This window comes from Acinonyx jubatus, chromosome B4 (genome assembly GCF_027475565.1).
Source record: "Acinonyx jubatus isolate Ajub_Pintada_27869175 chromosome B4, VMU_Ajub_asm_v1.0, whole genome shotgun sequence".
Classification (NCBI taxonomy): Eukaryota; Metazoa; Chordata; class Mammalia; order Carnivora; family Felidae; genus Acinonyx; species Acinonyx jubatus.
The window spans coordinates 120,712,005-120,856,183 of record NC_069387.1 but is presented as its reverse complement, the minus strand read 5'-3'; the positions used below and the strand labels follow the sequence as shown (position 1 = coordinate 120,856,183).

At 43.8% G+C, this 144,179-nt stretch overlaps 2 protein-coding genes across 3 annotated transcripts; one reads left to right on the top strand and one right to left on the bottom strand.

Moving 5' to 3' along the window:
- Positions 1–5,520: 5,520 nt before the first annotated feature.
- Positions 5,521–8,067, bottom strand: ASCL1 (achaete-scute family bHLH transcription factor 1). Of its 2 annotated transcripts, none has more exons than XM_027070981.2 (2): positions 6,574–8,067; positions 5,521–6,207 (listed from the first exon to the last, which is right to left on the bottom strand). In XM_027070981.2, the coding sequence occupies exon 1, from the start codon at positions 7,369–7,371 to the stop codon at positions 6,622–6,624; it is 750 nt and encodes a 249-aa protein (XP_026926782.1). In that variant the 5' UTR covers positions 7,372–8,067; the 3' UTR covers positions 5,521–6,207; positions 6,574–6,621. The 2 variants fall into 2 exon arrangements, with proteins under 2 accessions (XP_026926782.1, XP_026926781.1); XM_027070980.2 differs by having other exon boundaries at positions 5,521–6,213; positions 6,574–8,065.
- Positions 8,068–37,627: 29,560 nt separating this feature from the next.
- Positions 37,628–113,449, top strand: PAH (phenylalanine hydroxylase). The gene is made up of 13 exons (XM_015068802.3): positions 37,628–37,853; positions 44,357–44,464; positions 60,717–60,900; positions 74,730–74,818; positions 86,395–86,462; positions 93,301–93,497; positions 95,648–95,783; positions 97,084–97,153; positions 99,355–99,411; positions 100,742–100,837; positions 101,619–101,752; positions 106,168–106,283; positions 108,296–113,449. Exons 1-13 carry the CDS (start codon positions 37,797–37,799, stop codon positions 108,337–108,339), a joined length of 1,356 nt encoding a protein of 451 aa, XP_014924288.1. The 5' UTR covers positions 37,628–37,796; the 3' UTR covers positions 108,340–113,449.
- Positions 113,450–144,179: the final 30,730 nt, after the last annotated feature.

Sequence of the window (144,179 nt, the reverse complement as noted above, 5' to 3'; positions counted from 1 at the left end):
CTGCCCGGACCAGGGCCCAGTCCTCTCCAACGTACTTTGCAGAAAGTGACTCCCGTCAAGGAGTGTGGGTTGGCGCCTTTTCCCCCCATCTCATTCCCAAAATAGCCCTGGTAGCCAGCGCATCAAAGGCGGCTTTGTGAGCGGCCGCCTGCAGGCTGCCTGGAGGGGGGCGCACGTGGGACGTTCTGGGAGCGCTTCCCACTCCCCTCTCCAGCCTCTCTCGATTCTCTCATTCATTTCTCCCCCCTCCTTCTTTGTCTCTTTTCCCCCTCTGGTTTTCTCCTCTTCTGTCCCCTCTCACCTCTCGCTCTCGCCTCCCCTCTCTACCCCGGACTTCATTCTCAAGTTTTTCTTCCTCCTCTCTCCTGCCTCCCCGCTTCTCCCCCCTCCCCCCATCCCTATCTCTCTTCCCCTTGTTATCTCCCTCTCCTCTCCCCTCACATCCCCCCGTGTCTCTCTTCTCCTCTCGCTCACCTTCTGCCTCTTCCGCCCTTTCACACCTCCGGGCTCCGGCGCCCCCCCCGCCCCGCTCCCCTCCGGCCCCCACCGCACCCCTGCAGTCAGGTAGCTGGGCGAGGCCGGCGCGCGCAGCTGACAGCGGACGCATGCCTGGAGCCAATCAGCGTCCGGATGCTCTGCAGCTTGAATAAATCATTAAACCTGACACGCGCTCGGGGCCCGCGCTCCGCGCTGCAACTTGCTTCCTGCCATTAACCTACACACCCTCTTTTGTAACAACCTAATCTTGCATACAAAGGAAGAAGGAATATAACTTCGACCTGCCTTAGAGCCCAGCCCTTTGCACGCGCAGCGGGAAAAGAACGTTAGCGTCAGTGAAACCACGTCCCTCCCTCCCGTTGACTCGGATAACCTGGAGTTTCTGGGGGAATCCGAAAACGGATCATTTCTTGGCCCGGGAGTGAAAAGAGGGAGAAAAAAAAAAGTTCAGAGCCTTCTCGACAGTGGGAAAAGGAACATAGGATTGAGGGCATTCAATACTATCAGAGACGCATCCACAGTGTTCTGAAAGGAGGTTGCAATAAAACAAGCTTCTCAGAGAGTTCACTCTAGCAGATACAGGTTAGGACAATGAAGTCCTAGAAATGTGGGCTAAATTTAGTAACTTGTTCCTCCGTTTCCGTGAGGACATAAATGGCTGAGTGAATGAACCAGTGGCTCCCCCAACCTTAAGCATGGCCTTTGTCTTCGTGGCAAGCCTCCAGCACCACCTTTCTATCTGGTTCAGAAAGATAGGAGACACGGTTATTTCTTGCAGTGACATTTCTTGTGCTGTCAGCTCTAAAGCCCTTACGTTTTCTACTTACCAAGAGAGGGTGTTATCCTCATTTTCCAGAAGAGCAAACTATAATTGACTTCTTTTGCCAACGCTCTGCTAAGTCATTCCTAGTTCAAAAAGATGAAGTGATTCTCCAAAGTTAGGTCCTGAACAGACCTAGGTCCACCTCTGACCTAAGAAGTTTCTTACTGACAGACCTACGAGTCCCTGGAAATCTTAAACAAAATGAACACATCCTGGAGAGCCTGTAGAATAACCAGTGTACCAGCCAAGGTCAACAGGACCGAATGGCACACTTGAAAAGGTAAATGAAAGGAGTTTAACGGGGAGACAGAGTTGTGGGTGGGACTAAGGGAAGCAAAACCGTGCAGCACCCTGAAGACTCCCAACAAGGGGGAGCCATTACCACCTCTGTGCCTGAAGGAGCAAGAGGAAGAAGCTGTTACTACATCCCAGCAAGATCTGCAGTCGTGGGAGAGAGGCCTCCGGACAAGAGCCGTGGCCTTACACCAAGGAGCAGAGCCACTGCCAGAGCAACTGAGCCCAAGCAGTGAGGAGCAGGTCTATGAACCTCCCAGCCTACCTCCCCTACTACCTCTCAATCTCCTCTTGGTGCCTCCCACTGGCCACACCCAGCAGAAAGCCTGAGGGCAAGGGAGCCCTCCTGAGGAAGTCCACAGCAACCAGCCTTCTCAAACACAAAGCAGATCAGAGAAGGGGGGAGGGGGGAGACAGGAGGAGGAAAGGAAGGTTAAGTAGCTCGGCTATGAATCCAACAGGGCAGACCATTCAGTCAGCAAATACCTATCTCCACAGCAGGGGCTGTGGAGATTCCAGTGCGCAAGACGGATAAGGTCCCTGTCCTCATGGAGCTTACTGTCTAGCAGGGGGCGCCTGACAGCAATCATATAAACAAAGATATAGCTCTCTCACATAGTAGTAAATGCCAGGAAGGAGAAATAGCGTAATGGGTAGAGAGTGACTAGGGCCAGCGGAGAGCTGCTTTAGATAGAGTGTTCAGGGAAACTTCTTGGAGGAGGTGGCATTTGAAGTAAGGTGACCCGAACTTCCCGGTAAAGCGGACCTTAACTGCACGTCGACTCCCAGACTTCTTTCTGTTTTATGGGTAAGCCTCAAATCTAGGCTGTGATTTACACGCATCAGCTGACCGTTCCTGTGGAAACTAGGGGCAGGACTGGAAGTCAAGAATTCACAACCACAGGCTCTGCCATTTCCATATAGCTTGTAAACTCCCCCAGAAGGCAAATGCTAACTGCTTTCCATTGTCTCCTCTTGCTGCTGTGGGGACCATCAACACCAGGTTACAAACAAGAATACTGAAACTCAGAAGGAATCGAATTGCCCTGGCTTCTGTGTTCCACCAGCCCCAGCCCTGCAAAAACAGCCAAGTGGGAATGCACAGCCACTCCTTTCTTATTACATTTCAGCCCTATTCCTTTGATGCTCTGTGCAGAGAACAGACCCATTTCTTCACTCTCCCTGGGGCCAGCCTGATGTGAACTAGAGATAAGTTCTCCACACACACACAGTCCTACTGCCAATTAAAAAAAAAAAAAATTTTTTTTTAAGGCTTTGTTTGCCAGGGAGGTGCAAAGTGTGTCCCAGCAGCTCCAGCTCAGCCTATAATACTCGCGTTCAACAGTTTGGCCGCCAGCGAAAGTCTGCTTTTTTCTTTAGCTCCCGCACTTTGCACTCCTCCTCGTCAATTTCAGGCGTGCCTCCAGTCTTAACTCGGTGGTCTCCAGGCTATTCTTTGAATAGGTAAGATTTCTCAGTCAATAAAGTCAAGGCAGTTTTCTTCTCCAGTTACCCCTCTCCAAAAAAAAAAAAAAAAAAAAAAAAAGTGAGGTGGGGGCTAGGACGGGGGAGAGGCCGCGATTGCTAGTCGCTGGGGTCTACATTTTGTATTTCGCTGACAGCCCAGGGCCGCTGCAAAGCCCGCGGCGCAGCCAATGGGCAGCGGTGATTTATGGAGCTGACTAATGCTGGCTGAATGCGGCCTGTCAGAGCAGTGTGAATGGCTTCCCTTCCCCGCACAAGCCCCGGCTTTGTGTTGCTAAGCGATTAGAGCAGATGTAATGAGATTTTGCCCAATCCCCGCTTTGCCCTTTCCTAGCTTCGGCAAAATTGTGTGTGTTTTTGTGAATTTTTAGAGTTTGCCTTCGCATTGTGGCAAACAACGGCTAACTTTGCCTCGAGTTTAACGAGACTGGATATTTCCCATTCAGAAGTGAGTAAAAGAACACCTGTCTTCACGAGGAGAAGGGGGGAAAAATCCCCTTTGTGGGTGCTGAAACATTATCCTAATGTTATATTCATAGCCATAAATGACTTGCTACACTTTCTTTGCATACCTTATCTGGAAACTTGCAAAGGAGCTAAATTAAAAGAAATTGGGGGGGGGAACCCCAGCTCTGGTCCTCCAAATGAGAAGATAAAAATAAAAGCAGGCATCACAAAGGCATTACTTCCCTCAAGTAAGCTCTAAATTGGCCCACTGCTGGCAGAAAGTCCGATTATTTATGGCGATGAGGAATTTACTGATTTTTTTTCCCCTTAATTACGCTCATCTCTTTGAAAAGGACTGAAGCTTCAATGTGCATTCTATAGAGGGTCATTTACCAAAATGACATCAGACGCTGTGGCGTGCTCCATGCATCGCGGCTTTAAAAAATGATTATTCTGTGCACTAAATGGTATAGATGTACCAACACAGACTAGATTTTTAACTCTGGAAGACATGCTGGCTCTCCGTTCTTTGTTGGGTTTTGTAAGATGCATTTTGCGCTAGGCTTTCCGCTTGGCTGGAGACACGCAAACTGAATCTGCAAGTAATGCAGGCAGCGAGCGAAGAGCCAACGAGAGAGGGGGTAGGATTCTGATCACGTCCTTGCTAACTGACAAGAAGCAAGCCAGCCAAAAACCCACCAATTTCTTTTTGAATCTTGGTAATTGGGTACTTTTACACGCAGCTCACGCTATTCGGATAGAGTCACAAACGTAGATAGGCCAGTGTCTCAAAGCGACCACACATTTCTAAGGCTTTTATTCATTTAAATCTAACTCCTTCTGCAGAGAATTCATATCATAGGTGCTCCTTACTTAAAATCAATATGGGAAGTGTGTGAAGTGGGGAAAAGGAACAGAAAATGTGTGCCTTGCCTAGAAGTGAAGGAAGAACACACCCACCACTGGGAGCACAGAGCAAAGACTGCCTCCCCCCCCCCCCCCCCCCCCCCCCCGCCTTGCACAAGCTCCAGTACCAGCAGCTTTACCCCCACCCCTAATATCCATTATCTCATCCAGCTTTTCCATGGTTTCACAATGAGAAACTCTCCAAATGGGGCTAAGGGTTAGAAAGTGAAGGTGAGGATCCTCTCCTTCCAGTTCATTTTTCTGGGAGATTTTTTAAATATACAATCATGTCATCAAAAGACATTGCAGTCATTACTCACCACCTGTTCCCTAGGTGTGTGTGCGTATGTGTGTGTGTGTGTGCACGCTTGCGCGTTTGCAGCATAAAAGTGGAAGGAAGTTGTCTTTACTTACCTATCTTTTCCCTCTACATTTGTCATAGAGTCACCTTGGGTAGGACTGGTTATAGCACTTATCTTTGTCAATTCTGCCACTTAGCATGCTGTATACCACCCTCTTCTCCCCCACCCACTCCTCCCCTTTGGCATTTCGAAAATAACTTGTACAGGGACCGTGGAGTCAAGGAAGACGTGGAGGAGGCTGATTATTTTCATTTGTAAAAAAAGAAAAAAGTTTTATTACGAAACTAGTTTGTATAAAACAGGGTTATACACGTTTCTTGTAAGTCTGTAATAAAACAGTAAGGAAAAAAAAAGGCAGTGATAGAAATTTCCCAAAAGGCAACCTATCAAAACCAACTGGCTGCCACTTTACGTTTGGACAGTAGCTGCATAAACTTTGTTCTTCTTGAACAGTATTTAATAACATCATTAATACATTAACAAAGTTTCTATAAAGTAAGACACATTGGTGCTGCTGAAGTACATCTGGTGGCCTCTTGATCTCACCTGTGAGGAGAGTTCTTTACAAAAACCACGTGGGAAAAATGGCAGTTGTAAGGTGAACTACACATCTAAGATAGGCAGAGGTAATAGCATTACATGTTAAAGTATCAAGATATACACATTTTAAACCATTTGTACAAAACTCTATAAATTTTTTCTCTCTTTCTCTCTTATGTACAAAAATATCTTAATATATCCCCAAACTGGTTAGGATAGATACAAATAGATTTTTCTTATAATAAAAAAATTCACAAAAGATTGGAAGCATTCTATGATGAAAATGGTAGAAAAGATGGTGTGAGGAAATGGGGTTTGGGGAGCCCCCCCCCCCGGGGAGGATCTGGGTTTCAAAGGACTGAGTATAGCATAATTTCACTGCAGACAAATGTCCACAGCATATTGGGATGGGGATAATGAGAAGAAAGACACCAACCCATTTCTACAGGGCTTAGAACTGCACTTTCAGAGAGGGCGGGGAGGTGAGGGCACCCTAGCAAGTGCTTTCAGTTCTGCCTGTTACTGGTGGGTGGGAGTTTTCTCTAGGGCTGTGCTGCTCCCTTCCGCCAGGAGCCCACTGCTTTTGCACGCAAGCTGCATTCTGCACTTTGACTCAGGTCCTAGTCACCCTTCATATCTCCGTAAAGAATTGGGAGTGCAAAGATAGAGTTTGGAGCGCATCCCTGTTTCGAGAGAGCCTTGCTTCTCAGGCATGCGCTGCTTAGTTGGTCTTGCGGTTGGTTGCCTGAATTTATTTTTTTCTTTCCTTCTTCTCTTCTTTTTTCTTTTTTTTTTCCTCCCTTCCAACATCGCTGACAAGAAAGCACTAAAGATGTAGGTTGTGCGGTGACCCTATAACTTGAGAAGAAGGGGAGAGGTTAGTATGAACTTGGAGGCTGGCAGTGGGGGAAAGTGGAGGTTTGAGGGAGGATCTGTCAGGTGCAGCACCTCTTTTGACAGGTCCCAGTACTCGGTTCTCCATCTTTCGCAAACCGCCCCCCCCCCGTTATCCCCCCCTCCAGCCACTCTTAGAGGCCAATACTGAAACTAACAAACCAGGGTTTGAAATCGACAAACTTTAAATTAATTTACAAATTCTTTAAATCAACCCCCTCCCCCCCATCTCCGTGGAGACAGTCCCCCTCCTACAGACACTAAGACGGAGGAAAAAGAATGAAGGTAAGAATATCACACTGTTCACTCCCAAATGCAACCTACCTGCTTCCAAAGTCCACTCGCACCGGGGCCGGGACAAGGCCGAGCCCCTCAGAACCAGTTGGTGAAGTCGAGCAGCTCTTGCTCCTCGGGGCTGAGTGGGTCGTAAGAGCCCTCGTCGGACGAGTAGGAGGAGACCGGCGAGCCGGCCATGGAGTTCATGTCGTTGGAGTAGTTGGGGGAGATGGTGGGCGACAGGACGCCAGCCTGGAAGGCGGCGCTCACCGCGTCGTGTTCGTCCAGCAGCTGCTGTAGCGCGCGGATGTACTCGACCGCGGAGCGCAGCGTCTCCACCTTGCTCATCTTCTTGTTGGCCGCGCCGTTGGGGACGTGCTCCCGGAGCGTGGCAAAGCCCAGGTTGACCAGTTTGACGCGGTTGCGCTCGCGCTCGTTGCGGCGCGCCACGGCGGCCGGCTGCTGCTGCGGCAGGCTATAGCCGAAGCCGCTGAAGTTGAGCCGGCGTTTGCAGCGCATCAGTTCGGGCGAGGACGAGCGCTGTCGCTTGACTTGCTTGGACGCTGACTTGTGACCGCCCCCTGAGGGCTGGCCGTCGGCCGCCGGGCTCAGCTGCGGCGCCTGCTGCTGCTGCTGCTGCTGCTGCTGCTGCTGCTGCTGCTGCTGTTGCTGCTGCTGCTGCTGCTGCTGTGCGCTCTGCGCCGCCGCCGCCGCTGCCGCCGCCGCCGCCGCCGCGGCCGTGGCAAAGAAGCAGGCTGCGGGCGGCAGGAAGGGCTGCTGCGGCTGCGGTTGCGGCTGCGGCTGCTGGCCGGCGCCGCCGCTCTCCATCTTGGCAGAGCTCTCCATGCGCAGCGGCCGCCAAAGAGTCGCCGAAGGGGAGCAAGCGGGGACGCGAGGTGCGGGCGCGCGAGGGGACACAGACAGGACTTGGGTGCACGAACAGAGAGGGAAAGAAGGGGAGAGATGAAGAGGCAGCCCGGAGGGAAGTTAAAAAAACAAAACAACAACAAAAAAACCCAAACAAAATCCCGGGGAGACTTCTTTGGGTGGGAGCAGCGAAGGTGCAAACGCTTTTCCTCCTCCCTCCACTCCTCCTCCTCCTCCCTCCCCTCCTCCCTTCGCGGGTTGGCTTCAGGAGCCTCGCGTGGCGCTCGCGTGTGAGCCTGCCGCTCGCGCCTTCTGGTTTTTTTTTTTTGTTGTTGTTGTTTTTGTTTTGTTTTGTTTTGTTTTAAAGGCAGAAGGAGCAAAAGTCAGTGGTGAGCACGCTCTGCTGAGTCTCCCGTTCCTCGCCCCCTAGGGCTGCGCTCGCTTGCGCCGGGGTCTCGGTCTCTCCAGCCGTGGCTCAGGCTGTTTTTGTTTTGTTTTGTTTTTTTAAATTTTGTTAACTCCCTTTCTTTCTTATTTCCTTCTTGCCCTCGCCCTCCCTGGCCGGTGCCCTGTCGGTGCGCCTTCCACGTTCCCTGGCCAGAAGTGAGAGAGTGCTGGGCGGCCGGAGTGCGGCTGCCTTTTCAATGGGACACCCAGCCCCACGCGCAGCGCTGGCCCCGCCTCGCCCCCCACTCCCCGCTGCTGTAGCGAGCGGCTGCAGCCCCCACTACCCCCTCCTCCTCCCTCCTCCTCCCACCCACTCCCTAAACTCTCCCTCCTCCTCTCCCCTCCCCCCGCCCGGTCCCTGCGCCGGCTCCTTGCAAACTCTCCATTCAGCCGGGTTTGTTGTTGCAGTGCGTGCGCCTGGCGCGTGCCGGACTCCCGGCTGAATAAACAGGCGGCGCGCTTAGGGCGGGCTGCAGCCGGGGGTGGCTCTAGAAAGGGGGGGCCGGCGTGTCTGGACGGGCGAATGGCCCTGGGAATTGGGGGTGTAGGGGTGGAAAGGTTTGGGGTGAAGTGCCTCGGGATTCTCCTGAGAACTTGGAGCAAAGCTCAGGGAAGGCTTTGAGCAGAAAAAGTGCCACGAGGCGGTGTGCGGGTTGACGAGACTGGGGCTCCATTTTTCCTGCTTTCTTCCACCTACTGTCATTCTCTTGGGGGGGGGGTCTTCGCCGTTCTTGGGAGCTGGAGCAAATTTGGGATCGAAGGTTAGAAAGATGGGGAGAACTCCGTGGGAATTACTGGACTGCGAAAGTAAATAAAAGTACCGTTAAGGCTGGGTTCTAGTCCCAAAGCATCCTCTCGCTAGCTCTGTGGCCCTTGGTGAGTGGCGTCTGCTCCGAGCCTCAGTTTCCTCGTCTGTAGCAACAGAAGTTTGGATTGGATGGTCTCTAATGTCCCATCCAGGTATAAAAACTAGGATATGCTCCTCACAACTGAACAACTGTGGAGGGGGCCGATAAAGACGGAGGTGATCTCCTTGAGGGCTGGTTGGGATCAGAACTATACGTAGGTGTTTGGCCGCGATGCCCCCCAGGATGACCTCAGTGGCTTTATCCCAGAGGATGATTTCCGGACCGGCTGGGGGATGCATAAAGCGCGGGGCGCTCTGGGGTTTCCCAAAGTGGGTCTGAGAAAAGAGTTGGGGATGGAGGTTGAGGGGCCAGAGGAGTTTCTCTGGTCGTTGGGCACCGCCGCAGTTACCTCGGCTGCCTTGGCGCAGCCTCCATCCCGCCCCAGGCGTGTGCCCGGCGGGCCGGTGGCAGGCGACTGGGAGCGGAGCCCGGCGGGGCCGCGTGCTGGCGCCGCGAGGGAGGGGGAGTCGCTTGCAGCCGTCGCTCGGCCGCTGGGACTGCGCCCACCCAGGCGCCCTTCCTGGGCCTCGGCCCTGGCGCTCTCCGGCCGGAGCCGGGTCCAGCTTCGGGGCGCCTTGGGAAGCGGCCCTTTGGAGAATGCGGACCCAGCCGCCGCTCCCATCTCCGCACCGCTCTGCTGGAGGCGGGGGAAGGAGGCTGGGGGCACGTCTCAGGTCGCGTCATAGACAGAAGAAGAGGGAATCGTCCGGTTGATTTGTGCAGTAGAAATAGACAGTTTTGATCGGAGACCTGAAAGCAGGGACGATTGTGGAGAATTACCCAAATAATTGCTTCTCATTGGACTTCCCTTTGGGGAGATGGGTCTTTCTAAAGGATCTATGGGGGTGACCCAAGGAGCCACCTTTGGTTTGTGTGCCTAGCTTCGAGGGTTGCCAGAACAGTAGCGGTGGCGGTGATGGGCAGTGAGGACGAATGGCTCCGAGATGAAGCACCTGTCTTCTCTGCCTCAGTTTCCTCTTTGAAAACGTGTGGGTTTGGGAAGCGCGGGACCTAACCGTGCCAACAGAGACCAGTTCTGTAACCCTCTTTCCCCACCCAGCCTCCTTCCTCACAGTAACCTGTGGCTTGTCGACCCCACAGGACTGATGGACTCGGTGGCATTTACACTTCTGTCCTCTCCCCTCACCCCCAACCCCCCACCCCCTACCCCGGGAAGGGAGTTGAGAGGACTCCAAGATACCTTTTGTCTTCATTTCTGGGAAGTATAGCAGGCTGTGAGGCCTAAAACAGCCACATTACCGCTTTGCTACCCCAAGAAGCCCCTGGTAGACCACCTGCCAAATAGCGGTTATTCAGGCGTGTCTCCCCACCCTCACGCCCCGGCGGTGAGCCCCGGGTGCAGGCCGCTAGGAGGCGTCCACGAAAAGCCGCCTGTGCCCCATCCACTCCTCTTGAGCAAAATGAGCGGAGTCGCCAACACGGACCCATCGAAGTGCGTTTTCTTTCGCAGGCTGATTCAAGCGCCCTTCCAATTCAGACTCTATCATTCCGTCATTTAACAAAGTCTGTGGTCCTGGCTCTAGCACTGTTTCTGCGTTTTAACCTTGAACAAGCTCCTCTTTCTCTACGGCCCTCAGTTTCTCGATCAGTGCAAGAGCGGCGAACACCAGCTCATTTCCAGTGGTGTGTCTAGGGGTGCGGAAAAGTTGCCAATAGCCCGCCCGCGTCCTCGGTTTCTTTTTCGGGTGCGGACTTCACTCGTGCGCGGAGATCCTAATTGTCAGAGACTTCAAGGCCACAGCCTAAGCCCAACCCCCAGCCCCCCCCCCCCCCACTCCATCACATGGGCTCCCGAATACTCCTACTAGTGAAGCCATGCATTGTAGTGGTCCTGCGTGTTGGCCTCAGCCCAGGAGAAAAGACAGCGAGCGCTGGGATCCTTCCGGCCAAAGCCACCGGAACGTTTGTCCCTTTTCTCCCCGCTCCAGCCCAGAGCCAGCTCCCATTCTCAACCCGCCCCACTCCCGCATCCTCAGCCTGAGACCTTACCGGCTTTGCAAAATCTCCAAAACCCCAGGCGTTCCCTTCTGCCTACTTGAGTGAGCCAAAGCAAGCTCCTCCTGCCACCCACCCTTCCCAGCCCGGCAGTGTCCTCTCCATCTTCTCCGACCGCAAGGTTGAGTGGGCTAGCTTCCCTTTCATGGGGCTTGGCCTCTGTCTTTGGGGATTGTGCACCACCAGCAAGAGTTTGCCACGGAAATTGCCCTTCTGGTTGTTTCATCAGTTTGAAACAAACACTGAGGCTTAAAAGGCCATTGGAATCCTGCTTCTGACCCTGTGACCTAGATTAGGACCCACCCCTGCACACACACACACACACACACACACACACACACACACCCCTGAGAGAACTGCCCTATACTCTCTGAGGCCCAGGGAACCTAGACTTTGCACTGGCAGATAGAACAAATGGATTTGATTTGGTATCCAGGCTCTGTTGCTTAACAGCTATGACTTTGAGCAAATAGCCTCTGTTCTAGTCCTCATAGCTAGGACTTGATACAGTCCTCACCTGCCCCATGCTCGGAGTTATGGTACCTACTTCCAAGAGTTGTGAGGTTTCAACCAGATGTATGTGGAGCGCTCTGGGCCAGGGGTAAATAGGAAGGGATTCGTGAGAATAGCCTTTCTAAAACTATGAGGAAGTCACTGCTCACACAGCCCATCCAGGAAAGGGATTGTGGGAGGAGGCTTCCTGGTACCACGCTGTGATAATCGCTGTAGCCACTGTCCAGCCATTGGATCTTCATCACCACCTTGTCCCACTGTCCCAGCACCTGGAAGTGGGCAATTCCTGTCATTTTAGAGGAATGGGGTGATGCTCAAAAATCAAGGTGGCACTGAACCCAACATTTTAACATAAAACAGAAGCAGGTGAGGTCAGATACGGACAAGCTTCACGGCTTGCGCATGTAGGGGCTTTAGCAGAACCACTGGCCCTGACCTCTAGCTTTCTGTGGCTCTCTTGGCAACCAGGGGGCCTGCCTCTGAGCAAGTCCCCTGGGCTTTACTTGACTAGGACACTCAAAATGCCATTTATCTAGATGCGGAGGGAGAAGAAAACTCACAAAAGGAGTGTTTAATACCTTCATCCATAAATGGAGTAGTGACACTTTCTTTGCTCATCTGTCAAGGCTGTCGGGGGAATTAAATCTGATGTTTGTGAATTCACTTTGTAAATCCCTCCACACATATCAGGGATTGCCATTCTTGTAATGGGGTGGCAGGACATTGACCGCCTTTGGTGTGTATTCCCCAGAATATAGACATCCCAGAAAAATGGGAAGGTTTCTCTCTCTCCTGCAAAACAATGAAAGCCGTTCTGTTCTAGCATTGCAGGCCCCTCTTCTATGTTAGGGAATCCTGGAACTGGACGATACTTTAGTTTAATCCTGGTCTGCTTTCAGCACTGGTATCTACATGGGGAGCTGGCTTTCCTGGTGATACAGGAGGATCTGCTGCCCCGGAGACCTGAGGCCCCGGTACCCCAAGTCTGTTACCGTAATTTCCACTCACAGTTAAAGGCCAGACCGGTGCTACCTTTGCTCATACACTCTCCTCAAGCTCCAGAATTGTGCACCTTCTCTCCACGGAAAGGAGATATGCCTTATGTCTTTTAAAAGGTTCCATCCATCCTTTTTGTTTGGGGGGAAGGGAGTTAACGTTAAAAGTGAAACTAGATTTTCCATTGAACAGATCACTTAACAAAATTACATTTAAGTACAAAGATGAACACAGGCCTTGATTCTTGATTTGGAGACAATACTTTTAGCATAAACCTCAATTTCAGTGAGCGCTAAGTCCCAGAAGTCACAGATGCTTCAGGCAAAGTGGGTATACAGAGTATTCATGGCCTGTAGTCGACACCGTCCTATCCAAGAAAAATGAAAAGTGTATTAGTGCTTAATCTGTTGTCTCCAAGCTCACCCTTCCCAAGGTAACTTCAGAAACTGTTGCTGCCCAGCCCCAAGTTAGGTCTGACCGGCCTGGGATGGCCTGGGGAAGGGGGGTGGTGGGGGGCGGGGTGTGAGGCAGAATAGCATGAACCACAGATTTGGCTTGGTTTCTTGGTCACAGCAGCCAGGCCTGCACCTGCATTAAGGAATCCAGGCTTCAAACAAATCTATTTGCTTTTTCAATACGCCTTAAAAAGGAGAAAAAGAAAAGCTGGAAAAAAAACAAAACAATAAAAGCACAAACTATTATTTTATTGTGGCTTTTTGGTTAGGGAGGGGGGGTTTCGGGCGGGGTGAGGGAGTAATTTGCAGCCACTCTCACAAGTCCTTTTGAAGTTCTCCAACTAGGAGAACTAAGGCAGCTAAGTCTTTATTTTTTCTAAAGCCCCATTTACATTATGATTAAATACCTTCCTGGGATAAGCATAAAGAAAGTCGTTAATCTATATAGCTCTCCAAAGAATCAATACATTCTAAACTTTTGTAGGATTTGTTACACTCTATTTTGTTACAGTAGGCCAGCTCCTCTCCGTCTAGGCACATGGCTCTCTGTCCCTCCCCCCCACCCCACCTCCTCCAAGAATGAAAATAAAGTAAAGGTCTTTCACGGTAAACAAAACCAGCTGATTCTTCACAGAGACACCATGAATAGCTGCAGAAGAAAAAAAAAACTTACAATAAATGGTGCATTTTTTTCTCTGCTGGGTATAGTATTCAAGGATCAGGGCAGTATTCAAACAGAGGTCCATTTTTTGCTCAGCAAGAGAGTTTAGAAAAGAAGCGTGGGGTCCATTCAGAGCTTTCCCCCCTTTACAATCGCAGGGTTCTATGAAACCTATATTCCATGCCTTGTCGGAGTGTTTCTGGGGACCAATTATTGCTTTGTTGCACGGCTTCTTTGCTGAATCTTTGAGCAGCAAGAAAAAGAGCTCTCGAGTCTACCCTTATTTTGACCATTTCAGTCATTACTCAGTGTAATAATTAATATGACAACTGGACGCTTGAGTTTGTATAGAAACACCTCAGCTACAGGAGCGAGCGTGCAGTGGGTGGTAACGAGCCACACATCAGCCAGGGAAGCCACACACACAAAAAAAGGAATGAATGGCCAAAGAGAAAGAGAAGGAATAAAGATAAAATAGTTGGCACAACGCAGAGGAACATAAAACAGACTCGAATGGAGGGCGGGAGGGGGAAGGGGGGACAATTAGAAGGAGGGGGGGACACCCTACTGAGGTTAACTTATTTTGAAACTGTTTTCTGAATAGAGCCCTGGACATGAGTGGCCGGCTTGCAGCCGGGCGCCTTTCCCCCCAATTTACCAACTCTCTCGGAACGCGGCGGAGGTAGCGGTGGGGGAGAGGGGGAAGAGGGCTCCCCCCACCTTCGGGCTCTCCCCAGGGTCCTTCTGGGAGGTGCACCCAACATACCACCCAACCCAAGCTCCAGCTCCTTGTTCTTTTGCAAAAATGCTGTTTCCTTCCCACCAACTTCGGTCTTTAGATTTGCTAATTCAGAGGACCGGGCGCAAGTATAGACTGGAGAGACGAGGGCTGCACCACCACGTCACTGGGATGGATGCGGGGGGGGGGGGGGGTTCTGGTACGCCCCAATAATTCTGCCGCGTTGCCCTGAGGAACAGCTCCCCGCGGGGCTCCTAGCAAGGAGGATCTCACCCTGGTAGCTTAGAGTCGCACTGGGCGCTGCGCCCCAGCGGCGCGCAGTGTCCGCCTCTGCGGGTCCCCGCAAGGGCGCCCCGGGGTTGCGACCTGCTCCGTGACGGCATAATAAATAATTAGAGGGTTTAAGCGCGTTCGCCACAGCTCATGCTAATGAGCCAGATAAGGGCTCACGCTAACCCGAAGTGACAGTTTGCATATAAGGAGGGAAGAAAAAAAAAAAAGCCTTGCTATTTTTTCCCCAACTTGATCGCTCCTTCTCAAATTCATACGGCCTCCACTCCCATCCCCCCTTCCTCTCGGTTGCCTCTCCTCCTATCCCTCCCCTCCCCCCCCACCTCCCACAACACCCTCTCCACCCTCTTTTGGCCTTTCCTCTGTCTTTCGCCCTGCCCCGCCGCGAGGAGGCGTCACCCAGTCCCTGGGTGCCGGCATCTGACACGCGGGGAAAGTTCCTTCCCAGCACGTCCTGGCCAGAATCAGCCCCAAGGAAATGGTCCTTGTGCCTGTCTTCACACAGTGTGCACCGCATCAAGGCTCCCGTGCTCCAGGAAAGGCTTTAAAGCTCAGGGTGAGGGGCCTTTCAGAGCTCTGGAGGGGGTGGGGGATGAGCGCCCTTGGGTGCTCTCTGCCCTCAACAGGGTGACACGAGCTACGGGCTGGGGCGAAGGACGCAGGCGCCCAGGGTTCCAGAGCTCCTGAAGCTTTCCTGCCGCTCTCCGAAAGCAGGGGCAGTTTGCCGAAGTGACTGAGGTCAGTCGTGTGTCCCCATTGTGTGGCCACGTGTCCTGTGTCCATCATCACCTCCCAAAGTCCGAGCTCAGCCCGACTCCTTGCGGCGCGGCCCGGGAATGCGCTGGCCTATAAATCAGCCAGGCGGCTGTGAGCCGTCTCCACCTCGGTGCAGACCTGGCCGTCTGCCCCAAGGGCCAAGGGCGTTTGCTCACTTGAGGTGAGGAAGGAGGCCACCGCCAGGGTCCCGGAGTCTATTTGGGAAACTGAGCCCCCAGGTGGGCCAGTTAACTCTTTCCTTTCCCCCCAACACTCTTCCCTATGCCCAGTATTGCAGGGTCTTTTGGGGGGAGGAGGAGGGAGAGGAAGAGGGTGATTTCTGACACATGGATATTTATTGACAGGGAACCTTAGAGAAACAGCAACAGAAACGAAATGAAATGAGTTAATATTTGTAACATTCTGAGAACAGTGCTTGGCAGAGTGAACACTATATGCATTTGCTAAATAAGTGTGAGCATACTGAGTACATAACAGGAGGAATATGCTATTCATCTAAGGTGTTAGAAAATGCCACTTTGATCCCAAAGTGATCAGGGTCGGTATGCTCATTGATGCATCAACTAACTATAGAACATAGTTAGAAGTAACTAAGACAAGCATTGCCTTCACTAAGCTTGTAGTTTAGCAGGCAGAAAAGGAGGTGTGTAAGAAAAGGAGGTCCATTAAAAAGTCACGGTGGGGCAACAATGGAGAGCCCTCTGACTCAAGTTCCATTAGTCTAGACTCTCACCCTCCCTCATCCGCCAGCCTACCCCTATTGGGTAAATACACAATCTAGTTAGGAAGGGGAGATTCTTCTTGGAATCCTAAAGTCAAACAGCTTCTCTTCCCCAACCAAATGGTCATCCCTAGCTTCTCCCATATGGCAAGTCATGAGCAGACACTGGTGAAATGCAGACACATGCGGACCCGTAGTGTTAAGGACAGTGCAAAAGCAAGCCACTTGAATTCAAAGAGATAGACTCCAGGTTCTGGAACTTTCTAGCGCTGTGTCCTCAGGCAAATTGCTCACCTTCTTCCTAGACTGGTTTTCATCCACAAAATGAGGGACTGAGTAGGATACCTCCCCTCCGGCTCTGACTATATAGACAATACAGACATCACCACTTGACCCTTTCATGGTCATGGCTCGCTTCTTTGAGCAGACAAACATCTTTTCCAGTTTTTTTATGGAAAGAACCTTCAGGGGGCAAATGATCTCATCCACAACTTCATGATGTAGACCAGTACCTACTGGTACCAGTACCTGCCAGACCAGTTCCTGCTGGCCTCCTGAGGAAAGGGAAAGACGTAGGTGGGCCATTGCTCATCAGGAATCTGGTGTAAAGGGAAGTAACTCACCTTATCACTAACAGCTTTGCTTAGGAAACAGGATTCTTCTTTATTGGCCTGAGCAGTTTTTGGTCAGGGATTTGGGGACCAGGAAAATTCACAGTCCTCCACTGCGGGTTGCGTGAGTCGCTCGCCACCTGCCGGTTGTTTCTAAATCTGCAGGGAGTACTGCGTGAAAAACCTTGGCATTTCGATTCATTCTACTGATTCTACTCTGTACAATTGACTTCAAGCATAGAGTGCTGTGCGGCTTGTATCGCGTCCCCACAATACCCACATTAGAAACACACGAGGGGCGCCTGGGTGGCTCAGTAGGTTAAGAGTCCCACTCTTGATTTCCGCTCAGGTCATGATCTCACCTCGACGTTTGTGAGTTCGAGCCCTGAAATGGGCTCTGTGCTGACATTGCAGAATCTGCTTGGGATCCTCTCTCTATATATATGTGTTCCTCCCCCACTTGTGCTCTCTCTCTCTCTCTCTCTTTCTGTCTCTCAAAGTAAATAAATGAACTTTAAAAAAAAAGAAACATATGTGGTGATTGTTAATGTTCAGATTCTGAAACTTCATTCCTGACCCATCAAGTTATAATCTGGGGCCAATTGGCCTTTTTAAAAAATGTTTATTTTTATTTTTTTTAGAGAGAGAGAGACAGAGAGAACAAGGGAGGGGCAGAGAGAGGGAGACAGAGAATCCAACACTGTCAGCACAGAGTCCAATGTGGGGCTCAAACTCAGGAACTGTGAGATCATGACCTCAGCTGAAATCAGGACTCCGGTGCTCAATTGACTGAGCCACCCAGGTGCCCTCCAATTGGCCTTTTTGACAAGTTATAGAGTGAAATTTTTGTACTCTGAAAATGGAGTACTCTAGAGGTATTCGAGATGATGAGACACAGTCCATTATTCAGAGCTGTGAAGAAGGAATCTCTTCTGGTAAAGAAATTACACTAGTCCCATAGATACACTCTCTTTGGGTAAAGGGGATGCCCTGGTGACTTCTGAAGGGGGTGGAGAGGTTTGGTAAGTTATTACAGAGATAGTCTTTGATGACGGCATGAACAATGGTCAGAACTGTTCAGTCTGAATAAAAGGGCCATGGGAACACCCAGTACCCAGTTTCCTTGACTTTTGAAACTCAAGCAAACTTCACTTCCCCTTTGGCCACTCCTTATGAGGCTACATCTTGAACTTTGCACCCAGAACAGCTCCACCTTGGAAACCTTAGCTTTCCATTCTCCACTTTGATTCCTTCTCATCCTTATTCCTACCGGATGTCTCTCCAACCTCCTTTCCCAAGTTCTATTTCTTCCCAATCTGGTCTCTCCCCAGCTGAGTCTGGAAGGTGTGATTGATTATTTCATAAACCTGTAGCATAAAATGCTTACCTTCCCATCCTAAAAATCAGCCAACCCACTCCTTGATCTTATGACCACCCTAAGCTGTCAATCATATTTCTTAGAACAGTAGTCTACACCACAGTTCCATTTATTTAATTCCAACGGATGCTCCGAGGTTTGTCCCCAATGTAGGTGGGGAGCACCCAATTCACTGAAGGCCAGAATAGAACAAAAAGGGTAAGTAAGGGAGAGTTCCCCCCCACCCCCCTCTCTCGTACTCTCCCTGATTGTCTTCAAGCTAGAACATTGGTTTTCTCCTATCTCTAGACTTGGACTTGTACTGGAACTTACACCATTTGTTTTGCTAATTCTCAGGCCTTTGGATGCAGGCTGGAACTACCCCATCTGTTCTCCTGGGTTTCTAGCTTGGAGAAAGGCTGCTGACTGCAGGTTTGAGGACTTTTCAGCCTTCATAACCACTGACCAATTTCTTATAGTCTCTCTCTCTCTCTCTCTCTCTCTCTCTCAGTATTTATCTATCATCTATCTATCTAATCTAATCTATCATCTATTTATTAGTATAGATATAGATAGATACATATATAGATACAGATCTCTCCTACTGGTTCTGTTTCTCTGAAGAATACAGACTAACACACTCACCAGTACTCCACTTTGTTAAATGTAATAGCTACTTCCGGTACTACATTACTTGGCTGTCCCAATGTCTTTGGCCTTGTTGATTGCTCACCTCTTCTTAATGTTCTCTCTTCCTTTGGCTACCGTGATTCTTATCCCTTGGGTAATTTTTTCTCAGTACTAGTTTTTAGTTTCCCGTCTCCAGTTTCCCAAGGACACATATTATCTGTAGATTTGAGCTTCCACATCTTTTGCTGACGACTCTCAAATTCCTTTTAAACTTTTAAAAGTACTTTTAATGTATGTTTATTTTTAAAATTTGTCTTTTTAAGAGAGAGAGAGAGAGAGAGAGCATGAGTGGGGAAGAATGGCAGAGGGAAAGAGGGAGAGAGAGAGAGAGAGAGAGAGATAATCTTTTTTATTTTTTTAGGTGAATTCTACCAAACATTCATTTATGTTTTTCAGGTCTTTAGATTTTAACTTTTTTAATTTAACTAATCAATTAATCTTTAATTTTATTTTAAAATAAATAAAATTTATTTTTAATAAATAAATATAGTGTAATAATGGTTTCAGGAGTAGAATTTAGTGATTCATCACTTACATATAACACCCCGTGCTCATCCCAACAAGTGCCCTCCTTAATGCCCATCACCCATTTAGCCCATCCTCCACACCTAACACCCCTCCAGCAACCCTCAGTCTGTTCTCTGTATTTAAAAGACTCTTATGGTTTGCGGCACCTGAGTGGCTCAGTTGGTTAAGCTCCCGACTTGGCTCAGGGTTCAATCTCCACATCAGGCTCTGTGCTGATGGCCCAGAACCTGCAGCCTGCTTTGGATTCTGTCTCTCCCTCTCTCTCTGCTCCTCCCCTGCTTGCACTCTGTCTCTCTCTCAAAAATAAATAAACATTTAAAAAATGTTTAAAGGGACTCTTATGGTTTGCCCTCCTCTCTGTTTTTATCTTATTTTTCCTTCCCTTCCCCTATACTCATCTGTTTTGTTTCCTAAATTCCACATATGAGTGAGATCATATGATATTTATCTTTCTCTGACTGACTTATTTCACTTAGCATAATATACTCTAGTTCCATCTATGTTATTGCAAATGGGAGGATTTCATTCTTTTTGACCCCTGAGTAATATTCTGTTGTGTGTGTGTATATATATCTATATATCTATATACCTATAGATATATATCTATATATCTATAGATATATATCTATATATCTATATACCTATAGATATATATCTATATATCTATATCTATACATATATATATATATATATATATATATATATATATATATACCACATCTTTATCCATTCATCAGTCAATGGACATTTGAGCTCTTTCCATAATTTGCCTATTGTCAATAGCACTACTATAAACATGGGGGTGCATGTGCCCCTTCAAAACAGCACACCTGTATCCTTTGGATAAATACCTAGTAGTGCAATTGCTGGGTCGTAGGGTAGCTCTATTTTTAATTTTTTGAGGAGACTCCATACTGTTTTCCAGGGCAGCTGCACCAGCTTGCATTCCCATCAGCGGTGCAAGAGGGTTCCTCTTTCTCCGCATCCTCACCCACATCTGTTGTTTCCTGAGTTGTTAATTTTAGCCATTCTGACAGGTGTGAGGCAGTAGAGAGAGAATCTTAAGCAGGCTTCACACGTGAAGCCTGATGCAGGGCTCAATCCCATGACCCTGGGATCATGACCTGCGCCGAAATCAAGAGTGTGACGCTCAACCAAGTGAGCCACCCAGGTGCCCTGACTCTCAAATTCTTATTTCTACCCTGGACCTCTCCCTGGGATTTCAAACTGCACCACCAACATGGCTACTGGGGTGTTCCCCTGGTGTATCCACTACAACACGTGTAACACTGGGCTCATCATTCTGACTCCCTCAAATCCTTACCTCCTTTTTGTTCCATAATCCAGGGCTTGGCATCATCCATCCACGCACTCAAAACAAAATCATGGGAGCCGTCCTACATTCTCACTGCTCTCTCACGCCCTCTCCACAATGGCCAAGTCTTAACTATATATAACCTCTTTCATCGTCTGTTTGTATAATTTATATATCGTTATATCGATCAATGTATATATTTAATTATGTATTTATATGGATTTAAAAATATATATTTATATAAATAAATATTTCCCTCCCGTCTAGTGCTAATATCATTGCCCTATGACAATAGTCTTCAGTTGGTCAACCTGCTTCGGGTTTTTTCCTGCTTCCAGTACAATCTCCCTCAAACATCGTCACTGCTGCCAGAACAATATAAGTAAATGACACAGTCAAATGCATAAAAGGCATCAGAGTGCAAAGAAATGGTAGTTTATGTCGCAGCTCAGGCAAAGTAAGTTTTTCAAAGTGTAACGTAACCTATTGCTCCTCTATTCAAACCTTTCAATAGCCTCCCAATTTTCTTAGGACAAGAATCCACTGCCCTGACTGCTCCATAATAGTAGGGGTTCTGCTTGGCCTCCTTTTGCATGCTCAGCATGGTGTCTGGAACAAGGCAGGTGCTCAATAAATGCTTGTTGATTGAATGAATGGACTTGGTGGAACTAAAGCTGCTTGAATGTGTGCATCTGTGATACAGAGAGTGGCATGCAAAATGCTCTTAATGAAGAACTTAAAGGATTCAGAGAAACCATCCCCCTCCTTTGGGGTGTCTGTCCCCTCACTTCCACTTGCCCTAGGCTCCCTAGAGTCAGCAGTGATCTTTTATGTGAATAGCTTCCTCGCCTCTAGGAAAACAATCAGATCTTCTCTCTAAGGAACACACAGAACCTGGTATTTAGCAGGTACTTAGGATTCGGTGTACTTGACATTGATGGGGTCACATAATGAGGGTTGTTAACGTGTCAGAAGTCTTCGTGTCTGTTTTCACACACGTGTGAGCAGGGGAAGATAGGGAGGAGTGGGGGCCATGTTATGGTGAATGGTAAGGGCTGGGTTGGGTTGGTTTGGGCAGGGTAGGCTGGGCTATGGGAAACCTTGAATGACTGACTGATGGCCTAAGTGTGGTGGTCTGGGACATTTTAAAATAGGAGAGTGACACCATCATATCCATGGGGTCAGTCTGGAGCTAAGGAAGAGAGATTGGTGGGGACAGACTTTGATTAGCTCAGTTCCCTTTCCTAACATCTCTTTTAGTGAGCTGTTTTAACATACACACTACCATTCATTCATTCTTTCAACAGACACTAGAATGTAGGCCCCAGGAGGGCAGGGATTTTGCCTGTTCCGTTTGTTAGTGGGTTTTGGTGTCCAGAACAGGGCCTGACACATGACAGGAGCTGAATAAATATTATTTGCAAAAACATTTATCGAATACCTCCTCTATGCCAAGCATGTAGAATACTCCAGGATGCAAAACTTGAAAAAAGGCTCAGTTCCTGTGTTCTGAGAGCTCACGTAATACTCCGTTTTGCAAGAGGGCAAGCAAAAAGGCAGTTTTCAATGCAAGACCAGACCGAAGGAAGGGGCAGTTGACTCTCCTTGGTGAAGTTGGGCCAGGTAATTCAGGGAAGCAGTAAAGGAGGAGGAGCTCCCAAGCTATTTCGAGTCATCAAAGCTTTCATTAAAAGCCATTCATGAACCTTAGATCAGCTAGTGAAGATTTCATGCCACACTTATGTGAGCTCAGGCTCTTCTTTCTACATAGGAAATTCTCACCTCACCTTGCTGCTTGGGTACCAGGGTATCCCCTTCCTTTCCTAACCATTCCCATGGACCATAAACACAGTAGGGTGCTTCCGATGCTCTCCCACACCACTTGGCCTTCACCTAGCCTAACCTGTACTCACCTGCTGCTACTGCTTGTTTCATGGTCTATTTTCTCACTAGACTTTACGTTGGATCCAGGCAGGGCACTTTTTTTCCCTGTCTTAACCACATAATTCCTATGCGGGCACAGATCCAGATTAGGGGACTCTGATGCATATAAAACTTTGGGGGCTCTATTTAGGAAAAAGATAAAAAAAATTATAAATATTATGTAGAAAAATGAATATACCTTTAGAGCAGAAATATAAACAAATCACACATTACATAAAGCTAGCAAAATGCCACACAGTTCAGACAAATTAACATATTTTTATAAATTAAGTGCCTGATAAACTTCTACAACTTGTTCTGTATTTTTGGTGAACACCCTTATCATCTCATCAAAATGTTTACTCTTACCTACAGAGCAAATGAAAAGATAAATCATTTTTTTCTATAACATATGGTTGATATTTGTTCTTTAGTTTTGATAGTTTGGAAGCTTAAAGCATATTACTTTACAAACTAAAGTTTACAGAACCGCTGTAGATTTGTGCCATATAAACACAAGAATTCTGATAAATTTATTTCACAAAATTCTTATTGAAAAAGGAAAAAATGATGTGTTAATAATTTTCATGCTTTACTGTCAAGTATATTCTTAATAAGGAAGGAAATTCTGATTTTTTTAAATTAGGGGAGGGGTTATCCAGGAGTATGATATTTTTCTTCAGGTTTATTGAGGTATAATTGACAAATAAATATGGTGTATATTAAAAGTACACAACTTGATGCTTGGATATTTGTAACACCACAATCAAGTTAATTAACATACTCATCATGTCACATAGTTACCACTTTCTTTCTCTTTTGTTCTCCTTTTTTCTGTGAGTGTGTGTGTGTGTGTGTGTGTGAGAGAGAGAGAGAGAGAGAGAACACTTAAGATCCACCCTCTTAGTAAATTTCGTGTATACAACACAGTATTTCTAACTGTCGTCACGTTGTATGTTAGATCTCCAGAAAGGAAATTGTTTTGACCAGGGTTGGAAGAAAACTGGACACTTAGAACATAGCCTCAAGACTTCTGTTCCCAAACCTTAAGACTCCCTGACTTAGGAGGGTGGACAGTGGGAGTGTTCCTGGAAACCCTTCTTATATCCAGACAACCAGCAATAAATCTCCATGAAAGAGACCACAAAGATAATAAATGCATCCACCAAATGCAGATAAAATGCACCTTCATCTTAACTTCTCCTTAGGTCAATCTCAAAGATGTCTGGACCACTGGACACAACAAGTGTGATACAGAGGATGTCAGAGTAGAAAGACAGGGCAGTCTTGTCTGACTGTGGTATACGTATCTTTGGAAAGCTTTACAAAATAGAAGCCCACTTATGGCCAGATGAAACTATTGCTAGGGTCCCTTCCAGGGCCATGGAGTGGTGTTTGTAGGTGCAGGGCCCCGATGAAGCTTTAGCGACATTAGCTCTGTGACAAATCTGCCTTTGGTGCCTGTGAGTAGGTGGTAAACATAGAGAATGAATGGCTGAAACAAAGTTTTAAAAGCATGGAATTTGGATTCAGATGGCCTGTGTGACTTTGAACAAATCACTTAGATATTCAGGGTTTATTCCCTAAATTTTTAAAACAGGAAGAGTACTTCATATCTTACTGATAATGTGTGTGAAAGTACTCTATAAATAAAAAAAGCAAAATACACATAGAAAACTTGTTTTTAGAAATACAGCACGTAAAGGGAGATCTAGCTTCTCCACCTTTAATTTAATATCCCAATGAGTTCCAGTTCCACAGGGATCTTCTCAATGGCTAGCTAGAGAGTCCAACTCTGATAGATCTCCTTGGTCTGTCAAGAGCAGGGACACAACATCTCCAAGAATGGTACTATCTTGGTCGATTCCGCAGCTCAGGATTCATCTTTGACCTGTTACTCCCCTTCACTCCTCATATCTAAGCTGACTCCTTTTTTCAATCTTCTGACTCTCAAATCCATCCCATTTTCTTCATCTCCACCATCCGTCATCGATGCCACTTTAATCTGAGGAACCATGGCCATTTCTCACCTGGACAACTCTATTCATCTCTTAACTGCTCTTGTTGCCCTCCCCCCACTCTCCACACTGAAGCCAGAGTGGTCTTATGACCACTTATGGTCAAATCTCAGAGAAGCACCTTCTAATTATATACCTTGCTGGCTTCCCAACTTTTTCAAGATAAAGGTTTTAAAAAAACCAAAAAAACATGGCATTCCTCGGTGGTTCAATTGGTTAAGCATCCGACTTTGGCTCAGGTAACGATCTCATGGTTTGTGAGTTCGAGCCCCACATCAGGCTCTCTGCTCTCAGCACAGAGCCTGCTTCAGATCCTCTGTCCCTCTCTCTTTCTGCCCCTCCCTTGCTCATTCTCTCTCTCTCTCTCTCTCTCTCAAAATAAATAAATAAACTTAAAACAAAAAACCCTCAACATGGTCTACAACACTGTCCCTAGTTCTCCAGTGGCATCTTCAACCATGAATCCTATTGTTTATACCACATGAATTTTGCATACACTGCTTATTTTGTCTGGAGGTGCCAGGAAGTTCCAGATTCTTCTCTTTCCCTTTTGTCTGGGGATTTTCTACTTCCTAAGTTTAGACTGAGAACACTTCCTGTGGTGAAGTTCTTACAATAGCACTACATCTCCTTCATGCCATTCATTGCAGTTGTAAATTTAAATGTATTCCTATGGTTTGATTAATATCCATTCTAAAAGAGTATTCTAAAAAAGAATATAAATTCAGGGAGGCAGTTACATCCTTGAACCTAGAACAGTGTTTGTCTTACAGCACAAGCTTCATAGATATTTTTAAGTTGTATGGATGAATCTCACTTACTTCTAGTTCCCCAAGTGTCTTCTCAATCTTAGAGTTCATCCACCTGCCCCCCTGATGAGACAGAGGCAGAAGAATCCAAGCTTCAGAGCACATATTTGTCTTATCAAGGAACCGAGCACTCCATGGTCTGGTGGGTTGAGTGCCTCAGTAGATGTTTCCCAAAGTTATTACTCAATGAGTAGTGACAGCGGCCTCCAAGACTTAGATTTCAAATGGTCAAACCTACTGAGGAGGCTCCACAGGGGCCAGGAGTGTTTGAATGGACAGGGATGTTTATACCACCGTCTTCTTCTGCAGAGGAAGGATTCATGCAGGAGTCAGAGAGAAAGGATAGGAGGTAATTTTCCCAACCCTAACATCACCACCCCAGGTCTTTTGTCCCCTATTCCACAAGACCACACTATCCTCATTCATCCAGTGAGAATACTAAAAATCTATCTCATTGGATTGTAGAAAGCATTAAATAAGATGACCTCTGCAGTATGCCTGGTACTAAATAAATATTTAAGTGCTGAATAAATATTTATCCCTTTCTCTTCCCAGAGAGGATGAGATGGAAAGAATAATGCTGAGGGATGGCTAACTAGAAATCCAGTATGGCTCTGGGCAAATTCTTTAGGTAAGCTACTTTTTCTCTTTGCAACTTTTCTTCCATACAAATATAAATATGAAAGCATAAAGATAACAAAAAAACTCTTTCCTAATCCTACAATCTAAAGAAAACACCTCTTTCCCCTCCTTTTTTGTGGTTGTATGCCTCTTTACATATTTGCACAATGGGAAATACAAGACTTTATATTTTATCAATCACCAATTGAATTGTGAGCGTTTTGGGATACACAAATTTTTAATGATTTAAAAAATAATTTTTATGGCTGAATCTAATATGAGAATGAACTGTAATTTAATAATTCCCTTACTGCTGAAGTGTTAATTTCTCCCTAAGCTTTTTTGTCCCAGACATTTTTGTGTATGTTTTTCTACATTTCTGATTAAACTAATATGAATTGGGTGCTTAGTATGCACTGAGCATCATGCTTAGTCCTGGAATTTGAAAAGACTAAGATTTGGTCTCTGGTCTGAGAGCTCTTTATCTAGAAGGAGGAGACAGAAAAGTGAAAATAAGACATGAAAGTTGATGAGTTTAGTTATAGCGGAAATTTCAAGATGCTGTCTGAGTTGACTGGGGGCAGTGAGAGAGAAGGCTTTTTGGAAGAGGTCGTACTTGGGTTACGACTTGGAGTACTAATTACCTACTTGGTGTACTAAGCCTTCCTCCTGAGTCCCACCATTGAGGCGCCTTCCCTAGCTTTGACTTTGGATTTTTCTTCAGACTGAATCTTACCCTGATCTGCTTAGATTTGATGGTGTTACTCCACTGACCGGTGACTGAGTTCATTCTGCCCTAAAATGTGTTCAATCACTGAGTGACATTGCTGTCCTGCCCTCTGAGGTATCTGGCTTCAATCCGGTTCTACTTGTGGTTTTGCTGCCATAGTTATGGTCAGTGGTATGTGGTAAATGTTTATTTAGCAAATCACTGACTCTACCCCTGATTTGTAGTGTTGGCTGATTTCCCTGGTGTAAATATTCCCGCTATGGCAGATTTCACGCTACCAATATGAACACGAAACTGAGAAGGGGTATGCAGTAGCATTTAATATAGTATTTCTACCACACAGATATCACAGGCATAAATAACCTTGAGAGCATGGACAATGAAATTGGTAAAATAATTGTGAAATAATGAATTTTGAGTATTTATTACCTTTGTTTTTAATACACTTCATTCAATTATAAGTTTACGTAATTTAGTTTTTAATCATGGGTATGTTTAGCAACAGGCTCACCAAACCTCTGAAAAATCAGTTCTCACAAGTCTGTATGAGCTGACCTTTGGATACCACTGGTCATAAATACAGGAACTGGTTCTGCCCCCTCTCCAAACTCAGTGCACACTTCTTTGCCCTCCATTCTTTCTACTTCAACCACAACTGGCCTCTGTCTGCCCTTCAAAGAAGTCCCACATGTTCAATATCTCAGAGATTTTGTACAGAAGTTCCCTCCACTGGGAGCCTCTTCCCCCAGATCTTTTTATTTAGAATGAAGCCTTCTCATAATTCAGTTCTCAGCTCCAACAATGCCTTCTTGAATAGGTCTTCCTTGTGCATCCCACTGCTTTATTTCTACTCAGTGCATCTTGCTTTTTTTTTTTTAATACTGCTTGCTCACTGGTCATGTTCCCTAATGGAATCAATGAGAGCTTTGACTGTCATGCTCGTTACTATGTGGAACGGTTTCTGACACCTAGTACATTCTCAACAAATATTTGTTGAATCAAGTGAACGTATGAATGACAACACTCAGTGACCTTACGCTGATGTTGCCAACAAGGAAGGCTAATGTAATGACTTCAGAGTCTTCAGACTACACATTCATTCACACACACACACACACACACACACACTAAACCTCTGATCAAATACACTTGATTTACCAGCTGATTTTATTATAATCTGAAGAAATGTCTAAGTTTTCCTGAGAATTCCAGGAAGAGCCCGCTTTAAATTTTATTTTGGTTAAAACCACAACTTCACATGTTAATTGCATTTAGTTTGTGTGGGCACCGGTCGGCGGTGATCTTCAGATTTCTGGATCGTCTACGTGGGAAAAGCTAGACGAAGAAGAAGTGTGCCACAGAAACGAGGATCTGAAGAAGTCACAGTTAACTGATTTTGCTGGGTGGGAATTTCCCAAGTTTTTCCAATGAGACATTGCATTGTTCTCTAAATTCTGATGACAAAAGAGTGGTTCTTGGACAGAGAAATCCATCTGAAGTATCATTTCCATGCTTCTCATATTCTTAGAATTAGATTTGGCTGTGAGTGACAAAAATTTCAAAATAAAGGCTTGAACAAAACAGAAGTTAATTTTTTTCCTATATCAAATAAGTCAAAAGTCCAAGGCTGCCGGAGTGATGCTCCATGATGTCAAGAACCAGGCTTCTTTTACCTTTATCCTTCTCTCTTCTTACTCTGAAAAGCACAGCCCCCACTCCTACATTTACCTCATAATCCAACACGGCTGTTCCGATTCCAGTCAGCATTTCTGCCTTCCAACCTGCAAGAAGGAAACCATAGAAGGAGAAAGGCACGCCTCCTGCAGATACACCTCTCCGATGTTGCACAGACCTCTATTCCTTGCATTTCTTTGGTCGGGTATGAGACCTGCAGTACGTCTAGCTTCAGGGAAGGCTAGGAAGTGTGGGTTTTTATTCTGGGAAGTTTTGGGGCTGGCTAGCTAAAATTTAGAGCTTTTGTTTCCATGAGAGAGAAGGAAGGAAAATGCTAGCCATCATATGCCACATCTCTGTGCTTTCTCTGTCAAGTAGGTCAAGTGGTTCCTAAACATCAGTGTGACTGTTGGGATATTTGCCATACTTCCATGAAATTGGCCAGCAGGGGATAATGAGCCCAGTGGTTTAAACAGTTTATTGTTCAGAGCACAACAGACAACATGTGCATCATGTTTACATGACTTGTCGCCCACGTCCTACGGATGTCAAAGCACAGTGGATCTGGTGAATGCTGAGCACCCACTGGATCTGTGTCACAGATGAGGAACACTGAGCTTAGGAAAGTTACATCTTCTCTGGGGCTGCTGGCAACTTCTACAACCTTCTCTCCAAAGAGAGGCGTTTTCTTTACTCTGGGATGTAAGCACATTTTCTTCAGGGAGAGGGGAAAGACTTTATTACCATGGGATATTTTGGGGGATGGATATCTTCTCTATCTTTCATACTGGTCAGGAACCAAATCTGCCCTTTGACCCAGAAGGAGATACCATCTCCTTCTTCCAAGGCTGTTTCTGTGCAAAGATCCTTGAAAAGATGGTCCAAGATGGGTGCAAATGCCAGGGAAAGTATGTCTCAACTTTCACCTTCTCTAAATGCTGCATACATGCATAGACTTCATTAAATATTTAAGGGAAAACCTCAAATTTAAAAACATCCATCAGTCCAGTTAATACTCCAATTATATGTTAAATGTGATTGTTTTGGAATATGAGACTTTCTATACGGGACATGGGGAAGCCCATTTTACAATCCTTGGCTCAACACTTATTGTAAAGATTTATAAACGGAGACTAAGACACTAACACAGATGACTGGAAAGAGAGAATTTTATTAAAGAGAGTTCTGTTAGTGTGCTGTGATATTTCTCTTTTCTTTCCAGAAATCCCTCTCCTTCCCCTTGTACCAGATTAAGGAGGGTAAAAAGAACCTATCAGAGAACAGCCTATGTCCTCTGAAATTTGAGGGCCGTAGGGATTCTACCTAAGTCATGTATAAAGGCAAGAAACTGTCTAGCTTCTCTGAATATTAAATATAGACAGATGGCCACAGTGAGGACAAGCTGTACTTCACCATTGGCAAGAGAAATGTATATAGTTTACTGTGAGATGGACCTCTCTTAGCGTGGATCACAGAACCATGTTTCAAGGTCCCTAGTGAGTAATCTCCAAGGCACATACAAAATTCCCCACTAGAGAAATAACCAGAAAGTAGACATATTTTTTTGGTACCAAATGACAACAATGCTACATTGTAACTGTAGATGCTTCCATGATGAGCACATACCTTCCGTGGTTTAGTGTATCTGATTTTGGGGGTGGAGGTTAGGGATGAAGCCTAGGCCAACGTGCCGCCTGATGATTTTAAAAATAAGTGGCAGGGATATAATCCAAGGTATAGATGGTTCACGGAAAAGTAAACGCAAAGACAAACCTTGCTCAAAATAAATGATATTGTAATGAAAAGTATAATGAGTTTTTTGTTCTCCAGATGGTCAGGGATTTAAAAATTTGGTAAGTGCAGGAGCCTCATGGTTGGTCTAAAGGCCACATGTCGGGGCATCTAACATTTGTTCTGGTCCCACAACAATGAATTCTTAAGTGTTCTTAGCTCAAGCAGTTTATGTTGTTAGTGTAAGGAGTTTGAATGTGATACATGGGAAATTGGTTCTGAGTTTTGTGCTATATATAGCCTCTCCATCAGCCTGTGGAATGTATGGCTGAGATTAATGAGTTATGTCTATTTTAGAAAAGACTCTGTCCAGAACTGCTTTAATCTCATGGCCATTAGTTGGGTATAAAGGTGGTGGTGGCGTTGAGCTTCCAGAAGGAGTGATACATCTCTCATTCCCTCCGGTGTTACCATCCACAAGTGTGTGCTCCTTGGTGAGGGTTATGGGCTGGAAACGTAGACTCCTGCTTGTCCCTAGATAATGTTGACGATCTTTTTGCTGTGACTGTTGACTCAGCAGGCTTGTTTGATTTACCCAAGTGATATCTGGTCTTTTTGTGTATCTGAACTGATCTGTTGACCTTTCTTTTTTCTTTAAACAGAAAAGCACTACATATGCTTGTTGACATTTCTTAATACTGAGGTAAGCAACCTCCCATGGGGTGGAAACGTTATAAAGAAATAGAAGCTGTCACATTTTTGTTGTCATGGGTAAATTGGCAGAACACGTGTGTATTGGGAGACCATACATAACAGTTTGCCTGTGATAGTCCCAATTTATACCCGTTGTCTCACTATATATACCACGAGCGCTTCTTTTCGCTCTCAAAAAACTCCAGTTTGGATAATAAATTATATGGGCACCCTCTGGAGGATTATTTGTCAATATCTACTAAAGTGGTAAATGCCCATATCCTTCGACGCGGAAATTCTGCTTACAGTATGTTTTCATACAGGCATATCCTTCCGTGTATATAAAATGTGCACACATGTGCACACATGAAATTATTCATCACAGCATTAGTCGTAACAGCAAAAGATCGGAAACAATAACATTAACAAGTGATGATTAAATTATGACAACCCATACAAAGAAATACAATGGACCTATTAAAACAGATCGAGGAAGATTTGCATGTAGCAAGCAGGTGATCTCAAGATATATAAATTAAAAGTTTGAAGTGGCAAGGTACATAACCGTGGCCGCTATGCTGCCATTTGAAAGGGAGAGGAACACAGGCGCACAGACACGAACACAGATGTGCTTAAAAATCTCTGAAAGAAACTGATAGCACTTGTTGTCTTTGGGGAAGAGAATCAGGTGTCTGAAGGATAGGGAAGTGTGAGAGAATTTTCACTATGTATGTTATAACTTTTTTCTTTTTGATTCATATGAGTATTTAACTCTTCAAAAATAAATAAATGACATAAAAATTATGTCTAACTTAAAAAATGAATAAAGACTTAGAGATAACCAGTTTCTTAAGCAGTGTGGGATGGCACGTTTAAACAACAAACATTTATTTCTCACAGTTGTGGAGGCCACCAAATCGGAGACTGAGTCGCTTGCAGATTCACCCTTTGGTGAGGGGCCCCCGTCTGGTTGGCAGATGGCCATCTTCTTGTATCCTCAGGCAGAGAGAGAGGAAGAGCAGAGGGAGAGGAAGCAAGTTGTCTCTACTGGGAAGGGCACTAATCCCATTTATAAGGGCTCTGCCCTCATGACCTAATTACTTCCCAAAGTCCTCAAATACCATCACACTGGAGATTATACTTTCAACAGAGAAATTTGGTGGGGTCAGGGGACAAACATTTCAGTCCATCATGACCAGCAAAGGAATTAAAATAGAAAGGAGAACTTTCAAATCAGCAAAAGAAAACTTGACCTATTCCTCCAGTGGAAGGCTTAAAAAGAGAAAATGAAACAAATGGAAGTGTGGGAAGTGGAAAATATGAGATAAAATGGCAGAAATATGTACTAACATAAAAGTTTTTATAACAAAGTAATGGGCTAAACTTACCAGTAAAAAGGAACTATCAGATTAGATTAAAATACAAGTTATACACACACACACATTTGTATCTATGTATAAATGCATGTTCTACAACTTTTTTCTCTGATTTATATATTAATTTATGAAATAGGGATTTTAAAATATAATAGATATATGTACACACACACACACACACACACACACACCACATATATACCTTCAAGAAATAAAGAATATCCATTCTTTGCTAGTATACCTGAACATTTATACAAATGGACCATATGTGCCTGGTCACAAAGCTTTGATAAATTTCAAAGAGTAAAATCATGAAGACTGGCTTTTTAACTATAATGTAATATAGTTAGAAGTTAAAAAAAAAAGAAAGAAAACCAACAATATCCCAAATACCTTGACTTTAAATAATACACTTTTAATAACTCTTGGGTTATTGAGAAAATTACATTCCAAACTTAGAACTAAACAATGATAAAAACACTAACTGTATCAAATTAATGAGACACAGCCAAAATGGTACTAATAGTACTTAAAAAAATATTTCATTTTAAATGTTTTCTTCAGGAAACAAAGAACTTTGAAAACAAATAAGCCAAGGGTTCAACTCAAGAAGTTGGGAGCAGTGCAATAAATAAAGCAAGCTCAAGAAAGGAAATAATAAAGAAAACTGGGGAGAAACAATTCAATAGAAAACAACATAAACACTAAAGAAGATCAGTCTTACGAATGCTGAGTCTTCACGGACAAACATCTGGCAAGATGGGGAAAGACACAAATAAAATATGGAACTAGAAAGAGAGAATAAAGACAGACAATATAACTTTTAAAAACAAGGAAAGAATGTTATGAACAGGAATATGTCCGTTTTGTTGAGACCTTGATGGACTGAATTAATTTTGGAAAAATATAGAATGAGAAGAAATAGAAAGCATAACTAGGCCAATAATAGTTAAGTAAATTGAAATATAATCTACTGCTTTTCCTGGCCCTTCAAATTTTAGATCCATTGTATTTATAAGAAATATTACTTGGGGCGCCTGGGTGGTGCAGTCGGTTAAGCGTCCGACTTCAGCCAGGTCACGATCTCGCGGTCCGTGAGTTCGAGCCCCGCGTCGGGCTCTGGGCTGATGACTCGGAGCCTGGAGCCTGCTTCCGATTCTGTGTCTCCCTCTCTCTGCCCCTCGCCCGTTCATGCTCTGTCTCTCTCTGTCCCCAAAAAAATAAATAAAAAACGTTGAAAAAAAAAATTAAAAAAAAAAGAAATATTACCAAATTTTCAAGAAACAAATAATTTGCATCTTCTGTAGTTTTTCCCAAAATTATAAAAACAGGGAAAAATTTTTTTTTACAACTCCTTGTGTAAGGCTACTGTAATCTTGATTTCAAAATAAAATAATGATGGTACAAGTAGTAAAATGGTTTATCTTAGTATGCAAGGAGAGCTTAACATCCAAAAGTTTTTGCCAGTATAATTTTCCATGTTAATAGACTAGAAGGAAGCCATCGCATAATTTTCTCAGTAGATGCAGAAAAGGCGCTTGCTAAGTTCAACACTTCGTGATGAAAACAAACAAACAGCACACGAGGGATAGAGAGGATTTCATAAATTTAATGATGGTTCCGACACCAAAACCCTATAACACACATAATAGGAATGGAGAAACTTTGGCTGCATGTATGTCTGCTATTAATGCTATTGTTTAACACAAGCATCCCCTGATGAAGCCAAATCAGAGCCAAATTCAGAGCCAAATCAATAAAAATCTCAGCTGGCATATGGAAGAATAAATGTGCATAGCAGATAAGTACACTTCGGGAAAAATAAGAGAAGAAGGGGGACTTGCCAACTTTATATTAAGATACATTACCAAACCATACTGTGATATTAATAAATGCAGCAGGATAAAGACACAAAAGGAGGCATAATAGAATAAACCAATGGAATAAAAATTAAATCTCAGAGACAGACTCAAATATAAATGACAATTTGGAAAACTGTACATGTGGTACCAAAAGTCAAAGGGGTGCCTCTTATTATGCATCTCTGAGAAGGGGTCATTTCATCTCAGCTGAGAAAGTTCTGACATAAAAAGTCAATGACGAAAAGTCTTTGTCCATGTTGTTGAAAAACTGACTCATGACATGAAGAGAGGAGAGACAGAAAAACAAAAACAAAAACAACTCTGGGTCAGTACTCTATCCCACCCACAAAGAGATACAGATAGATTAAAGATCCAAATGTGAAAGATAAAACCAGTGATGATGAAAGGAGAGAATATTTTTGTAACTTAGAGATGAGGAACGACTTCTTAAACAAGACGCTAAGAGTACAAACCACAAAAATTTTAAAAGATCGATCTTTATTACATCAGAATTATTATTTTTTTTCTCAAGGAAGAACACCAGTTGACGACTGATGGTGATAGATTAGTGACTGAGAAAGGCATATGGCTGACATCTAGACTATACAAGTTATGCCTGCAAGTCAACATGGAAAGACAGGAGTCCTAGTAGAAAAATAGGCAAAGGATATAACGAACTATTGACAGCATGGGAAATCTAAGTGGCATAAATGTCTAAAGAGATATTCAAACTCAGTTGCCACAAGAGAAATGCAAAATAAAAACAGCAAAGGCATACTTTTTTCAAACTGATCAGATTGACAAAGAATCAGACATTTAGAAGATTCCAGGTACTGGGGATGCTCAGCAACAGTAACTATTTGGCCCTTTTGGTGGGGGTGTGGGCTAGTACAAGCCTTTCTAATGGGCAATCTGGCAGTAGTTTGTGCAGTTAAGAATGCATGTTCCCTAGGATTTAGGATCCCACCCCTCCATCCAAGACAAATTTTCACACAGTTCTCTAAGGGGACAAGGAGTAAGGTGTTTCTTGCAGAATTGTTTGGGGTGGGACAGCCGAAGTGTCCATCACTGGGGAATGGAGAAATCAAATATGGTGGAGTAGTCCACACCAGCTAGGAAAGCAAAGAACTAGATGTACATTCACAGCATGGTTAGATCCTAAGGATATGGTCAAAGAAAAAGTTAGAAACTGTGAAATCTATAGTCCATCTATGTTCTATAGTAATACTATACCACAACATCACTCATATCCACGAAAAGCACATACAAGCACCAATATTTCCACACATTCTAAAAATCCAAGGCTAGGGGTGCCTGGCTGGGTGGTTCAGTTGGTTAAGCGTCAGACTTCGGCTCAGGTCATGATCTTGAAGTTTGTGGGTTCGCCCCCCAAACGTCAGGCTCTGTGCTGACAGCTCGGAGCCTGGATGCTGCTTCAGATTCTGTGTCTCCCTCTCTCTCTGCTCCTCCCTCACCCACGCTCTGTCTCTTTCAAAAATAAATAAACATTAAAAAATTTAAAAAAATAAAAATCCAAGGCTAAGTATTAAACACAAGGATGATACCTCCGGGGGAAGGGAGTAGAGGTAGGGAATGAAGATGAAAAAGAATGAATAAATTAAACAAGACAGGACCTTGTAGGTTTTGATTATGTGCCATGAATTCATAGATTATGATTAACTCAACTCTCCGCATATGAGGTTAAATAAAAGAGATTGATAACCTGCAGTGGTTGGGAAATCTTCAACTTCCAAATCGGTGAAGGTCAGCTCTAAGTGTACCATATGCACAACTTGCGACATGGTGGACCTCTCTGTGGCCATTCACAATATCTCAATGGTCTGCACACTGCATTCTTGGATGCTCCTTCTAGACTTGCACCGGGGTCCAAAGCAACTTTTTTTAGGACTCAGCACCACCCTTGTTATAAGAGCAACACATTATATTCCACACACATTTAACAAGAAGACAGCTTAAAAATCACCTACAAAATTTATATAACAACCATTGGGAGTTTTTATCTTAGTGCATAGAGAAATGTTCTCTTTTTTGCCAGAATAATATTTTTAAAAGAAGGCATTAGTGTTTTTCTCTGAAGTAACTGAAAATTAAGTGTGCTCTAAAACCCAGGTCTGGGGCATTTTTATGTGGGATTAGCTGTCATTGTTTGCTTTTATTTATGGCATGCCTGTTATATGGCAGTTGCCATCACATCCGTTGCTGTCCTTAGGATGCCAACAACATCAATGGATGAAATGATGTTTGTGAGGCAGTCCTGGGGCTGAAGAAAACTCTTCATCTCATGTCTACCATGCTAAAAAAAATATTGACATTAGATAAAGGATAGATTCTCCTGAGGGTGGAAGTCAGGGTTTGAAACCCTTTCAGGTTCAACAACATTGATCTTCCAGTTTACCGTAGGAAATACCAATCAGACACTCAAAGACTCCTTTTGGACCAAAGTCACATTTAATTATGTCTATATTCTTAGCAGCCAGTAGAAAGCCTGGCACATCATAGAAGCTCAAGGAACCTTAAACAACAACCCTTAAAACCCCCATTTTGAAGACGAAGAAACTGAGGCATGGATTTGTCCAAAGCTACATAGCATGGCTAATCAGTGATGGAACCAGGAGTTAGTCCATTTGTTTTGGATCTCAAATAGGAGATTTTTTTTTTTTTTTTTTTTTGGCAGATGTTTGGTCATTCTGTCACAGCATCGTGGGATAGGAGGGGGTGGATCTCTAGCAACCTCTATTATTGGCTTGTTTTCTCTCCTGGGTAAATATTAGGCAGGCCCTCGAGGCCTTGATGCCCCTGATTTTTTCACATCTCTTCTGAACCTCTGACGTGGCTGTGTCCTCGTTATTTTGTTTTCCCACTGGCAACGAATGCTTCATCTCAGATTCCTGCTCTGAAAATATGGGAGTGAATGACATCTTCCTGCTCATTTGGAGGAGTCCAGTCTCCAGTACCCATCAGCTCTGTCCTAGCCCGTCTCCTTGTTTTATATTCTTCAGAAGGCTTAGCTCTGCCTAAATTTATTTATTAACGTATTCTCTGTCTCGCTCACAGAAAGGCAGCTTGGCCCGGAAGGCGGGGGGGCCTCTGTTTCATTCACTGCTTCACCCTCAGTGCGGAGAATACCTCCCCACACACAGTACCCGTGTTCGGTGATTATTTGTGGTCACATACTTTTAAACAGGATCTTCTATTTATTGAGGGCTCAACTCTATGGCGAGAACTGTACTCAGTGCGTAATACGGTACCTCGTTCTCATTCTTACTCATATTCTCACAGCATCCCGGCCAGGTGGCTCTCCCACTCTCCTCTGGGCGCTCCAGGCACTTGCGTGAACAGCTCGAGGGCGTGCGAATGCATTTCTGAAGTCCCAGCACAGAAAGTCCTGCTTTCTGAAGTCCCAGCACAGAAAGATGGTTGGCTTAATGGTTAATAGAAAGGACCCCGCCCCCCCACCAATGTAAATCGAAATTAAGATCCTGGCTGTGCTCCTATGGGGAGGGGGGTTGGGGAAGAAAGGATTATTTCTTACAGGTTTTGTCATCAGGGGATCGCGGGGTTGTTCGCACTGCACAGAACCCGCTTCCCGTGCTCTTGCGTCCTGGAGGTGCCAACCCTGTCTCATCGCCAGCGCGGAGGCGGCCCCGCGCCCCACCGAGGGCGGGCAGCCAAGTCCTGCCTCCCCGCATCCGCCACACCCTCCCCTCTGGGCGGTCGGGCCCGGTGACCCGGAGCCCACTACGTCAGGACAACGCCCACCTGGGGCTTCACTGTGGCCGGTAAGTGGCAGGGGACATCCTTGCAATCTCTCCTCTCCTCCTAACGCCAGGTTAAAAACCTCAGCAGCAGCACTTGCTGTTTGCGAAACCGCCTGCCACCGACGCCCCGGAGTTAGACGCCTCACTCGCGCGGGGAGCCAGCATGTCGGCTGTGGTCCTGGAAAACCGAGGTTTTGGCAGGAAACTCTCTGACGGACAGGTGAGCCGGGGCTGGCCTCAGGGAGGGAGGGACGTCTGGTCCCCAGTAGGAAAGGGTCTGAGGAATGTTGTTCTTTCCTACTCCCTTAAGCTCACCGAGAAGTCTGAATTTATTTGAAGAATGATGGAAATGTCCAGGAAGGCAACAGATAACACGTGTCTTCAACGACCGCTCCCTAGGGAAGGACATCTGTCCTGTGTGGCTTTCAGGGAAAGAGCACTGCTTTAGGAGATGGGGATCTGGCTTCCAGAGCTGCCCCCAAGTAGCTGTGTGTCTTTTGACAAGTCACCGGCCCTCTCTGTTGCCTGCTTTCTCTTTCCTACAGTGAAGGGGCTGGTTCTCAATGATCCGGTATGGGAGGTGGGATTCTTCTAGATCTGCTCTCCTGTGACGTTTACGTAGCGCTCTCAGCCAGCTTTCAAAATGGCAACGTTGTAAGAAATTGTATTCTTCTTTTCACCTTTGGGAGAAAAGGAGGCATGAAGAAGTCTTGGACTTACTCAGACCTGGGGAAGGAGAAAAATTAAACAGAGAGGGAAAAGAACAGGACTTAGCCTTGGACTTGGAATGTGAGAGAACCCTAAACGTGACTTGGGGATAATACTCAGGGTGCATTCTGTTCTTCGGGACCCGTTGCCTTTCTCTTGAGGTGAAAAATGGCTGCATACATTCTTGAATTGACTTATCACCCTTGCAGACTCTGGGGTTCAGACGTAAAGCCCAGCCCTGGGAGATAACGTGAGCTTACAGACAGCTGTCATTTACAAGATCAGTGAGACCCGTCTAGAGAACAGAAGCTGGAGGGGAGAGGATAGTTGGTGTTTTAGCATAACTAGAGAGACCACAGAACTTTGGACTGACTTTTTTTTTTTTTTTTTTTTTTTTTTTTTTGAGTCCTGTGAGAAAGACTTCCTTTGGAAAGGTAGCACTTGGGAGACAGTTTGTGTTGAGGAGGGACAGTGTGGTTGTCAGATGGATCGCAGAATAGATTCTGGCCCGGTCATCATTCAGTCCTGGTGTTTCTGCAGTGGGGCCCCTACAACCATGGGAGGAAGTTAGGGGCTATGATCTGGTTAGGGAGCCATGGGGGCTTAAAGCGTTCTTCATAGAACACTTAGAAGATTGAGAACCACAGATGATCGCTCTTGATGACTGGGGGGTAAAAAATGAGAGTTTACAGCATGTCTTACCTTTGCATGGAAAGCAGGGTATTTAACTTTGCAAAGCTGCAGGTTTATTCATTTGAAAAATTAGGATAAAAGTACCCATGTCCTAGGGTTAGGATGAGCATGAAATGAAATAGTGTCTGTAAAGCTTTTAGCACAGTTCCTGGAGCACCGCGTCTAGCCAGAACTGACTTACTTGTTCACCAAACTGGGTATGGGACATTGGCAAGAGACACAGGCACTGAGTCAAGCACAGTGGTTGGTACAGCTACACCATGGAAGGATGCTAGACAGGCAGTGAGCGGACATGGGCTCTTGTCTTTGGTTTACCGAAGCTGTGTATCGGGGAAGTCATCTAACTGGGGCAAAGAGGCTCAGTTTGGTATTTGTAAAACTGAGGGCGGGGGAGTTGGACTGGAATAGTCTTAAGCATTCCTTCCAGCTCTGAAAGTCTGCAAGAAAGACCTACTTTATGCCCTCTCGAAGCTCCCGACCCAGATGAACAGCACATGCTGGACGTAATGCTGACATAAGGCTGGAGGCCTGTGATGTGTCAAGTGCTCTACCCACGCCACAGGCACAACAACCCTGCAAGAGATGTTCGGCTCATTCATTCACCCAGTAGACCTATTGTGCACCTACTCTGTGCCAGGCGTAGTGGAATTTCTGCGCTAGTGAAACTTACATTCTAGTGGAGGACAAAAGTGATACAAAACTAATCAAATGAACAAATAATTTCGTGTAGGGGAAGAGCTGTGAAGAAAAATAGAACAGGGCAGTGGAATACAGGATAAGAGGAACTCAGAAATCATAGCTCTGAATGGTGAAGCCAGTGTTCAAATGTAGATCACACTTCAACACCCTGGGCGCTCGCTGCCACACTTCTTCCTCCTGTAGAAACACGCTGGAATAGGGGGTGTAGTGTGTCCATGGCAGGATGTCTGCATCTTTTTTTCTGGTTGCCTTACACTGTGCTTGTGTATACATATAATCACACTTGCAAATACAGGCCTCCTACTATGACACTAAGATTGAAGGTGCCCTTAGAATACCTTGCTAAAGAGTATTATTGTTTGCAATTTTGAAAAATGCTCTTTTCCAAGGATAACAGAATGCATTTGTTAGATAAAACCATAGGGAATATATTTCTGCTGTCAAACATATTGCCCAATGATCAAAACTCTTTCCATCCTGGGTGCTAGTAAAGTTCATTTTCCCTGCACTATTTCTTCCTATCTGGTGTCTGAGCTACTTTTCTCTACCTTTGCCCATCCTGGGTCTACATGTGTTTCTAAGCCAACTCATACGCTTTTGGGAAACAAATAAGGCATGGATGATGAGCCAATACAAATATATTCTGGAAGAGACTTGCCCAAGGTCCCATGCTGGATCCACATAGTGATGTTGGAATCAGAATCTACCCAAGGCCACCTTATTTCACAAACCCCCTTGAGCTTCTTTTCATTTAAAGTCCCTCAAGTTTTGCAAAGGGGAGCTATATGTTGTCTCCCTCGGGTCTGTCACTGGGAGGCAGAATACGGATTTTGGAACTGTTGGACTCATGTTCAGATCCAGGCTCTGCCACCATTGGTGGGCTGTCCTTGGACAATCCACTTAAGCTGGCAGAGTCTGTGTCCTCCTTTGCAAAATAACATCACCCACCTCATGGGGCTATTGTGAAGACCAGATGAGCTACAACTTGTAGACTCTTATAACGGTACTAGCCGCTGCCAATGATGATGCTTATTAACTATAAAAATCACCAAGTATGGCTCCTGGCACATAGTGGGGATTCATTCAATGCCACGTCCTATTATTAATATTAATAACAATAAAGAGTAGTACTTTTCCATATGGCAAATGTGAATTTGCAGAAATATTTGGGAAAAGTCACAATTTAAAAACTTGGGCTGTGTATTTATCAGTGGTTTAAAAATCTTCCACGGTGAAGAATCATCTGGGACCTTTTGAAAATGCAGATTCTAAGATCCTACCCCACATACTCAGATGTGATGGGCTAGGGCAGGGCCCAGGAATCTGCACTTGAACAAAGATTCCCCAGGTAATTTTGGAATGGAGAAAAAAGGAACACTCATTGACAATCTGATCTAGAAAGTGAACCGGGGGAAAGAAGAAAGTGAAGGGGGCAGGTGTGGATTAGTATGGGCTGTCAGGAATGATATTGGATAACTGGTCTGCAAGACACAGAGGCCTTAATGTGGACATAATGCACATAGCAGAAGGAATTGTACAGAACGATACTTAGGAGCCTGGGTTTTTGACCTGCTACCCACCACCTGTGTGACTTCGGAGGAGTCACACCTTTCTCTCTCTGGCCCATAGTTTCCCTATCTGCAAAATAAGGGGGTGGAACTAGATCAACTCTAAAGACAGGGCCAGCTCTGCCAGTCAAGTCCCACATGGACATCAGAAGCCAAATGGAATGCATAGGTCAAGGAGGGATTATTCACTTCAGCTGGGGAGGACAGAGGTCTTCTGACAGAAGTGAGACCCAAGAGGGCTTTAGAGGCAGACTTAGATATTTGTTTTTTTTTTTAATTTTTTTTTAACGTTTATTTATTTTTGAGATAGAGGGAGACAGAGCATGAACGGGGGAGGGTCAGAGAGAGAGGGAGACACAGAATCGGAAGCAGGCTCCAGGCTCTGAGCCATCAGCCCAGAGCCCGACGCGGGGCTCGAACTCACGGACTGCGAGATCGTGACCTGAGCCGAAGTCGGACGCTTAACCGACTGAGCCACCCAGGCGCCCCCAGACTTAGATATTTGAAAGGGGAGCGTGGAGGCTGGGGCAGGGCATCTGTTCTAATGAGCTGAAAAGGCAAGAAGAAAGATGATTTGCTAGAGAGGCAGTTCCTGTGGGCGGCCTCGGGAGATAAGGTACCAAGGAACCCTTGAATATCAGAAAGAGGTATTTTCTCCTGCTGGCCTTGGGAGCCTTTGGGGAATTCTGAGTAGTAGAAGGACACAAGCAAAATTCTGTTAGAACCAGACTGATACAGATCACTAAGGCTGGATCACAGCGGTGGCAGTAGGAACAAAAGAAGGACCTGACCCCAAGGGTCACTTCTAGAGGTCAGGTGGGACTTGGACATGTACAGGAGCGGGAAGCTGGTGGTGACAGAGTTTTGAGCCCAGGTGCCTTCAGGTCTGAGTTGTCCCAGTTATGGGTGGCACCTGTTGAGGTATATCTGGAATGTGTTATTTTCTTGGAGGCCAACAGAAGAGAACGTTGCCAAGTGAACCAGAAATGGAAATCTTTGGTCATTTCAAAGAAATCAGAAAAGACTAAGGACTCAGTGTTCTCTGGGAGGAAGAAGATGTATATCAGACACTCCTCTGCATGTCTGTGGCAGGGTTTACAAGAGGGAGAGGAAGGATAGAGTCTTACAAGAAGCTGTGATTCATGGATGAATGCTGGGCTCAAATGGCGTGGGGTCTCACCCTGGCTCCATTGCTGACTATATATCTCTGAGACTTCATTTTGTCATCAGTAAAAGCAGACACCTGCCGGATAATAAAACCTGCCTCCTAATTATATCAAAATTAAATGAGGTAATCCAAATCAAGTGCCTATTATAATGCCTGGGACATTACAGGCTCTTAATAAATGGCAGATTAATTCTACTGGAATTTTTTAAAAAGACAAAACAAATGTTTTTTAATATCACGGTCCATATAGGGATATATAACGGTTCAGTCTTCCAGTTCATTTGAAGCCCTCTCTAATTACACCTGCTGATAATTTAGAGCCTGGGTTATTGACCTGCTACCCAACACCTGTGTGGCTTTAGAGGCATTACACCTTTCTCTCTCTGGCCCACGGTTTCCCCATCTGCAAAATAAGGGGGTGGTTGCCCCACCTCTGTGAGGTTCTGGGAAAATCTGAAATTTCTGAATGAAAAGAATTTCGTCCTAAAGGTCATCAATATTCATGCAAGGGTTATTATGCCATCACTGGTAGAGTCTGCCCAACACAGCCTTCTCATTAAGATGATGTAACATCCATCCCACTAATGTCATTAACTTGCTTATAAGAGAGTAATTGTTCTGCGTGGTTTTTTCTTCCTAGTTTGGGGTACGTGCTATTTATTTGTCAGCGCACATGGAGCTTTGTATATTATTATTGCAAAACTTTATAATTTTTAAAGGTTTCAGCTAACCCTGAGACGCCAACCCTAATCCCACATTAGTTTGCTGACATGTGCATGTAGAAAGTGCTAGATCCTTGACAAGCTTTGCTATATAGTTTAGGACATCCCTCTTCTGGTAGGTTATTTGTGTTTCTTTTATGCATTTTGTGACTTTTTCAGTAATTGGATATCATAGATCCCAGCATACAGGACAATGCTTTCCTGAGCATAATGCTTCCCTGGGATCTTTGCTAAGGCTAAAGAGTCATTCTTGTGTATTTACAATATTTCCATCATTAAAAAAATTTTATTGTTATTTATTTTATTTTAGAGAGAGTGTGTGTGTGAGAACAGAGGAGGGGGGCAGAGGGAGAGAGAGAGAGAGAGAGAGAGTGAGAGAGAGAGAGAGAGAGAGAGAGAATCCCAAGCAGGCTCTGTGTTCAGCACGGAGCCTGACATGGGGCTTAATCCCACGACCCTGGGATCATGACCTGAGTTGAAATCAAGAGTTGGACGCTCAACCAACTGATCCACCCAGGTGCCCCGTATTTCCATCATTTTTATATGTAAACTGTTTTATCTTTTTTTTTCATCATGTGAATATTGCTTTGACAGGGTTTATTATTAGCATGATTTTCCAGATAAGGAAACTAAAAAGGCCAAGCTATTGCCCAAAGTGTTTCAGCTGATAACTGGAAGACAGAGGGCTCCAACCGAGGTCTTTGGTCTCAACCACCCATTTTTAGTACTTTCCACACCGTAGTTTTCAGTGTTTTTCTGGACACTTTTTGAATTGTATTATACTACCTCTAAGGCTCTTTGTGTTATGTGTCTATTAAGCCAAATATTGAGCTCCTGAAGGATGGGAATTGTTTTATTCATTTTTGTATCTCAGGGCCCTAGTAGTGCCTGGCACTTGGTAGATGCTCACTAAGAGGTACTGGGGCTATAGGTGATATCAGTGAATAATGAGAGTTTTCTAAAAGTGAATCCTGACCTAGGAGCATCATTGTAAATATCACTCCCCTTGACTTACATATTTTCTACCAGAAATCATATACTTACTGTGTAGAATATATGTAACTCATTGCATTCCAAGCCTTAACTAGAAGAGAGCGTTTATGCCGGCCTCTTGCTTGCAGATTTCATAGGAAAACATTTTAACCAGGAGCACTTCATCTTGTAGGAAACAAGCTATATTGAAGACAATTCCAATCAAGATGGTGCCATATCACTGATCTTCTCGCTCAAGGAAGAAGTTGGTGCCCTGGCCAAGGTCTTGCGCTTGTTTGAGGTAAGTATTCATTTCCGCCTTGGATAATGCATAGCAGGCTTCTGTGTTATTTCCTAGTTGGATGCAGCGAAAAGAACATGGGATCTGGAATTGGAAGACTTGCTTTTCAGCTCAGGCACTCACATTAACCAACTATGAGACCTTAGTGAAGTCTTTCATTCTCCCTGGGCTTCAGTTTCTCTGTTCATAGTCAGAATCGTTCAGAATCACTGGTTGCACACACGGGAAGCTGGCCCTGATTTCAGACTTCTTTTATCGAGCTTTCCTTGAATTAATTACTATCTTCTCAGTGTTCCCAAAGCACTTTACTTTTAACTGCAACACTTATTTGCCTGGTTATGCATGCACATTTTCTGTCTGGGCCTGTTTCTTCAGGCAGGGAACCTTGGCTCAGCCATCTTATATCCTCTACAGACCAGTGTTATATATATTAAATGTTCAGTTAAGAGTGAAATTAAATTTAAATACAAGCAAAGTCAATTAGGCTTTATTGTTTCCTTAAAAAATTTTTTTTGCCCTGGATTTTAAGAAGGAATATTTTTGAACCAATTAACTTTTACCCCAGGTAAATTTTATTCTTTAATAAAATTATATCTGGTGACTGGATACATAAGTAAATGGGGTACAGACACATGTCCATGCAGAAGATTTCAAATAATCTAAATAGATATTCTGTACTTACAGAAGAAGAGTATATGCACTCCTTAAATGTGAGTGGCACAGTGTGACTTTCTTCCAAACCAGATGGGATGGAAAGGGCGTGGGAAGCCCAACAAACAGTAGCTCAGCCAGGTAATCAAGGTCAATACCAGCAATGATGAGTCATGTAGATCGTATGAACCTTTGATACGACATGATGAAAATGACACTTTACCTCTGTGGTCTTCTTCCCCTAAAACCATAACCCAGCCTAGCTATGAGAAAAACATCACACAACTCAGTTAAAGGACATCATACAAAATACCTGACCCATACTTCTCAAAACTGTCAAGGTCATCAAAAATAAGAAGTGTCTGAGGAATTGTCACAATCAAGGGGAGCCTAGAGGAATGTAACATCTAAATGTAATGTGGTGTCTGGAATGAGATCCTACTACAGAAAAAAGGACATTAGATACAAACTAAAAAAATTCAAATACATTATGGTCTTTAGTTTATGAAAAGGCATAAGTGTTGGGCGCCCGGGTGGCTTAGTCGGTTGAACAACCAACTTCGGCTCAGGTCATGATCTCATGGTCCGTAAGTTCGAGCCCCGCTTCGGGCTCTGTGCTGACAGCTCAGAGCCTGGAGCCTGTTTCAGATTCTGTGTCTCCCTCTCTCTCTCTGCCCCTCCCCCATTCATGCTCTGTCTCTCTCTCTCAGAAATAAATAAATGTAAAAAAAATTTTTTTTAAAAGAAAATGCATAAGTGTTAATGCATTAACTCTGACATATTCCACCCTAACACGAGATGCTAATAATAGGGGGGTCTGGGTACAGAGTGTGTGGAAATTTTTCATACTATCCTTTCAATTTTTCTATAAATCTAAAATCTACCTAAAAAGTAGGGTCTATTTTTAAAAATACTGAACTTGGCTATCCAAAGGAGGCAGGGGTGGGTTGGGGAGGGGAAGGTCTGCCTGAGTGAGAGCAAGAAATGAGAACAGAGAAGAGAGACTGAGTACTTTCTGAATGACAAACTGTTCACGAGAAAGAATATATCTGTAAAATGCTCCTATGCAACATTTTAGCCTTTGTATTATATCGTTAATCAGCATTTTCCCCTTGAGAGGTCAGGCCTTAATCGGTTAATAAATTAAATAATAGCAAATTAACAGGATGTTTTCAACCTAATTAATAAACCACAAGTAACTAAATTACCAGGACTAGATAAAATACACCCAAAGGGTCTGTGTGTGTGTGTGTGTGTGTGTGTGTGTGTGTGTACTCTGGGTGAACTTTTTAAAGCATTATCCCAAATCTCAACTTCCATGGTCAGTAAGTGGTATTATTCTACACATTCACAGAGGAGGAAACAGAGGTCTCTCTATCAGTGATTGGTGAAGGGTTTTTTGTTGCTGTTATTGTTAGTGTGTGTTGATTTTTTTTCCCAAATATATTTCAGAAGCTGCTCTAGGCATTGTATAGGCCAGCATGCCTTCTACCCTTCTTAACAGCCTGGCAAAACGCACAGTTAAGTTACAATCATTCAAAGCGTTGAGGGAAGATAGAAAGTCAAATTCTAGTGTCCGTGGAACCACAGTATGTGACAAACCAGACACGGAGCAGGCAGGATTTGGGTCCCATTCAATCTGGTGGAGGAGGTATTACTCCATTTTATGCATGGAGGAGCTGAGGTTCTGAGAGGCTAATTTGTTCAAGATCACGCAGCTAATGTGTAGTGATGATGGGAGACGGGATCCCGGTTTTCAAAGCCGTGAGCTTTCCCTAGAGCCCCACAGCTCTGCCAAATACAGCTGTCCCTGCCATCTGAATACCTCTGGAGGGTTTTTTTTAATGCGGATATCCTGACGCCATCTATGGGGACAGGGATGCTTTCTTATTCTTTGGGGAAAGGGATCTGTCACCAAGTATTCTTTTTTTTTTTTTTAATGTTTCTTATTTATTTTTGAAAGACAGTGAGAAAGCTCAAGCGGGGGAGGGGCAGAGAGAGGGGCCGGGGACAGAAGATCTGAAGCAGGCTCTGTGCTCATAGCAGAGAGCCCGATGTGGGGCTGGAACTCATGAACCTCGAGATCATGACCTGACAGGAAGTCGGACGTTAACTGACTGAGTCACCCAGGCGCCCCACCAAGTATTCTTTCTTTCTTTCAAATTGAACCATGTATCAAAGTGCAAAATAAATAAATAAATAAATAACTATCCATATTGCCCTCATCTGTGTCAACCACTGTTAAAATTTTGCCAAGTTCATTTTCATTTTTTCATGTTTGATTATGGTTTCAAAAATTACAAATTAACATACTGTTTCTTAAAAAAAGAAATACAATGCTAAAGATACTGCTGTAGTCCTTTCTGATTTCTCCTCAATCCCGTCACGCTGCAAACTTCCTGGCCAAGACAGCATGAAAATGAGTTTAGTATACTTCTTCCCATATTACAGTCCTTTAAAAAATGATATTGATACTAACAGCTACTCCCCTGTGCACACGGTTTTGCAGCCTCTTTGGGCCAGGTGAGTAGAGCCGTCAAAAGCATGGACTCTGGAGAGACAGAGCTGTGACTTTGGGAAAGTCGCTTGACATGTCTGTGCTTTGGTTCCTCATAATAATGATAGTATCTGCTTGAAATAGTAGATCTGAGTATCAAACAACTTAATGCATGTAAAACCCTCAGAGTAGATACACATTAAGTGTCCAAGAAGAATTGCTACATATATTTTTTCTGAATGCATATATTTTTCTGAATTGCTACATATATTTTTTCTGTTTTCGAGATTTATATAAATTAAGTTAAAAACTTCTGAAGAGTTGTTCTTAAAATGCATGGACCATATTTTATTTATCCAGACCCCGATTTTTTACATCTATGGTGTTTCCTATTTTCTGAAGTCACAGACAATTCTGCAGTACTTTGTTCTCTTTTTTTGTATGCAATGTGCAAATATTTCTCGAGGGTAGATAGCAAGAATTTTGATTGCTGGTCCTAGGTCATGGACATTTTTAGTTTTAAAAGAAACTACTAAGTCGTTCTGCAAATGTTCTTTAACAATTTATGCTCCCATTAGTTCACTGTGGGAATACTTATACTTCTAAAGTTATTCACGTATTATTCCTTTTTAATCATGGACAATATAATGGGTGGGATGTGGTGATTTATTTTTTAATTGTTTTTTTTAATGTATATTTATTTTTGAGAGAGAGAGAGACACACCGAGTGCGAGTGGGGGAGGGGAGGAAAGAGAGGGAGACACAGAATCTGAAGCAGGCTGTAGGCTCTGAGCTGTCAGCACAGAGCCTGATGTGGGGCTCCAACTCACGAACAAACCGTGAGATCATGACCTGAGCCAAAGTCGGGACACTTAACTGACTGAGCCACCCAGGCACCCCGGGATGCAGTAATTTATTGTTTTAATTTTCATTTCTCTGATTATGAATGAAATGATGGGGTGTCTTCATATTACATGACATTGGGTTTTATTCTTTTGTAAATTGTGACATGTCCATTCAGGTTTTAATCTTTTTCTGCTACAAATTTATCTTTTTCTTACCAATTTCTTGACATTTTATATAATCTGAATACCATTCTGTTTGTGACAAATATTTTCTCCCTGTCTCTTTATGTTACTTGGGTTTATCATATTATTTGTCATATTGAACTTTCAAGTTCTACTGTGATTAATATTTTCAGTCATTTCCTTTATGAGTTTTGGATTTGTTTGTTTGTTTGTTTGTTTGTTCTTGAGTTTTCCTTAAATTCCACTGGTGACTCTGATGCCCAATCAGGAATGAGAACCACTGTTCTAAGCTGTTGCCGGGGAAGGAGTTCCTGCTGTCACCAGGGACTGTACCCTCTACTTTCCATGAAATAAATCATATTTAGCACTCAGAATATTTTAATATTTTCCATAAATTAAATAACTTAGTGGAGGTGAGTGATACCATACTCATTATAGAGACAAGGAAACTAAAGTTCAGGGGGCTCAATAGCTCGTCTCAGGTGAACACATAATGTGGTAGAACCTCAGAAATTGACTAGGATTCTAAAATGACAAGCTTATCATTTTTATCAGAGTACAATCAGTTGTTTATGAGAAAGCAGAACAACTTAGCCTTTATCTTGCATGTGTTCTTTTCAAGACAACGGTCTTTGAACTGGGAACGCTGGAATAAAATATTGAAAACCAAGAGAAACATGGCTGGGCTTTAGTATTTCAGGATCTGGGTCCATAGTGAAGTCACTTTATCCTATCATCCATCTGACACTTACAAATAGGTGGATTAGGGAACTTTCCGGGGCCAAGACTTTATGAGGATTCAAGGGATCACTTATTTGCCTTTAGATGAGATCCTATCTTTGGTTCTAAATAGCATACTAGCTACATGTTGTGATATAAGCGTATAAGGAGCAGCAGTTTTGTACTGTGCAATTTAGATCCCAGATATCATTGACTTTGGCAGATAATTTAACATATGTGCCTGTGTTTATTCATCTATAAAGTGGGGCTAATGATCTACCTCCAGGGAGCTATGAGATTTTACATGGTACATAAAATGTGTGATACAAGTTGAGCCTGCAGAAGATGCTCATACAATGTCTTTTCCTTTATCCCTTCCACATGTGATCTATGAACCCTATTAGAAATCTTGGAAAAGATATAATGATGGGGAGGCTGTTAGAAGACTAGAGGGAGTCAGAAGCCTTGATGTTTAATTTTTCTTTCCCAAACAAAGTGAAAAACCTAGAATGAATGACTTAATATAGCCTGTGAGCATTCACAGGCAAATGGCAATGAGTTGGGGCAGGGCCATTAAAGAAAGGCAGAGTTGCTTGGTAGAGCAGAGAGATTGTGGTGGCCAGAGAGTGTTTGTGTATTTATATCTCTCATCATATCTTTGTGAATGAGGCATACGAGCAAGCATTAGGTGAAAATACAGACAAACCCCCTAAAGTGTGTCATTGACACTGAACTTCTGGACCATGTATAATGAAACCAAAGGTAATAAAAAGAAAAGCCAAGGAAGGAATCTAAACTACACCTTATACAGTGTTTCCTAAACAACAGTCTATCAGATTCTACACATTAGTAGGTGTTTTATTAGAAAAGAGTTCTGAGAGGGGTTATGTCTGGAAAATTCTACATTTAGATTTTGGAAATCCATTGTACATGTAAACATATTACAGGCTCTGAGAAGCCCTGCATAGAGGAAATTTATCCAATGTTATGTTGCTTGGTATTTCCCAAATGTATTTGGCCAGGAGGTATTGTTCAAGAAAGGCCTATTAACATTTTTGCAGGCATGAGCGTTCCACTAAGCTTATGCTGTTTCAGAGTTATGAGGTCCAGACCATCAGTTGTAACCTAAGTTTGGGGCCCTGAGGAGTAGAACAGGAATGGGCCAAGTGTACTGTTGGGAACCAAACTGAGTTCAACACCCTGCTGCACCACCTGTGAGCTGGATGGCCTTGAAAAAGTTATTTATCCCTTGGTAGCTTTGTTTCCTTATTTTTATTTATCTATTTTTAAATACAAGCTGTTTGTTTTAAGTTTCTTTATTTATTTTGAGAGAGAGAGGGAAGGACAGAGAGAGAGAGAGGGAGAGAGAATCCCAATCAGGCTCCACGCTGACAGTGCACAGCCTGACGTAGGGCTTCATCTGACCAACTGAGAGATCATGACCTGAGCCGAAATCAAGAGTTGCACATGTAACTGACTGAGCCACCTAGGTGCCCCTTCTGTATATCCTGTTTCCTTATTTTTCAAATAAAGGAAATACTAAGCCTGTATTATAGGGTTGCTGTGAGACAGGGATTAACACATGTAAAATATTCGTCACAGTGTCAGACACAGGGTAAGAGCTCTATTAACTGTCATTCTATGCACCACATTTTTAGAGCGCCTAGAACTTCAGGAACTCTTAAATTCTTGGCAATATGAAAAGGAGTTAAAGGGTTAGAATTGTTTGCCTTGAAGAGGGAAGATGGGGCAATGAAATCTCTTTTTTTCCTCCCAAATATTTGAAGGACCATTATGGAAGAAAAACCCTGCTTACTTTCCATTACTTCAGAGGTAAAAGGGCAAGGTGTCGCAATGACAAGAAGCATATTTTAAATCAAGTAAAGGCAATATCTCTGTGGTAGAAGAGTGCTAGAAGGCACTAGTTTCGAGCATTACTACTATGAAAACAGGCAGCAAAAGGCAGGGCAGAGTCAAAGCAGACATTATGGTGTAAACAAACCTACTTTCCCTTAATAGAGACAAAGGATACAAATCTCTCCAGCTCCCCCAAGACTGGCAGTAGAAGGAGAACATTCCGTATGGGAGAATCACCTGTACCCTGTGAATCCTTCACTGCAGTCCCGTCCATGTTTAATGAGCAGGACCATCCTTTGACGCCTTGTAGCAGAGATACACTGGGGACTTTTAACTAAACCTTAATACATGCTCAGAGTAATAAATGAAAGACGAACAGTCATGGGAGCCTAGACCACCTGACCTCCCCCCCCCGCCCCGCCTGACTCCATATGGTGAAAACTTTCTTAACCCCCGAGCTACCAGGAGCACACACGGACATCCCAGCCCCTCAAACAAGAAGTGAGATCTGCAGAGTGAGCGCAGATTTGTCCCTGCATCGCCAGGCTTCATTCCTTGCCCAAGAGCCTGTTCTTTTCCTCGGGTGCTTAGCATCAAAGTCACTGTTCCATTAAGATGTCACCGGGCAGTGGACGTGTGTCCTTGTAAACCTCAGCCAGGGACTACATCAGAATGTAACACAACCAGTTTGGTATTTATCATAAAGATACAGAAGAACTGTGTTTACGTATGTTGTCTGGGTGGTGAGACAGGGAAGCAGATGTTTTAGTAATTGGGGTCCAGCATCCCCTGTCCCCCGTTGTTCTAACTTTCAATTCTTTATGCATTTATTTAAGCATTTTCTGTAGCTCTCTATATTTTTAGCCTCTGCTGGCTCATGTCTGTGCCTTCTTAGAAAAATAGTCTCCTGAGAGTCTTTGCTGCAAGTGGCTTAGTAATGGGCTATAAAATTAGATGCCAGCTCCCTGGGGAAGTTGCAAAGAGGTCTCCCTCCACCAGTCAGCGTTCCACTAATCACCTTACCTGAGATCCTCTAGGGAAAAGAACAAGCAAATGCATGGGTATACAGAGTGCTGAAGTTCATGGGTATGCTCAATTAGCATCATTTAGTTGATGGAGACACAGAGGTTCTGACTAAGCAAGCTGCCCAAGGCTAGACGCTTAGAGCCAAAAGTGCCTCAGAGTTCACCCTGTTTTCACAGTAGCCTGGGCTTTTGGAAACAAATGGAAAGGGCCAGTCAGTGTTTGTCACGTTCACGTCCTATGCTCTGCCTCTGCCCAGCTGACCCATGTCTTTTCCCCATCGGATATTCAGTGAGCTCATCCTCCCTCATTTACGTGTTCAGTTAATATTTTTTGAGTATCTACCATTGTCAGACCCTATATGGGTGCCGGAGAGCCTGGGGTGAGTCAGATAGTCATTCTCTGACTCTACAATAGTTAGAGAAGCTCAGGGCTCTGTGAGACAGAGTCAGCCAGGGAAGGCTTCTTGCAGATGGAATGTTCAAGCGGAAGCTTGAAAGCGGTGACCGGGAGAGAGGAAAGGGGAAGTTCATTCTAGAACAAAGAAACAAATGACTTGACGTGAGTGAACAAACAAGTGGTCAGGTCACAGAATCCTGAAATCCTTTCTATCTCGCCACCTCAGCGTTCCTGGGGACAGAGGCTGGGTTGCAAATGGGGACATCTAAGCAGATATTCAATGTTTACTACTCTAAAGTTTGGACTTTAAGGTCGCGCCTGTGACCCCGGGGCCTGGTGAGCGGGGCAGGATCTAGAATGACCCACGAGGGTTATTAAGGGTTGCCTTAACCCCTCTGGGCTTAGGTCCGGAGCAGTCGTGAGCAGTACAGCGTTTGCTGGTACAGTGCTTCTTTCATCAAAATAAGAAGAGCTTTGAGTTTCACCGGAAGAAAAAAAGTTCTTAGAGCCAGGATGACTTTCAGACTTTTCTTTAAAGCCCCTAGTACAGATAATGATGTACAGAACACCCATGTAACTCCTTGCTTAAGAAATGAAACCTTGCAAAGGGATCACTTCTATAGTTGGTTACTAGAGAAGTTTCTCTGAATGTGTAGAAATGAAACATGGCATAAATGACTGGAGCCCCTGGGGACCCTTCCCCGTGAACTTCCTCTTCATGTGTAGCTATTAATCTGAATTCGATGTTCCTCCCACTTATCTTTTTATGCTTGTATAGAGCCACCCATTAATGATCTACGGCATAGTTTTGCAGACTTTGACTCTTCATAAAATTGGAATCATTTTACAGCTCTATTTTTGCAGTTTTCTTTCCCGATGACCGAGAGGCGAGCATTGTTTTTGAGGTTTGTCCGTGATGTCCTGGCTCATTCATTTCCCCCTCTGTATGTTCACTGGGTGACTATACCTTACCTCTCCTGTTGGTGGGATATTTAGGTCATGATCGTTGTTTACCCCTAGGAATGGTGCCGCACTAAACTTTTTGTGCAGCCAGATGACTGTATTGACTAGAAGAGCCTCTAATTGAAAATCAGTGCTGTTTTTAGCTGCTAACAGTTTAGAGTTGGACGTATTGCAGAATTAGCAACACGGAACTTACGTTTGGAACTTTTATTATGAAGTTCGAGCTCCCATGGTGAAAATTTGAAGCGTGCCATGACCCCCTGATGGCACGTGAGTTTGGATTGCTCTCCAGTAGCTTGGGCTGAAACAGGACACAGGGGCTTTTAGATCTTATGACTCTGGTGGCAAGAAAAGGGGTACAAAGAGGAACACACGGACAAAAAGGCTCTTTTCTCCAAAGCCTCGAAAAGAGCCTGGATTGAGCTGCTTCCCCAGTTATCCCCAGACTGGGGTCTTCCCTGAGTTGAATGCAACCCCAATAAGTGGAGGGGAGGGTGGAGAAGAAATAATCTGACAAAGAGGGGGAAGGCTGAGGAAGAAAAAGTCCAGAGATCACAACAGAGACACTTGCAGAGGAGGCAAGAGTGTGTCCCAAAAGATGGTCTCCAGGGTGTGAATCCTGCTTGAACCGGTCCGAGAACGCTCTTCCATAGCACAGCGGGGAACAATCGGGAGCTCGCTCCAGGATTTAACTGTGCTGCCCGTACTTTCCTGAATGTTTTTGGTTTCCTGTTCACCCCAGTGGGTTTAATTTCTAGATTCTTGGTCAACCAAGGCCGTTCCTGGCCCCCTCACAAGAGGAGATCAGTAAAATATATAAGCAGCCTCGCCCGGGTCTCCATGAGACCTCTTCTCTAATCTTTTAACTGTCGTTTCTTACCCCAAATAGTGTAGCGGCCTCCAGACTGCTTCTACCTTTGCCTCATATGGTCTATTCTTAAAACAGCTGCCAGAGTGGCTCCTTTTGAAACTTGAGTCAAAGACCATATCTTCTCTGCCTGATTACCTTCCATAGCTTCTTAATATCACTCTGCGTGAAAAGCTCAGTTCAGGTAATGGCCGATAGGTCACGCTCGGTTACTGCTCTGCCTCAGTCCTGTTGCCCGACCTCTTGCTCATTCTGCTCCAGTCATGCCAGCCTGCTTGGGGTTCCTCAGTCATGTTGTACACTGTCTTGCCCCAGGACCCTTGCACTTGCTGTTCCCTCATGGCTTGCTCTCTCATTGACTTCAGGTCTGTGCTTAAATGTCACTTGTTTATTTTTTGAGAACTTCCTGACCACACCGTTTCAAATAGCACCTTCATGGCACCCCTGGGATATCCGATCCCTCTTTCTGGCTCTGTTCTTCTCCATTCCATCTGAAGACTGTAAATTCCACTTATTTTTCATAGTTACTGTTTGTCTCCTGCTTTGAGAATATAAGCTCCAGAAAGGCAGGGATTTTTCCCTCTCTGTTCACTGTTGTATCCCAGCACCTGGAACAGTGTTTGGCACATGGAAGGTGCTTCATTAAATAAGTTCTCGAAAGCTCCTGTCTGTTTACTTGAGACCAATGATTTGGGGGCATTCTTTGTGAACATCTTTGATGTTGCCCCCAGAAATCTCTGAATAGGCCAGAACATAACTTCATTTAAGTTTATTCTAAGGCAACAGCATGGAGTTAGTCCAAAAGATCTTCCTTTTCCAACCTAGTACCATCTGAAAATACCCTCAGCTTTTCCTTCTCCTTTTTGAAACATGCTCTCAGGAAAGGACCTGCGAAAAATTTAAGGTAAAGCAAATATTAAAGGGTAAAATAACTCATAGAACATAATGTGTTTTGCCTCCCAGGAAAGTGTGTTTATCTATACCAAATTTAGAGAGGCAGAGTATAGTAAGTCCTTAGTGGGTCTCCAGCAGCAAAGCCAAAATCATATGAGGTGAATTTCCCTTTTTTGTTACTGAGATGCCATGTAATATGATTAGTTTTACTTTAAACACAAGCAAACAGAAGTTTAGAATGACCAACTAATGTATTCAAAGGTGGTGAGCAGCTGAACCAGAACTTGAGCTAAGATTGGTTCCAAAGCCCACACTCTCTTCATTATACCATTCTCCTTTTCTTGAGGAATGAAATTAAGATGCAAAGGATGGGCCCTAAGCCTGAAAAGATCCAGAAGGATAGATCCATTTTGCACCATTGTGAAGTCTGTATCTGTAATTTTATTCACCAGTTGACCAAACCCCCTTTAGAAAGATTTTCCTCAAGGGCGGGAACAGAAAGGGATTTCTGGCCAATCCCGATTGAAATAGGCTCTTCATTTCTATTTACTTTTCTCTGAATCCTCAATCTCTGCTCAACAGACCTGATTAATCAAGGTGTTACACGGCTGTCTTTTATGCATAAATTAGCTATTGGACAAATTATGAAATTGTCTTCGAAATAGTTAACTCTAAACCTTTCTTGCCTCTATCCAGATGTCCATGTGGAGTAACAGGCAGAGTTCTTTGTCCCTCACCCAAAGATGTGGTGATGTTAGATGGGTCGATTTATAAACCTACACAGACCCCTTGTTTAAAAATAAAAATTCATTTACTGAATGGTAATTATGATCATAATCAGGTTTAGAGGTTCATTTCTAAAGCCTCTCTTAGCAACGAAAATTAATGGTATCTAAGGATCCACACTGATAAGCTGGAAAAACTCCAATAAGGAAATTGCATGCCAAACTTGAGAGTTAATTATTAACAAATTGATTCAAAAAGGAGAGAAATGGTTTAGAGAATTTGGCTGAGTGTTCTTAGCCAAAAACTTCACTCACATTTTAAAAGATATATTTTTCTTTTCATTATGTGCATAATATTATTTTTAAATTATTTTTTAATTTTTTTTAGAGCAAGACCAAAGGAGTGCAAGTGGGGGAGAGGGGCAGAGGGGGAGAGAGAAAGAGAGAGAGAGAGAGAGAGAGAGAGAGAGAGAGAGAGGGAGAGGGGGAGGGAGAGAGACGGAGAGAGATAGCAAGAAGGAGAGAGGGAGAGGGAGGGAGAGAGAGAGGGAGGGAGAGAGAGGCAGAGAGAGGGGAGAGGGAGAGAGAGGGAGAAAGGGAGAGGGAGGGAGAGGGAGAGGGAGGGAGGGAGAGGGAGAGGGAGGGAGAGGGAGAGGGAGGGAGAGGGAGGGAGAGGAAGAGGTGGGGGAGAGAGAGAGAGAGAGAGAGAGAGAGAGAATGCCAACAGGCTCTGTACTGGGCTTAATCCCATGACCCTGGGATCATGACCTGAGCTGAAATCAAGAATCAGACCTTCTAGGTCCATCCATGTTATTGCAAATGGCCAGATTTTTTCTTTGTTTTTTATGACTGAGTAACATTCCTATATATATTCCTACACACACACGTATACACATACATATACACACATGCACACACACCGTATCTTCTTTAGCCATTCACCCATTGATGGACACAGGTTGTTGGCATATCTTGGCTGTTGTAAATAACACTACAATGAACATATGTGTGCATATATCTTCTCAAATTGATGTTTTTTTTTCCAGATAAATACCTAGAGGTGGAATTGCTAGACTGTGTGGTAGTCCTATTTTTAATTTTTTGAGGAACCTCCATACTGTTTTCCATAGTGGTTGTACCAGTTTTCATTCCCACCAATGCTATACAAGGGTTCTCTTTTCTCCACATCCTTGCCAACACTTACTTCTTATCTTTCTGATAATAGCCAATCTGACTGGTGTGAGGTGATACTTCATGGTGGTTTTGATTTGCATTTCCTTGGGGATTAATGCTGTTCAGCATTTTTTCATGTACCTGTTGGCCAACTGTATGTCTTCTTTGGAAACAGGTCCTTTCAAGTCCTCTGCTCATTTTTTAATTAGGGTGTTTGCTTTTTGACATTAAGTTGTGTAAGTTCTTTATATATTTTGGATATTAATCCCTTATTGGATATACAATTTGCAAATATCTTCTCTTATTCAGTTGCTTTTTTGTTTGGTTTCCTTTGCTATGCAAAAGCTTTTCAGTTTGACACAGTCCCATTTGTTTATTTTAGCTTTTGTTGAACTTGCCTTGAAGAGGCTGGTCCAAAAAATATTGCTAAGACCAATGTCAAAGAGCTTACTGTCTATGTTTTCTTCTAGGAGATTTATGGTTTCAGATCCTACATTCAAGTCTTTAATCTATTTTGAATTTATTTTTGTGTATGGTATAAGATAGTGGCCCATTCTTTTGCATGTGACTGTCCAGTTTTTCCCAGAACCATTTATGGAAGAGATTGTCCTTTCCCCCATTGTCTTCCTCCATATTCTTCCTCCATTGTCATAGATTAATTACTATATATCCATGGGTTTGTTTCTGGGCTCTCTGTTCTATTTCAGTGATCTGTGTGTCTATTTTTGTACCAGTACCATACTGTTTTGATTGCTACAGCTTTGTAGTGTAGTTTAAAATCAAGAAATATAATATTTCCAGTTTTGTTCTTCTTTCTGAATTGCCCTGGCTACTTAGGGTGTTTTGTGGGTCCATACAAATTTTAGGATTTGTTGTTCTAGTTCTGTGAAGAATGACACTGGTATTTTGATGGGGATTTCATTTATTTAACCTGTTGATTGCTTTGGGTAGTGTGGACATTTTAATAATATTAATTCTTCCAATTCATGAATACAGTATAGCTCTCCATTTCTTTTCTTTGATCAGTTTCTTTTATCAATGTCTTATAGTTTTCAGAGTACAGGTCTTTCATATCCTTGGTTAAATTTATTCCTAAGTATTTTATTCTGCTTGATGCAACTGTAAATGGGATTGTTTTCTTAATTTCTCTTCCTGATAGCTCATTATTAGCATATGGAAACTCAACTGATTTCTGAATGTTAATTTTATATTCCATAATTTTACTGAATATATTTATTTGTTCCAGTTGTTTCTGGGTGGAATCTTCAGAGTTTTCTTCATGTTGCATTATGTCATCTGAAAATGGTGATAGTTTTACTTCTTCGTTTCCAATTTAGATGCCTTTTATTTATTTTTCTTGCCTAATTGCTTGGCTAGGACTTCCATGTTTTGTTTTGTTCCAGATCTTACAGGAGAAGCTTTCAATTTTTCACTGTTGAGTAAGATGTTGGCCATATACAGGCTTTGTTATGTGGAGTTATGTTCCTTCTGTACCCTACTTTGTTGAGAGTTCTTATGATAAATGGATATTGTATATTGTCATATGCTTTTTCTATGTCTATTGAGATGACTGCGTGGTTTTATCCTTTGTTTTGTTAATGTGTTAATGGTGTACCATGCTGATTGACTTGTGATTGTTACTTGCTTTTCAATGGTTGCATAACCTCCACGGAGTGATTCCACTGCAATTCACCTAATCATTCTCCCATAGCAGGAGTTTAGTTAGCTTACGGATTTTGGTGAAAATTTCCCCCATATGTTAGATCTCCAGAATCATAAAAACTGAGTCATGGCTATTGCGAAAGTGAGAGACTTCTCTCTGGAAGTGCTTTTGCTGAGGGTAGAGTGTGGGTGTTGAACATTAACAGCCTATAGTCTGTCTGCCAGCCCTCCCAGCCCCTTTTCCACCTCCCACCCCTTCCTACCCCTCCCACCCCTGCTGTACTCTTGTAAATAAGCATGCCAGAGGTGTGTCCACTCTCGGTTCTTGGCTTTGATGTATTCTCTGGGCTACACAAGGCAGGAATTGGTTATCTCTTCTTTTAAACTTTCAACTTAGGCAAATAGTAGATGAAACTTATCCCTTTTCTTTCTTTCTGAGCCAAGAGGATGACGTTGCTCTTTGCTTTGTTTAGGAAGTCACCTCTGTTTGTCTAGAAAGCTTCAGAGCAACCGCTATCTCTCTGACCTTCCCTCCTCTAAGCACTCTCTCTCTCTCTTCAGTTGGGGCCCTCAAATTGGGCTACCTGGCCATCACTGTTAGGGGTATATTTTCTGCAGCTGGTGCCCATAAACAATGGCTCCATCATATGCCTTCAGGGATTATGAGGAAGAAAGTTCAGGAAGAGTTACTTATTGCTGTATGGGGTTACTTATTGCTGTGCTTGCTATTTCCAGAGGGTTTCATTTCTTGTGCTTGCCACACTAGTAGTAATAATGATAAAAGCTGGTGCTTGCAGAATCCTCACTGTATCTGGCAGGAAAGGCAGTGTAGTCAGAACACCATGACTCCCAGGTTGGAAAAAAATGGTCCTCTCTCTCCAGCCGCTTTCGGCAAAGCACCATCATCTCTGATTTCACTTATTACATCCCCCTTAACCTACTCAAAGGCTTGTTGGGAAGGTCATAGAACATAATTCTAAACTGTGAAGTAATACTCAAAATGAAAATGTTATTGGGTCACCTGGGTGGCTCGGTCAGTTAAGCTTCTGACTTTGGCTCAGGTCATGATCTTGTGATTCATGGGTTCAAGTTCTGCATCAGGCTCTGTGCTGACAGCTCAGGGCCTGGAGCCTGCTTCACATGCTGTGTCTCCCTCTCTGTCTGCCCTTTCCCTGCTCACACTCTGTCTCTCTTTCTCAAAAATAAATAAACATTAAACAATTTTTCAAAAATTCAAAATGAAAAGGTATCATCATGGTAATTATCCATATTTTCTCTTCAACCCTATGCTACTAACAATCAAGGAGAAAGATACACTTCCCGAACTACAAGGGATTTAAACCCAATAAGCCTGACTCCCCTGGGCCCTATTTAAAACCAGGCAATGTTGCTTCTGTATTGTTAATTTAATGAGATATTATTATTGAGATTCTATGGGATTTTATTTGGGAAAGGAGGTTTCCTTATGTAAACATTGTTGGCAACCCTGCTCTAGTCATTTGAACCAAACCAAAATCTTAGGTTTGCAACACTAGGCTTTTAGCAGATTTCCACGTGATTAAATTCTGTCATTTGCACTGTTTCCCCCACCTTTTGTTACTTGGTTTTGCGAAGAAAAGTAAACAACTTTTGCTACTTGAAGGACTTGCTTCTACTCCAACGTGTGTAACAAAAGTCCTGTTCCTCCTCTCTCTGTCTTGTATCGTGTTGTGTGTTTCGCTCTGGTTTTGCAGGTTTTGTCTGTGTTAATTCCACTGACAGGCCCCTCGGCCCTCCTACTTCTCTCTTTTAGGAGAATGATATAAACCTGACCCACATTGAATCCAGACCTTCGCGCTTGAAGAAAGATGAGTATGAATTTTTTACCTATCTGGATAAACGTAGCATGCCTGTCCTGGCAAACATCATCAAGATCTTGAGGCATGACATCGGTGCCACCGTCCATGAACTTTCCCGGGATAAGAAGAAAGACACAGGTAACAAACAGAGGGATTTTGCAACACCAGCAGTTTGACGCTCTCTTCAAGAAACAGTGGCAAAAATACCATCCACTCTGGTAGACCATTGTGGGGGATTAATCTGGAAGGTGTATGTTAGGGACCTGGAGGAACCCCTGGATATTTTAGACATTGAGTAAATGTTAGTTCTTTCTTCACTTTCTCAAGATAGAGATTTCTTATATTAATAATTTTCTTTCTCTTGCTGCAATTTTTTTATGTTCTAAATTTTGGCGATCACGAGTAAAGCTATTATAAACATTCGCGTGCAGGGTTGTGTGTGGATGTGAGTCAAAAACTCATCTGGGTAAATACTTAGGAGTGCGATTGCCGAGATGAACTATTTTTTCTCTTAAATAATCAAAACGCTTTTTCCTACCGTAAAATCAAAAGTTTTGCATTTGTTTTTGTTTTTGTTTTGTTTTGTTTTTGTTTTTTGCCAACACTGAAGAATTTAGGTCAGGAGGATTTCAAACGTTATTTTAAATAACAATTTGAATGGGCAGACAGGCTTTCAAATGAGACCCACCTCTTCGCAGAGGCCTTTGAAACATTTTCTAAAAGATACCCCCAGGGCCTTCCTAGGAGACTTCTCTTGTTTTCCTGCCCCCATCCTTCTGTGGCTATCACCAGGACAAGCAAGTTTATTCCCGATTCTGCCCCTGTGGAGCCCAGACGGCCTCGCACATGGGCTCAGGTCACCGAGGGGCGGCCACTTGGAATTCCTCCTCAGTTCAACCCTTTCTGCCCTCCTTCTCTTCCACCTCCCGAGCTGCTTCGCTGATGACCGCCTTCTCTTGCTTTTCCGGCCACCTGCTCCCGACAGGAGCTGCAGGCCCTCAGGACAAAGGGCCTGCCGGATCCTGGGGCTAACTGCCTGGCTTGGAGCAGGTGGAGGCTGGGCCGGCTGGGGCCCTGGGGTAAGAAATCAAAGCAATTGACAAGCAGGCAGGCAGCCCCTTGGGGTGCCAGGGAAAATGTATGTAGATCAGCTGAAGGGCTGGTAGCCTGAACTGGAGGCTCAGAAAGGAGGTTCTTAACGGGGACGTGCAACAGTAGTTAGGAGCCCAGACCCCTGAACCAGGGGTGACTTTGGGCAGATGACTGACCTTCACAATCTCCCACTGCATCGAATGGGAGTAACAAGAGTGTCTGCTTCGTAGGGTTAATGAAACACCACCGGTGGAGCATCGAGAACGGTGCAGAGCATGTTTAAGGGCTTAGTACATATTCTCTATTCTTAACCGTTATCATCACTGTTACTATAAATAATGGCCCCAGCGCTGGAGCTGTGAAAAGCCAGCCTGTACACAGCAACTTTTCCAGAGAATCTGAGACCTGGCAAATGACCTCAAAGGTCGTGCGGCCCAACAGACGTCTTCATTTTTCATTGGAAAAAACGGAGGCCATGACTTGCCTTAAGGCACAGAGTGAATTCTGTGCCGCTGTGGGTAAGCATGTGTTGCGGGCTTCTCTGCGCCAGGCCTGGTGATGCGAGCTGCAGGGAGAGAGGCCCAACACTACCCGTTCTTAAGGTGCTCACAGGCTGACCAGGGCGACAAGACACCCAGGTGAATACAGTCCAGAGACTGTATACAGTCCAGGAGAATACAGTCCAGAGGACAAGGTGATGGAATCTGGCAGGGTGCTGACCTTTGAAACTGGGTTGACATCTGACCTGTGAAGACAATCCTGGAGGGACTAACCCTTGACAACAACACGTTTCATTTTATTTATTCATGTGGTCGGTCATCCCATCCCATACTGGCTGTCCCTACCTGACACAGTTTCCTGACCCCAATGTCCACATAACGGAAGGGCTGCTAAGGGTGCTGGTCCTGCTCGAACAGCACAGCCTCACCCCTGCAGGGAGGGGCGGCTCTTGGGTTTCTCGATTTTGAGAATTGCAGTCTGGGCCCAGAAAGATTTTTTTTAGGGAAAACAACCCATCCCTTTGCAGAGTCGTTCTTGCCATGGAACTCAGTGGGAGAATGATTAGAGGGAGAAAGGCATCGTGGTAGATCTGAATCTTTGATTCTGTCACTTGACAAAATGCCCTTTCTTTTGAGGGGCTAAGATCTCAGGAGCGAGTCTGACAGCAGGTTGAAGTGGGAGATCTGAACCCCTCGAATCAATTAGGCTAAATCACTTTTCACTCTAGTTTTTAAGCCATTCAAAAGGCCATGTGGATGATAGAGAATGAAAGTTTCCAGTTTCTTAATTGCCAAAGTTCCCCACCCAAAACAGCTTAAGGGAAGGTTAATTATGGTGACATGTTAAAGAGACTCCAACCTTCTAAAATGCCTCCTGGAGGAGCTGATGTGACTTTAATAGGATTTTAATCCAGAGAGTCTTTTGAATACTTGAGATCTATTCTCTTGCTACCCTCTCTCCCGATGACCTCAAATCCTTCTTCAACCCAACATGAAAGAGCATTAATATCTTCCATCGATCAATCTACTAATCCTTTTACCTTTCCCTTTGAGTCTTCTGCATGACATTACATTTAGAGGGGGATGGAAAATTCCTACATGGAGGCAGATTGCAGCCAGGAGAAGCAGACGGACAGAATGTCTTGGCTAGACGGAGGTATAGGATTATCACCTTCTTAGAAATGTATCCGTTTGGAGTTATTTTCCAAGAGCAAATGGACATCTGGTGGATTTTGTTCAAGTTGTGGTAACGATGGGAATCCTGGTGTGGAAGCAGAGGGGGTCCAAACTTCCGGTACAATTGTATTTTCTGTGGGGAGTGGAAGGGCTATTTATATTTATTCGTCTGTCTGTTTACCTATTTCTATCTGTCTGGCCTGGGGGCATTTATGATTTTGTCTTTTTTATTTGGATCAATGCCTGAAGCAATGATTTAAGGGAACATATGTTGTGAGAAGACAAGAGCAGCATTATTACTCAGTCCTACCCCAGACACTGCCCCTCCGCCCCCGCTCCCAGCTCCGTCTTCGGGCCCCCTTGCTGCTCCAGTAGTGCTCCCCTGAGAAGCCTGAGGTCGCAGACCGGTCATCGGTGGAGGAAGGATGGGACTCCTTGCAGGAGTCTGAAAAGCCCCTGGGATTGTGGGCAAGACGATACACATACGTGTGCATGCATATTTTTCAAGAGCGATTTTCCAAGGGGTCGTGGTCCCCAAGGAGTTGAGGACCCTTAGGGAGAAGCCAGTTTAGGGCTGGTGGGGGGTCCAGATGGCTGGAAGTTTCCCCACTCCCACTGCCCGTGGCAGCCTTTCCTTTCTCCCTTCCTTTGCTCTTCTGTTCTGTGCTTCTGCCTTCCCTCTGTCCTCTTCCCCCTTCCAAATCATCTCCAGTGCATTTCCGTTGCCCCAAAGGGCACATCTCAGGGCTATAGGTGCTTGTGGCCCTGGGTCTGCAGGGGACCAAGGATATTTATGTTTGTAAAAACACACAGGATTGACAGCCTTTTTCAGTCTACCTGGAAGCTTTCAGGATGCATTGATGTTGTCATAAGTCATGGCAGCTGGGGATGAGACTTTTATTCCAGCAAAATGCCTCATTGATACAAGCCGACACACTCCTAAGAGAGTAAGCAAAGCATGGGGTGTGTACCAAGCCCTGAGCTGAAGCAGAAGCTCTTGGGGTTGTCAGCATAGGGCGGCTCCCTTGCAGTGGGTTAGAGGCAGCTCCATTCACCTGTGAGGGAAGGTCCAGAGCAAATGCTCTTTCTACAGCCCAGTCCATTTGCCAGGCTGGGAAATGCTCATGAAGATCAGAAATTTAGAAGCAGGCTCTCTTTCTAAGGTGGGATCCCTCATTTGCATGCCAAGTCCAGTGTTTTCAAAATTCTTTCCTATTAGGTTGTTTCAGTTAAGCTTTGCAACGGCCACCTCAGCTAGAGCAAGCGGATGACATTATTGTCATTTTCCATATTAGGAAATGAGACTCAGTGCATCTTTCGGAACAATGAAGACTCCACACTCCAGGCAGCCATTCAAGTTTACCCTGTCAAATATCTTTCCTCTGGGTGGCAGGTGTGTTCCCTCCCTTGGAGGAGGTACTAAGAGAATATGAAATGATTGTAGCAGTGTTGATTGGCCATTCATGTTGGATTGAGGGACCATGATAGCAACTCAGAAAAAGCCATGAATTTAGAGCCAAGAATTAGGATTTGGACGCCTATTCTGTACACCGCCTGCTAGATTTGACTCCCGTGTGACACCCTGACAGCTGGGTGGCCTCATTACCTCTTCTTTCTCATAGGTGAAGTAGAGCTGAGACCGACCAGGCCATTTTTTAGAACTTATGGGGAAGATCATGCAAGATACTCTGAAGGTTATGGTGTGCTATGGGTTGGACTTGCTTGAGTTGAATAGCCCCTGAACTTAGACATCCTTAAGCCTCGGTAGGGAGGGGCTCTATGATCTACAACGCCAGCCTACTCTCGGGCTATTTGACACCCCCAGCTCCGTGGGTCTGGACGCTGGCCAGGCTTATATAGAGAGTTGGTGGCAGCCACCCCCTCGCTGGGTCCAGCCTCACCTGGCAGCCAGGGAGACAACTTCACGTGTGAGATGATAGAAGGGGCACTGGGAATGACCTCTCATTTCCAAGTATCACTTCCTATGAACGTGATTGTGATGCTTACCATAATCCACTTGGCTGTGTGTTATATTGGAAACAGCACTGTTCTAAGAGACAGAAGACCAACTTCTCATATGGGTTCCCTCTTTCTTCCCTCCCTCCCTCCCTCCCTCCCTCTCTTCTCCCTTCCTTCTTTTTTCTTCTCTTCTTCCTTACCATTCTAACAACACCCATTACCCAAACCAGTAGCCTCTTTTTTTGTTGTTTTCATTCCTTTTGAAACTTTTGTAGTGCTTGACCATGCTACCCCTGGCATTCTCTCTTTCCTTAGCATTTTGTAAATTATGTGGCTCCTACTTATTAAGATTCTGACTCTTGGGGTTTCCTTTCATATTCTTTTACTACTCTTTCTCAAAAACCACAGTCAGCTTTGCCACCTTCTCCTCTTTCATTCACATTTATGCCCTAATTCAGTTTATCATTCATTTGCGCAATTCATATTCATTGAGCCCCCATTCGGTGCCAGTCACAGGATGGGGGGGGGGGTGGGAAAAAGGATACACACGGTGCTGAGACCCGTGTATCTTATAATCTAGTAGGTGGTTCCTATGTGGCATGATGCGGGCAGGATTAGGAAAGTGTGGTTTGCATCAGGAGCACTTAGGAGGTGCCCTGAAGCCAGTTTGGGGTGTGGTGGAGAGAAGGGGGAGCAGGGTCAGGGGGGGACACGTGGAGGGAGACAGACATACTGTGGAAGAGGCTTTAGATGTAGTCTGTTCGTCTCAAGGTAGGTCAGCCATAACTGCAGGGGTAGGTGGCGGGTGTGCAAGGAAGGCTCTCAGAAAACACGACTCGGTATCTGGGGACACAGTGGGCAATTCGCCAGTGGATATGTTTATAAGATACATGGAATCTTAGAGAGGATATTGCGAGGATAGTTCCAGCTTAAGGTGGAGATTGGAATAAAGGATTCTGCAGGCCGTTCTTTTATTTATTCATGATTTCATGCGTATCCATTCACTCATTCCATCACTGATTTATTTCAACAGCCTTTCACCCCTTTTTGCCCCTTTGCTTCATGCCTGGGTCCTTTTATTTGCCTGGTTCTCATTCTCATTTTAACATGGGGACGCAGAGGTCAGACGCTTTGCCATCATGTCACCGATACAGGTGCACCCTGAGCCCTCCGCGCCTCCGCTCTGCCCAGGAGGGTGCAGGAACTAACTCGGCACCGTCAGCCAGCAATTTGGCTCACCCGTTCTTGCCAAGACCTTTCTGCGGGGCATTCCTTACTGGGAAAGAAAGTCGAAGCACCTTAAAAGAGAAAAAATAAAACCCTCCAAAGCCTTCATCCTGCCCGGTGTTGGCACTCTACCTTCTCCCTGTTGGGATCGGCACACCAACGCTTCTCTGCGAGGCTGGAGGCCATTGCCTCAGAGGAGACATCCAGGAGCCTGGGAAGAGGGAGTGAAAACACCCTTCTATTTTGGGCCCAGGAAAGGAGGATTTATTGCCCTCCCTGAGCCGGCTGGAGGCAGAAGTCTGGGGCAAGGCTGGGTGCCTCACTGGCTGGACCCTGGGGCTGGTGAACGTCTGGTGGACGGAGGGGGTTCGTGGGACTCAGCCTGCACCTTGAACTGCTATAAATTTAATAGGCCTCCTCTGACCCGTTGGCCAAGAAGCAGGCTCCGTCCAGGCCCGCGGGGGCCTGTTGCTCAGGAGTACTCTTCGGCCAGCCACCCCTTGGCGTCCGGGCTGAGCAGTTGACCCCGACTTAACGAGACCACGACGTGGGTGTCCAGGGCTGGCTCTCCTGAAGGCTGCTTCCCCTGGAGCCAAATCAATATTTATTAATGATCTGCGCCCCCTCCAGTGCCTCTGACTTCACAGAGGGCCTCTGTTGCACCAGCCTGCCCAAGTCATTCATTAACGCCGAGCCCAGCGGCCCGTGAGGCAGGCGAGGGGCCCGCAGAGGCCAGCCCACCACGGAGATATTTGCAAAGGTCATTAATGAGCTAATCTGATTTAACTTTTCAAGACGGAGGCGTGGGTCGCTGGGGTCAGTCTCTATTCCCAGCACTGGCCGGGGTGGGGGAGAGGCCCGCCGCCGACCCTGAAGAAGAGAATGGAAAAGTGAAGGTGTCTTTGAGGAGCTGAGAACTTTGGTGTTAAAGAGTTCCTATCTCCAAATCCAGGGAGGTTTGGGATGGGAGATGGGGAGGACCTGAGGCTGTCCGAGGGATTTGCTTCAAGCGCTTTAGATTCCTGCTTTAGCTCGTTGCCCCCTTTCCCTCTCCAGGTGGAAGATCCGGAATCTAAGACACAGCACCTGCCCCCCTCCCCACCTTATTCTGAGCTTGCCCAGCACAGCAGGAGTTGCAGAGTCCTCATTTCCAGTGAGCTCCGTCATCTCAAAAAAGTCCCTTCCCCTCCGTGAGCCTCACTTTGCTCATCAGTAAGGTGGAAATAATGTCTACCTCCTAGCATTGTTTTGAGAATGAAAACAGACAATGGAAGTGAAGCGCTTAGCACAGTATCTGGTGCAGACTCAGCTCTTAAAAAATTAACTTCGGGGGCACCTGGGTGGCTCAGTCGGTTGAGCATTGGGCTCAGGTTATGGTCTCATGGTTTGTGAGTTTGAGCCCCAAAGAATCGGGCTCACTGCTGTCAGTACAGAGCCTGCTTTGGATCCTCTGTTCCCCTCTCTCCACCCCTCCCCTGCACACGTGCTCTCTCTCAAGGATAAATAAACATTAAAAATATTAACCTCAAAGGGAAAAATGTAGCTGTAACTTTTGCCTGGGAAAATCAGAAGATCCCAGGTGTAGAGGACAGGGGCACAGATGTGAGCTCTGACCCTCCCGCCAGTGGCCTGTGTGACCCTACTTAACCAGACCGGTGTCTCTGGGTTCTGCTTGTGAATTCACGTGTAAGGGTGACAGATCGACCTACGGTGAGCCGGTTGCTTCTCCCCTCAACCGAAGAAGCCAGCCAGGGTTTGGCTGCCTCGCCCATTTCACAGATGAGAAGCCAGAGGCTTGGGAACCAAGTGACTTGCTCAGAGTCACAGAGCTTATGGGTGGGAGAGATGAAATTTGAACACAGACCTGCTGGCTCCAAGTCCAGGATGTGCACGCCCTTTGCACGGTATACGATGTAGGCTTTCCAGCTGGGTTTGCAACCAGTCCGCCTTCCCTGGATCCTGACAGCCTCTCTGACTCCTGGGCTGGGTGAGTATCATCAGCTATAGACAAGGGACCCCTGCTCCTGCAGGACACCTGCTTCATCAAGGTTGAGGCACTTAGATGTATAGACATATAATGGCTCTGAACTCTGATACACATGCCTACCTACATACATAAATATATGTGACTTACGTATGTAAATATATATGTAATAGTGCAAGAAATAAACACAATAGACTGTAAAAAGAAAAAGTGTAGGGGCGCCTGGGTAACTCAGTCGGTTAAGCGTCTGACTTCGGCTCAGGTCATGATCTCGCAGTTCCTGGGTTTGAGCCTTGTGTCAGGCGCTGTGCTGACAGCTCAGAGCCTGGAACCTGTTTTGGATTCTGTGTCTCCCTCCCTCTCTCTGCCCCTCCCCCTTTCATGCTCTGTTTCTCTCTGTCTCAAAAGTAAATAATTTTTTTTTTTAATTGTAGGCTTCATATAAAAACGTAAAGGCTTGGTCCTGTTTTGTCTGGGGTCTGCTGTAGTCTCCTTTAGGACCTGGTGTCCATCTGCCACACTGCTTGCTTCCGGCCTTGCTGAGTGGGCCTCTTCCCCCGGAAGTGAGCCATGTCAGAACCTTGCTTCCCCCATTCCCAACAGCTTGCACTCGCCTCTCTTGGGTCTCATTTCCTTAAACCTTGTCCTGCTCTCCAAGGTGGTGGCTGGTGAACTCCTCCTCTTAGCTGTGAGGCCTGGCCTGTGTCTTCCTTCCACCTCAGATGACACATTGGCTGTACTGAGCGGCCTCTGGGAGGTGATGCTTTAACCTCACGTGGGACCTGGGGAGGGGACGGGGAACAGATTTAAAGGTAGGGCTGGGCTGCTGCCTGGAGAGAGACTGTACCGGACTTACCGCTCCTTGTCACTTGGCCTCCTACAATGATTATAATAAAACCAAATACTTATAAAGCACTTGCTGTGTGCCAAGCCCGGTTCTGAGCACTATTCGTGCATTAGCTCATTTAATCCTCACACACTCTGAAGTGCATACATTTACTCTAGTCTTTTTACCAATGGGACACTGGAGGACTTTGCCGGAAGTCCCGAAGTTTCACAGTAGCAGAGGCCAGGTTTGGACCCAAGCAGTTTGGCCCTGAAGCCGATATGATTAGCCACCGAGCTTTGCTGCTCCTCCAACCTGGCTGTGTCCTGGGCCTCTTCTGGGTGGTGACAAGGCCCAGAAGGTACCAGAGGCCCCTGGACATGGGTGAGCGCCCCACAGGCTCATGGCGCTGTCTGGGGGTCCCTCACAGTCTCTGTGACAAGGGCTTGGGGCCTGGTGGGCGGCTTCTGCCTTTGTCTTCTCTTGGCCAAACCTTGAATCCTTTGAGGTTTTGCCACCTTCTCATGTTCTCTGATTATTTTTTCGTTTCAACCAAGAAGTCTGAACTGAGCCATGTGGTCCAACAAGTGTTCTCCGTTTGGAGGAGGGGGTGGGGGGTGGGGTGGGGAAGAAATCAGGCAGAGCTAAAAATATGCTGATTCTGCTGCCCTCTGGCGTTCAGTGGGGAGCCTGCAGGCTCGCACAGCTCTGAATCGAGGTGGGAAAAGGCTTCTGTGGAGTAGAACCTTGTTCTCTTGGTGAGAGGAGCAAGGGAAATGGGAGGTGCAATGCATTTTGGAAGCCGTGGTTATGCTTCCAGAAGCAAGCAAGATTGACCCAGTAAGTCCCTGGAAGCGTGTCTCCATGTCCCCTGTGACCAGCCTCAGCCCTTCACTGGCATTCTGTGGGGCTGAAAACCCAAACCCAAAGAGGATTCCAGCCACAGGTCAATCCAACTCCTACATTTTATAGAAGGGGAAACTGAGGCCCAAGATTAGAAAGCCTATTAATACTGGAGCTTGATTGCCAATGGGCTTCTGACTCCAGTTTCCCTTCTTTCCTCTTCCTCCTCCTCCTCTCCCTCCTTCCCTTCCCCCTCCTGCTCTTCTTCCTCCTTTTTCTTCCTTTTTATCATCATCATTAAAATCTCTGTCACCCTAATGGTTAATACAGATAAGCACTTTCTGTGGACCACTTAACTGTATCACATTGGCTGTAGTATTTAATGCAATAATATAGAAAGATGGTTCTAACCGATATGGTGGAATAAAAACTAAGGCTCCGAGAGATAAACTACTTGCACAATTACACAACAAAATAAGTGGCCTACTTTCTAGTCCTGCTGGAAGGCTTTCAACTCTGCTCTCTGTGCTACGCTGGACTAAGGACAGAGTGTTAAAAAAATTCCTGGAGCTTGCAGGTGAACAATAATAGTATTTACTATGTGCCAGTACTGTGCTCAGTGAATCACGTATATTAACTCATTCAACCTTGTACCGTTCCTATAAAGTAGTACTTTATAGTGCTATTATTATCTCCATTTTACAGATAGGGAGACCAAGGCACAAAAAAATTTAATAATTTGTTCTGAGTGGCACAGATAGCAAGTAGAGTGACAACATTCCAGCCTAAGCTGTCTGGCTCTGTTGCCCAGGCCCTCGACGATTGCTAGACTGACTCTCCCTAAGTCAGACGGGGAGCCAGCTCTGAACTGACGACAGACTCTAGCTCTCCCAGATCCCCTTGAGCAATGGGAAGATGACATCAAGTTGCCAAGGCCCTCGTTCTGGGGTCTGGAGCCACAGGATGACATAGGAGGTAGTGTCCCCCTTCCTCTCCATCTCCTGAGTTCAGGAACTTCCTGGCATTGGTATCTATTTAAATTTCTTTATAATTTCTTTCTTGTCACCCATACCCACTAGAATGGAAGCACCACAGGAGTGAAGACTCCCTCAGTGTCTAGTGCCTGGTAGCAGTCGGTGCTGAACATATATTTGTAGAATCTACTTCGATGAGGTTAAGGGTGACCAGAGTCAGAAAGTGGGGGAGCAAGACAGGGCTGGCCTGTCCTGTCTCTGGGGCAACTGTGACCACTGGAGCTACGGATGACTCCCAAGCAAGAGAGATAATGATGGCATGGGGAAAAGGTGCCTTGGGAGAGAGTTGATGGGACGGCAACATTCTGGGGAAGCAGGAATGGTCTCAGAGGGGATCCCGAGCCCTGGCTGACTACAATAAGATGTCCTTTCTGAAGTCCTTCCAAACCTGAGTAAGAGATAGACCCCATTTTCAGTGCCAACAACAGAGATCCATTGTACAGGGGGAAGCAGTGGACTCAAGGAGAAAGGAAAGCCTGGAGAAAAGTTCAGGAGACAAAGTGGGAAGCCAGGTGCCATGCTGGGTGAGCCGCGCATGGTGAGGTCGTCCCAGACTCCAAAGTCCGGCAGTTGGGACTCAGAAGGTCTATGAAGAGACTTATCCTCTCTGTTCCTCCTTGTCCTCATCTGTGAAATGGGGATAATAATAACGCCTACCTCTTGGGGTTATTATGCGGATTGGGTGAGGTGCTACATGTAGTGTGTCTAAGACAGCGCCTGGCACAAAGCAAGTGCTATATAAGCCTTAGCTCCTGGAATATTCCTGCAGTGTCTGTTCCTGTGCCTATTACCACAGAGAGCCACCCTTGAGCAGTGGGCTGGGCTGTAAGGGCATGGAAACCTCCAGCTGGGAAACTGAAAGGACAATCAAGCAGTCAGGCTCCGGAGGCCAGCTAACAATGTGCTCCGTGTAACTCCCCAAAGCGGCAGGATGGATTCATGGTCAGGACGGAAGGCACCAAGTCATCCAGGCCTGAGTTTGAATCCTGACCTCCTCTGTTTCCTGGCAGTTAGGTATTTGGGTTTGCCACTTAACCTCTCTGTACCTCAGTTTCCTCATTTGTAATGTGGGAGACTACAGGTTAAATATTTAGAATGGCACTCAGTGCTAGTTTTTATCACTACCATAGGCAGTAGAGAGCTTTGCACCTCTTATCTATGGAAACAGCTCTCTAAATGGATCTTTATTAATGCTGTTGAAGTAAGCGTCTTGTTTTGGTGGAATGTGGAAGATTCTTGCCTGATGCTTCTATGTATAGATCATGGCTGGCATTTCCACAGGCTGGCCACTAGATGGCATGCATGCCCTTTCCCGCCTGACCTGAGCTGGGCCAGAATCAGAAAGAAGGTGCCAGAGATGAAAAGCTACCTTTTATGGGCTAGACACTGGGCCAGCCCTTTGCCTACATTCTTATTGACTCCTCACTGTAATACTCAGATTAAAAGAGATATTGAACCAAAATAGTAAGCATAGTGGATGCCACATGGTTAGGCCTCAAGAAACATCTTCTTCCTATTACTGTTGTTATTATTGCCATTTTTACAGTTAGGACTGAGGCACAGAGAGGAAAAGTAGGTAGATGGAGCCTGGATTCCAAGCTAGACCTTACTGACTACAAGTTCAGCATCTTTTCTCTAAACCTCATTTCAGGGGAAGCATTGGATGGCTGGACCTCACTTCACAGCTCTCCCTGCCTCCCGTGTCCTCTTTGGCTCTGTTCTTCTGTCTCTTACTTAGTTATTTAGACTTTCAGAACTGTGCAGTCTGTACAATAGGGGTCACTGTGCCTTCCTTATTTTGGGGATACTTCAGAAATAGCAACTAGATCAGAGTTGATGCTCCATGGATGACAGTTACTGTTGTGAATGCCTTACAGGTTAGCACAACCAGGCTTCCTTCCTTTCCTTCCTTCCTTCCTTCCTTCCTTCCTTCCTTCCTTCCTTCCTTCCTTCCTCCTTTCCTTCCTTCCTTCCTTCCTCCTTTCCTTCCTTCCTTCCTTCCTTCCTTCCTTCCTTCCTTCCTTCCCTCCTTCCTTCCATTCATCCTTCCTTCCATCTTTCCTTCCTCCTGCCTCTACCGCTCCTTCCCTTTCTTTCTTCTTTCTTTTCTTCCTTGCTCTCTCCCTCCCTCCCTCATGACCTCCCTCTCCTCCATGCAGTTGAACTACAGTGCACTTATGGTTCCTACCCTCATGGACCTTACAATCCGAATGTCCTAGTCTCTGTTTATTCCCGGGGCAATTCCACCCCCAGGGGGTCTTCTCTGTAGACCACAAGCCCAGGCCTGATCTACTCCCCCACTAGGCTGCTCCAAAAGCAAGCCTGCAGATTCTCTAGGTACTATGAAGTGCTGTCAGATCCTAGACTGACTGACTCCATTCTGTTTCACCAGTGACTATCAAATTGGCTTTGGCATCAAAAGATTCTGCCAGGATGCCTGGAAGTCTTTGTGAGGGAAGCATGTGTTAGGAAGATGGGGTCATGAGATAGGGTCCCTTGCTTAAGACAGAACAGCTCTGGTTTTATCTAATTTATATTCTGGGGTTACATGCAATACTCTGCCACTAAAGAAAACTATAAAAAACCACTCCCCTTTGCTATTAGAGGTAGGAGGGAGGCAAATTTTGAGGAAATTCAGAGAAAATCTCCAGGAAAGAGAATATGTTTTAAAATTATTTTTCCAAATAATTGTGAAATAAGTGAAATAAGTGAAATAAGTGAAATAAGTCAGAGAAACACAAATAATGCATGGTATCTCTTATGTATGGAACCTTTAAAAAAAAGGCATGAAACTCATAGAAACAGACAACAGACAACAGATTAGTGATTGCCAAGGGCTGGGGGCTGGGGAAAATAAGGAGAGGTTGGTAAAAGGGTATATTTCAGCTATAAGGTAGATAAGGTCTGAGGACTTAGTGTAAAATGTGGTGACTGTAGTTGATAACACTGTATTATATAACTGAAATTTGCTAAGAGAGTAGAGCTTAAATATTTTTACTAACCCCCAAAGGTAAATATGTGTGAGTTGACAGATATGTTAATTGACTAGATGGGTGAAATGCTTTCACAATGTATACCTATGTCAAATCACAACAATGTACACTTTAAATATCTTATAATTTTATCTGTCAGTTACACTTGAACAGGCTGAAATTTTAAGAAATTAGTTTCCAAGGAAAATGGGATTCAACTTTTGAATTACAGTAATTTGGGGAGCCCACTTGCCCCCTCACTGGTTTGTCTAATTGGGGCTGATCCCATGCTTCTGACCTTCGGCCATGTCCTGCCAATCCCCTACTCAGGATGTTGCCCTCTCTGTGTTTCAGTGCCCTGGTTCCCAAGAACCATTCAAGAGCTCGACAGATTTGCCAACCAGATCCTCAGCTATGGAGCGGAACTGGATGCAGACCACCCTGTGAGTCCCCATGTCTGTGGTCCTTCCCATGAGATCCTTTCAGCCCACCCCTCCCCGCCCCTACTCCCCTCCCTGATCCCCAGCAATGTGTCTTCATTTGTTTGCTTGTACTACAGACATCTGGAGGGTGTCTTCTTGTACATCATCAGCACCATCATTATCATGGTCATTTTTATTGTTGGAGCAAATATGGATCGGCCTCCAGAAACTATTGTTTATGTATAATATATGCATGTAGGTGTGTGTTTGCACACACACACATACACACACACACACACACACACATGTAAATCATCTTTCTGGCTTTGTACAGTTAAAGAGGTTCAGTTCAAGTGTTTGGGAAACAGTAAACCACTAACAACTCTGCCAGGTACAGCAGGGCAGTGAGGAGAGGTGACATTGGCACTGGATCCCCCAAACTGAGTAGAAGATGCTGAGGGAACAGTATATGTGAAGGCTCAGAGTCCTGAAAGTATCTTGAATATTTTGGAATGGCTGGCTGGTGCATGAGGTGTGAGGGTCAGATTTTAAAAGGTCTGATATACCAGACAAAGAAGTCAGACTGCATCCCATCCCCTGTGGGCAGGGGAGCAGGTTGTTCTTTACTGGTTTCTGAGAAAAGGCCCAGGGTGGGGGGATTTTATCACCATTTTTTTGTGTGGTGCAGGGGTTTGGGGAGGGGGAGCAGCTCAGGCTGGACTCAGGGTCAGGACCAGTTCTGACAGCCTCCATAGATGAAAAGTGCCACAGTCATATCAGCTGTCACTTACTCTCTGCCCAGGTAGGTGGCTCCTTAATCTTTAAATGACTTGGAAGCTGTTTCATTACAGTGGTTTAGTGGAACTCAGTGAGAGTGTCTGCATTTCAGCAGTTTTCTTACATCTCTGTGGGTCTTTACAGTTGAGTGAATCGTGAACTTGCTCTTCACAAAGGCTTTTTGCAGTAAGCAAAGCAGATGTTCCCATTTTACAGGTAGACTCATTGAGGCCCAGTGAGAGTAAATGGGACTTTTCCAAGGTCCCATGCTAAGCTTTGGGTTTTAAGATTCCTAATCCAGTCCTCATGGTGCCAAAGACAAAGGTCTAGCCAGTGGCAGAAACGCTGGTGCTTTCTCAGAGACAAAGAGACCTATTTCTGGAGTAGACTGGCCTTTTCAAATATGAACAAGTGTTGCTTATTCTAACTCAAACAGTAAACCCCTGATAGTGGACTCAAAAATACAGAAAAGCATGAGAAGAAAATAAAGATCACCCATAATTCCAGTTATTTCCCTTTTTCTCTTGGTAGTATTCTGCATTCTTGTTTTACAACGAGAAACTATTTTAGAAACAGAGGCGAGTTCCCTCCTGACACCCACACATCAAAATTGAAAAAAATTATCCCCTATTGTCACACTGTCCGGAAACAATCCGTGTTAATTTTAGTGTGCTCCCTTTCTCTTCTCCACATCTCTTTCCCCCTCTCTTTCTATTATTTAGAAATTAATACATATTATTAAATTATATATATCATAAAATTATTATATATATAATTTTTTGTGCATTGCCATAACTTACTAAGCAGCCCCCAATGGCAAGCATTTAGGAAGTTTCTAGTCTTTCCCTAGGACAATAATTTGCTTGCCTGGGTATCTTGATGTGGGCTCTCCATAGCTTCCTTGATGCTTCCTTGTGAAACTACTTAGTCTAGGGATAGAAATTGTAGTTCAGTCTCCTAATATATATACTTCAGTACCTTATCCCCCCCCAAATAAAGCTGGATCCCCATTCACCTTCCTGGGGATGGTGCAGCCTTCTCCTGTGGCTCCTGGGGGTGGCAGACCTGAGCCAAGAGAGGTTCTAGATCCCCACTGACAGGTCTTCGGCCGTGGGCCTTGGGAGCAAAGCATCTGCAAAGATATTGTTCCCTTGGAAGACCTGTCTGGCCACCTTGGCCCAGTCAATGGAAAATTAGCCCATCTTTCCAGCCTCCAGACCTCCTGCCGTGACCCAAGACCCTTCTGCTGGTCACACTCACCGCTCACTTGGGGGAACGAGTATGGCCAGGAAAGAGGGAAGAGGGAAGAGGTCACAGACATGGACATTTCCCTCCCTTTATCCTTGTGTCTCCTCAGGTAGATAAGCTGGTCTTAGAATTCTCTAGAATTCATTTCTCCTTACAGACCCAGCCCCTATCTTTGTTTCCTGGCCTCTCACTGTGATGAATTTTATCATAAAAAAAACCCCATCTGTCTGGTACACGGTCCTCCCCATGAGGAGGCCAGGCTCTCTCTGTTCCTTCTTGTGGCTTTTCATCAGATCCTGGGAACTGATGGGCCAAGGACAGAGTAAACCCTCCAGAGTGCTCACAGGCCCTGGCTGCCATGTGTGAGGAGTGGCGGTGTTCTTCCCGAAAGGACCCTCTGTTCCGCTCTGTACCAGGTTCGCAGCATGCTCCCCTGCCCTTGGCAGTGTGCACTGACGTTTGACCCAATATCTCACTTCAAGGCCTCCAAAACAGCCACTCTGAAGAATGCGGCCAAGGAAGGATTGTTCCTGCCCCAGAGGGTAAAGGGCATCTGCCTGTGTGCGTTGGCCAAGTGGGAAAATAAATTAAGAGCTGCATTCCACCCCGTGCACACTGCCTTCTTTCCTTTGTTGCCTGTGTCTCCCCTTTCTTCCTTCCCCAGGCATTTACTAAGCGAGTGACATTCATAGCAAACGTTTCTTGAGCGTGTACTGTGTGCCGGCACTGTGCTAAATGCTCTCCCTGCATTTTTAAAATTTCGGTGTTATAACCATCCATCCTGGGAGGGCTGCGCTTTCCGATTTTCAGAGAAGTCTCAGACAGAGACGGCCGTGTGGCCTCACGTATATGTGAGCCGCCTCCCAGGCTATGTAAGGGAAAGGGGGCTGAAATGATTAATATGGCATGACCTCTGCCCTCCTGGGGCCTCCAGTTGTGGGGTGGAGGGAAAAGGGGTGTCCGCTCTTCCCAAAGGGGTGCCAGAGGTGACAGGGATACAACTGTAAGCTTGGTAGACAGAATCCAAGTGGTCTGTTTGATTTCTGTTCTCAAACGGACTCTTTCTCTGCCTGTTCCCCAGCGTCTGTGGTCCTGTCCCTGTTGTCTCCTTCACCTGGGGTAATTTTCCTTATCCTCTCACCTGTTCTTGCCCTGCTGGCAAACCTCTATTCGTTTTCTATGGCCTAGCTCATATGCTGGCCTCCCTGAAGACGTCGCTTCCACTGGCCCCTTCCCCAGGCTAAGTTTTCTGACACTGATGTCATAGAACTGTGTGTGCTGTGCTTTATACTTTGAGCACAGACTGTCAGAGAAAAATAAATTCACTTCCTCATGACTTGTAAAGGCATAAGACAGATACACGCACACACACATACACACACACGTGAAAGGGTCATACGCATGTTTCCCAAACTATAATCTATGAAAAAATTTTTTTCATGATCAAAGGGAGAAACAGTATATGCTAAAGCCCCATTTGAAGCATATGCAAGCCCCGTGATCTCATTAGGGATGTTGGAAAGTCCCGTAAACATGAACTCGTTCAACCTAATGTTTCTCAAACTTTTTTTTACTGATGGAACCCCTTTTTAATGGCATACCTAGCGATATTATCTAAAATGGTAGTGTTCCATGGAACGCAGTTCAGGTAATATTTAGTTTAAATCATAACACACAAAAAGTAGACGATTAAACACCAGGTTTAATGAGTCAGATGGCATGTACTATCACTGTGGACTGGAATGGTTAGGGAGGACTTCTGGAAAGAGGGAGAGGTGAGTGGAGTCTTCTAACAACTAGGGTAGGCTAACCGCTGATCAAACAATCCCCGAATCACCATGGATTAACTGAAGGCGTATTTCCAGTGTAAGCCAGTAGGGAGATTTCTCCATACAGTCTTGCAGAGACTAAGCCCCTCCCACTTCAGGGCCATACCTTCCTCCAAGTCTCAGACCCTTTCTTTTTTTTTCTGCCAGCACCTGGGAAAAGAGAGACAATTGCTCCCAGGAGGTTTCTGTGGGCCATGTCTGGAGGTGACTCACATCCTTCACTCAAATTTCATTGACTGCAGCCCAGTCACATAGCCGCTAGGAACTTCAAAGAAGACTGAGAAATGTGGGTTAGCAATGTTCTCTGAAAGAGGGATGAGACACAGGCCTTCGGGAGCACCAGCAGCCTTGGCCACACAGATCCTAACCCCAGAGCTCCCTATGCCAGCTCCACTGGCACCTACACCAGTGTCTAGACTGAAGATTCACATGAGGGGGTGCTTTCTGGTGGAGAAAATATCAATCAGCAGTACTGTGCATCTGTGTTATTTCTTCTACTATCCAAAGGTCTCAAACTGTTTTTTAGTCTTTCAGATGTAGGTACGGAGTTTCTCTTCTCTCCAGAAAGAGCCTTGCTCTTCCCTGAGTGGAGGGCTATCATTCTAGTACTCCTCTCCTCTTCCTTTCTGCCAATTAAAATTCTCCACCCGAAGGCCCCATTAAAGTCTATTCTAAAGATGTCGGCCAGTTATCAAAGACTTGTGGCCCTCCTACTAAGTTGCTCTGTCCAAACATAATTTTCAAAAAAGTAAAAACAACTATCATGCAGGTATATAGTCAACATCGGTCAAAAATCTATTAGCTCAGTAGCGAGGGAACCAGCAAGATGACGATGTTGGTGCAAAGGAAGCTATAAGAGACTAAATTATGGATGGTCATTGAAAAATTGAGTGCTGGAGCAAGACCACAGAGATGGAGTTACAAGTGATTAATGCTCTCAAAGGCAAGAAAGCCATAACTGTGAGTGTTTTTATCTACCGGACGTAAATCATTTGCAACTTGATCATAAAATAAATCTTCTGCTACTTGCCCATCTTCTGTAAGTTGGCATCTAACCCTGAAGAATCTGGGCCTTACTAGGTAGTAAATTGCCCATCAGACAGATATACATGCCTCTAGAGCTTACCGTGAACTTGTTAGGCAATGATCTAATGTGACTTTGGAAAGGCACATGGTAATTTTTTTGCGTAATTTTTTAACAGCTCCTACCCAGAAGTATGCTGAGTTATGCCATGCACTTAAAATCTAGTGATAAGTAAGACTAACAGAGTCCTGAGTTTAATGATATTAACAAGTATAATGATTGACTGAAAGGAGAAACACTCAGGTTGTTGAGAAAGTGTATTGTAGGGGAAAATCAATAAGTTTGGGAAAAAGCAAAGAAGGTCTATAAAATGCAATTGAACCAGATGGAAAGGCCAATTAGTAGCTTACTGGTCTAGAAGAATGGGGAAGGGTATTTCAATAACAGGGAACAGCATGTGTAAAGGCCCTGACGTGGCAAAAAGCCTGGTGGGTTTAAAGAATAAAAATAAAACCAACTAGGACAAATTTGGGACATAGTATGCAGGACTACCATTGTAGTTCAACACAGAACTGGAAATGTAGGAAAAGCCAGATTGCATAACGCCTTGTGGACTGTGTTAAAAATTTTGGACTTTACCCTTAAATTGATGAGAAGCCATTGAGAGTTTTTAAAGATGAGAGTGACTGCACCAGATCTGTACTTTGCAAATCTACCGGGGCTGCATGAGGGGGGAGGTATGGAAAGGACACAAAGAAAGTCCACTTGGAAAGCAGTTGTGCTAGCCCAGGAAAGAAGTGATGGGGTCCTGAACGAAGGGACAGCAGTGAGGATAAAGTAAAAAGGACAGACTTAAGATATTTGGAAGGAAGAATGGACAAAGATTGGTTATGGGATGTGAAGGAAGAGAGGAGGAGAGAAGTAAAACAATGACTCTCAGGTTATTGGCTTGGGCAACCAGGTATCTGAATCCTTTCCAAAACAGACTTTGTGGCTTTATAGGTGGTAGGCACGGCCAGCAACAGAGAGTGGGCAAGGGGCGGGGCTGTTGTTGGTGCTGCCCTGGTCTATTGGTTTGCACATCTCTGGGCGGGGTCTGCAGGATGGCAATGGCAGTTACTAAACCACTTTGAGACTCTTGTCTCCTGTGTACCATCCTTTCTCCACTTGGTGTGGGGCTGATGGAATACAAAAAGTCTCTCATTGTTGGCATAGATGGAATATAAATAGGAAAGAAAGAATTGTACAGATGCTGTTTAGAAGGCCCAACCATGGGTGATGGGGCTCAGTGACCCTTTCCAGACTCTATCCTTTTTATGTTCTGAACCAGACTTCTCAGCTTTTGAATTTTCCACCATTTTGCACAAATGTGTCATTTTTTGATTGTCTCCTTTGTGTCCAGAGTTTTACTTGGTGCCCTGTGTACCTTACCTACTCTAACCCACCCAACACCATGAGGGAACTGGAGCTAACAGTCTCACTTTACTGATGAAGAAACGTAGGCTCTGAGAATCGAACTGGCCAACCTCAAGCCAAGCTCCTAGTGACTGGGGTTAGTAATCCACCCAGCCCGCCTGACTTGAAAACCCCTGTTCTCCTTGCTAGTCTAAAGATGGCATTTCTGAGATTTAACCTCAGCCATGATATCAAGAAAGGGTAACATGAAAAGCTCAGTATGAAATACCCAGAAGACTTTTCCGTACGGTTACCTGCTCCCTGAAATCCCCACAAAAACAGAACCACACACGTCAACACCCAAGTCACAAAAATGCTGAGATTTAGGAAAGTGATTGCATGTAGACTGCCTCCTGTAGAATTCCCTCCACTTTGTCCCTTCCACTCCTCCCCCCCCCTTCCCCACTCCTCCTTCACCAACAATATATTTTCCTGTCAAAACATACTTGGTTACACGCAGGGCAACCAAAATTGCTGCTATTAGCTTAATTGAGACAGGGTGATTATAAATAAATTACATGCAGTGCTACTGAAATTGCTGCTATTAGCTTAATTGAGACAGGATGATTAGTCATCATCAACTGAAGCTTAATTCAGAGTGTACTGTGCATGGCTGCAGAGATCCTGTGGTCATCTGGCTGCCCAAAGGATCAAGGCCAAACCACCAAGAGATGGACTTCAGGGCCACAGCTCCCTTTCCCTGGCAACCGAGAGAACAAAAGTCCTTGCAGCCTGGTTAGGGGCGGGGGGGGGGGGGTGTTCTTGGGACGGCTGATAATGAACTTCTTAGGCACTTTGAGCTGGAAAGGACTGTGGTTAGAAACATTCCCTGTGGAAAATCTGTGTAGAAAAGTATATATGTACGTGTGTCGACGTATCTCAGTATGTGAATCTTCTGTCGCTTCCTCACAATGATTTGAGACAGATTTGTAATGCTGTTTTACTTTTTTTACTAATTATAAAAGAAATCCATACTCACAGTACAAAACCTCAAAAGCATGAATCGTATAGAAAAATCAAAGTTACTCTCTCATTTTTGTAACGTTTGTTAGGCCCTGGTGTACTTTTTCCATCACTTCATTTGTACATTCCCTCCATCATAGTTGATACCTCCTGGATATGCAATTTTATATTAAGCTTTTTTTTCACTGATGAAAATATCTTCAAACTACCTAGACAACGTACATTACGGATCAAAGATAAAGAGCTGAATAGGGCAGAGAGATTGTCATGGGCTTCTCACTCCTGGAGGCAGCATGACGAAGTGAAAATCCACTGGTTCAGGGAGATCTTCCCTCATCCCCCTGGTTTCCTGCCGCAACCCTCAAACCTCAGCTCGTCAGCCATGGTGCAAACAGAAAACTCCCATGGAGGTGCTCCGTGGGCTTCATTTTTCTCATATCTTGATCAAAATATAGAAATATTCTCCAAGACGCCTTATAGGTGCAAAAGTCTATGCTGTATACTTAAGGGCTGGGGAGAGCCATTTATTACAGACTGTTATTTTTTTTAATTTTTTTTATGTTTATTTATTTCTCAGACAGAGAGAGACAGAGCATGAGTGGGGGAGGGGCAGAGAGAGAGGGAGACACAGAATCAGAAGCAGGCTCCAGACTCTGAGCTGTCAGCACAGAGCCTGACGTGGGGCTCGAACTCACAAACCGTGAGATCATGACCTGAGCCGAAGTCGGTCGCTCAACCGACTGAGCCACCCAGGCGCCCCTATTACAGACTGTTAAATAAGACTTGTAGGTGAGAATGACTGTGGTCCACCAAACCTTAGTGATTGGCAAGTATTAAGTTCATATTTTGAGTCCTAACTATGGAGATGTGTTCTTCCTTTAGCCGGGTAGGCAGGCTCCTAAAGGGATGCATTCAGTGCTGCTGGGAAATCAAATCCTGGTGCCCAGTTTACTTACTGCATCATCCCAAGGCAACTTATCTTCATCCAATAGAAGGGCACCAAGGGTAGTTTTAAGTTTTCAGATTCCTAAGCCTTCCTTCCTGTAATTAATGACTCCAAACCATTCAGCACTGTGAGGAAAACCGAAGAGCTATATTTTGTAATAACTGTGTCATGGAATGTTTTCCAAACTGAATAATCACTTAATTTACTTGGGATTTGAATTTGGAATAAGAATACGTAGTAATTTTAATTTTCTGGTGTGAAACATTCAGATTTCTCTTTCTCAAAATATATCTTAAGAAGCAAACTAAGACATTCTTTCTTCCCTCCCTCCCTCTGATCATCCCTTCCTCCTTCCTTCTTTCCCTCTTTCAACAAGTGTTTGTAGTTCTTTCTGTATGGCGGACTTTATGCTACAGACTCTCAGATTACAAATATATATGGACCCTGGTTCTTTGGAACTGCTGGAAGACTCTGATTGAAAACAATGACACCACCAACAACAAAATAACCAACCAACCAGCCAATCAGACAAGACAAAACAAGAAAATATCTAAAAATCAGGGAGTACTTATCCTTTAAAAATACTTCTCTAAATATGACACTCCATGATGCAAGCCCTTGTTTATGATTCATCAACACCTTGGTTTGAAGGGAAGGTGGGGCAGGTGGTAGAGGTCCTCCCTTATTGGGAAATTCTTGGAATGAACAAAGTAAGTTCTAGTATGATGCTAGTCTCTTGTTTTTCTAAAATTCAGGTACTATCATTTTTTTGGTAAAATACCCCCCCTCCCTTTCCAGGTTTATTAAGATATAATTGACACATAACATTGTGTAACTTTAAAGTGTATAACGTGATGATTTGGTACACATATATATCGCAAAATGATTATAACAGTAAGATTAGTTAACACCTCTGTCGCTTCACATGATTGCCATTTGTGTGTGTGTGTGTGTGTGTGTGTGTGTGTGTGTGATGAGAATATTTAAGATCTACTCTGTTACCAACTTCCAAGTATATAATACAGTATTATTAATTATGGCTACTATGCTGTACATTACATTTCCAGAACTTACTCATCTTACAATTGCAAGTCTGTACCCTTTGACCAACATCTGCTCATTTCTCCCACCCCAGCCCCTGGCAACCACCATTCGACTTTGCTTCTATGAATTCAGCTTTTTTTTCAATTTTACATAGAAGTAAGACAATGCAGTATTTGTATTTCTCTGTCTGACTTACTTAGCACAATAACTTCACAAGTCATCCATGTTGTTGGAGGTGGCAGGATTTCCTTCTTTTATGGTTGAGTGGTAGGATATATATCTGTATTATATTACTATACTATATATTATATATTATAATACATGTGATATATATGGGTACATCTTCTTCATCCTTTCGTCTATTGACAGACACTTAGGTTGTTTCCATATGTTGGCTATTGTGAGTAATGCTACAGTGAACATGGAATATAGATATCTCTTCAAGATCTTATTTTCATTTCCTCTAGATGGAAACCCAGAAGTGAGACTGCTGGTTCATATGGTAGTTCTGTATTTAATTTTTTGAGGAACCTTCATACTGTTTTCCATAGTGGCTGCACCAATATCCATTCCCATATGCAGTACGTGAGGGTTCCCTTTCTTCCATATCCTCACTCATTCTCTCTTGTCTTTATGATGATAGCCATTCTAAAAGGTGTCAGGTGGTATCTCATTGTGGTTTAGATTTACATTTCCCTGAAGATGAGTGTTGGGCGTCCTCTCAGGTACTTACTGACTACATGTATTTCGTCTTTAGAAAATGTCTATTCAGTTCTATGGCTTATTTTTTAAATGGAAAACTTAGGGCTGCGTTGTATGAGTTACTTATATATTTTAGGGATTTACCTTATATTAGATATATCGGTTTGCAATATTTTTTTCACATTCCGTTGGTTGCCTTTTCATTTGGTTGGTTGTTTCTTTTACAGTGCAAAAGTATTAGTTTGACATAGTCCTACTGGTTGACTTTTACTTTGTTGCTTGTACTTCTGGAGTTATATCCAGAAAAATTATTGTCAAGAAGCAATCCTTCTTGAGAAAGAAGAACAAAGGTGGAGGTGTCACATGTCTTGATTTCAAATTATATTACAAAGCTATACAAATAAAAACAGTATGGTACTGGCATAAATTGACCAATGGAACAGAATTGAGAGCCCAGAAGTAAAGCCATGCATATGCAGACAGCTAATAGTTGACAAGGGAGCCAAGAATACTCAATGGGGAATGGATGATAGTCTCTTCAGTAAATGGAGTTGGGAAAACCAGATATTCACATGCAAAAGAATGAAATTAGATGCCTATCTGACACCCCTTGCAAAAATCAACTTAAAATGGATTAAAGACTTAAGTGCAAGACCTTAAACCATAGGACTCCTAGAAGAAAGTGCAGGGAAAATGCCCTTTTAATTAATTGGGCTCATCTCTGACTAAGGTATATGTCCCACCAACACTGAAAGACACCCTTGGCTTCTTTCCACTCTTCAGAAATATGCTGCTTATGGGGGTGGGGTGCCCGGGTGATTCAGTCGGTTGAGCATCTGGCTCTTGATCTTGGCTCCAGTCATGATCTCACGGTTTGTGGGATCGAGCCCCGCCTCAGGCTCCATGCTGAGTGTGGAGCCGGCTTGGGAGTCTCTCTCTCTTCCTCTCTCTCTGCCCCTCCCCCACTCACATGCCCCCCTCAAATAAATTATATATATATATATATATATATATACACACATATACATATATATATGTGTGTGTGTGTGTATATATATATATATATATATATATATATATATACATATATATATAAAAGAAACATGCTGCTTATGATTGTTGGGGGAAAGGCTGCCTGCCGGTGGGTGAGCCTCAAAGGAGAAATGATTATCTTCATTTTTCTATATTGAGATTGATTTCTCAGGTGAGCCCCTGCTGCGGTATAAAGGTTGACCCTGAAGTGCAATGAAAACAGCATGAAACTGGGTGCTTCAAACCCTGGTCTCATCTTTGCTTGACTCCTTTTCCTGGGCCACTGTTTACGCTGGATGCATGAGGATAATCATACTGAGCTACCATGCAAGATTTTTGTGGGACTTACAGATAAAGTTAAGTCCCTAGCACACATAGACAGGCATATAATAAAGACCCAATAAATACTATTTTAAAAAATTGCAATAGCAGCAAGCACGTACCTGTTTGTTTATCAAGAAGCTGAGGAAGGAGAGCGGGGCTGTCAGAGCTCACAGAGCCCCCATTCAAATCCCACAGGGACATGCTAGGCCTCTCTGCCCAAGCCTTGAGAAGTCAAGTGTCTCCTCTCTCCTAGGGTTTTAAGGATCCTGTGTATCGAGCAAGACGGAAGCAGTTTGCTGACATTGCCTACAGCTACCGACAGTAAGTCCACTTTGCTAGTCTTGGGGAAGAGAGAAGCGCACGCTCCTGGCTTACCTTTTCCTTGCCCACGTTTGGAAAATACCAGCATAGTGAGTCCCGCCTTCGGCGTGCGGGCGCGCGCGTGCGTGCGTGCGTGTGTGTGTGTGTGTGTGTGCGCGCGTGTGCGCGGGCGCATGTGTGTTTAAACCCTCCCTTTAATAACACATGTTTCAAAAAAAAAAAATTGCTGCTAGACAAAACAAAATTACCCACCGTGCCGGGCCGGCCTTCTCCCCAGCTTTGTTGTGTCCTTATGCGCTAACGTCTGAAGTAATTACAAAAGGCCTCGCCCTGAATAACACAGCCTGTGGTATTCTCCACATTAAACAGGGAAGAAGGAAAAAGAGAATCATTTACATTCAAGGAGGAGTTGGCTGCTTTACTGAAATAATGAATCATTTGAGGTTTCAGATGAGCCGTGCCTCAGCGTTCTTCTTTGATCTGATCTGACCCAGCTGCGAAGGGCAATTTTCAGAGGAGCTTATTGTTTTCTGTCTGGGATTCTACCCTATTTTAGCCAAAGGAAAATGCAAATATCAAAGATGTCAGTTTGGGAAGGGAGCTGTTTTTGCTGTTTTGAGCCCTCAGGAACTACAGAAATGCTACCACGGGGAAACAGCGTTTGAGGCCTGAGCTCCATTCCTGAGTTAAGACGTGAGAAAAGACATGCACAAGATGAGACATAAATGTTGACCAGGATCTGGGACACCTGGGTGGCTCAGTCGGTTAAGCATCTGACTCTTGATTTCAGCTTAGGCCATGACTTCATGGTTCGTGGGTTTGAGCCCCATGTCAGGCTCTGCGCTGGAGCCTGCTTGGGATCCTCTCTCTCTCTCTCTCTGTGTCTCATTCTCTCCCCCCCCCCCCCAACCCTTCCATCTCATTCTCTCTCTAAATAAATAAATAAAAAATTTTAAAAAGTTGACCAGAACCCTGAGGGATGGTACTTTAACAGCTTTGATAGATTCTGAGGGCTATGAAAATAATAGGGATCTGTTGACTGAATACAAAGTTACCGTCCAGATGGAAAGACCTCCGGAGAAAATAAGACAATTCCCTTCTCTGAATGACTCCCGGCAGTGGAAAGATCCAGAACTTTGGTTAAACCTGATTTTGGTTAAACCTAGGCCCATTTGGGTTTGGGGCCTTGGCTTGTGACAAACAGGAACCACAGAACATGGCAACCTCTCCCCACTTTGCCTTTGCCCTAACATGGTCAGGTGAACACCATCAAATCGGGTACAGACAGGAGACTTTTTCAGGTAGCCAATAATGATAACTTAAATTTATGATCTCCTTGCTCTGTCTGGGGCTTTGCTAAATGCTTTGCTTACATTATTTCATTATCTTATTTAGTCTTAATAATAATTCCCTGGTTTTCAGATGGGAAAAGTAATGCTCAATACAGTTAAGTAACTTACCAAGGTCATAATATAACTAGTAGGTGGCATCATCCCCTTTTGAATTCAGATTTCTCTAACTCCAAAGTCATTCTTACCCACTTCCCTGAGCGCCGGGATTCTCAGCGTCAAGAGGCCACACTTCTCCATATAATCCAGGAGCTGCTTAGGAAGAACATTCACTTACTGCCTGGCTGTTGCGATTTGAGGAGAGAAACTGATCCCCTAACCTTCTTTCCAAAAAAATGTTAAACCTGGGGCACCTGGGTGGCTCAGTCAGTTAAATGTCTGACATCAGCTCAGGTCATAATCTCACAGTTTGTGAGTTCAAGCACCACATCTGGCCGTCTGCTGTCAGCGCAGAGCCCGCTTCAGATTCTCTGTCCACCTCCTTCTGTCTGTCCCTCTCCTGCTCATGCTTTCTCTCTCTCAAACATAAGTAAACATTTAAAAAAATAAATAAAAATGTGAAACCTAATGGAGAAGCCTGGAATGGATTGAATGCCTCACCATTCTCCATGTTTATCAAGTAAGTTAAATTGATTATTGAAAACCATCCATGGATGCCTGGCTCTCTGAGAATCGTTAGAGATCTTCTAGTCAATTTCCCCATTTTTACAAATGAATCTCAGATGGTTAAGTGATGTGGCCAAGGTCATGTGGCTAGTAGGGCTGAACTTGTTCTCAAATTCAAAGCCTATTTCAGAACTCGTTTTAGCTCCTCTCTTTTAAACTTTTGACCCTGTTTACCATCCCTTTCTTCTTTGAAATGGTCTCTTAGCTCAGTATCTGGCACAGTGGATTTTCATTATTCAAGGATTACTTGCTTCATTTATTTGAGACCTCCAATTCAATTCTTGTGGCACTTTTGCAATCATTCCCAGACATGCACAGAGTGGGGGAAGATTGGAGTTGCCTGATGCACGAGGTCTCAGACTGAACAAGGTGACACTGCCTTCTTATTTCAGCTTCTATACTATAAACAACTATTCTTATTGAAGTCTATTTAGATTAGAGACCCGGTTGCCGAATTTTTGCATTTTTTGGTTGATCATTTTCCTGTTTAAAATGCCCCCCTCCCCCCAGCACAGTGGTGAAGTGCCGTCTAGGGTTCCTAAGTGTGAGAAGGCTGTAATGTGTTTATGGAGAAAATGCGTGTGTTAGATAAGCTTCGTTCAGGCAGGAGTTATAGTGCTGTCGAGATCAACGTTAATGAATCAGCCGTATATATTAAAGATTTCTTTATACAAAAGCCCACACAAAACGAAGTTAGGTGTTATCAGTTGATGAAAATGTGACAAGAGCTCATGGGACCCTAGTCCTGTATTTTCTTCTGGACCAGTGGTTCTGCATTCAGAGTCCAGCTCAGAGCTCATGGTGACCTTATGTAGCACGACTACCACATATAAAGAGAATCAAATGTATTCTACTCTCTACTGATTTCCCTCCCTCCTTTCTGAGGTTTGTTCCCAGTTCTCCCTGGCCTGTTCATCTCACCCCAGAGCTTGTAATGTCTTTCAGACTCAACTTTGGCCCTCTTCCTTGGTTTCTGCCACCCTCCATACCAATAGCCCCCACGTTCAGATCTCTGGCACTTTCCGCATGGGGAATGAGGCCCAAGCTCCTGCGTTATGAGTCGTGGAACCACAGGATATTGATCACGTGACAGAATGTATCTCCTAAGTTCCAGGGCCCACCCCAAGAGCAAGACCCACAGAGCCCATGCCCTCAGGGGAATACGGGGAAGGCGGTGACAAAAGTAACAGTAAACGAGATAGGTGTTCCCAAAGTTAAAACTTGGCTGTCCCGAGGCCGTATAATTAGGAGTTGGAATGTAGATTGGGCAACTGGGTCAGCAGGAAGTAAAGTTTAGGCTGAGAATTAAAGATTGAGCTGGAGTTTACAGCCAAAGAGAATGGGAGTAGTGAAGGAGAGAGGGTGGCCCGCTTAGCTACAGGGCTTTTGTTTTGAGATGTGCATATCGGGGGCCAGAGTCAATTCCTATGGAGGGTGAAGAAGCAACTAACCGCCACCACTGCTAACTAACGACCTCTTCTCCGCCCATCTGCCGAGTGGTGCTCTGACTCTCCTGCCCAAGCACATTTAATGAAAGTCTTAAACCATCAGATTGAAGAGGTGCTGAAAAATGGCAGTTGCAGTTCTGAGGCACCAAATTATTTGTCTTGTGATAAGTACCTATGTGGGAAGATCTGGTGAAAAATAAGACTCCAAGGAGAGGGAAGGCTATGCCAGGTGCTGCAGTGTCTTGAATGCCGTATTTGGTTGGTGAAATAATTCAGAAACAACGTTGTCTACTTAAAACACTTTTTTGAGGAAGGATCCTAATTGGCTTAACTAGATATCTCTTCCTTATTTCAAATGAAATGGGCACTCAACCTAAAATGTCTTAGTCTAGTTTACTTAATGAGACCATGACTTGATGAGAACAATTGACAATTTCTTCAAAGATCAGGGATCTTATGAAACCTCAGGTCTCTTGATGGAAGTGGAAGATGGAATAAAATGTGCTGTGTTTACTTCCTAAGTAAACCATGGAAGTTAGTGTGTACGTATGAGACAGAGAGAGAAAATAAATTCTGAAATGTTTACTACATCCAGACAGCACTTCAGGGATGACGTATTTGATTCTTATTACAATATCACAAGATGGATTTGACTGTCCTTATGTTGAATATATATGTGGCTCAGAAAGTGGGAATAACTTGCTCAAGTTGCCACACGCCTCTGTCCCTCCCACCCTCCCTCCCTCTCTCTGACTCTGGAGTCCTCTGCATTGGCCCTGCTCTCTGGCCATCGGTGGCGTCTCTCTTGGAGGTGGGCCCAGCACCACCAGGCTGACACCTCAACACAATTAGAGGTTCTGTCTCCTTCCAACAGGTTCCACAAAAGTTTTCTCTGTGAGTCTCATTGGCTCTGATTAGAACATGGGCCCGTCTCTTAGCCACTGTCTGTGACCAGGGAAATGAGATGCTCTAAATAGCCAGGCCTGGTCACATGCCCAGGTAAGAGTGGTGGAGTCTCCTCCCACCTGAACCTGAGGCTGGGAGGGGAGGAGGCTGCTTTACTGGAAGAATGGGGAAGGGGCATGGCACACCTGGAAAGGTAACTATTAACCAAAGGGACATCATGGTACCCAGGATGTTACTATCTCTTTTTTTTTTTAATTTTTTTTTTTTTAGCGTTTATTTATTTTTGAGACAGAGAGAGACAGAGCATGAACAGGGGAGGGGCAGAGAGAGAGGGAGACACAGAATCTGAAACAGGCTCCAGGCTCTGAGCTGTCAGCACAGAGCCCGAAGCAGGGCTCGAACTCACGGACCATGAGATCATGACCTGAGCCGAAGTCGGACGCTTAACCGACTGAGCCACCCAGGCGCCCCTGTTACTATCTCTTAAAATTGTATTACCAAATAGCAAATCACCTTTCTTTTTATTTAAAAAAATTTTTTTTAACGTTTATTTATTTTTGAGACAGAGAGAGACACAGCATGAACGGGGGAGGGGCAGAGAGAGAGGGAGACACAGAATCGGAAGCAGGCTCCAGGCTCTGAGCCATCAGCCCAGAGCCCGACGCGGGGCTCGAACTCGCGGACTGCGAGATCGTGACCTGAGCTGAAGTCGGACGCTTAACCGACTGAGCCACCCAGGCGCCCCTCACTTTTCTTTTTAAATAAGACTCAGTTATGATAATTATCCATTACCCAGTGGTATTATTATTTGTCAGCACCAATATTTGGTACTTTGTACATAGTATTTCACCTAATTCTCCTCTATACCTCCCAAATAGTTACTTATCAGCCTATGTACCAGCGGCACAGACTGGATTTAGAGAGGTTTACTAAATTGCCAGAGCAGTTATTCAGCTAGGAACTTGTAGAGCCAAGTAGTGAACCCTTCTCTGTCCATGTTCGAAGCCTGCTTTTTCCCTCCATCAGCACTTAGCCCGGAAATAATGGTGCATCCTCAGGCAGGGGCTTGCCTGATGTTTTCTTTTCACAAACCCTGCTGGCCATTATAGGGTCTTCTGAGTTTGTGTTGCTCCAATGCATCAGCAAAAATCTGCCCTAATCTCTGCCCACCTTTCTGTGGAACATAACACTGACTTTGCTTTAATGGCCTTGGATGAGCTACAGCTTCGAAAGGGCAGGAGAAACCTAGTTTGGAGCCTGAGGATGATCCAGCCTGAGAATGATCCAGATTCTTAGGCACAAAGTTCTGCCTCGTCCTAGACACTGTGTACCCTGTTAGGAAACAGGTCTGTAGTGCAAAGAACAGTCGCTAGATTTTTAAAAGTCAGGCTCTGTTTGATTTTCATTTGTTTTTACTCTTGAGAACACAGCTCATTCTTAGATGTTTTTCAAAAGGACCTTTTGAACTACTGACTCTCAAACTATAGTGTATCCCCTGGAAGCTTATTGCAGTCCAGATGCCTGGGCTTTCTCCTCCCCCACAGATTCAGGATCTATGGGACAGGGTCCAACATATGTATTTTAACCAGCTCCCTGTAGCTCTGTTATGTCATAACAGAAGATGCTACAAAAGCAGATCTTATACCTGGCATGGGTTTAAATACCTAAGGTCAGAAATATCAAATCTAGGGGCACCTGAGTGGCTCAGTCTGTTAAGTGTCCAACTTCGGCTCAGCTCATAATCTCACGGTTCATGAGTTCGAGCCTCATGTCAGACTCTGTGCTGACAGCTCAGAGCCTGGAGCTTGTTTCAGATTCTGTCTGTCTGTCTGTCTGTCTGCCCCTCCCCCACTCATGCTCTGTCTGTCTCTCTCAAAAATAAATAAAACATTAAAAAAATTTAAAAAAAAGAAGTATCAAATGTAGCAAGTGCATGCCCACTAAACAAGGGTCTCAGGCTCACAGTCCATATATTAAATCCACTTTAGACCACAGATATAATTGCGTTAGTTGACATAATGCAAAACACGATATTGCTTTACTTGAACTTGGATGCCTTTGTTTAGAAAGAGGATGTGTCTTTCAGTTGTCTTGGCTGCCACCCTCCACTGTCCATACCCACTACTTTGCCCCTTTACGTTACCCGCTGGGCCCTTGCAGTTAAATGAATTTCCACTCTGGGTAAACAATTGGAGAGAGAGAAGAGCAGAAAGGCCAAGTGATTTTCCAAAGCGAGAACAAATCTCTGGTGCGGTTGGTGAGTTGAGAGCTTGTATCGTGGCTTAGCCAAATTGCATGAATGTTTCCTATATCAAGAAGTGGAACTTTCTTCTTTCGAATAACTTATGAAACCCCCTGTAGTCTGTGACGGTTCACAGATTCTGGACCTCCCTCCCGCTGCTAATGCTCCTTCTTCTTCTGCTTTACACCTGCCTTTCTGGAGACAAATCTTTCATGCCTATATTCCAGTGGGCAGCCCATCCCTCGAGTGGAATACACAGAGGAAGAAAAGAAAACCTGGGGGACGGTGTTCAGGACCCTGAAGTCCTTGTATAAAACTCATGCTTGCTATGAGCACAATCACATCTTCCCGCTTCTGGAAAAGTACTGTGGCTTCCGCGAAGATAACATTCCCCAGCTGGAAGAGGTTTCTCAATTTCTGCAGAGTAAGTCTACTTCAGGGGCAAAAGTGGGGGGAGCAGGAGGGAAGGGAAAGGGAAGAAAGTAAATCACGGCTAGTACCAGGGTATGTGTGGTGATGCAGGCAGGTTGATGGTCGGAAAAACAAATCTCACTGCTGGGCTCTGCCTCACCACCAGCCTCCACTGTTAATCCACTCTCATCCAAGACAAGGCATCGTGTGTGGGTTTTGCGGTATCCCTGTCCCTGAAAAGCATTTTTTTTCCCATTCTCAAAGTCCCAGGTGCCCAGGCAGGGTTCTCCTCGCAGTTTCCGCTGGGTTGTAGATGGCTGCAGTGTGCTTTGTGTACGAAATGTGTTATTTGTGGCAGTACCAAGAGCCCTGAGCTCTAAGTCCATGCCTCTGACTAGTAGGAATCTTGCTTTGACCCCATCTAGTTGGGTGAACCTGCCTCAGTTTGCTCACCTGTCAAATAGAGACCGTCTCGTAGGGAAATTGTGGGAATGAAAAAAGACGTAGTAAGTGAAAACACCCAGCATGGTGCTACATATACAGGGGGTGCTCAGTGAATTTGGGCTGAATTGGAATCTGAGTAACTCTTGGGGGGGAAACATTATTGGGATGCCTGGCCTCTGCACATCATTTCCAAGTGAGGTAAGTATTTTCCTTTCTGCCTGGAGACATTAATTTGGCAAAACCAAGATAAGACCCACCAGCTAACGCATACTAAACACCTAGTATGTGGCAGGTAGAATGAGAGAAAGTAGGAGGACAGACCACAGGTTTACAGAAATGAAGAAGTTTCTATGGCTCTGAGCTGTGTGGAAATGGTATGGCCGGCTCTGGGGCAAGGAGCCAGGAAAATTATGTGGCAGGGAAGGAAATGGCAGCTGGGATAGACTGGGGATGAGCTAGATGAGCTTTGGGTCCCTTCTATCTAGAGGGTCTCTACTTGCCAGTTGAAGAGGGAAATGAGAGGCCAAGCAGAGTGAATTTCAGCCTGCAGGTCCAAGGAACATAGGCAGATGGACAGCAGGTCCTAAAGGCATGCTCTGGCTAAATATCCATTTTGCCATGACCAATAGTGAGATAATAAAGTGGTAACACTAGCAGCTGGGGAGTTACAGAGAAGTCATTCAGAGAACAGACTTTGGAGCCAGACTGACTGTAGATGTAACCTTGGACAAGAAATTAAACTTCTCTGTGTCTCAGCTTTCCAATCTGTAAAGTGGGAATAATACAAGTATCTACCTCATAGGGTTATTAGGAGGATTAGTTAGTAGATATAAAGTGCTTAGAACAGTATGGCAGGTAGTATATGGTGCTAGCTATCATTACCATCATCATCATCGTCGTCATCATCATCATCATCACCATCATCACTGATTATTATTCTCCTTCCAAGTTTGAAACAAATTGGGAGACAGATAATTGGAACCAGAGAGAGGATCAAAATGTCAACTTTATTACTGATAAAAGCTACTTAGAGAATGCGGTGTGGATGTACAAACAAAATGAACTTCCTAATATTTCACCTCTGAATTATGTAAACTTATCTACCAATTCATGGTCAAGTGTATATTCCATTGCATGGCCAAGAGCAGACCAGAATGTGCACCTCTGTGAGCAGACAGGTGAGAAAGGACCAAAGAGGTCACACGGAGAACATTCGTTTTCTCTTCCCAAATGCTCCAATCAGACAAGTCCTTGCTCTTTGGGGGGTGTATGTGTGAAGGGCAGTAAAGAAGCTGGAAGTATTCCTTTCATCCTTTTCCCTTCTGGAAGTGGAGTGAAAAGTCCCTTTCAACTCTAGAGACATGAGAAATAGGGAACAAGTGTTTCATCCTAATAAACAAGAATGAAAGCTAAATTTATTAAATGTCCCCAATGTGCTAAGGACTTTATATTTACTAGCTCGTTTGATTCTTGGAATAAAGCTAGTAAACATCTATCTACATTTTGCAGATGAGGAAATGAGGCTCAGAGAAATGAAGTTACTTGATGCAAATCGCCCAGCTACAAAGCGTAGGGACAGAGCTGTGAAGCCAAGTCTACTTGGCATCGGCATCTATCCTCCTAGACAGTTGGGTCTACTGCTCCCTTGCCTAAAGCTTTTCAGGCTCCTCTGCCTCTGCCGTGATGGGCATTGAGTTTTCTTTCTCTTTTGCTTCCCAGCTTGCACTGGATTCCGCCTCCGACCTGTGGCTGGCCTGCTTTCCTCTCGGGATTTCTTGGGTGGCCTGGCCTTCCGAGTCTTCCACTGCACTCAATACATCAGACATGGGTCCAAGCCCATGTACACGCCTGAACCGTGAGTATTCTCCTCCTGCTACCAGTATCCAGCCACCGTGAGTGCTATTGATCCCTGCTCCAGGACTGAGGTTTGGGTTCATCGTGGGCTGATCCACAGGACTAGTTTTCTGGATTGTTTAATGGTAGTACAAAGAGAGAGATTCATCTCTTCTGGGGATTTTCTCTGTCCAGATAGACCTTACTGGTTGGATATTTGGGCATCTTATGAATCACATATTCAGATCTTCTCTGGCTGTGGGAATAAGAGGTCACAGTCAACCTCCAAAGGGATTGTAGGAATCAGAGCTATGAAGCTCCAAATGTGAACAGGAGCAAGTGGTGGCCAGGTGATCTCAGCACCTCCTGAATACACATCTGGATGATTCTGATCTTTCTATGTCTAGGTGTGTTTGTATGGAGGTAGAGAATGACCTTACTTTGACAGTTAGCCATCTTATTAATCAAATAAAATAGAACGTATGCAATTTATACAAAAAGTAGGACACCTGGGGCACCTGGGTGGCTCAGTCAGTTTAGTGTCTGACTTTGGCTCAGGGCATGATCTCACAGTTGGTGGGTTCGAGCCCCGTGTTGAGCTCTGTGCTGACAGCTCGGAGCCTGGAGCCTGCTTTGGATTCTGTGTCTCCTTTTCTCTTTGCCCCTCCCCTGCTCATGCTCATGCTCTGTCTCTGTCTCTCTCAAAAATGAAGTAAAAAAAATTTTTTTTAATAGGACACCCAAAATATTTTTTGCCTGTCCACAAAGTTTATAACTACAAATCAGAAAAGACCTATTTCTAATGGGCCTGGCACATTAAGTGTTAAATAAACGTAAATTTTCTCCTCTGAATGACTTTTGCCCCTCTCTTGAATAAATAAGCAAAGAACAGCACTATTTTTTAAATTTAACTTTTATTTCTCATGGGGAATAACTGAACACATTGCATTTGCCCATGATGTCACTACCAAGATGAAGACTTGGGATGGGAAGTGTTTGTGACCTACAGCTCACTCAGGTGTATGGGAGGAGGTCCATGGGAATATTGGCTCTTCTGTTCTGCACCCCACTGAGGATATATCTAAGGCCCTCTGGCATTTGTTCCCTGATTTGCTCCTTACTTTTCTTTTCCCTTCTTCCTTTTCTCTTGTATCTTGCCTCATTTGATCCCAAGCTTTGCATGCCACTAATGCTTGGGAGTGAGGTCATAAACCTGAATGGCTTACCTCCTTTACACCTGCCTATTTCTCATGTAGAAAAAATGCATCTGGCTTGACTTATAACCTTCCTCACTTCCAAGCTCTGTCCTTTGTGTCTTTCAGTGACATCTGCCATGAGCTGCTGGGACATGTGCCCTTGTTTTCAGATCGCAGCTTTGCCCAGTTTTCCCAGGTGAGGAGTGAATCTTTTTGGCCTTTTAATTATAGAATGAGATCTGGGATTGCTCAATGAATTGAACATATGGAGGGGTCCTTGTGTCCTCTGCAAGGGTGGAAAGCAGACACAGTTCTGTGATCCCACTAGAGATGGGCATATGGTCTCATGGAGATGGCTAAATACCCTTTCAGGGACCCCAGCATGGGGTTGATAAATCCCTCATCCTTGGAATTATATATGTGCTGTTGAATTCGCTAATCTCATTCATCCTACCGGGTTTAGCTTAAGGGTCTTTTTGTCCATGAAATCTTGTCCTCACAGAGAAGTAACCTTACCTTCTTCCAAGTTCTCCTGGTACCTTTCCCCTCCTCTAGGGACTTGTCGCTTCCAGGCAGCCATTTTTGTATGTGCTTTAATTAGATAAGATAATATTTGCTAAGAATCCAATGCTAGTAGCCCAACTCATAGTTGGCAAAACTAACTAACTAACTAACTAACTAACTAACTAACTAAATAACTAAATAGATAAATAAAGTGCCAAATGTCTTGCCATTATAATCAAAGCTGTAGTCTAGGCCTTGATTCATCTATCACTGTAGTGAGCTTTCTAGATGAGTGACAGGATCCTAGTAATAGCTTCAGGGCACTGAGAGGATAAACTGTGGTTGGGGAGAATTGAGTGATGCACCCACATGTCCCACCCTGACTCTAACCAGCCATGTGACCTGTGTGCCTCAGTCTCCACAAATGTGAACCAATACAAAGCTTTGCCTGCCAATCTTCTTCCTCACAGGGAAGAATAAAGATCAACTGGAATAAAGATCAACTTAAGATCACATACTGCAGCAAATGTGAATTGCGGGTTTGTGCGTATTGGGATTGTGTGTAAATTTCATAAGTTCTCCCTCAGCTGGAAGAAATCAATATTTCTATTGTGGATTGAAGAGGCGATCACTTAATACCTGAAACAAACAAAAACAAACAAACAAAAAAGCTGAATTAACTGCCTGCTCGGTAAGGGAGAACTGCACTTGTAAGACACAATCTGTCTAAACAAAGAAAACTATTGCTTTTATGTGGGGTTTTGGGAGCTGTGGTGTTCAGAGGTTGTTGGACTTTTTTAAGTGGAAGTGTTTGAGGATTAGCTAAACTTTAACTCACGAGTGTCACCATTGGATTGAGGCTATTGTTGACCAGCCGACCTTCAGAAACATCGTTCCTGCTGTCAAGTTGTCATTGATTGCTTTGGACCGCTTTAAAACTGGGTTTTGTTCTTATGGCCAAAGAAAAATCAGTTTCTTCCTTAGAGCATAGGAGCTTTTTATTCTCACTACCAGAAGCTATTCTGCCCAGTCAGAGGCTAAGTGACAATCCTCCATATGCCATTCCCAGAGGAGTGAACAATTACTTGAGTCGATAGATGGATGCTACTGGGCCATCAGTGTCGCATGCTCCAACCTATGCCTGGATAGTCCCAAGGCAGGGTGTCATTTTGAAAGTTCCCTGAGCACATTCTTCTTGGATCTGAAAGGAGGACTTACTTTCCACTTCAATGTAAACTCCAGGAGGTCCAGGATTGTTATTGATCTTGTACACTGCCATCCACACAGAAGTCATCCAATAAACATTTTGGAATAAATAAATGCATATAGTAGAGAAGGCAGCATGTACCTTTATAGTAGCTACACTGTCTGATACCAGACAGGCTGGAGCTCTGATGAGAAGTGGTCCATAGTATTTCAGGCTCTCCAGCTATGTATTGACCTGGGTGGCTGTCAAGCACTTCTCTGCAGTTGTCCTGTGGTATCTTCAGGGCACATGATCAAGGCACTCCTCTTGTATTCCATGCATGTTCCACTTGAGCTATGGGGGGGATAATCACTGAGCTGGAATCAAGGAATGAAGCTTCATGCACAACTTACTGTGTGAATTTGAGTAGATCACCTCCCTTCTCTGTGCCTCAGTTTTCTTATTTGTAAAGTAAGTACAAAGGACCAAGTAATGAAGTAAGGTTTCCCTTCTCTTGAGATCTGTGATTGTATGATGTGTGGCTAGGGAAGACTTGAAAGGATAATCAGGGTCTATCTGAGCCGTTGTGAAGGCATGTTGTCAGCTGTCACCTTCCCGTGGTCAAGTACGAGGTTGGAGCTGAGGGTGAAGGTTGAAGATAGGCAGACCCCAGCCATGCCAGTGAGTCTGTTTATCTATAATTACAGGAAATTGGCCTTGCCTCTCTGGGTGCGCCTGATGAGTACATTGAGAAACTGGCCACGGTAAGTCCCCTCTCTCCCTGGCAGGTAGTGGGAGTGCTTTAGACTATAGCCCTCAGATCTTCAAAGCTTTGATCCTCTCCTGAAAGCCACGCTAATTGGGGGAAATATCAGAATGTGCTGACTTACATGAACACAAATGAAATTTCACATTTTGATTTTTCCTTAATGGTTTGATTTTGAAATCAGCAGCATGCAAATATTTACATGTGATTTTAAACAAAGAATCTTAAACACAAATAGGCTGTAATGACAGCACTTGAGAACTTTTGGGCATAAAGTGTGTGTGGGGGGGAAATAGCTTGGATTCATGGCTTTGAAGAGGAAATATTTACTCTCTACCTTTGCACTGGAGCCAGCGTGAGGATCTTTCCTTTATTAGATAGGAGGTGGAAGTGGGGGTGAGCTTTCCTCTTCTTGTCAACCACTTCTCCCTCCCCAGTGAATGTGATAACACTCATCCATTGAAGCATGGAATCCATGACTCTGTACAGCAGGGGGTTTTCTTCCTACAGACTTCTTTCCAACTTGAGTGCATCCCTCCCCAGCCTCTGAGTCACATTTCTTATAATTTTCTCAGCCTGGAAGATGAAAAAGAAAGCTTTGTAAGGATATTAGAACACGAATGAATGCAAATTTATCACTAAGCTATATCAGTTTAGTAGTTTATTCTCTAGGGTAATAAACCGACTTAACTAGTAACCCATCCTTAATTCTCTAAGACCATGACTGTCTCCAGCAGCTAACTGGGACCTGGGTTCCTCTTGGCCCTGGTCAGTAGGGTTATACCAGAATTCCAGGACCATCTTTCCCAGGCCAGGCATCTAGGACATGTCGGGCTTGGCTATTTGGAGAGGTTAGGTGCAGTGGTTGGCAGTACATCAGAAACCGACCCCCCAAGTTTTAGCACAATGATGGGATACCCCCTCAATGATTTTATCACTACTGATCTCCTACCTCCCATGGCTGATGGGATTGTTGGCAAGTCTGACCAACTAAAGGGAACATCTCACTGTAGTCATGCCACAGAGAAGAAAGCGAAAGGGGTTGAGGAGTTCCTGTCCAATAGACTTACTGTTGGGGGTATCTTCTTTGGGCTTCCTCAGTACTCCCTCACTGCTTCCCAACACATCTTGCATTCAGCCAACTCTTGATTCAGCCAGTGACTGGATAGGGTGGGACATAGGACACAGAGAAGTGACCCCCCAGGTCATGGTGATTCAGAGAAGAGACCTGCACAAACTCCCACCTGGGAAGTCCTGTCTTTAGCCCTGGGGCATTTGCTGCTTTTCCCCTCCTTGGGGTGTGCTGTCAACTTGACTTTCCATTCCAGATTTATTGGTTTACTGTGGAGTTTGGCCTCTGCAAACAAGGAGACTCCATAAAGGCATATGGTGCTGGGCTCCTGTCATCCTTTGGTGAGTTACAGGTAAGACTCCACTTATATCCATTTTGAGATTCAACCCAGGGGTTAATCCTCAAGTGATTGGTACCTTAACACCTGTGTTTACTTTGGTATGTAAACCCCAGGAGGTCCAGGATCTTTATCCATCTTGTACACTGCCATCCACACAGAAGTCATCCAATAAACATTTTGGAATAAATAAATGCATATAGTAGAGAAGGCAGCATGTACCTTTATAGTAGCTACACTGTGTCTGATACCAGACAGGCTGGAGCTCTGATGAGAAGTGGTCCATAGTATTTCAGGCTCTCCAGCTATGTATTGACCTGGGTGGCTGTCAAGCACTTCTCTGCAGTTGTCCTGTGGTATCTTCAGGGCATATGATCAAGGCACTCCTCTTGTATCCTCAAGTGATTGGTACCTTAGCAGCTATGATTTGTTCATGACTTAGGGTATTAGATGTAAACTTGAACTGCAAGTACACGGGTCTCCAGGACAGAGGGGCCTCCCGATCCCAAGGCTGAATTGTGCACACAGATGTATGGAAATACATGCCAAAAAATGTGGTTGGCTCTCATATCCTCTATTGATCATCTCACATGAAAATGGCTAGTGTGAATTCCTCCTTTCTACCTTGACTACAGATTTTAGATGGGCTTTGAAGGGTAGGATCTTCTATATGCAAAATAACTCAGTTCACTGCATTTGGGCTGGGGTGTGGAAGGAATCAGGGCGAGATGACAGAAGGTATACAGACAGCCTGACCCTGATTTAACTGTGAACATTTTCCACTCGGGGCCTGCAGTACTGCTTGTCGGGCGAGCCGAAGCTCCTCCCCCTGGAGCTGGAGAAGACAGCCGTCCAGGAGTACACTGTCACGGAGTTCCAGCCCCTCTATTACGTGGCTGAGAGTTTTAATGATGCCAAGGAGAAAGTGAGGTGAGGTGGTGACTAAGGTGGGTCAGCGGCTCTTGGGGCCTCCTGATTTGTCTGGTGCCGCTGATCTGCGGGTGGTTGGCCAGAAGAGTGGATTCCAATGCTTACAACAACAGTGTGCAGCAGACGGAGTCTCCCCACCTTTGTCCCTTTCACTCTCCATTTTGGAGAGGTTCCTTAGTGGGACCCCATTTCACAGCTAATTGTCTGGATATGCTGACCCCTGCAGAAACTCTGCCACTGGATCCTTGCTTGAATGTAGCCACCAAGTCCAGGTACTGAACTCTTCTGTGTACATAGTAGCCACAGAAGGCCCCCAACAAATCATTCCAGAAATCTTCTAACCTGGGGGAATCCCTTGTTCACTTTATTCTCCCAACACCTGCATCATTCACTTGCTCAACTCCTTCAAGTCTTTTTGACCTTTTTGACCTTTGACCTTTTGATCTTTTAACCTTCTCTGTGTGTCTTTCTCTAACCAATTTACTTTGTTTCCTTGTTTGTTTGCTTGAGAGAGAAGGTGTGCAAGTGGAGGAGAGCTGCAGAGAGAGACAGAGAGAGAGAGAGAGAGAGAGAGAGAGAGAGAGAGAGAGAAAATCTTAAGCAGGCTTGATCCCAGAGTTGTGGGATCTGAGCCAAAATCAAGAGTCAGACATTCAACTGATTGAGCCACCCAGGCACTCCATAACAAACTTATTTAAAATTCCCACACAGGGGCACCTGGGTAGCTCAGATGGTTAAACCTCTGATTTGAACTCAGGTCTTGATCTCACGGTTTGTGAGTTCAAGCCCTGCGTTGGGCTCTGTGCTGACAGCTCGGAGTCTGGAGCCTGCTTCAGATTCTGTGTCTCCCTCTCTTTCTGCCCCTCCCCTGCTCTCTCTCTCTCTGTCTCTCTCAAAATGAATAAAGTTAAAAAAAAATTTTTTTTAAACTGGACTCTGTTGTTTTCTTTTCACTGTCCTTCCTTCATAGAAATGGGAAAGGAGAGAGGGACAGGTATGTCTGCTTCCCAAGCAGATTCCTTTGCCATATTTGCAAAATCAAAAGTCTTTTTTGGTACACATTGGCATGGCTAGAAGCCTTGGTTTATGTGACATCAGATTTCCTTCAGGAGGGAGACCCCTATGTGGCTCTTACCTAAGACCTTTATGGGCAATTCTTGGACCAAGTGACTTATTAAGAAAGCCTCTGGGTGGGGGAGGGGCTGGGTGGTTCAGTCAGTTAAGCATCCAACTTTAGCTCAGGTCATGATCTCACTGTCCGTGGGTTCAAGGTCTGCGTCTTGGGCTCTGTGCTGACATCTCAGAGCCTGGAGCCTGCTTCAGATTCTGTGTCTCCCTCTCTCTCTGCCCCTCCTCTGCTCATGCTCTGTCTCTCTCTGTCTCAAAAATAAATAAAAACATTAAAAAAATTTTTTTTAAAGAAAGCCTCTGGGGGCACCAGGGTGGCTTATTTGGTTAACCAACTGACTCTGGCTCAGGTCATGGTCTCATGGTTCGTGGGTTGGAGCCCCACTTCGGGCTCTGTGCTGACATCTCAGAGCCTGGAACCTGCTTCAGATTCTGTGTCTCCTTCTCTCTCTGCCCCTCCCCTGCTTGTGCTCTCTCTCTCTCTCTCTCTCTCAAAAATAAATAAACATTAAAAAAATTTTTTTTTAAATCCCTACCCAGCCCCACCTCACATCCTTACCCCTTTCTGCAGTTTGTTTTTCTGCTTACCACTTGCTAATGTTTAATACACCAAATGATTTAAGCTCCATTTCCATAGGAATTTTTGTCCTTTCTGTTTTCCTGATCTTTCCCCTGGCTCTAGAACAGTGCCTGATACATAGTGAACATGCAATAAGTAATAGGCAAATGCATCTGTCTCAGAGGCAATTCAGCAAGAGGCTGACGGTGATGGAAAGGTAGCAAGACTCAGGCTCAGCCTTCTGAGCTGACCGCCCTGTCTATAATCTGCTTGAGTGTCTCTCCTCCCAGCAGGAGACAGGCTGGGCAGAGGCCTCCCTGGACATGGCTATCCTGATACTCAGTGTTTGTTACCACCTCTTGTTTTATATCTGATGAGTGAGGGGTGATAGACGTAGATACAGAAGTTTCTGGGACCCTATGAAGCTGAGTGTGCAGCTTCCACTGCGTTGAACTTAGATGACAGATGGTAAAACGTTGGCTCCCGGGTCCGCATGGTTTGGCCTAAGATGACTCCCTTCCTCCTATCTCTCCAGGGCCTTCAGGTTTTTTCAGTTACTCCTTTCTAGTTATTTCTTAAATCTCCACCCCTCCCTGGGAGTCTAGCCTTCCCTTAGCCCCTAAAGGCTATACTCTGCCATTTTTGGGACCTTTTGGGAGTTATGGATTTCAGTGGATTAGTGCATTACCCCACTTGGGTAATAATAATGATAATAATAATAATAAGCAGGTTAGATGTCTAATATCTATTATGTACCAAACCCTGTTCTAAGTGCTTTTCATGTATTAATTTATTCAAGCTTCAAATAAAACTACAAAGTTTGAGGGTGGGGGTTAGAAGCACAGAGGTGGTTAGTAACTCACCCAGGGTCACACAGCTAGTAAAGGACTGACCCAGGGTTTGGATTCAGGTGTGGGGCTCAGAACCAGTACTCATAACCATTCTGTCAAACCAGGGTCACATTTAAATGGGTCCCTCCTGGTGGTGACTTTCTAACCCAGGAAGTGATCTGCTCCAGACCATCAGGAAGAGCTTGCCAGAACCTGGGTTTCTCAGGCCTTTGAAATCCCACCCATTTTGTCAGTGCCCTCTGCCCAGAGAAGACACCCACAAAAACTCCATTCTGTTGAGAGGTGACTCGGGGTCAAAGGGAATGCTGAAGAACAGGGTTCAGAGAAGGAAGGGATGTCCACAGAGCATCCCAGCTAAGAGAAAGCAACTTTGACCATTTTCAGTGTCAAGAGTCAAGCTCTAGGCAGAAAGAAACAATGCCGAGTGTGGTCACGTGCCCATTCTCTCTGTCTGTCTGTCTGTCTGTCTCTCTTTCTCTCACTCACTATGTATCAGGCACTGTTCTCTGGCTAGAGGCGGGATGGCCCCAAGACTGACTGCCTCACTGAAGCATTTCTAGTGGTGTGGAGGCAGATTGCCCAGAGCAAAGATGAGGTAAACTATGTAAGAGGGACGAGGTGCAGAGCAGGCCACATCACAGATATGCGCTCTATGCATCATGTCACCAGCAGGGCTGAGAAAGCTCTCTTCAGAGAAATAGAGGTGGAGAGACATACTTAACCACTTGTTCCTCTTGAGTCCCCGGTCGCTGATGAAAGAGAACAGCTATCGCACATGTAGCACTTACTCTATTTTATAACAGCATTGGCTACGACCCTCTGAGGTAGCACTGCTCTTGTTCCAGTTTTATAGAGGAATGAGGACACCAAGGTGCAGCCCACAAGGGCTGTCACTAGCAGAGGCAGGATTTGAGTCCAGGCGGCCTGGCTCTGGAACTTGGGTTTCCAGCCACTATAATCTACCGCTCTTGCCGAACTTGGAAAACCCACTAGTTTCCCTTAGAGTTTGTCTTGTTGGGATGGCAGCTTTGACTCTTACCAGCAGCCAACTTAGAAGTATCATTTGTGATGCCGTTGCAATCTATAGGCCATTTTTGGAGTATCTTGTTCATTACATCGCTTGAAGTTCTTCATAAGGCCCTCCTGGTACTTTCCCAGATCCAGGAGTAATGCATCAAGAAGGCAAAGCAGTGAAGGGCACAGGCCAAAGTCAGACTACCTGGGTCCCTTCTCAGCTGCACGATTTATTGCCAGTGTGACCTTGATATTCATTGAAACTTCCCAAGCCTCAGCTTTCTCATCGGTAAAATAGGGATAGTAATAGTACCTTCCTCCTAAGGTTTTCATGAAGACTAAATTAGGAATGATAGTTGTAAAGCGTATACAACAATTGAGATTTCATATAGTTCTTGGTACATGGGAGGCACTCAATCCATGTTAAATTTCATTAATAGCATGGTGTTTTCTTCCACTCTTGAGAGAGGTGCTTCCCTTTCTGCATTGTTTGTCAAGCATCTCGGAGCTTATTTCATTCTATAGCATTCTTTGGCTAGATTTATTTACCCTTTTGATTTTATTTAATGGCAAGAATTTTGGCCTCAATGTATTCTGTGCTTTTACCATAAGCTACCTCTGTCTTTTTGGAGGTAGGTAACTAAATAAATATGTGCCTATGTGTGTTTGTATATACACCTCAGCACATACACAGCACACAAAGGCTGCCCAACAGGATCCCACTAAAACTCCATTTCCCTTCTCAGTCTGCTTTCTAAAGCCCCGGTTCTAGTAAGATTGAAGTGAAATGCCACTGAGAAATCTTTTAGAATGATTTGTCCCCAAATGGTGCCCTTCACTGAGCTCTGTGGATTCGGTTTCAGGAATTTTGCTGCTACAATCCCACGGCCCTTCTCAGTTCGTTATGATCCATACACCCAAAGGATTGAGGTCTTGGACAATACCCAGCAACTTAAGATTTTGGCTGACTCCATCAACAGTAAGTAACTTACACCTCAAGAGGCTACTCCGTTTACTAGAAATAGAGAGTTGGATTTTCTTACTTTCACCATAGGAACAATAAGAAATTTATTAAATATTGAATTAGGGAGAAACGTATCTCCAAGTAAGCTATTTGTTTGTTGAATGAGGAAAACTTGGCAAAAAGGCCACAGTTGCCTTGAGTGTCTTTTCTTTTTTGACTTTCCTAGATTCCACCCTACCTCCTCCCATCATAACATCCTGGCTTGTCACTGCCGTGTTCCTCTTCCTCCTTTGCCTCTCCACTCTGTTTCCTCTAAGTGTCCAATGCATATTTCTATGCCTGGGCTTTCAACCCCTACAAGACAGATTCTCACTATTTTAATAGCCATCTACTAGCTCATCTGTGGGCCTTCTACCCTTCCAGGACAATGACGATATTATAACAGTTGCTCATAAAAATGTCACAGTGTTACATTGTTCTTCACTGGACTCCCTCTCCAGTGCTTCAGGCTCCCCTCCAGCGACATTGGCCAACTTTTAGTTTCCACACTTCCTCCTGGCTTCTGGCCTTTGCTCATGCAGTTCTTTATGTTTAAAATATTCTCATTCCCGCTCTCATTTAGAAGTCCCCAACTCTAGCTCATCTTTTAAGTCTTTCATAGACATCTCTGCTTGTAGGAAGACTCGTCCGGGTGTCCTTCCTATGTCTTGGCATCCACACAGATCCCTCTCTCAGAGCATGTATCACTATATTGTTTTGTAATTATTTACTTGTCTGACTCCCCAACAAGACATGAGGGCCAGGTTGGGTTCACTGTCAAATCCCTAGGGGTTAGCCCTAGTCCTAAAAAAGTATATTAGGTGCTCAAGAGTTGTCAAATGGATGGATGAAACTACTGAAGGGGTGAGCAGCCTAAACAGAGGAATTCTAGACCAGGTGGAGGTTCCTACCTTATGTAACGCTAACAAAGGCCAAAAATGCAGGTAGGCTTGAAGTATCCCTCTAATACCCCACTGATGTTGCCTGAGGCCACATCCAGTAGTAGAGCTGTCCCTGGCCATTATAGTCATTCTTCATTAGGTATGGCCACCTGTGACCAGACATTTTGCAAAAGTTCAAGGTTGATTCCCCACCCCTGCCCCATAGACTCCATTTTGGATACTTAGCTGGAATAGATCTGTTCACCAAAAAGGCCAGCCAACTGCTCCAGAGGCTGGGATGTAAGACAGAGGGTCAGCCCATAACTTTTTTTTGTCTCTCTTATTTACCTTTAAAAGGCAAGAGTAACTTTGTTTTTAAGAGAATTTTTTAAATCACAGAATAACAGATTTAGGAATTGAAGGGTCCTTAGAGCAATGTGACTATGTAAGACTCCATCACCTCTCTATACTTGTTTCCTCGGGATCTAGGAGAGCAAGGCTTGTCCATCTCCAAGATTCCTTCCACTTCTCTGAAGTGTCTATGCTCCTGTGGCCTCTTGGCATGTGAGAACATGGCATGAATGGGAGTGGACTCCATCGTAGTCCAGTGGTCTAGCAATCTAGGCTGAGTTATCTGCTCAAACCAGGCATTCTCATGCCTCAGAATGAGTACATCAGAATCATTGGAGAGCTGGTTAAAAATGAACAGTCCTGAGTCATAACCCCAAACTAAATTTGCTAAATTTGTGGTAAGGCTGAGAAGTTTGTATTTGTAATAAGGCCCTAGGTGATGTTGACACAGGAGGTTTGTGTGAACCACATTTTTAGGTTTCATGGCTTAGATCCTTGCAAGCATGTATAGATATCCCTATAAAAGAAAACTAACTCTTTCTATGGAAAGGTGAAGCTAACTACATTAAAACTTGTAAGTCCCTATGCTATAACTGCCCAAATACTATCACCATAACTATTCTGTAAGCTCCTTGAAGGTTGGGGTGGTGCCCAGAATATCCATACATCCCACGCATCCTCTAACATGTTGCACATTGTAGACATTCAAAGGGTATTTTCTTAAGATATGAGTGGCTTTTTTTTTTTCATTTGTAGGTGAAGTTGGAATCCTTTGTAGTGCCCTTCAGAAAATAAAGTGAAGCCATGGACGAAACCTGTCAACTGAGAATCTGTTGATGGAAATCCAGCTACTTTCATTTCATCTGAAAAAGTCTGAAAAGCAAACCTTAATTTGAATTGAGAGCCTTAAATCCTTTTTTGGAACAAGATAGAGCACAAATAAATCAAAATAAGTTGAAATGACAATGTATTAAGACACACCCAAAAGCCTAATCTTTTGGGATCCTCTTTGATTTAAAGATGGTAATCCCATACCCTCAATTCAGTTAAAATCAATAGTATGTCACATTTCATCAGTTAATTAAAATTTGGGACCTGATTTATTCAAGCTTCTATATGTCACTCGATGTAAAACACAAGCCTGTCATTAGAATTGAATTTGTTGATTTAATCTAAATCTTAGCCTACGCAAGTAATTTTTTATTTCAGTGAACTATGATTCTAATATTGCTGTGTTTTACCCATGTAGATTTCCTTTAATTCAAGAGCCCATTAAAATACTTATAAAGGTTGAAGTTCATAGCATAATATCTTATATTTTATTGTAATCATACATACTACTGTGGAAAGTAGTAGAAGTTCTCACCTGACTCCCACAACTTTGAATCTCATCTTCCAGTTAATTGTCAAGTCTGTTTTGGGAGATAGTTTGCAGACATTTGTGATGCGACAGATGTTGACTGAAGGCCTGGCTGGTAGATATTCAGTAAATATTCATTCAAAGAATAAGGGAATACATTATTAACTAGCAAATCCTCAACAAAAATGAGAATTTTAGTTATGTTTAAAAAAAGTCTAGTGGTTATAAAATTTTGCAGTTTCAACTTCATTCTTGGATTGAAATATTCCTCTCCATTCCCCTAGAAATACATTAACTGGATAATCTTGTGACATGAAAAAATGATCAGTCAAAGATTTCCAACCCATTACAGGAGTGCATTGTGATAATCGATGTTATGTCTGGATAGTCAACAGATTTTGACTTCTTATTGCTTGTGCATTTTGCACAAACACATGAAGATCCAGGAAATGGTGGGGAAAATAAGTGTCTTTAAAGCTATGCTTTGAAATTCTCAACCACTTTAACACTTTATTTTGGAAATAGTTCAGTGTTAGAGAACTTGCATAATATTTCTTCACATGTGATTCTCAGGCCAGCTGTATCATCATCAATGATAAATCCTGGGCACATCCCAGCTCTATCAAACTAGAATCTCTGGGTATGGGGCCACTGAGACCTGCATTTTTAAGTACCCCAGCTGATTTTTTTTATGCCCAGCCAAATCTATCAGGTACGTTAAATTTGAGAAAACCTGACTTCTGGTGGCCAGTTCTGCCACTTATCAATTATGTCACTTTGTATAATTCACTTTGGATCTCGGTTTTACTTGAACAATGAAGGAGTTTAACTGGAGGAATCAAGGTTTCTTCCAGCCTGGAAATACAATTCAAATGCTACCATGTGTCTTTAAACAGATGTCCCTGATCCACCAATACTGTGTAATAATACCAGCCCAAGTATGCTACCAGGTGGGAAGAGCGATTTGGTCTGTGTCTGAGATGTCATTGCTTTGGAATTGGGTTTTCATGTCTGTATTTAGTTCCTCATGGCTCTGTAGAACCCACTGACAAACGCTGATTCTAAAAGTGACAGTGTTCTTTTTTTCTGTTTCTTTAGGCCCCAAATACTCGGCAAAGGGACTTTTTTTGTAAATGTTTCTTTACACTAAATGTAAATCCGAGAATCTCTTGATTTGGGAACTAAAATGTTTTATAGTACTTTAGACTGGGTATTTTATTTTATAGTGATTTTTAGTCTTACTGAAAGTAGTTTTGTGCGTTTGAAGTTAAATCTTAGGTTTAGGTTGCAATTTTGCAGGAAGAAATTACATACTGAAAGATGATCTTTAAGTGTTTAGTAATGTGTTACTCAGCACTTAGCTCTTTTTATCTGGATGTAGCCCAACCTACAGCAATGGATTCAACATGTTTTCATGGGTTAGTATTATTATCTGCCTAATAATTAATAAATGAGCTTTTTTTTTAAAAAAAAAAAACAATAGTAATGCTTTACTGATAGCTATCCTGTTGTATCCAAAAAAGAGAGATAAATGTAAGAACATTACAAATTTTTATTATTAGTGTTCAATAAGTTTCTAACAGGATGAATCTAAATTTCAATTATAGGTTCCTAAGTTATATAGTTTAACTATATCAAATAATCTACCACTAAAATGTCAACTTCATAAAAATGTGAACCTTGCCTATCTTCACCTTTAAAAGCCTTAGCATATAATACATAGTAGGTGCTTAATAATCTTTAAAAAAATTCTGAGTGAATTGAATCACAGGGAGTGTAGCGAAGATTGTCTCTCACACATAAGCTATTTTTCAAGAAAAACTTGGGAAGCAACTAAATCTGCAATTTTCCTTTTTAAATTCTGTTGAAAATGTTGCATCTTAATCTAAATTATGACCTTACTTTAAAAATATATGTATTAGCCCTGTAGACTAGATTATGGCTAGGTACTTTGTATTTATACTGCTTTGATAATAACTGACATATGAAAGTGCTTAATAAATGTTTGTTAATTAATAAAGGAAGCAAAATGGCATCAATGAAATGTCTCAGTTATCCACGGTGGGGCTGAAATGGTCAGAGAGCAACGAACGGCTTACCTAACAACTGCAAAAAATTACAGAAGAGGCAAAATAGGAAAGGCTATAAATATGGACTCCGCAAAGGGAAGAGAAAAAAAGTGATCAAAGCTTCTTCTCTTCAGTAGAGTGTGTACCCACCTCCCTGCCCCCACACAACATCCCTGCCCTCTAATAGCTTTCTTGTGCAGTTTCAAAAACTATAAACAGTAGTAGATTTGTTATGTGCTAGTAACGGCTCTAACAGTTTGTGTGCTGTGAATTTTCTCATTTATAATCTTAAGTTCTGCTAGTTCCAAGATACAGGTTACCTTCTCATATATATTAAGCTTAAAGAATAAGCTCAGAGAGATAAGCAATAGCTGAGAAGACTGAATCTAACCCTCCAGCGTATATATACAACTCTTCTTACAATATAATTCATAGTTGTTCAGGGTTGCTCTTCAACAGTACTTCTTTTGTATGTTTCTTGCATTTTGTTTGTTTTATGACAGCAATCTCTAAATAATAGAACATTAATGGAAAAAAAGACAAGAAGATGTACCTCCCTGAGATATGGATAGACTTCTTACGTCTCTTAGTAGATGATGTCGCTGCAGAAAGCGTAGCACCCGCTTATTTTCCAGTTTGCCCAAATGGATAAAAAAATAAATGATTATAGCTTGAACTGCAGCCTTTATTTTTTTCTCAGACCATTCTTTGGAAAAAGGTGATGCCAAAAGAAAGTAAGTGTATCAGTATCCCTTATTGAAATTATAAAAATTGGTGCATACTTTGATGTTTATGATTTATTCTTCCCAGAAGTGAATTAAGGAATATCTAATTAAAAAGAAAGAGAATTGGTCTTCCCTGAGATGTCTTTATTCCTAAAGGTTCTCAAAGAAATGTCAGTTGCATCCTGTCCTTTTTTGCAATAACCTTGCAAGTGGAGATGTTTGTGTGGCAAAGGGCTGATTTCTACTATTCCTTGTGAGTGGTCAAGGGAGAGTGGTGTTTGGACTTAGAAAAGAGGGTTAGTAATGTATCTTTGTTTGTGTCGTTGAGTTTTTCCCTTATGTCTCTCCCTTCAAAAGTGTGGGTTTCTTTGAGAAGTCACTTATCCAGTCACACACACACACACACACACGCACGCACACATGCACACACCATCCCTTTGACCTCTAAGAGGACATAAGATGATTTGGGAATGAGTTGAGGGCTCTGGCAACAAGGATAGAGAGGCTGGCCTTTCCCATAAACATCTACTGACCCTGTTTGAGAATAATGCAGTTTGAAGCCATTCTTTAGAAGGCCTTCCGCGATTGGCACCACCCAGAAGTAGAGAATCAGCCTGGAACAACAGCATTACTTGCAAAGGGTAACTGTTGGACCATGAAGGGTTTTAAGCTCCTCCAGGGTCCTAATACTCCTCTCCACCACCATCCCTGATGCTGTGGTGCCCAAAGAGCTCTGTTTCCTTGACCTAACAAAAAGTCAGACTTGGGAGTAAGGAAGGAGAAAACAGAATCTTTCCAAAACTTTCAATTCCCTGGATGTCCTTGGGAAAGCCGGAGATACAAGAGGCTCCCTGCCAAGTCTCTCTTGGGAAAAAGAAAGTTTTGTACAGTGGAGGGCAGTCTGGGACTAAACAATCATGGTTTTATGACTTGACTCCTCGGAAGACAGTGTGCTGAGGCTGGAGAGCAATGAGAGGATAAGACCATTTGAGCCTTTCAGAGCAGAGTTTCTCAGCATTGTCGACAGTTCCCATGACCAGCAAGGTGTTGTGGGCACAGAGGGGAGTGGTAAAACCCCAAAGCCTATCCTTTTATAGAACAAAAGTCAGAATGGCGTAAGGCCATGAAGAAGTTAGTACCCAGACCAGGAAACACGATTCTGATGATTTTCTCTGCTCACTGCAGACTTTGAATACATTTTGGCTGAGTAACGGAAAGACAGAATAGATAAGTGTGATATTTATTCCCTTGGTGGTAATGACCAGTTTTTTGCACTTTATACAGAGGAAAGCCAGGTGATTTCCTTTCTTTTCTTTTTTCTTTCTTTCTTTCTTTCTTTTTTTTTTTTTTGTTATGCACTCCCACATGATACTGTTTGAAATGGAAGGAGTAACATGTCTCAGTAACACTGCTCTGGAGATCCTGATTCAAATGCCAGGTTTTCCATCAAGCTGAACCTCTCCCTGAGCCTCAGTTTCCTCCTCTGTAATATGGGGAAGATGCATGCCTACCTCACAAGATTGTCACAAAGATCAAGCAGCCTATTGTGTGTATAGAAGCCTCTCAATTACTTTCAGCTGCATCTAGCAATTTTAAATGTTTATTATTCTGTTACAAAGCACAAATGAGCTCCCATAAGAATTGGTTATTACTTGTTTTTTGGTTGTCTTGGCCCAGCAACATGATCTCAGATGGCCCCTCTTTCAAAAGAAAGAAAGAAAGAAAGAAAGAAAGAAAGAAAGAAAGAAAGAAAGAAGACAGTTGTTGGAGTGTCCTACATAAAGAGTCTGTCTTCCACTTGAGAAAAGAGTTTGACCAAAGCAGAATTTAAACCTTTCAACACAGCCCAAATCTAGATGTACACATAAATTAATGTTGTGAGCAATAAAAAGGAAATTTGCATCAATTTGAAGTTAAAATTGTATCATGAAAAAGACAACTTTGGAGATTGAAATGGAAATGTCCTGTTTGAAGCTAAAGGCAATAGAACTCCACTTCACATCTTCATTTCTGACATTAACACACCATTAGGCATTTCCCTTCTTCCTGAGCTCTACCATTATCAGTAAAGTTTTAAATCATAATATCCAGAAAGCCAGCATTTGCTCTGCTGCTAAGGACACTATTTTTCAGCAGAAAATATCATGTGTGCTCATTTTATGAAATAGTTAACATAAACAAGATTGATTTAAAAACCGATCATTCTCCATACATGTTGTTTTGCTGAGGAACTAATATATGAAAACATGGCTTCACTTTGCTGCCTAATTTTAAGGTCACCTTAGGAAATGAGGTTTGGGAAGGTATTTGTCTTTCCGGAGGCAGGAAGTGAATACCAACTTTAAAAATTAAAGTCGTTGGAACTGTGGTCAAGCCATTTCCCCCTCTGAGTACTTTGCTCCAAAGCTAGCCCTATAAAACGCCAATGTATAAGGCAAAGTATAAATAAAGATTCTTGCAACATGGGGTAGGACAAATTAGCTCTTCAAATAAGGGGATGTGATAAGAAGGAATTTTGCTCCTCTAAGAGTATTATTCCATTCCCATTCATTACAAGAGGGTAGAATAAATGCCACCAGAAATCTGCCATCAGCTGTATAGTTTGGGGAAAGAGAAGCAATTAAAATGATTAAAATAGCAATTTATTCCATTTTTTTGATTAATTCAACTAGTACTTGTTTGACTATTTCCTGCTCAGCCTGAGAACAGGAACATTGAAACGTTTACTGTGAGGGCGACCCAGCAGCTCCTCTGTGGCCCCACTGCACAGAGTTGATTTAGCAGATCTATATCTCCACCTATACACCACCTCATCCTTCAACCTTCTTTCTCCTTCCCTCACCTGGAACTCTCTGAACTAAAAAGGGGGCAACTTCCATCTTTCAGTCCTAGTTCAGAATCAGCTCGGATGAAACTGCAAGGATACAATCCATTTAAGGAGGTTTAAACCTCATCGTTCCAAAGACCCAGTTTCTATTTGACGACATTAAAGTTCCATCATCTCCACAAACAGGCCAGGTTAGTGGGTTTTAAGCCAATCCCTGCCTCAGTCTGCCCTGAAATGATCAGTATCAGCTTGATGTCTTGGGAATCCGAAGTGAAGATGAAATGAGCACGTGGCTCCGCAGTCTTCACCTCTTGCTTTTCCACCTAGGTCCAGAGGTGGGCCAGGGGAGGGAGCTGGAGGAGGAATAGATCACGGGAAGGGGGAGAGTGAGAAGATGGGAGGCATCAAAAGAGTTAAAGTCTTTAAACCCAAAAGGTCTGGCACTGAAAGGAAACGTGAAAAGAAACTTTCAGATTTGCCCAGACAATTACTTACTCTCCGGAGGGTGCTGAAACGCGACTCTCAGACTCTCAGACCTTGCATGCGTGGGGGTTCATGAAAACCAATTCCAGCCTCACAGTCCAGGACTCCATCCTCTGTACTGTATGATGGGCGGGCTGCTCTTTGCCTTAAATATCCACGCGTTGACGTAGGCCAGGACCACGGACAGCTCCCGCCCCGAGGTCTCTGCTCTCCAGTTCCACCCGGGACAACAGGGAGTGCGGCTGCCCGAATCGGCGTCCTCTGGCTCTGCTCCCTCCACAGCCATCCCTGGGTGTCTTCTAGGAGCCCGGAATTCCTTCTTGAGCTAGGGGCCCACAAAGGGCCAAAGCCCGAGAACCAAGAAAGGGGCGCCGCATGAAGACCGAGGTCCGCAGCTTTCTGGGAGCTTAGGCTCATCTCCCGAGAGGCAGCACCCAGGAAGATGACTTCGGGGAGAAGGCGGCTGCGGGGCCCCAAGAGACGACAGGGAGGAGATGACCTTGCTTTTTCTCCCCGTGGGAGGCTGGCTTCTCCAAGCCAGCCCAAGTCATCGAGGTACCGCTTTGCTTTAGGTCCGTTTTCGCTTCCAAGTTGAGGGAAAGGGGAGACGTGTCAGAAGCCCCTCTGCACAGTGGAGCTGAGATTTCCCAGGGCGAAAAGTTCAGTCACCCTCTGCTTCCCCCTCCACCCTTAGCCTCAAGCCCTTCCTAACCTAGCTCTTTGGGGGGAGGGGCTGGCCAGATGTGTAATGCTCTCACTCCTAGTCTCCCTTTCCAGTGGCCCAGATTCACCAACCACTGGGTGATCTCCACACGTCCCACCTCCCTTCTTTCCAGATCTGGCAATCTCGAGGTCCTGTGGAAACTTCTGAGAGGAAGGTCAGTGACCAAAGCCAGGCTGGGGTTGAGGCCCGGGGGTTCTTGCCTTCTGCTGAAAACTGGGGAAAGAATGTGAGCAGTCTTCTCTGCTGGCTTCCACTGTAAATGTAGAGGCAGAGTGCAAGGAAAAAAAAGGTCTTCCTGTTTCTCCCAGACTGGAGAACCGTTTCACAGATACAGCCTTTGTTCAAGGAACTGGACTTTTGTGGGGGCAAAGTGGGGATGGAGGGAGGCATGGAAAGCATATTTCAATACAACGGAGCAATAGCTTTCACGGCTGGAATCCAAAAAGACTTAGGGCTAGTCCTGTCGACAGCGGTCAGGATGGAAGCCTGGGAGATGAAGGACAGAAGATGGAGGAAGGAAGCGGGAAGGTGCCTACTAGGTTTTCTTCGTGGCTGGATATTGGAATGAGAATGCAGACACACAATTAATTGTCTTTAAGAATTCTTAATTTAAATCATTGTTACTGGTGGTAGGAGTTAAACTAGAACCAGAAGCAGGAAGTATTAATAGAAGGGAGTTGGGAATCAGAAAACCAAACACTCAGACTACTTGGTTAGTTCAAAGGGGAAAATTCCCCACCATCTGACATCTTTCATGCTGAATGATCTAAAAAGACACCAGCTGGGCAGTGTGGGAAGATACACCAAGATGGTCTTTGCAGCACTTTTTGTATCAGCAAACAAGTCAAATGTCCATCAGTAAGAGATTGTTTAGATAAATTATAATCTGTATAATGAAATATTGTGCAGGAGCTAAAAAAATGAGGTAAAACAGTAGACTATAAATACTGAGGATCAATGAAGTCTAGGAGGTATTGTTAAATGAGAAAAATCATGATCACATTTTTTTAAAGCTGTCAGTCGTGTATATGTATGGCCTGTAGGTGTATTTCTGTAATCACAGAAGAAAGATAAAAGACTAGGGCTGGAGCAGGGGTTGGAGATTACTCTCACTCTTTACCTTACTTATGTTGTAAAGAGAAGAAAAATGATGTGATTAAAAATAATTTGAACTTTGTTTTTCCACTGTTCTTTTCCTTGTTTCAATATGTTCTGTTATAAACAAATGCTACTAAAATCAGAAATAAGCAAGTACATGGAGGTGTCAATTACTGATCTTTCTCTTTTAGTCCTTTTTTAAAAAATATTTTTATTTATTTTTGAGAGAAAGAGAGAGACAGAGCACGAGTCGGGGAGAGGCAGAGAGAGAGAGACGGAGACACAGAATCTGAAGCAGGCTCCAGGCTCTGATCTGTCAGCACAGATCATGACCTGAGCCAAAGTCAGACACTTAACTGACTGAGCCACGCAGGCGCCCCTCCCTTTTAGTCCTTTGAAACAAAGATCCACCATCTATCATCCAGATCTGCTCCCAAGGCCAAGGGTGCCTTGGCCCAGCCAGAAATTTACATAAATATAACATTTCTAAGTCCAGTATTAGCCTGGTTATTGATACCTTAAAACAAGGGTTCAGAGATGTGGATGTTTACCCAGAAGAATTTTCCTATTCAGACTTTGTAAATCAAAACTGACTAGGGAGGTTCTGCTATTTCCCTGAATTTGTTACGTTCGTTAACCTTGTTTCCTTTTAAAGGTAGTTCCTGGAATTGCCAAGCACCACCATCTACTCAAAACTTTGTTCTTTTAAAACTTTCTGATGAAAGAGACAGCACAACATAGTGATCAAGCAAGGGAACTGAAATCAGACTGAACCTCGGTTTTCCCACTCACTGAGTAAACGGCCTCCTGCAAGTTCTTTACCACCTTGTGCTTCTGCTGCCTCATCCTTAATGTGGGGATATAATAGTACCTACTGCATAGGTTTGGTAAGAGCATTAACTAAGATAAACCCATACAAAAACTTAGAAGAGTGTGAAATGTCAGCAGTTATTATCACTAATTTCTGTCTAGAAAATGCAATCAAGGGGTAATGGAGACCTGTTAGAAGCAACTTAGATCTTTTCTGGAAAAAGCTACCGTGGGCAAGAGCGATACCTTTGGAGAATGAGAATAGCCTCAGGAGCTTGAATCTACAGTCTGTATACTTACATGGAAGACAATGATAAGTTTCAAGAGTCAGACCCCCTGGTCTCAATGCCTGACTTTATCATTTCCCAGATATTTGAACATAAACAATGATGTTACTTTTTGTCTGCTTGTTTTAAATGTTTGTTTATTTTATTTTGAGGGAGAGAAGACACACACACGTGCACAGGTGTGCAAGGGCGTGCAAACATGAATGGGGGTGGGGCAGAGAGCGAGGGTGAGAGAGAATCACAAGCAGACTCCACGCTGTCAGTGCAGAGCCCAATGAGGGGCTTGAACCCACGAAATGTGAATCATGACCTAAGCTGAGACCAAAATTTGGCCTTTAACCAACTAAGCCCCCCAGGTGCCCCTGTTTACTTTCTGTTAACTACAAAGTGCCAACAATAATAGTGCCCAGTTCATATGGTGGCTGTGATAATTAAATTAATTCCAAGCACTCAGTATATGCTAGCTTCTGTTTGTCTCTTGCCCTCTGAAAGCAAAACTGCTTTAGATGCTGTCAGTAACACAACCTATCCCTTTACCTTTTCTACTTTGGGGCAGAAAGCTAACTTCCAACTGCCAGCTCCTGCGTGTTTCTTTCGAAAGCTTTATCTGGATTCTAAGGTGCTTTGCATGCCCTTATGGTAGACCAAAAGTGTCTGGAAATTAACAGCCTCCCATCAGTCTTCTACCAAGACACTAGCTCCCAGAGTGTCCTCATTGGGATTAAGCTCAGTTGCCCACAGTAATAGCTGCTTGATAACACTCCCTTTAATTATTGCCTTTCCTTCTCCGTTTCTTTTTCCTACTTTTCTAACTTCAGCTCCTAGGCTAGAACCCAAACTAGGACAGAGGTACATGGTGTTTTGTGATGATCATGGCAGCGTCTGTTGCTCATACAAGCTTCTGCATTATTTCCTTCCAAGGCTGTCATTCAGAATCAGATATCTTAACGCAGATGTCTTCACTGCGCTTTCTTACAGTTCCCTGGTTTCCAAGAAAAAAGACAAGCTCTTGACCACTGCCACCATCTGGTAACCAAGAACAGACCCAATTTGGACCACTATTACCCTGAAAGTGAAATGCTGTTGTTTATACGAATTCCATTCTATGACTTACTATTTATACTCTCCAAAATTTCAAAAGAGGCTTTTCATCTGCACTGAAAAGAAATACCCTTGCTGTCACTGTCAACGCAGGAATCTGAGAGGCAAACTTCTATCTTTTCAAGGAATATGGCTGGAAATCTGAATGTGGATTTAGGCTAGTATACATGTTGCACTGCAAGAATTCTGACTCCAATACACCAACAAAGGTAAATTGAACTCTCCTGTTCGTGAGTACTGTGGGCAGAGCAATTGCCCACAGTAGAGCGGGCAGCCCAGGTTAGACAAGCTGGGCTCTCATCCTGGCTCTGCCACTATTAACTGTGTAACCTTTAGAAACGACATTTGGGGCGCCTGGGCGGCTCAGTCAGTTGAGCCTCCGACTTCGGCTCAGGTCATGATCTCGAGGTTTGTGGGTTCGAGCGCCGCGTCGGGCTCTGTGCTGACAGCTCAGAGCCTGGAGCCTGCTTCGGATTCTATGTGTCCTCCTCTCTCTGCCCCTCTCATGCTCATGCTTTGTCTCTCTGTGTCTCTCAATAATAAATAAACATTAAGAAAAAAACAATTAGAAATGGCATTTAATCTCATTAAACTCTGGTTTTCTTATTCACAAATTGGGGACGAAAATACATTCATACATACATATACATATACCTACCTCAAGGGCTTTTTTTCCTAGGGATTTAGTATGCTAACTGTATAGTAAGCACTTAATACAACAGCATATAGTATAAGTTCAAGGAAAATCATCCCTCTTTTTCCCTACTGATAATAACAACAACATTTTATAAAGGAAACATAAGGGCTATATAGTATGCACTGAATTTGTAGATTCTGGAAGCTGAAAAGAGATCATAGACACCTTGCAGGACAGCTATCCTCTAACCAAGGTAAGGCGAGGTGACATTCTGTAGAATACACCATCATTTTCAGCAAAGCAAACGCAATCATTGTTCGCTACATGTTAGATATGACTGTTAGAATTGGTGCTGCCATTGGAACTACAGCCAAACGGACAGCTAGTTGTTGGAAGGTTTTAAAGTTATAGGTCAGTGCAGAGCCTACTCATTGTTACCTAGAACATGGCCACGGGTTACACCTAACACGATAGGGGACCATTTCTCTTCTCCAAACCAAGAATGTGGACAGGGACCTACCCACCTTGGAAGAAGAGGTGGGACTTCCTGGATACAGTTTCCCAGAGGGAAAAATGGGTTTTATTAGTATGACACTGAGATGGAAGTCCATAGAGACAGAGAAAGGAGCATGACTTCTGCCTAGATACTCGCAGTGGGTTGATATCTTGATGGTCCAGTTAACCAGTTCTCAGGGTAGAATGAGTATTCACAGTCTGCAGGTCACATGGCTGCTGGGGGCACACACTGTGGCATTTGCCTTGGAAATTTCTGCCATGCCCACATTGGAGGCCTTATCCTGAGTGAACTGCTGGAATTCTTTCAGAGATTTTAACCAAAACAAAGCTGTACCCCTTGTGGCCTATCTCATCACAATATTCCTTTCTAAAGAAACAAAGCATTTTTGAGCAATAATTCTTTACTGGAATCTTTGGAAGGGGGAAATTCCACTTCTTTACAGCAAAATATTCTGATACTGCGCAAATTTGTCTTCTTTCTCTTACCCGCACTTTCTATCTCAAACTTTCAGCCAGTGAAGCTTTTCTTTCTTTCTGTCTTTCATACTTCTCATCTCCTGACTTTTTTGGTTCTAAAAATAACATCATGATGTGGTTCAGAGCATGTTTTCTGGAATCAAATTGATGAGTTTTGAACCTAGCATTGCTCCTGTTTGTTTGTGGCCTTGGAAAGGTTGCCTAATATTAGTGGACATGTATTGACCTCTACCTTGTGCCAGAAATGTATTAAGTAACTTGCCCAAAGTCACTAGCTAACTGGTGATAGAACCAGGACTCGAGCTCAGGCAGCTTGACTCCAAAGTACACACTGTTGGTGGTGATACTATTCTGTCATACTATGCCTCAGTTTTCTCATCTTTAAAATGGGGATTATAATGCCTCCCCATGACAGGAAAGGCAATATACTGTTAAGTGGTAAGACTGTAAATATAGTAATTTCCTCCTGACATCAAATGGCCTTAAATGGTTCCATTTTACTGAGTTCACTGAAGTTCAGAGAAGTCAAGTTACTTTCCTATAGGCACACTAGTAAATTGCTAAAGCAGGCTGGATTTAAATTCAAGTCTATCCTACTTCTAGAGTAGGTAGATATTCAAACATATATTCTGCCACCTGCTAATATCACTGGGCATATTTGTCTATCTCCCTGGGCCTCAGTTTTCTTGTCATTAAATTAAGGGATGACAATACCTGTCCTGCCCTCTTCATGAAGCTGAGGTAAGAATAAAAACAAAATATGTAAATGTAATTCGCAGGCTTTCAAATGGCATGGAGCTGTAAATTAAGGTACCGCTGCAGATTTCTATAAGCTTCCTCTTATGTTGCACACAGCTAAGGAATGAGCAAAGTTTGATAGAGACACCAGACACACGAAAACTACCCAAGGGCACCATAGATGGTCATTCAGTCTGCTGGACATCTATTAAGAGATCCTAGTGAAGGGAGGACAGAGGGATGGCCACCAAGATACCTGGGACCAGAGGTATCTTGGAACCATTTAAGGCCATTTGATGTCAGGAGGAAATTACTATATTTACAGTCTTAGAGGTATAGGAGAGCCGGGGAGAATCCCCTGCTACATATTTTGGGGATGGAAGAAGAATCTATGTTCTACTGAGACAAGAGTGTACTTCGATTCATGGAGAAAAAAAGGAGGCTCGACAGTTGAGCTCATGGAGAATCCAGTCACCTCCACATCCAATCTTCCTTCCTTGTCCTTGCCCTAACAGCATCACTAGGATTACCTTCCGTCTGGGGGTGGTGGCCTCAGTCATTTGTTCAACAAATATTTGTTAATCGCCTATTATGTGCCAGACACTATTCCAAACAATAGAAGTAAATTTCCTGTTTTGTGAAGCCTGCATCCTGGTATATGGGTAGGGGGACAGGAAGGGAGACACAAAATAAAGAACGAAAGAAAAATAATTATTTTGTGTGATAAGTGCTGTGAAGAAAACAAACATCTGAATGCTCATTAAAATAATTTCTGATGATAGATATATACTTTTATCAAATAATCTGAAGGTGTTCAAGGAGTTAAATGACATTACTATAATAAACCTTATATTCTCACTTCCCTATTTATGTCAGTAAGGTTTCTCAGTACCTACAACTATAAAACATTAAAAATCACCCACAGAAGTAGAATCAATAAATCAATATTAGTTCATATCTTATTCTAGCTATAAATAAATCCATTATGAACTAATAGAGGTTAAAGAATATATATCTAATAAAAAAATACATTTGCAATTGAAATATACTTTTTTGGTTAATAATTACTGCTAAATTGTATACTAATGATATTTGTACATTTTACCAAGTCCAAAAGGAATACTTTAACCTTTAGGACATTATGGTCATAGGAAATTTTTTTTAAAAAACTTACTTTTAATTTATATTTTTATTGTCAAGATAAATAAGTCGCTTTTAGAAATAAAAGATATTGCATTGGGGTAAAATTCTGTTTGCAGTTTGTAATATAAATAGGATTTAAGAAAATAGGAAGACATAAAATTATAAAGTTTCTAACTATTATCAAAGTGCTTATTCACATATTTTGAATGGATTATGGTGGATATCATACTGAAATGGAATTCAGATTCCATTGGCTACCTACAGAATGATCTACAGTTTTATTTTAAGAGTCTATATTTTAATACACCAGTAATTATATTCTTTGCAACATATGATAACAAAATATATAAGGTATATATATATATAATTTTTTATAAAATTGTTTTAGGGAGTGTATGAGATATGTTTGAATGCCGTGTTATCTGTATGCTGCAACCACGTTTGTGGCCCCTAGAGGGAGTCATTTCTCACACATTGTCTCAGTCCCACTTCAAGGACAATTTGGAGGGGTAAAGAATTCTTACTTGCATTGATTGCTCCATAAACTATTAGAAAGGCCCTAGATGGGAAGCCTAGTGACAGGGAAATGTGGCATAGTGGAAATAGCACTAACAGAGAAATAGATAATAGATCTAATGTGAGTCCTGGGTCTTCTATCACTTTAGCTCTCTGAACAGTGGCTTCCCCACTTGAAAAATGGGCATAAGTAAACCTATTCTTTCTAATCCACATGCAGTAGAATATAGTGATAAAGAACAAAGACTATGGAATTTGATTGCACGGATTCAAAGTCCAACTTTTCCATTTAACAGCTGGGTGATCTGATGTATATTTTTGATTTCTCTCTGCCCTCTGTCGTCTAATGATAGCTGTAATATGTATAATAATAGTACCTACTGAATAGAGTTGTTGTGGTGATTAACCAAATTAATATTTATAGACAAAATGCTTTGAAAGGTGCATGGCACATAGCTATTATTATTATTTAGTACCTTAGCTATCACTATTACAATCATTTCACATGGTTATTGAAAAAAATCAAATAAAACAATATATGGGAAATGCTTTAAAATCTATGGCTGCTATACAAATAAAAGAAATGCTGGTAAAATTATATTGGTTGTGGTGCTTTCAGTAGCAAATTACAGAAAAACAAAACCAAAAACCCAACTAAAATTGGCTTAACCTATAAGGAGATTTACTATTCCCCATAACAGTAAGTCTATACATGTGATAGTTGGGGTCCCTGTGCCATTACACCGGGCTCTGCCCTGTGAATGTGCTCAGTGTTCATAATGACTTTCCTCATGATCACAGGATGGCTACTGGCAGGAAATGAGGTTAGGTGCTTCCCTTCCGCTGTGGTCTGAATGTTTGCATCTCCCCAAAATTCATATGTTGAAACCCTCACACCCGAAGATGATGGTGTTAGGCCACGACACCTTTGGGAGTTTCTTGGGTCATGTAGATGGGGCCCTCAGGAATGGGATCAGTGCCCTCATAAAAGACACCTCAAAGAGATTCATGTCCCTTTCACGAAGACAATGAGAAAATGCCGGCTATGAACCAGGAAGAGGGCCCTCACCGGATTTCAAACATGCTGGTGCCTTGACACTAAAACTTCCCAGCCTCCAGAACTGTGAAAAATAAATTATTGTTTATAAACTACCCAGTCTGTGGTATTTTGTTATTATAGCCTGAAAGGACTAAGGTACCCTCCACCTAATTGGCCAGCTTAAGTCGGGTGCCCATCTCTGGATCAAAAACATTTCTTAAGGGAATACCATGCACTGATTGCCTTAGTGCTGGCTGTCTGAGCTGATTACTGGTGGCAAAAGGAATACTGTGACTAGACTACATGATCAGGATCCAGCCCTTGAAACTGGGGATGTTAGTCTTAGGATGTCTTAGGATCCCAGCAGGAAGCAATAATAGATTAAAACTAAATAGGAAAATTTAACAAAGCGATTATTTTTGAAGTTGTAGGCAATGTTAGGAACTCAATAGTGGAGGGGTACCCAAGAGCTAGCAACAACAGGGAGCCATTACTACTCCCCAGGCCAAGGACAGTGTTGCCCAAAAGGATCTTTGCCCATTCCTAGAGAAATTCTATCAACCTGCAACTGCTTAACAATGGAAAATACCAGTGGAATAAATACCCCAACTGTTGTGCCACTTGCTGAAAGCCACAGTGCACGGGAGCCATTGATGCCAGTGTGCGCGCCCATCATCAGGTCAAGCACCCAGGCCCTCGGTCAGACTAGAGAAAGATAAAGGTGTATTTGGAGAAGCACATGAGATAGTGAGCACAAGTGAATATTGAGCACACAGGGCTGCACAGAACAGGGGAGTGATGTCTAAAAAAATCATGCCTTGGAAAGGGGAGGGGGGAAGCCGGATAGCTATCTCACAGGATTCACTATAGGCATCCTTGTTCAAAATAAAATTGTTCTGTCTCCTTTTTCAAATGTAAACTATCTAAAATTGCAGACATCTCTTATTTGTAAGCAGAATTCATCCTCAGGGGAGCTGCACAAGAAGATAACAAAAGACTGAGCTGCCGCTACTTGATGAAGAATTCAGGGAAAGGGGGATGTCCTGACCTTTCAGGGAAAAGTGAAGAAATCCATTCCCAGAAGGGGGATTGCAAAGGGAAGTGGCTGTTCCCTTAATGAAGCCAAAGAGGGCAAGCCTAATGAGGCCTAAGCCAGTTACATGGTGTAATTTACTGAATGGTGTTGGCTGTCTTGCAATATTTTAAGGCGATTTTTTGGTAACACATGATTAGTAGGAAAAGATTTGGATGTTGCCATTTTCGAAAGGAAACTTGACTACTCTTAGTAATAGAGAAGAATGTTCTCCTTGGAAAGTCTCATATTTCAATGCAAAGTGGTGTCCCAAGTCAGAATTTACACAATTTATTATTGCCTAGCATATGAGGATCATCTAATGAGCTCTGAACTAAATGTCAAGATAAACAAACCCAATCTCTAAGGGACTCCGAGAAGCTCTATGACTAAGTGGCACCATCAAGTGCCCACCAAGGGCGAGGAGACTCTACACCAGTGGTTCTCAACATTGGCTGCACATTAGAACTACCTGGGGAGCTTTAAAAAATTTTTCATACCCTGACTCCACCCCGGAGTAATTAAGAAACTTTTAGTGAGGTCCAGACATTGGTACTTTTTGAAAACCTCTCTAAGCGATTCTAATATTCCACCATAGTTGAGAATTTCTGGTCTACGGGACACTTATTGATAGACGTTGCATGCCCAAATCAAGCAAGCGGTTGATTAACTCACCAGTATAGTTCAAACAGCTGTTCCCGCATGTGGAATGTGTGGGTCTCTTGCCTTTCAGCCAGATATTGAGGCAGTGCAATAGATGGATTCGGAATGGGGTCTCTGTGATCAGGCTGTCTGGATCAGAAGTCTGAGCCTGCGTGACTTTGAGAAAGTCACTTAACCCTTTGGAACCCTTAGTTTCATAATCTCCAAAATGGGGGCCGCAGTAGAAATTATGACTATAATAATTCCGAGGATCAATTTAGAAAACATGTATAGATGTTTTAGTGCAGGGTCTGACATAGATTGAACTCTTAATAAATGCAAACTATTATTATGTGTCCAGATCTAAGCCAGCTGGAAGTCTCAGAAGGATCATTCCATACATGTTGACCTCCCTGGGGCACAGAACATGGTATATAGGGTGCAGAATGGACTGGAGGGGCAACCAGAAAATATTCAGCGCATATCTGATCTTGGGCCAATCAACTCCTCTCTCTCTAGAGTTTGAGATTGGAAACAGAAAGCCACATAAACTGTCATTAGAAACTGTTCATGGTTTGTGACAGAATGTCCATGAATTTCTGCTGCTGAGGAATCTTGAGCTTTCTGCTTCCATCCCTTCTACACACTGGTTGCTCAGCTCCCTGGGTTGTTCTGGTAAGTTCCTTACCTCTGCTTAACCCAAGCAAAGTCACTTTTGGTTGTTTGTAACCCGAGGGCCCCTAACTCAACAATGCCCAAGAGTCTTCTTCAGCATTACTATTTAGATCACTGCATTTATATCTATAATTCCCACTATATTCAACAAAACCTCCCTATTGGAGAAGGAGAAGGAGAAAGGGAAGAGGAACAGAGTGGGAAAGGAGGAGGACAAGAGTAAGGGATTTTCAAAACTTTGAAAGTAAGATCACATCTTTGACATGATCCTGTTGAGAATCATTGGTCCCACCTTCCACTTGCTTATGCTGCTGTTCCAGAGAAAAGCTTAATTATAGGATTGCAATTTTTTTTATGGATTTAGCTATTCTGGTTAATTAAATTTGCTATTTAACCATTCAGACCTCTGAATTTTAATTCTAGTTGGCATCTTTGTTAAAATGTTATTAGCTTACTTTCCTTCTTTAGTGAATATTGAATCATCCATCCCTGAGAAAAAGTTCCAAGCCATATTACCTGGAATTTTACGTCCATCTGCAGCAGTTTTCTTGAGTTCCCTAAAAAGTGGATTGGAAAGACCACAGTCACTCAAATTTCCTGTCCCTCTTTGTAGAAAAACCAATCAGCCACTCATTAATTCTGCAAATGTATGTTGACCACCCATGTTGTACCTGTCCGGGCAGTGTTATAATCAGGGAATATAAAAATGCAAAGACAATGTCTTTCCACAGGGGGCAACTTAAAGCCTTAGCTCTTGCTGTTCCTTCTGCCTGGGAATATTTAGTTTTATACTTAGTATTTTAATTAAAAGCTCTTCTTCAAACTATTTAAAAATACTTCTTAGCAGAAAAATCAGTTGTTTGTCTTACTTTTCTTAACTGCACCTGTGAAGAACTTGGCTCTTCAGACTCTAGGTTTCTGGCCAAGACCTTTCAATCCACCTGGGGGCAGCATATCCTTACGTAGAAAAGCACCTTGAAGGAAATGACAGGCTTTCTGAGCTCCTAGGTGTTTTTTTTTTTGTTTTTTTGTTTTTAATTTTTTTTCAACGTTTTTATTTATTTTTGGGACAGAGAGAGACAGAGCATGAACGGGGGCGGGGCAGAGAGAGAGGGAGACACAGAATCGGAAACAGGCTCCAGGCTCTGAGCCATCAGCCCAGAGCCCGACGCGGGGCTCGAACTCACGGACCGCGAGATCGTGACCTGGCTGAAGTCGGACGCTTAACCGACTGTGCCACCCAGGCGCCCCCTGAGTTCCTAGTTTTTAAACACAAGCTTTTAGAGTAGTGTTTCCCGAATGATTGATCCCATAAATATTAATTCTGAAGAATTATACTTGAATGAAAGGTTCCATAATCAAATAAGTTCTGGGTAACTCTGGCTTAAGCAAAGTTAAAACTTGTTCTCCCTGTAGGACTCCTCAGAACCTTTAATATGCTTTTGCGGTACGAATCAACACTAGGATATGCTCACACTGTGCCTGGCACTGTGCTAAGTGCTTCATCTATAATTGACCTATTTAATCCTTAGAATAACCCTATGAGGGAAGCATTAATACAATTCTTCATCTTACAAATGAAGAAAGCAGAGGTACAGAGATCCCGAGTGGTGGCTGAGTTTCAAACCCAAGCCATCTAGCTACAGACCTTTCATGTCTGACCACTACACTATAATGCTTTACAATGTGAGACTCCAAGAGGGGCGATTTAATAGTCAGTGTTTCCTGAATTTATTTGGCTTTGAAACTCTTTTCTTCCCTCTGGTCATCACAGAGGACTAGTGTTTAATAGAACATATTGTGAGAAATGCTTCCTTCCATCATGTGATGACTAATGTTATCCCTCTTTAAAATTTAACAGGAAATATAAATCCACAGGCCCATTATGTAATTGAATGGTTAACATTCAGTTGAATTTTGATTTGATGGGAAGGCTCCTTGCAGGTTCATCTCTGCTCTCAAAGCTAGTGTCACTGAATCCAGACTATTTCCTTTATTTAATGTCAAACACCAGTCAGAATTGTGTCTTCAGGAAGAGAAGAAGGTGTGGGGTGGAAAGGTATGACTAAAAAGACACAGGATGTGGCAGGGAAGCCAACTATAGTGGGGAATGTTCTGGGAAATTGAGGAAATGCGGGCTTTTTCATGGGAATCCAAAAATAAGATTCTAAATAATGTTGGAGAATTACAGCTGGAACCAGAGTGGTACCTCTGACCAAAACAAGGCCTTTCTAGAATAAAGTTAAAAGAGTTAAGGGATAATCTACCAGATGTTAAGTTTTAAAATATATGGTAATTATATTTTTTCTACTATATAAATTTAACAATAAGTAATTGCCTGTGTTCCATCTAAAGTGGTATGCGTACCAGTCTACGGAAACGCTTTTCTAAAGGACAAAAAACCTTCCAAGGTTGTGAAATAAGAAAATGGTAGAACTGAGACTCAGGTAAAGGTAAAAGTAAATTTGAAGAATAAGACTAAAGGTGAGTGATGAAGTCTATCGCCACTTTGACATCACAATGTCAAATTCTTTTACAGTGTGTTTTAAAATTATTGATTGCTTATTATTAATTAATTATTTTAATAAATTATTAAAATTATTGTTCTTTTGCTTATATTTTAATACAGTGATTGAATAAATAGATGATCTTTTCCTCGGTTCTAATAACTGCAACAAAAATATCAAATATAATTCATATAAATTGCCAAATCAAAAAAAACTCTACATTGCACGCAGTATTTTATTTATGACAATCTGCATTGAAGTTTCGTGTTAACATTAGCTTTATGGTTGTTTAGTAATGGATCTTGGATTTTTAAAAACTCATCTTTTGCTTCTAACAAGTACAAGATATATTAAAATACTACAAAGTTCACGTCATCAAACAACATTTCATCAATGTATAGATAACCCAAGGCACCAAATATTTTCTCATATAGGTACGTCACACAGAAATTAAAACTCAGAAAGTTAAGACTGCTCCAACAAAATACGACACAGCAAATTATTTGATAAAAACAAGAGATATTCCCTATAGCAATACTATCCGACAGAACTTTCTATCATGATGGAACAGTTATGTATCTGCATGTGCAACAAGTAGCTATTGAATTGGAAATGATATAGTTTGATGTAACCATGACTAAAGCATGAACAATGATAGTCACATACACGTCACATAATGCCAAGCCAAAAATCTACCTGAATAACCTATTTTATGTCTGGACCCCAGATCTATAGAGCAAATGCCAACCTGATTTGGTCAGAATTATATATGTGTCTCTGTTGGTGATGCTATTTTCAGATTTTCAGGTGATGGCTTAAAAACTATTTATTTTCTTTATTGCCACTTGGTAACAGTATAAATATTGCAAAAGTAACTCTAGTTTATTCATTTGATAAACACTTATTGCAAGCTTACTATTGGCAAGATCCTGGAGATGTAGTACTAAACAAGACAGACATGATTCCTGCCTTCATGGAATTTGAATTCTAGCTGGGTGAGGCTTGCTGGGACCAGTAATCTTCACCAGTGAGCAAACAACCTCATGAGAGCATTGCCCAGATAATCCAGGAACTAAGGTGCACAGAACTCCTTAGACATGTCCACTAAATTCCAGCATCCATGTGAGAGGAAACTAAATCAGAAAGTGAGAATCTATTTACAAAGTGTGTTTTCCCTTTCTCCCTACTTTCCAAGTGACGACCCTTTTCCAGGAGTGAATTATGTACCCCAGGAGATTTCAACTTGGTGAACAGACCCCATTTTTTTATATTCTTTTTTTCCTTCCTCTCTCCCTCCTTTTTTCCCTCCCTCCCCTTTTCCCTTCCTTCCTTCCTTCCTTCCCTCCCTCCTTCCTTTATCATTATCTTTCTTCATTCCTTTATTTATAGATATTTATTCCTTTTATTTATAGATACAGGATTTATAGATTCCTTTATTCATGAAGAGAGTTTCTGAAATCATCATGAACATATTAGTTGTATAATTTTTTATTGATGATTCTGCCATGCAGGTATGGAGAATTCATTGCTCTAGATGTCAATCCCCTTGGCATTTTTAAGCAAGTGAGTAGGGAAGTTAAGGCTTGGCTCTAGCCAAACATTTGCTCTCTATCACAAATAGAAAACCTTAAATAATCAAAGAGAGCCAACTGTATTCCTCAGATCTATTGGCCGATTTATGTTCCAGAGCTATGCTTTGTAGGCAGGGAATTACAATTTATGAAATAACAAGAATTGGGGCTGGAAGGCATGTTAAAATTTTTCTCATGAAAGATAATGAGTAACAACTCCAAGGCCAGGTAGATAATACAAATGTGTGAAATGAATGGTATGTAAGACCCAGAGGCTAAGCAGCTTGTATTCCTACCAAGTTAGCTCCTGGCCAGTTTTATTGCTTGTTAAAACACTCTGCTGGCCAAAAGAAATTAGAGTAGTTTCATCTACTAGGTATTTCTGAAGATTCAATATCTAGATCCCAAGTTTTTTAGAGCCTATCAATATATATGTATGTGTGTGTGTGTGTGCGTGTGTATGCTTCAAAATATAAAAAGAAAATATCAAAATCAAAATTAACATTTAATTAGATACCTATACAATGTAACATTCCAACTCAGCAACAAACTTTAATTCAATTGTTTTGTAGCTAAATCACATTTCCATTTGGAATGTGGAATATGATTGATTTTAACATGCTTGATAGATTTGATGGGCCTACAAGAATAGGAGTATTTAGAACTCTGACAAAATGCCAATACAAAACTTTTTTGGATGCCATATTGAGTCCCCAAGTGGCCAGTTTACAAGCCCTGAATTATGTGCTCATTGTCCAGTTAAGAAAGTCATGTCCAGGGAGATTAAATGAATTGGATAAGTTCTCATAGCTGCCCAGAAGCATGTCCCCAACTAGAACTTTTATCTTTTGACTTCTGCATTGGGACTTTTGGACCCAATGTAATCTGTATTGGATTGACCAGGATGCTGGTGAAAATGCATATTCACAGGCTCTACTGCAGTTTTATTGAATTAGAACCTCTGGGGCTCAAACCCATGCATCTGCATTTTGCCTTATACAATGCCACCTTCATTTGACCCCTTTCCATTTAGCTATTTAGCTAGTCAGCTCTGGTCAGGTGATTGAACCAATTTGTTACCAGTGAGATGATGAATTATATTCAGTTGACCTGTTGGTAAGGCGGACATAAGTCTAAAAGTGGTTTGCTTTTTTTTTTTTTAATGACCCTAGAATGCAGAAATAATAATGCTTAGATTTTAGCAAAGCTCTCTTGGGAGAAGAACCTTGGACCTCCTGGTCAAAATGCTAGGAGATACCTGTGAAGGAGGAGAAGTGAAAACAGAGATGGTTATGCTGACTCAGTAAATGCTCAGGGCTAACCACTGCAGCCACTCAACCTTTTGGTCTCTCTGCGTCTTGACTTCTTCTTTTTTTCTAAATACATTAGTTTAAAATGGTGGATGTATGGATGTTCCATGTATGTAAGTGCCAAGCACTGTCCTAGGTGCTGAGGGATCCATGGTGAGCAACTCAGACACAGTCCTTACCTTAAATTTGTTTATAGTCTAGCCAGAATAGGACAAACAAAAATTTAATTCTAGCCCTGCCACTAACAAGCTACATGACCTTGGATAAGACACTTTCCACTGTCTTATTTTAACTTCTAGTTCGGCATTGCCCCTTTAGGAGCACCAGTAACCTTAGAGAGCGGTGGGCTACCATCTGCATTGATATTTCACCAGGGCTTGTGCCTCTGTCTTCCTGCCAGTCAATTATTGTTTAATTCCAAGTTAAGCCATGCCAGCCCCGTGAAAAGGCTGTCTTCTCCACATGGCCCCACCCAAGGACCCTTGGGGCCAATTACCTCAACTCTTTCTCGAAATTTGCTCTCCAAATTAGCTCTTATGTGCTCTGGCTATGTGAGACGGTCACATCCATTACCTCATGGATGTGATGACTCCAGCAAAGCCCCCAGGGAGCTGTGCAGCCCACTGCAACCTCCTCCAAGGGCTTTCAGAGGAGTGGCAGCAGGATGCTTTCCCTCTGTAGTGTTACTGGTCCATAAAAAAGGAAAAAAATAATCCCAGAGTCAAAAGATTCCCTTCCAAAACAACCCCAGGGCTAAAACAAACAGTGGTGGCAGACTGGTGGGAAGGAGATAGAATGATACCCATGGGAAGACAGTGACATTTGTGGATAAGGGAAACTATGCCTCTTCTGATTACAAGCCTAACCATGTCTGGCAAGTTCTGATGGGGGCCTTTTTATGAACATTTAGTTTTAATCTGGGCTCCCTATTACTAAGTTAGCCCAGAATATACATTCGGGGTTACATATAGGGTGTAATAGTAAGGCATAATTACTGTTGATTTAACTTATATTGAGCAATGTTGACATCACTGTGCACTGGGACCCATGTATCAACGAAACATCTTTGCCCTCATGGTACATGCATTCTAGTTACAGAAGACAAAATAAAAACATATTTTAAATATGTGTGTGTGTGTGTGTGTGTGTGTGTATGAAACACAATTTCAGTTAAAGATAAGTGCTTTGAAGGAAAAGGAAGCAGGGAAGGGGGGTAGAGAATAAAGAAAAAAAGGACTGCTCATTAGCCTGGGGGTCAGGGAAGACTTCTTAACTGAAGTGATATAAATGAAGGAAGGGGGTGATCTAGGCAGATATCTGGGGAAAGAATATTCCACACAAAGGAAAGAGCCCTATCAAATGTCTGTCTGGCCGCTATGTATTTTACACACTTTATAAATGCTTTCCGAACTAGTTCATAAAATATCAGACAGGTATTTTTAGGGACATTTGAGAAACCGAGGTTCAGAGAGGTTAAGTGATATGTCCAGGGCCACACAGCAAGTTAAGTGGCAGAGCTGGAAGGTGATTCTACCTAAGTGCTCTTCATTCTTATGCTGAATTGTTCCTCAAACTGATCGTTCCTAAACTTCACTTGGATCTGATTCTCTGTTCCGTCCACCTAAGGCATACTTTCCCAGCATCCTAAGTTTCTACCAAGCTCTGTCTCTAGGGGTTTGCATCAAATTCCAGAACTCAGAGCTGACAGAAGCTCTGTCTCATGTGCCCAAAGATGTCTGGGTCTGCAAGCATCTAGAGGCATCGTTGGAATTTGTTCTTGTTGTGCCATGAGGAGGCCAGCCTCTCCCGGGCGCTCAGTTAGGCACTGACTCCCTTTCCTTCTTTCTGGGAGAGCTTGGTGTGGAGGGGGTGTCAGTCACACCCGCCCTGACTAAGGAAATGCGCAGAATGGAAAGACAGCCATTACCCCCGGCTGGCTATTGCCTCCTTAGCAACAATAGCTGTGTACACATTCACACACAAACACTGCACCAAAACAAGCAAAGGTCACTCTCTCTGGGCACTTCCAAGAATGATCTCAATTTTTCATAAAACAATGTTTATAAATTAGATGGAACCCCGGAGCAGTCCGGGAATAGAAGTAACCATTTTATGAGGCTTCCTGCCATTACATTACTGCTTATTTGCTTTGAATGAGCAAAATACAGTGTGCAGCCCACCCCTTCCAGAGCCAAGCAAAGACCTCTTTACAAAAACCCCAGCCAAGCAAGCCCGAAGGGGAAGGTATCCTTGGTTCTCGTAGGGACTTCCATTCATGACCTTTTGACTAGGAACATCTCAAAGGCAGAGTGTTTCATCCTAGCACTAAGCACAGTTCTAGCACACATGAGCATTTAAGGAATGATTGTTGGATGAGTGAATATGTGACTGAATCAATGAGTGGAAGAAGAAATGAATAATCTGACCTCCCGGGGCTTGTGCTAAAGACAGTGAGATAGATACCCAATAAGACTATGAACACTTCTGAGTCCTTGTTACATGTCACAGCTTTATATGTGATGATGTTGAAGAAGCGTCTCATGTTCTTCAACCTGCTTCCTGCTCTTACTGGCTTGTCTTCAGTTCCTCCGGGCCTCCATACTGCTTACTATAGCCCTTGTCCCAGGCTGCTCTCCAACCCTAACTCCAGGATTTTCTTTCCCTCTTTACCTATAAAAAAGTCCTACTATCACAGTCCCTTGATGTAACTGGCTGGCATGAAGAAAAGAATTTGAAAAACTAAGTGCCTTGGTTGAGTTCCCTCAGAAGCAGAGCCTGAGGCAAGGATTCAAGTTCATGTGATTTATTTGGGAAGGGAAGCTGGAAGGGAAGACAGCCAATAAAGGGTATATTCTCAAGTGAGTTACCAGTATGGGCAACCAGACTTTAGCTCCATGTGGAAACTCTGAAAAATTATGTGAGAAATATGCTACCTTAACTCCAAGGCATCCCACTCAGGGCAAAGAGCTGGGATATTTATACACCATCTTGTCAGTCACTGGTTGAGAGGTATTAATTTTCACTTCCAGGCTTCCTTGCACACAGGCAATTGGCTTTTCTCTGTTTTAGAGAAAGCACTCAGGGAAAGAAATGCTGATACCTACATTTGAAAATAACTTGGGCACATTTCAGGGATAAAGGTGAAGGGTTGTGGGTGGGGCACTGACAGCACTGGCCACCCTAACTCTTAAGGGTGAAATGGCTGATGGCGTTTATCACAAATACCCTAAAGATCGGACTTTCTAAAGAAGAGCTTGGATGGAATAATACCTTAACTCAAATGACTGCCTCTTATATTTAGGTTGGAAGATAAGAGAGGAAGTTGAGATTTGTGTAAATGAAAGGAAGGAGCAAATGAGCTTCGTTTAGATATGGCAGATCGTGAGCTTTTCTTGGGATCCTGAGTGAGGTGAGCTCCACCTTCATAAAGGAGTGATAACGCAACTAATGTTCTTTCCAGGAGAGAGAGAAGTCTATATCACACACTGAGTTGTCTGTATCAAACCCATGCCTGTAAGCAAGTTTGCCTCTCAGCTACTGGAAAATTCAGTGGCTACTCAGAGGACCATATCCCTCACCTGCAGGATATATTTAGACGCTTTTGAGAGAGGGACAAGCTTCCCTTGCCTTCACCCCTGTGCTCACAAACGCATGAGAGAGAACTGATAGTTTCGAGGAGTTTCACTGATGTTAAAATCAGAAGGAATCCAGGCGGTTATATCCTCCCAACCCTTTATTTTTTTTCAGAGCAGAAGCTGACGCCCAGAATGGCAAAGTCGCCTGTCACAATCGCACAAGTGTTGAGTGGCAGGCTGGTTTCATCAGGCAGAATTCAGAAAAGAAAAGAAAATCCTCTAGGTTTAAATACTTTAAAAAAGTATTTACCATGAGGAAATAAGAACTTACAAAACCATTTAAGGCTAAAAGGGCAAGAGTCAGGAGGACCGCCACTAGCTTTTAAGTTGTGGTTTCAAGAGTCATAGAACTTTGGAAGCTGTCCAGAGCTTGGAAACCAATTTCTTCCCATGCCTGAGGCACGTAAATTTCAAGAGACCACTACAAAACCTTCCATCTGCATGGCATCACACGCTGCTCCTTCCAGAAGAAAATGACGGCTACAAACCTCTTTTCTACCTTCCACATCTTATGCCAGTGGGTCTCACTAGCAAGCTGGAAATCGCATTTAAACTGGAAATCACATTTAGATAACACTAAAGGCAAGGGAGTCTGGGAAATGTAGTTCTCTGGCTCCCGGCTTTTGAGATTCACAGGAGAGCATAAAACTAGTAACAACGAACGCTGATGGTGCCGAACGAAACAAAACAATATCTAGAACTATGGTGAGCCCCAGTTTGTAGGTATAGGTGTGAACGGGGGTAATAAAAGGGACATCTGCTTCGTGGTGTGTGGTTCTCCCAAAGAGCGAGTGGGGAACAGGAACAGGAAAGAGGACCAGCACAGGCCAGAATTCTGTGCCTGGCCCTGCCCCTGGCAGCAGTTATAGAGATCCTGGCGAAGAATCATTTCCAACATCATTTTTCAGTCCATCGTGTTCATTATCTTTGTTTTGCTGCCTCCCCCACAACCGTCCGTCTATCACGCCACACCATGAATATGTAGTGACAGACCTCAGGGGGAAACTGGGGTCCTCAGGGTCTGTGTGACTACACAGAGAGCAACAAGATACAAGCATTCAGAAAACTCCCATTTGTGGAATCTGCTGAGGTTCCTCAACAACTCTCATTCGTGCTTCATTGGTGTATACGAGTTTGGAGAAAAGTGACTGGTTACTATCCAACCGTTTGGAGCAAGTTGGTTGGGGTTATGGCTCTTACACTGATCTAATGTATGAATTTGGGCAAATTACCTGAGATTCCTCATCTCTAGGGCAAATGTTGTTGGGCTGTATTATGTGTGTTCTCAGTCCTGACATTCTAGTATCTTTACTAGTATCTTTATATCAAAGCATCTTAATTGTAACGTTGCAACATCGTCCTCAACCCTAGAGTATGGCAAAGTTTCATTAGGATCTGGAACTTTCTATCCTAAGGGAGAAATTTCTATTTAGGCAATTCCCTCCTTATCCTCTCTCCCTTAACCAGAATTAGGACTGACCTGTTGAGGCCAACAAGGTCACTATAGTGTCTGGGTCACAAACAAATGTGTAAGTTATAGTGTGCAACAAAATTGTGAGTTTTCCATTAGAAAACACCCCAGGGCCCTGAATCCTGTGCCCAGAGAAACCCTGGTGCCAAACTCTGAGACAAGGCATTTTGGAGGACAAGGTTTCTATCTCCTTTTAGGCTTCCCGAGCCTTCCTATTGCTCCCCTGATTCAAGCTCTTCTGGTGTGGAGGCATTCCATGTTGCTCACCTGTCTCTTACTAATCAACATTTGTCCAGCGTCACTCCTTCCTAGGCTATTGCTCTCTGTTTTGAGATGAGAACAGCATTAATCAGATAATATCCCTGAACTAATGTGCTATCTCAGCTAGTTTATCGAATATTCGAATCAGTTGGAAATGTGACATTCATGGTGTATTTATTAGGAGTACTATTATCATTATTATTACCAAATAACACTTAAATATTTTATTTATTTATTTATTTAGAGAGTGTGAGTGGGAGAGGGGCTGAAGGGGGAGGGAGAGAGAGAGAGAGAAAGAGAGAGAGAGAAAGAGAGAGAGAGAGAGAGAAAGAGAGAGAGAGAGAGAGAGAGAGAGAGAGAGAGAGAGAATGGTAAGCAGGCCCACATCCAGCATGGACCCCACGTTCTGCAGGGCTCGATCTCAGGATCAACTGTAAGATCATGACCTGAGCAAAATAGAGTCAGATGCTTAACTGACTGAGCCATCCAGGTGCCTTAAATATTTTAACCATAATTATTAGTATTTGGTGATAATAATTATTATTGATGATAATGATAATGTTGATAATGGCAGCACTTTATCTTCCCAGAAAGTTTTGTGATCTTCAAATTGTTTTGTTATTAATTTTCTAAGGATGGAACTCAGACTCAGATAAGTGAAGAGATTTTCCCAGGATCACCCAAATGATTGGTGGTACAGCTGGAAATAAAAACCAAGTCTCTTGGCTTCCAGTTCATGCTCTTTTTACCGCATCTTTCATTGTTGGAAAGAAAAGCCTTACAGAAGTCCCAGAGTAAGGATGAGTGAGGAGGCTGGGTGAGCCAAGTAAAGAGACTGATGTTGTGTTGTGTCCCAGTGTGTCCTTAGACAGATTCTCAGTCCTTCACAACAAAATACCCTTCCAGACCGAGCAGCAGGCACACATGATGTTCTGATTTCTAAGCTTCAGAGTTGGTAAAACACCTATTTCTAAATATATCAGTTTGACTTCCTGCCTTAGGAAGCGCAGCCAGGCTACCAGGGGTAGTGTGCAAGTTGGACACTGCACAATCCCTGGGAGTACCACTGACGTGATAGGCACTATGTATTTATATACTTGCTATTAAACATTTGCAGAAGATGATAGTAAATTGTTTAGTCCTATCGAAATCAATGCACTATGACAATTTTTTGAGAGTTGGAGGTGAAGTATCTTGAGGAGGTGAGCTCTTTCAAATTCACTCAAAGCCTGATAGGTGAGTGAGTATCACGGCTGTAATCCAGGGTCCAGATCAATGGAAGAGAAATTCGGCTTTCATTTATGTACTGATTGATTGAATGATTGATTGAGTCATTCATTCATATATTGTGCACTCCTTTAGAAAGTATACTTTGGGGTCTAGTCTGTTAGACATTGTGTCTGACCCTGGGATGCTTAAGACCAAATTACTGCTGTCAGGGTACTCAGTCTAATGGGAGAATCAGACAAGTAAATAAAATATCTTAGAGCAGTGTAGGGTTTCATGCAGACCCAGAGACAGGAAATAACCCAGGCTTATAGGAACAGACAAGGTGGGAGAGTCAGCAAAAGTCACTTTTCTGACCAGGTGGCATGAGGGTGTTTCAGGCCGAAAGAGCAGCATGTTCATAACCCTGGAGGTCATAGGCTATGTCCTCCGCACTTAACATGTATGTCTTCATTTAAACCTCCTAACCACCCTATTAGACAGGCTCTATTATACCCATTTAACAGATGACGAAACAAGGCACGGAGAGATTAAATAACTTGCTCAAAGTTACACAGCTGGTAAAGAATCGACTTAGCATTTGAACCCAGAGAATCCAGCTACTGAGTTTATACTTCTTCCCTCTGCTTCTTTCTTGAGAGAATGGGTGCTTTAGGAAAACCCAACTGAGTAGAGGCTCAGCACCGGGGTTGGAGATAATGAGACACAAAGTTGCAGAAGCCCGTGGGTGCGAGTTAAAAAGGAGCTTTCATGCCTGGGATGATCTGATTCAGGGCTGGTTGTAAGAACACAAGCCTTGTCTCTTGGTTAGTTCCAGCTGGTGACTCCACCTTTTCTTCTGGCTGTTTCCCGGAATCGCTGCCCCAATCCCCCAAGGGGAATATACCTAACAAACTGTGGGGACCCCAGGAAATTACTCATCTTCCCCTTTCCTTGTCTGTACTGACTCAAGAGACATTTTCCAGAAGTTGCTTTGTCAATTTTTAAACTAAATTTCCATCTGCTTATTTTGTTGCTATGAGGCTCTTTTCCCTACATGTTGAGGGATGGGAAAGGGGACCTGAAAGCTGAATTTCAGCCCATGAGAGGGCTGATTCCAGCTTAATTGTGAGTTGACTCTGTTGTGTTAGTATATTATTTAAGTTCCAAAAACGCTAAGAAGAATGCATACATGTCAAAGTATCTGTTATTTGCTCTCCTGAGAACTTTTGCTCATTTGGGGAAGAGTCAAAATTTATCCTTGAGAGATCATTAAGAAAAAAATTAAAATTTAACTGAAAAAATTAACTTCTTCTGTATCTGATGTATGTGTAATGGCACATTGAAATCGCTATGTAAATTCTTGCCACTGTCCACAGTGTTTGATCAAATGAGCAGAGAGCTTTTTTTTCTCTATCTTGGATTTGATGACAAAAATACTCAACTTTGAAAATACCAGATCATTGCACACACAAGTTACAAAATATGTTTTAGCAAACACCGGAGTATTTCCATGCAAGACATAGTAAAAAGATCTTAATCAAATATCCCTTCTGCAAACCAGGTCGATGTGGGTATTTTGTTATTGATCATGGAAAGCAAAGCCTTGTCTATCATTTTGGCCTGTTTATGTGTGGATGACCCCCCATGCTGGGGCAGCAGCCATATTTTTAGCAGAAAGGGTACTGGCCTCAGAGTCAGGGGCCTGGGGAAGGGGACTCAATACTAATCCCACCTCAACCATTACCTAACCCTGAATGAGCCCCTGTACTTTGGGAACCTTGGTTTTTTTCATCTAAAATGGATTAAACTCTATGATCTCTGAAGACACTTGTTCCCCCAATTCTATGGTAAAATAAAGCCACAGCTTTGATACTGATATAGACAGACAAGCCTCAAGCAGCCTTACATTTTGTTTAATCAGGGCTCCACAATCTTTTTCTGTAAAGGACCAGGTGGGGAATATATTGGACTTCACGGATCATATTCTCTCTGTCAGTTGCATAGTTATTCAACTCCAAGGTAGCAGGAAAGCAGCCACAGACGGTACCTTAGCGACAGTACAGGACACAGTCCTGACTGACAAACACAGTCAACAGGCAACCTGCAAAATTTGGCCAGCAGCCTCCTGATTGAGATGGCGGCTGTAATAGAGTCGGGGGTACGTAGTGAGGAACCTAACTGGCATGGGGAGCTACATGCACCTGCTTCAGGCCCACCTTGGGAAGGCCACCAGAGCCTCTCAGCCCATACCACGTCTAAGGACCAAAGAACAGACCTGAGTGTCTCTCCCACAGGGATGAAAGAGTTAAGAAGACAGGGGCAGACACAGTTGTTTCTTTCTAGGGAAACTATTCGGACTTGGGAATTTGCTCTGCCACACAGCTGGAACTCATTACTGCTGAAGTTTTTTAAGTTAAAAAGTTTTATTTAGGCCCCTGCAAAGGTTTTCTTAGGCCAAGAGTGAAACCCTGTGCTCACACTGCAAGCTCTCCCCAGCCAAGTGCTTCAGTCAGCCCTCCCATCATTCTCTTGCCCTCCTTGCCTTCCTGCTGACCCTGCCACCTTGCCTCGTCGCTCTTTCTTTCTTCTAGGCTCCTTCATCAACTACCGGTCCACACGGATCCTCTCTGGCAAGCAGGACTTGCCTGTTTCAGCAATATGGAAAATTGCATAGCTGAACAATAGTAACATTCACCTTCTTGTTAGCTCGGATCCAAAAATGCTAAAGTTGCGGTGGCCTCTAGGATCTCTCACCCAGAACCTTGGGTACAGACACAAAGGGTGGGGTCCACAGACCATCGGAAGGCAGATCAACACACACTGAAAATCGAGTGAAGAAAATAGACTCTTCTCTCTTCATTAAGGTTGATTCAGACAAAAAAGGCAAAGCGGTGATTTGCCTGGTGTGAGTGGTAAACCTTAGTTAACCAAAACCCAATAAGCAATAGCCCTTCGTTAACTAAACACCTTTTTTCTTCTTGTTTCTTTACTTTTAGGCTAAAGAAGTAAGGATAAGAAGGCAGCTGGTGTCAGGGCTTGATAAATGGGATGTTTACAGTTAACTTCCTTGTGTCATTGTTTCTGGAATCCTCTATACAGCCCAGAGTAGCGACAGTGAACCCAACTGGTGATAAATAATTCGGGTTCACGGTAACCCCTTTTAGCGCTGTAGGTTCAGAATCACTGCAATTCAACTGCACGCCCCCTCCTGTGGATCATCAAAGGCCGGTACCCCCAGACTCCTGATAAGATCATCTGTAAGTCTGGACAGAGGGTTTCTCTGATGAAGCCCTTAATTCATCAGAAACCTTGTAAGAGGAGCAGCTCTTTTCCCAAGCACGGTGTTAAAGATCTACTAACTTTAGGTAACCGTGAGTAACCCCGGTCAGGTCAGTCAACATTTTGGAAGTTGGGTAGCAGAACTGACTGTGGCTGCAGTAGAAAGAGGACATAGAGGGGAGCCTGGGTGGCTCAGTCAGTTGGGCGTGGGACTTCAGCTGAGGTCATGGTCTCCCAGCTTCTGCGTCTGGGCCCCGCATCGGGCTCTGGGCTGACAGCTCAGAGCCTGGAGCCTGCTTCGCATTCTGGGTCTCCCTCTCTCTCTCTCTGCCCCTCCCGGGCTTCTGTTCTCTCTCTTTCTCTCTCAAAAATAAATAAATAAACTAAAAAAAAAAAAAAGAAAAGAAAAGAAATAGGATACAGAGGTTTGAGACGCAAAGATTTGGGTCCGAATCCTCACCAAATAAATTCAGCATTTAGTATGTAAATTTGGAGTAGCCAAACAAAATATTCTGGAGTTGAAATAGGAGATCATAATAGCAGTCATATTAGAGAAGACTAATGTTTGCTGAATCCTTACAATGTGCTAAGTGCTTTCCAAGCATTATGTGAGGCAGATATAGCTGCTCCCATTTTACAGGCCAGAAAACTGAGGTGCAGAGGTAGAATGGCTTTCTCAGTGACGCTGGGCTACCTCACAGCTAAACCAGGATGTGGGCCGAGGGCTGGCTAGTTGAAATGCCCAGGAGGAAGGGCACCTAAATTGTACTTGCAACTTGCATTCTAGTGGAGGGTCCGCCTGTGGTCGGGTAAACAATGTAGCCAGGTGCCAGGGCAACTGCGGTGAGTGAGACAGGTCCCTCCACGCCTGGAGCTTCCTTGCTTATGGAGCGACAAGCGACAAACACAAAACACCCACGTGAATACGAGAGCTGTAGAGAGCTGTGTGTGCAATGCAGAAATGAAAATACAGTTAAAGAATAACTGGGGGAAGGGACTTGAACTTCAAGCTCTTCGAGTATGGTCTCTCTGAGGAGGGATATTTAGAGCAAGACATTTATTAGGAGCCAGCCAGATGAAGATGTGGTGAGCTGGAAGTCAGGGAGCAGGGGCACTCGGCAAGTACCAGTGATGCCAGAGCCCAGGGGCGGAGCACGTACATAACAGCCTTGGGGCCCCAGGGCCTCAAGGCCTGCAGAGGAGAGGTGGCATTTACTTGGGCTATGTCTTAGAGGGTGCATTAAGTTCACCAGGAAGAGGCCCTGAGGGCCAGAGAGAGGGAGAGAGAATCCCAAGCAGGCTCAGCACTGTCAACACAGAGCCCAACGTGGGGCTTGAACTCATGAACTGTGAGATCGTGACCTGAGCTGAAGTCCACGCCCAACTGAGTAAGCCACCCAGGCACCCTTCTACATGCTCTTTCTACTCCAGCCACAGGTAGCTCTGCTACCCAACTTCCAAAAGGGTGGCTGACCTGACCAGGGTTACCCACGGTAACCTAGAGTTAGCACATCTTTAACACAGTGCTTGGGAAAACAACTGCTGCTTTTAGAAGGTTTCTCATGAGCCCGATGCGGGGCTTGAACTCATGAATTGTGAGATCATGACCTGAGCAGAAGCCAAGAGCCCAATGCTTGACTGACTGAGCCACCGGGGGGGGGGGGGAGGAAGGGGCACCCCAAAGCCCTTTTTGATAATGGACAACTGTCTGGAGCATTTTGTGGTGTTTGGGGTGGGGGTTGGGAGAAGGTCATGAGAAGCTAGACAAGAAAGCAGAGGCCAGAGGCAAGGTAACTAAATGACCCTCCTTCCAAACCATCCTGTGTGTCCCAGCACAGGCCTGCTGCAGCCGGGGAGGCCATTCTGCACATGGCTGTGTCTTATCCAACATCCTTGGAGGCTCATGACGGGACTCAACCCCGTGTCCTGAGGCGTTGAAGAGTCCACGGTTCTCCCCTCTGTGAGGTCTCTTAGAAATCACTTTCAATGCCCTCCTTCTGCAGAAGTGAGGACTGAAGCTCAGAGAGGTGAAGCAACTCACCCAAGATCACACGCCCAGCACCCGGTCTCCCCCAACACTGCCCACGTCAGCCCTCATATTCCTTCAAGCTACTTATCATCCAAACCACAGGTTCATTGTCTAAAGCAGTTGTTCCGAATTTGTTTCCTGCCAAAGCACACATGGTGGGTGTCACTTGCGTTTCTGACAGATGCCCTGAAATGTGCCAAGATCAAACACTGTGAAATAGATGAGCTCCATTGTGGGGCATGTATAATGTGTGTGCAATTCACGGCCGAGACCCAGACACCACCCCTTCCACACTCCAGAAAGCACATTGCTATGCAAATGAGCGAGAGGGAGGCTATTACAAAAGCGGCCAATTTTGAAAATCATTAATGTGTTTTTTCTTTGCATTCTAATTGCAGCATTCCTAATTTCTCCCCTCTGCAGATGGAT

Bases quoted from the DNA above. Each gene is read 5' to 3' on its own strand.
- PAH (XM_015068802.3), top strand. From the start codon at position 37,797: ATGTCGGCTGTGGTCCTGGAAAACCGAGGTTTTGGCAGGAAACTCTCT. The intron at 93,498-95,647 runs GTAAGTCTACTT...TTTGCTTCCCAG, and splicing joins GGTTTCTCAATTTCTGCAGA to CTTGCACTGGATTCCGCCTC. The intron at 99,412-100,741 runs GTAAGTCCCCTC...TTTCCATTCCAG, and splicing joins ACATTGAGAAACTGGCCACG to ATTTATTGGTTTACTGTGGA.
- ASCL1 (XM_027070981.2), bottom strand. From the start codon at position 7,371: ATGGAGAGCTCTGCCAAGATGGAGAGCGGCGGCGCCGGCCAGCAGCCG.